Source organism: Sorex fumeus, unplaced genomic scaffold (assembly GCF_029834395.1).
Source record: "Sorex fumeus unplaced genomic scaffold, SorFum_2.1 ptg000007l, whole genome shotgun sequence".
NCBI lineage: Eukaryota > Metazoa > Chordata > Mammalia > Eulipotyphla > Soricidae > Sorex > Sorex fumeus.
This window is the reverse complement of record NW_026606064.1, coordinates 53,837,426-53,981,604: the sequence shown is the minus strand read 5'-3', so window position 1 is coordinate 53,981,604 and position 144,179 is coordinate 53,837,426. Positions and strand designations below refer to the sequence as shown.

The window sequence follows — 144,179 nt, the reverse complement described above, 5'->3', positions numbered from 1 at the left end:
GCTGGCAAGCTACCGGTAGTATCTCAACCTCACTGCAAAGCCTGGCAAGCTACCCGTGACGTATTCAATATGCCAAACACAGTAACAACAAGTCTCATGATGGACACGTTGCTGGGCCTGCTCAAGTAAATCGATGAACAATGGGAGAACAGTGTTACAGATAAGATGCCAGACATCCTCTTATACCATCGGGAAATCATTCACATTACTTTGATGCATTTCAGAGCCATAACAGAATAAAGTTCTTCCAGGCGGCACTTTCCTTGAGAGGCTAGAGAAGCTGTGATGTAGCTGTGAAATACCACGCTCACTGGGAAAAGTGAAGAAAAATAAAGCAGCGGCCACAGCGACTTCCACAGAGATAGTTTTACTCCGTATCATTCATTCTTCCAAAACAAGCGGCTCCAGTTTCTCGTGTCCGAGCTCATGCTCTCCAGAGCGCCTGGCCTCTCTTAAACGCATTGAGGCTGAGATCTAGAGGCAGCTGGTCCGGGCCACGGCAAGTGCCAAGACTCCGCGCGAGTCAATCACCTGCTCCCATCAGCGCGTAAACACACGCACTTCCCCCACGTAGTTTGCACGAGTCCAGAGGTGCCTTCCCCAGCGCCACTATTTCTGATAAGTCGACATGGGCAAGGCCAAGGAGCACACGGGCAGGGTAAAAGCTCAGCCCACAGTGCCCGCAGGAGCGCCCGAGAGCCTGTGTTCAGATGCTGTGCCCGATGTTGTAGGAATACATATACTGAAATGCAAAATTCCTGGGAATCACACAGTTTATCAAAGACGGTATTTTTTTTTTTTTGCCTCAGATCAAAATAATATTTTTGGGCAGAGCGGTGGCGCAGTGGCAGGGCACTTGCCTTGCTTTTGGCCGCCCAGCGTCCGACCCCAGTTGGACTCCTCCGCCCCTCTCAGAGAGTCCCGCAAGCTACCGGTAGTATCCCGCCCACAAAAGCCTGGCAAGCTAACCATGACGTATTTGATATGCCAAAAACAGTAATAAGACTCACAATGGAGACGTTACTTGTGCCCAGTCGAGCAAATTGATGAACAACGGGAGGACAGTGCTACAGTGACAGTGTGAACCCAGGTCAGTTGCATGCAAAGCAAATGCCCAGCCCACTGTACTATTGCTCCAGCCCCATGTTTTGTTTTTAATGTCTATCTCTCCCACTTTACAAGAGATTCTGGCTGGCCAGTGGTTGTGTAGATCTTACACCACTAGGTCCTTGCACTTGGTATAGCATTTGACCCATAAAAAATCCCAATAAACTATAGTTGAATCAATGAATTCAGAAGCAGTGTTGAAGCTGACCTTGTCACAACCATGTTCCCCTACTATACTGCCTCTGAAATAAGAAGGTGATGTCATTGTCATTACACATCCCTGATTATGATTTTTCCTTGTTAAGACCTGAGATCTCAACAGGAGGACAGAAGGAAGCCACTGAGGGCCTCTAACTCAGTCTCAGAGACCAGAGATGTCACCTTAACTCAGTTCCAATTATCTCCTCTGTATATGACAAACACTTTCTTGCAGCTAGAGAGGACCAAGTGACATTTTTAGCTCATTCAAATGGAGGCAAAAGTCCCAGAGGAAAAATGACCTTTTTGGAGTTAAAAAGAGTCTCATGTGAAGGCTTTTTGTTCTTTGCCCTTTGTCTCTGCAATTACTTTCTGATTGAATCTGGTCACAATGTTAGTGACCATAACTAAAAAAGCCACTTTTTTTTTCTTTCTGGGTCACACCTGGTGATGCACAGGGGTTACTCCTGGCTCTGCACTCAGGAGTTACTCCTGGCGGTGCTCAGGGGACCATATGGATACTGGGAATCGAACCTGGGTCTATCTCGAACAGCAGGTCAAACGCCCTACCCGCTGTGCTATTTCTCCAGCCCCACAAAAGCCACTCTTTTTTTTTCATTTTTTATAATTTTATTTATTGAATCATCGTGAGAGCAGTTACAAAGCTTTTGGGTCTAAGTCTCGGTCATACAATGAAACACCCATACCTTCACCAGTGCCCATTCTCCACTACCAAAAACCCCAATATACCCCTATCCCACACCCTCCCCCTACCTGTGGGGCAGGTGATTTCCACATTACTCTCTACTTTGATTACATTCAATATTTTGACACCAAACCCACCATTATTACTTGTGATTTTACCCCAACACTCAGATCTGCTGAAAAGGTAACAGTAGACAATTTGTTTTCTATTGCTGGTTATAAATAACATATGATGTCGCGTGGCTACAGTAGGGCCATGTGATTTTGAAATTCTGAAATTTTAACACTTAAATCTGGAGGGATTTCTGCCAAAAGCCACTGGGTTTCGAGATCTGTTCCTGAGTCTCTGGGATCATGGCCGTTGAGCAGCTTGATGAGGAGCCAGAGAGGCCGTTCGTGGGCGATGACTTGGGGTCTCATTGGGGTGGGGAGGACAGGCCCGGCTCCACCCCATCCCATGAGGCCCAACAAGTTTCGTCACTGCGGGCCCAAGCCTGACTGTCCAGAGGCCTCTGGAGGATGATGGCCACAGAGCCGCCAGAAGGAAACAGGCGGAGGGACAGCACCCTTTCCCCCTTGGGGTGGCCCGGCAACAGTAACCTACTGTGGGATCTGGACGCATTTCTGCCAAAAGCCGTTGGGTTTTGAGATTTGTTTCTGAGTCTCTGGGATCAAGGTCGTTAAGCAGCTTGATCAGGAGCCAGAGAGGCCGTTCGTGGGCGATGACTTGGGGTCTCGTTGGGGTGGGGAGGACAAGCCCGGTTCCACCCCCATCCCGTGAGGCCCTGTGTGTCTTGTCACTGGGGGCCCAAATGTGACTATCCAGTGGCCTCTGAAGGATGGCGGCCACTGGGCCGCCAGGGGGAACAGGCCAAGGCACGAAACCTATTCCCACCTGGGTTGACCCAGCACCGGTAGCCTACTGCAGGGACTGGACGCATTTTCACCTAAAGCCGCTGGGTTCCGAGATTCGTTTCTGAGTCTCTAGGATCATGGCCATTAAGCAGTTCAATCAGGAACCAAAGAGACCTTGCCTCCAATTATATAGCTGAGCCAGAGGTGATTTGTGGGTGTGTTTCCCACGTAACTAACTTTTGGTCGTTTACTTTCTTGGTAAACTTTGCCCCAAGTTTTTGGGGTCTGGCCAAAGGCACAGCAGCAATTTGGGGGTATCTGGAAGTCTGAAGGCACCATCAGGCTGCTGATGCACTTGCCTCACAGGTACAGATTGACCTGCTGGCGGCACCATACCCCCCAAAAGCCACTCTTAAGGATGGTAGAGCAGAAAGTAAGAACGCCAAGTTCTTGTGAAGATCTTTGAGCTACTATGCCACAGTTAATTTTGTCATTTTGTCAGACAAACTCAATACACGTTTAAGTCATTACTGATTTTATCCCATTCCCAGACAAGTGCATGTCTCAGAGATACTTAAATTTTCCTGATTAAAAAGTAATGTTGGGGCTCAAGCAATAGCACAGTAGGTAGGGCATTTGCCTTGCACACGGCAGACCTGGCTTCAATTCCCAGCATCCCATATGGTCCCCCAAGCACTGCCAGGAGTAATTCCTGAGTGCAGAGCCAGGAGTAACCCCTGTGCATCGCCAAGTGTGACCCAAAAAGGAAAAAAAAGTGGAATGTAATGTGATATTTAAGAAAAGAGATAGATATGGAAGGAGTGATAGTACAGTGGGTAGGGTGCTTGCCTTCCTTTCGGTCAACCTGGATTTGATGTCTGGCATCCCTATGGGCCCCTGAGCACCGGCAGGAGTGATTTCTGAGTGTAAAGTCAGGAGTAACCACTGACCATTGCTGGGTATGGCCAAAAACAAACAGAAAAACAAACAAACAAAAAAACCAAAAAGAAAGGAAATAGACAATAGCCAGCAAAGGGAAAAAACATCACTTTCCTTTTGTATTCAGAGTCTGACAGAGAGAACAGCAGGTAGGACATTTGTCTTACAGGTAGCTGACCTGGACTCTCTCCCTGGCGTTCTCAGCCCTGCCAGTAGTGATTCTTGAGTGCAGAGCCAGGAGTGTCCCCTGAGCATTGCAGGGTGTACCCTTACCCCCCCCCCCAAAAGTCACTGTATCACTGTCATCCCGTTGTTCATCGCTTTGCTTGAGTGGGCACCAGTAGCATCTCCATTCATCCTATCCCTGAGATTTTAGCAGCCTCTCCTTACTCGTTCTTCCCAATGGTATTGCATTAGAGGCTCTTTCAGGGTCAGGGGAATGAGACCCATCATTGTTAGTGTTATTGGCATGTCAAATATGCCATGCGGAGCTTGCCACGCTCTGCCGTGCGGGCAGGTAGCTTGCCAGTTTCTCTGAGAGGGAGAATTAGATAAGAAGAGGTCGGGAGCTTTGTTTTATAGTTTCTGGATCTTTGCCATTGATGAGATTGCCTGGTGTCGGGGACAGTTTGTGAATGTGACTGCCTAGCTACTGGAAAATGGGGGATCTGAGTGGAGGAGGCCCAGTCCCGATCTGAGCAGGCTTGGAGATCTCAGGCCCGGGTCCCGCCCACCTGGGTTCCTCTGCCAGTTCCTTCATGTGTGAGGCTCATCCGAGTGTGTGGAGAGTGACCTTGAGCATGGCTGTTGCTGGGTTCTGGAGGTCCTCGGCTGCCGGAGCTCTGCCCAGGGTGGGGAAACTCAACCTGCCCTCCTCCAAAAGGCCCTGGTGAAGACAGCCTGAGGTATGGGCAGGACATTCTTCCCCCCCCCCCCCAAAAAAAAACAAAAATAAACAAAAAGTTTAAAACTGCATTAAGGGACCAGAAAGATAGCATAATGGAGAAGGCACTTGCCTTGCATGTAGCTAAACAGAGTTCATTCCCTGGCACCTTATATTGTCCTCTGAAGCCCTGCCAGGAGTGATTCCTGAGCACAGAGCCAGAAGTAATCCTTGAGCACTTCTGGCTGTGCCCCCGCAAAAAGCAACAAAAACAACTGAATTCAGGGATCAGAGAGATAGCACAGAGAATGCACTTGCCAAGCACGTGACTGACCCAGGTTGAATTCCCAGCAATTTGTATTCTCTCCTAACTCTGCCAGAATTGCCTGAACAGAGCAAGGAGGAAGCCCTGAACACTACCAGGTGTGGCTCAAAACCCAAAACTCAATCAATTAATTAATCGAATTCAATTTTGTTTTGTTTTGAATCACATATGGCCATGTTCAGTGGTTACTCCTGACTCTGCACTCAGGAATCACTCCTGGCACTGTTCAGGGGACCGAGGACAGAAACCCGGGTCGGTCATGTGCAAGGCAAGTACTGTACTATCTCTCCTGAACTTCATTTCCATTTGTAAAACAGCTTAAAATTCAAGTTTTTCATAAAGAGGATCTTTAAGTTCAACATACACGTCTTAATCTGTGTAAAAATCGTGTATGCTTTATATATATAGTCAGTTTTTAAAAGTAAAGTAAAGTAAAGGCCCTCCTGTTGATCATCGATTTGCTCGAGCGGGCCCAGTAACGTCTCCATTGGAGACTTTGTTGTTACTGTGTCTGGCATATCGAATACATCATGGGGAGCTTGCCAGGCTCTGCCGTGCGGGCGAGATACTCTCGGTAGCTTGCCGGGCTCTCCGAGAGGGGCGGAGGAATCGAACTGGGGTCGGCCATGTTGGTTGTGTGCAAGGCAAACGCCCTACCGCTGTGCTATTGCTCTAGCCCTATAGTCAGTTTTTAATTTAATTTTATTTTTATAAAAGTAGTTCACAATAGTTCATTACAAGTAACATTCAAACACCAATCCCAGCACCGAGCACCTTCCCAATAAGAGGGAAGTGTGTGAGTTATTGTATTTCATTCTGGAGCCATGTAAGCCCGAATATAAGAGAATACAAACAAGTTTGTTAGAAATCAAACAAATGTGTGATACTTTTGATAAGTAAGTGAGGAAGAGTTTAAGAGGCTGCGTGGCTGTGAATGCGGCCATGCACTCCATGAAATTCTTCAGCGCTCTCTTCCGGGAGTGTTAGTTTATGGTCTCTGAGTTTTGGTTGTTGATGAGATTACATGGTGCTGGGGGCAGTTTTGGGGTGTGACTGCCAAGCTACTGGAAAACTAGGGAGCTGGGTGGAGAAGGCCCAGTCCCGATCCAAGTGGGCTTGGAGATCTTAGTCGTGGGTTCCCGTGTTCCCGTGGGTTTTCTTGCCAGTCTGCTCTTGAGTGAGGTTCATCCCGTCTTGGGTGAGGCTTGTTCCCTCTTGGGTGAGGTCACGAAGCGTGTGGAGAGTGGTCTTGGGCATGGTGGCAGTTGGGTTCTGGAGGGTTTCAGCTGTTGGGGTTCTGCTTGGGGCAAGGAGGGAAACTCAACCCACTCTCCTCCAAGGTGCCCTGATGAAGACAGCCTAGAATGGGGTCAGGAGATTCTTCCTGCTTTATATGTTTTTAAATCCCATCTTAATTTGTATATAAATCATGTATGCTTTATTTATTTTTCAAATCCCTTCATTTGTTCTTTGTATTAATGCTCAAGTTGTCCATGATTTGGTCAGATAAAATATCTCTGAACCTTTCCCATATAAATGCAAGTTACTATGAGTAACTTCTTTTAAATTGTTCAAACCATAATCATCTGGGCCTGGGAACTAACTCAACAAATTGGAGCAGAAGCATTGCATGCTAGAGCACTGAGTTCCTCAGCACCACGTGGATCCCCAGGTTCCTCCAGGAGTCACCTTTGAGCACTGAGATGGGAGTAGTCTCCTGTACTGATGGATGTGATTCAAAACAATTAATTTAGAAAAATAAGTAGCACTGTCCTCCCGTTGTTCATTGATTTACTCGAGCGGGCCTAGTAACGTCTCCATTGTGAAACTTGTTGTTACTGTGTTTGGCATATCAAATACGTCATGGATAGCTTGCGAGACTTTGCCATGCAGGTGAGATACTCTTGGTAGCTTGCCGGGCTCTCCGACAGGGGTGGAGGAATCGAACTCAGGTAGACCAGGTCGACCAAGTGCAAGGCAAATGCCCTACTTGCTGTGCTATCGCTCCAGCCCAGAAAAGTAAGTAACACGCTCAATACCAAATAATCGCAGCAAATGTCCTTAAGACATTTACTCTAGAATAAACACTATCAGAGACTTTGTTTATGCTTTTAATATTGTTAACAGTAACCTTCTTGGGGGAGGGGCATATCCTTTAGTGCTCTGGGGTTATTCCAGGCTCATGTCCATGAATGACCCTGGTGGTGCTGGGGGGGGGGGGGGGGGCGGGCAGTGGAGAACCGGATGTGATGCTGGCTCACCAGGAGGGAAGGCAAGAGCCTTAACCCCTTCAATCTATCTTTCTGGCCCCACAGTAGTTTTCTGTTACCTATCTCCAGTTAAAGCTTATTCTGTATACTTGAGATCCAGAGTTGAAAATTTACTTATGTAAATGAGAACAGACATTTTATTATATTATATTAAATGGTTTTTACTTTCTTATCTACATAGGTTAAAATCAAGTAACAATCACAAACTGGCTCTTACTGATTTATTTTTAAATTATTTTTATCTGCCATTTCTTAAAGTTTTGTTGGAACAAGTAACATAAAGTAAATTTGTCCTGTGCCTATGGGAGCAGATTGGGGTTGGGAGGGAAAGTGGGGACATTGGTGGAGGGAAGGTCACACTAGTGATATTGGAATACTAGATGCTTGAAACAGCTGTATAATGCATATTTTCATTCTCCTCCCCTCCCTTCCCCTTTCCTTTTCTCCCCTCTTCTCCTCTCCCCTCTCCTCTCTTCTTCCTTCCTTCCTTCCTTCCTTCCTTCCTTCCTTCCTTCCTTCCTTCCTTCCTTCCTTCCTTCCTTCCTCTGCCTCTCTTCCTTTCTTTTCTCATATGCGAAGGCCTGCACCCACCAATACTATTGAGCTCTCTGTCTTCCTTACCATTTCTAAGGCCCTGGGGTAAGCTCAGCTCTTTGCTTCTCACTCTTCATCTACTTCCAGAGAGCAGACTTGGGAAGTCAACAGATGAGTACCTGTTTACTCCTGAATTTCAAGGAAACTAAGGCAGGCCCAGGTGAGTTGCTGCTCAGTGTGAATAATTACAAAGCTTGTCCCCCACAACCATCAGGCCACACACAACATGATCTGCTAGGCCTGGGAATGAACCCCTGTCACCTGGATCTCTGGAGAGCCATGGCACTTAGGTTCGGATGGGATTTTGCATTTTTGGGTTTAGAAGAGTATATGAAAGTGGCCTCCACCTGCAGAACCAGGTTCTTTGTCTTCCAGAATGAATACACTCAGTTGAGAGACTAAGTGGCAAAGCAAGACCCAGCACCAGAAGGATGTTATCCTGGGAAAGGGAAACAGGAGTTGGCACTCGGTAGCCCAGTAAAAGAGGCCTTGGACAAGACCATGCAGATAACAATACAGATTTATTCAAATGAAAGTACACAATGGACATGGTTGTGGGTACCCAAAGGGGAGAGTCACACATGGGGCTTAGGGCTAAGGACTCTTTAAGGGGCTCTTTAAGGGGAGGACTATGTGGGAGTGGTCTACAGGATTCTGGGATGGGCCTAAGCTTCAATATCATTAGCATTACATTATGCAGCTAGGGAGGGTTGAGGTCACATGCATTTCAGGCTTACTTCAGAAGAGGAAAGTGAAATAGGGTCAGAGTTCTGTACATGAGCTTGCTCCAGCATCAGATGGGAACTGGTTTTGCAAATTCCTCTCTGTATTGGGAGGCCTTAACTGGAGTTTCAGAAACCTTAATTTTTCTTTACACGCAGGACATGGCCCTTTTCGTTGCTTATAGTAGTTCTCCACATTGCCTCTTCTGTAACACATCTTTCTTTTGGTTTTCTGGTCCAAAGTCTAATGGATCAGCTGGAAGCTGGCAGACAGTTCTAAGGAGTACCCCTGTGTACCTCACCCTTACTTTAATCCACAATTCCCCATTGCACCCCTTCCCCATTCCAGTCCACACAATGAAATACTATGCAGCTGCAAGAAGCAGCATTACCAACTTCTTGATCTCTTCATTGTCTTCATTGTCTTCGTTCACCTTTGCTTTCCCTATCACCTCCATGGGGAGGTGGGGGGGGGGAGGAAAATTCCAACACTAAAACCACAGCACCACCTGCAGGAAAATGACAGAAGCTAACTTAGATGAATGCACAGAAAATTTGGGGTGGGGGGGCTGGGGGAGGGATGCAATTCTTAAAAAAAAAAAAACTCAGGGGGTAACTTTAAGGACACAAAAATGGAAGAGAAGAGGTAGCATTAAAAAAAAAATTGAACTGTCACAGCAAAATTTAACAAAGTTAGAGAAGTTCAACTGAACACAGACAATAAAGTCCAAGATATCAAAAAAAGCAGCACATGATCTTAAGGTGATTGGAGATATTTTTTAAAAATTCCACTCATGGTTATGAGATTACGTGTGCTAAAATAAAGTTTTCACAAAGATACTGGGTATAAGCAAAGTACAATGTGAAATTTAGCATGGGAAGCAAAAAATAATAGATTCACAAAAGAAAGAATATCAGAAATTGAAGAAAAAAAATCACAGCTATGACTCAAAAGGAAGAGGCGGTCTATGGAAAATAAGAGACACTGTTAGTTGGGTAAAAGGGAAATAAAGAGATATTACAACAGGTACGGTGTTTGCCTTGCAGGCTCTGGCACCCTTTATGGCCCTCTGAGCCCACTAGGAGTAAGCCCTGAGCACTGCCAGCCCCAAAACAACAAAAAACAGAACAATAAAAACCAGACTTATAGGAGTGCCAGAAGGCAAAGAGAGGAAAGGGTGCAGATATCTATTCAAAGAAATAATAGCGGAGCTGGATCGATAGCACAGAGAGTAGGGCATTTGCCTTGCACGCAGCTGACCCGGGTTCAATTCCCAGTATCCCATATGGTTCCCTGAGCACCACCAGGAGTAATTCCTGAGTGCATGAACCAGGAGTAACCCCTGTGCATTGCCGGGTGTTACCCAAAAAGCAAAAATAAATAAATAAAATAAAAATAATAGATAATAGCACTGTTCTCCCGTTGTTCATCGATTTGCTCAAGCAAGCACCAGTAACAGTTCCATTGTGAGACATGTTACTGTTTTTACCATATCGAATACGCATGGGTACCTTGCCAGTCTCTTGCCGTGCAGGTGGGATACTCTCAGTAGCTTGCCAATCTCTCTGAGAGGGACAAAGGAATCAAACCCGGTCGGCAGCGTGCAAGGCAAATGCCCTACCCACTGTGCTATCCCTCCAGCCCAAGGATAGTACAGCGGGTAGGGCATTTGCCTTACATGTTGCCGACCTGGGCTCGATTCCCAGCATCCCATATGATCCCCTGAGCACCGCCAAGAGTAATTCCTGAGTGTAAAGCCAGGAGTAACCCCTGTGCGTCGCCAGGTATGACCCAAAATTAAAAAAGGAAGTAGAATTCTAAAATTAATATGGGGCAACAGAAAGATAATACAGGGGTGAAGTCACATGCCTTGCAGAGGACTAAGTCTGGTTCAATCCCCAGCACCACATAGTTTCCAAGCAATACCAGGTCATCCCTGATGACTCCATGTCGCCCTGCATATGTATGGCAATGTGGGGATCAAACCAGGTTGGAGGGTGGACAATGAATGCTTTGAACCCTGTACTGTCTCTACCCTGTATTTGCTGCTGGTGGTGGTGGCTTGTTTGGGGGTCAAACCCAGCAAGCTCAGGCCTATTCCTGACTCTGCACTCAAAGATCACTCTGGGTGGAACTCCAGAAACCAAAAGGTCCTAGAAATTAGGGGCTGGAGCGATAGCACACCGGGTAGGGTGTTTGCCTTGCACACGGCTGACCCGGGTTCGATTCCCAGCATCCCATATGGTCCCCTGAGCACTGCCAGGAGTAATTCCTGAGCGCAGAGCCAGGAGTGTCCCCTGTGCATTGCCGGGTGTAACCCAAAAAGCAAAAAAAAAAAAAAGTCCTAGAAATTGAACCCAGGTCAGGAGCATGCAAGACAAGCACTTTACCTGCTGTACTATTTCCCATGAGTGAGATCTTTAAGACTAAATTTCAAATGTGATTGCTGTGGGAAAGCAAAGGTGCACAAGTCAATCAGGCAGAGCGATACGAGAAGTTCAACCAGATTTTAACTGCCCTTTCACATAAACTGGAACCTCCTCCTGTAAAGCAGGCAGAGCTTTGATAACTCTCCAGAGAACTTTGGTATATTCTTTCAGACTTATCCAGTTTCTTCTTTGGAAAAGCGTGCCTATTCCATTTGAAAAGGTAATAATGTGAAAATCTGACTATATACAAGCTTTTAGTATCCACAGGTACTAAATATGTAAATTGCACAAGGCACACTTATTTATAAACTGTTTAAAATTACTACTGATTTTTAAAGAATAATTTATTAAGGTAAATATTGCTGGGCTGGAGTGATAGCACAGCAGTAGGGCATTTGCCTTGTGCACAGCCAGCTTGCCAAGTCGGGTTCGGTTCCTCCACCCTTCTCAGAGAGCCCGGCAAGCTACTGAGAGTATCTCGCCCGCAAGGCAAAGCCTGGCAAGCTCCCCGTTACGTATTCAATATGCCAAACACAGTAACAACAAGTCTCAAAATGGAGACGTTACTGGGCCCGCTCGAGCAAAAATCGATGAACAACAGGAAGCGAGTGACAGTGACAGTGACTATTTCCCATGGCCCTGTTTTATGTTTTTTATCTTAAATTAAGATGGAAATAATTTGTTTTCTGCTTATTAAAATATACACTGGGCCAGAGAGATAGTACAGGATACTTGCCTTGTATGTGGCTGATCTGGGTTCAGTGCCATCACCCCATATGTTCCCCAGAGCAAAGCCTGGAGTAAACCCTGATCACCACCAGGTGTGGCCCCTGTTCCCCCAATACGTTACATTAAAATAATAAATCTTAGGCCAGTCTTCCTCCCCTCCCAGGTCAGTTAACCCACCAGTATTTGAACCCGGGGTTTGGCTTTCTCTGCGCATGTGCCCCAGGTGTCCTCCAGGACCCTGGGACGCCCAGGATTCCTGAGTCTCTTCCTGTTCATCCTCATCGCTGTGCCAGTCTTTTTCCCCTCCCAGCTGGTACCCGCCCCCATACACCAGGTACCTGTGGAGTCATGGCCTCGTCAGAAGCAGGCCTGGCTTCTGTAGAAGTGGGCGTGGCCTAATTTTGGGCCGAGTAGTTTAGTCATACCAAGAAATCTAGTGTAACATCTCAGTCCCCATAACTCCACACCAACATGAAGAAACAACACAAATCCCCACCACGTGGGGAGGATGGTGAAAAGAGTCCAGAAGCCTCAGTAGGTGCTACTCACCTGAAGGACCTTTCTGAGAAAGAATTCAGATATAAAGTCATGAAGATGTTCAATGAACTCAATGAAACAGTGAGACAGATATCCAGAAACATGAGAGAAACAATCGAGAAATTACAGGAAGAAATGAGAGCAGAAATTGGAAAGTTACGCTCAGAAATGTCACAAATAAAAGACTCCATAGATGAACTGAACATGTTTGCCACTCAATGCCTCTTTTGCAGACCACAACACCCAAAAGGAGAGAGAGAACACAGGGGATTGCCCTGCCACAGAGACGGGGGGATGGGGGGATGGGGGTGGGAGGGATATTATCCATGGTGGTGGAAAATGGGCACTGGTGGAGGGATGGGTATCTGATCATTGTATAATTGAAACCAAAGCACAAAAAATTGTAAATCTACAACTTTAAAAAAAAAAAAAAAAAAAAGTAAAAAAAAAAAAAAAAAGACTCCATAGATGAAATTTAAAAAACTCAGTCTGCGCCCTCAACAGTAGAATGACCACAGCTGAAGACAGAATCAGTGAACTGGAAGATCAACTGCACCAAGCCAACAGGCAACAACAAACAATGGCAAGAGACCTCAAAATAGCCCTAGAGCGAATCAGAGTCCTAGGAGATGATTCCAAGAGGAACAACACTAGAATCATTGGAGTACCAGAAGCTCAGGGAAACAATCCCAATGAAAAAGCCATGGTTAAACAAATCATTGCTGAAAAATTCCCAGAGATGGATAATGCAGCCATTCAGATTCAAGGATCCCAAAGGATGCCATCTAAAAAAGACCCTAACAAAAACTCTCCAAGATATATCATAGTTAGAATGATGGATGCCGCAGATAGAGACACAACACTGCAAGCATCAAGGCCAAAGAAGGAAATCGCATACAAAGGAGCACCCCTTAGATTCACAGCAGACCTAACAGAGGAAACCCTTTAAGCCTGAAGGCAATGGTTGGATATAGTCAAAAAAGCTCACTGAAATGAATGCTTCACCAAAAATACTCTATCTGGCTAAACTCTCACTCAAACTTGAAGGAACGATACACTATTTTCTGGATAAACAGCAGTCCAGGAACTTCATAGACTCAAAACCAAACCTAAAACAAGGGCTAAAGGGGCTATTATAAGACAAGACAAACCCTACAAGCACAACAGATCCTTACAGAAAGATGACACAAAACCCCATAACAATAATCCCTCTCAATGTCAATGGTTTAAGTTCACTAATTAAGAGACACAGAGTGGTAAAATGGATTCAGAGACAGAACCCAACATTCTGTTGCCTACAAGAAACTCATCTAAACAGTTAGAGCAAACACAGACTCAAAGTTAAAGGATGGAAAACAATCCTGCAAGCAAACAGCTCCCTCAAAAAAGCTGGGGTGGCCATACTAGTATGTAACAACGTAAATTTCAGGTTGAAAAAGATTAGAAAGGACAGCGAAGACCATTTTCTATTCATCAAGGGATACGTACAACAGGAAGAAATCATACTCTTACATGTATACGGACCTAATGCGGAAACAGCAAAATATTTAAAACTGCTAACAGATTTTAAGGACATTGCTAGCAATACAATAGTAGCCGGAGATTTCAACATCGCCTTATAACCTCTGGATAGATCAACAAGAACAAAACTCAGTAAGGAAACATTGGCTTTGAAGGAAGAAATAGAAGAGAGAGGGCTTATAGACCAATACAGAGCTTTACAACCCAAAAAGAAAGAAAACACATTCTTCTCCAGTGTACATGGAACATTTTCCAAAATAGACCATGTGCTAGGACACAAAACATACCTCAATAGAATCAGGAAGATAGAAGTAGTATCAACAACCTTTTTAGACCATGATGCTCTGAGAATAGAAGTGAATCACACACAGACACGGAGAACCAAAGCACCTGGAAACTGAACAACTCAATGTTGAGCAACGAGTAGGTCAGAAAGGAAGTCAAGGACGAAATCAAAAGATACCTGGAAGCAAATGAGAATGAAAACACGAGTTACCAGAACCTATGGGATGCAGCTAAAGCTGTGTTAAGAAGAAAAATTATAGCTCTGCAAGCATTTCTCAGGAAGGAAGAAAGGGCCCAAAAACAACTTGACTTCACAGCTCAAGATCTTAGAAAAGGATCAACAAAAAGAGCCCAAATCAGGCAGAAGGAAAGAGATCATAAATCTTAGAGCAGAAATCAACAACATGGAAACCAAAAAAACAATCCAAAAAAATCAATGAAACCTAGAGCTGGTTCTTTGAGAAAATAAACAAGATAGATAAACCACTAGCAAGACTCACAAAGAAAGAGATAGAGAACCCTAATAAACCGAATCAGAAATGAGAAGGGGAATATCACAACAGAAACCAAAGAAATTCAAAAGATCATCAGAGACTACTTTGAAAGTCTGTATGCCACGAAACAAGAGAACCTAGAAGAAATGGATAAATTCCTGGATTTCTATAATCTCCCAAGGCTGAATCAAGAAGATCTAGAGTACCTGAACAGACCTATTAACATCAAGGAAATTGAAACTGTAATCAAAAGTCTTCCCAAAAACAAAAGCACAGGTCTAGATGGATTCACTAGCGAATTTTTCCAAACATTCAAAGAGGAGCTACTGCCAGTCCTTCTCAAGCTTTTCCAGGAAATTGAAGAAACAGAAACTCTCCCAAACAGTTTCTATGAAGCCCATATCTCTCTAATACCAAAAGGAGACAAAGAGACCTCGAGAAAAGAAAACTATCCTTGATGAATACGGATATGAAGATTCTCAACAAAATATTAGGAAATAGAATTCAACAACTCATCAAAAAGATTATACACCATAACCAAGTGAGATTCATCCTGAGGATGCAAGGATGGTTTAACATTTGGAAATCAATCAACATAATCCATCATATCAACAAAAGAAAAGAAAAAACCATATGATCATATCAATAGATGCAGAGAAAGCATTTGACAAGATCCAGCACCTGTTTATAATGGAAACCCTCGCCAAAATAGGTATAGAGGGGACTTCCTCAATATAGTTAAAGTCATCTACCACAGCCTATAGCAAGCAAAATCCTCAATGAGAAAAAACTGAGAGCCTTCCCTCTAAGATCAGGGATGAGACAAGGATGCCCACTCTCTCCACTGCTGTTCAGTATAGTACTGGAAGTACTTGCAATAGCGGTTAGGCAAGAAAAAATATTAAGGGTATCCAGGTAGGAAAGGAAGAAATCAAGCTCTCACTATTTGCAGATGATAGGATACTAGACTTGGAAAACCCTAAAACCTCTACCAAGAAAATCCTAGAAACAATAGACTTGTATAGTAAAGTTGCAGGCTATAAAATCAATACTCCAAAGTCCATGGCTTTCTTATACGCAAATAGTGAGAGAGAAGAAAGTGACATGAAAAAATCAATCCCGTTCACAATTGTGCCCCAGAAAAATCAAGTACCTAGGAATCAGCTTAACTAAGGAAGTAAAGGACCTGTACAAATAAAACTACAAAACCCTACTTCAAGAAATAAAAGAGGACACAAGAAAATATAAAGATATCCCCTGCTCATGGATCGGGAGAATTAACATTGTCAAAATGGCAATACCCCACAAAGCATTGTACAAATTCAATGCGATCCCTATAATGATACCCATGACATTCTTCAAAGAAATGGAGCAAACACTCCTGAAATTCGTATGGAACAATAAGCCCCCCACAAAGAGCTAAAGCAATTCTTGGGAAAAAGAAAATGGGAGGAATCAACCTCCCTAACTTCAAACTTTACTGCAAAGCAGTAATAACTAAAACAGCATGGTACTGGAACAAAGGCAGAGCTTCAGACCAATGGGACAGGGTTGAATATACTGACATCTCCCCCAAACATATGATCATCTAATCTTTGACAAGGGAGCAAGAAATGTGAAGTGGAGCAAGGAAAGACTCTAACAAATCGTGCTGACAATACTGGAAAGCTACATGCAAAAAAATGGGCTCAGATCTCTGCCTAACACAATGTACAAAAGTAAGATCAAAATGGATTAAAGACGTCAACAACAGACTGGAATCCATATGATATATTGAAGACAAAGTTGGCAAAACCCTCCATGACATCGAAGCTAATGGTATCTTCAAAGACGTCATGCCACGGGCCAAGCAAGTGAAAATAGAGATAGACAAATGGGACTATCTTAACTAAGAAGCTTCTGCACCTCAAAAGAAACAGTGACCAAAATACAAAGACAGTTTACAGAATGGGAAAGGATATTCACCCAATACACATCCGACAAGGGGTTGATATCAAGGATATACAAAGTACTGGTTGAACTCCACAAGAAGAAAATATCCAACCCCATGAAAAAAATGTGACAGCGAAACGAACAGAAACGTTCTCAAAGAAGAAATCCATATTGCAAAAAGGCATATGAGAAAATGCTCCACATCATTAATCATCAGGGAGATGCAGATCAAAACAACAATGAGACATCATCTAACACCACAGAGATTGACCCACATCCAAAAGAACAAAAGCAACTGGTGTTGGCACGGATGTGGCGAGAAAGGGACCCTCCTTCACTGCTGGTGGGAATGCTGACTGGTTCAGCCCTTTTGCAAAACAGTATGGACGATTCTCAAAAAATTAGAAATTGAGCTCCCATTTGAGCCAGCAATACCACTCCTGGGAATATATCCCAGAGACGCAAAAAAGTATAGTCGAAGTGTCATCTGCACTTGTTTGTTCATTGCAGCACACTTTACAATATCCAGAATCTGGGAAAAACCTGAGTGCCCGAGAACAGATGACTGGTTAAAGAAATTTGGTACATCTACACAATGGAGTACTATGTAGCTGTTAGAAAAGATGAAGTCATGAAATTTACATACAAGTGGTATCACTGTATCACTGTATCACTGTCATCCTGTTGTTTCATCCATTGCCTCAAGCAGGCCCCAGTAATGTCTCCTTTGTCCTAGCCCTGAGATTTTAAAAAGTGCCACATTCAAGGCTCTTTCAGGGTCAGGAGAATGAGACCCATCATTGTTACTGGTTTTTGGCATATTGAATACACCATGGGGAGTTTGCCAGACTCTGCTGTGTGGGCAGGATACTTTTGGTAGCCTGCCAGGTTCTCAAGAGTAAGAACTAGATAATAAGATGTTGCGCAAAATGTGGCCGTGCACTTCCGGGAACAGGGTTTTATAGTCTCTGGGTCTTGGCCATTGATGGGTTTACATGCCGGGGAAGTTGGTGGGTGTAACGCCTACATACTGGAAGATGGAGAATCTGGGTGGAGGAGGTCCCAGTCCCAATCCGAGCAGGCTTGGAGATCTATGTCCCGGGTCCTGCACACCTGGGTTTCTCTGCCGGTTCCTTCATGTGTGAATCTCTGAACGTGTGGAGAGTGGTCTTAAGCGTGGCTGTGGCTGGAACCGGAGGCCTTCAGCTGCCGGGGCTCTGCTTGGGGTGGGGAGGGAAACAACCCACCCTCCTCTAAGGGGCCCTGGTGAGGACAGCCAGGCGCGGAATTCAGAAGATAAATTGAAAGAATTCTTTTAATTTAAAAAATTAAACTTTTAAACAAAATAGGAGACTAACACCCAAGAATAGCCTAGGTAAGTACCAGGAGGTTCACTCCATGGCTTGGAGGCCAGCTGCACAGGCTAGAGGAAAAGGCATTCAGATAGAGAAGGGAGCACCAAATAAAGGGTGTTGGGAGGATCCTCCAAGGATGGGAGATGCATGCTGAAAGTAGACTATAGACCAAACATGATTGCCACTCAATGCCTCTTTTGCAAACCACAGCACCCAAAAGGACAGAGAGAACAAAAGGGAATATCCTGCCACAAAGGCAGGGTGGGGTGGGGGTGCTGGGGGCTGGGAGGAATACTGGTATCAGTGGTGGTGGAGAATGGGCACTGGTGGCGGGATGGGTTACTTGATCATTGTATAACTGAAACCCAAGTACAAAAATTTTTAAGTCTACAATTGTACCTCATGGTGTTTCACTAATAAAAATTTAAAAAAAGAAGTAATGCTATTTTCTTTATATTATACTTATTAGGTATTAATATAAGCATTCTAGATCTTATGACATTTGTTTTTTATTTGTAATTCTAGTTATTTTTAAATGTGATATGTCACAGAAATACCCAACTCCTTTGTCAATTTTGTCGTAATTTACTCTCATAAAAAAAAAAAGATACCAAATTCGTACAACCATTCAGGAAAAAATTTAAAGGATAATTGCCAACACAAAAAAATTTGAGTAATACCAAATAGGCATGGGAACCACATGAGGAGCTCTTTCTTCCTGAGGTGTTATAATATGAGGATTTACATGAGAATAACAAGAAGAAAAATGCCCAAAGCAGGGGGCTTGAGAATTTGAATCTAGTGCTTCAGATTATCTATTTGTTGCAAGGACAGAGAGATGGTACAGCTGCTAGAGCACTTGCTTTGCATGTTTCTGACCCCAGTTTGATCCCCAGCATACCATATGGTCACCCAAATACTGCAGGAAACAATTACTGAGTGCAGAGTCAGGAGCTGGGTGTTTGCCTGCTATCCCCCCTACAAAAAATATCCAACAAATTCTTTATTTTTTGCTACCATTCAAAGTATATTGCTGAGTAACTATTTCAGCAGCAAGCACTCTGAGGTAACAAATTCGACATGCAGTAGTTCTGGTCTTTTTTTTCTTCCCTAATAAAGATGACTTGCTTAAAGCTTCATTCACTTACCTAATCTCCCTTGTAATAATAACTTGTAATTGTGGTACTGCAGGCACAGCTATAGAACCAGTTGCTTACAGCATGAAGTTGATTGATGGATGTACAAACCACTTTGGAACTTGTTAGTACCAATGTCTCAGCCATACATTGCAAAGTTTTAATATCATCAGGTTGATTTAATCGATCACTTGATCACTTGACATCCTGTTACTCATAGATTTGCTCGAGCGGGTGCCAGTAATGTCTCCATTAGTCCCTGTTGCATGCGAGTGTAGCCCACTCATCTGCTCATTCTAGGAACACAAAGAGCCTCAAACCGATCATTTAGGGTCTTGATGAAGAAGTCTGACCATTTCGGAAGTGGGCAGCCACACAATCTTTTGACATCCTGTGGAATCCAGTCAGTAACAGCTCTAGTCCAGCAGTCGTCTCCAAATTTCATTACATGTCCAGCCCATCTGATTTTTGACGCCTTGGCAAATGAGACAGAGTCGCTGATTCTTGACCATCGACGGAGGTCGGAACTCCGGATTCTTTCTCTCATTTGAGTGAAGCATAATACTTCAAGCATAGCTCTTTCGATTCCTCTTTGGGAGACCCGAATAGCGTTCTCATCCTGTTTTTGTAGGGCCCAGGTCTCTGAAGCATATGTTAATGCAGGAAGTACAGTGGAATCGAAGAGATGTGCCCAGAGCCGGAGGTTCTTCATCCTCCTAGATGTTTCTTCAATGCTCTTGAAGACGTTCCAAGCCGCTCTCTTCTTCCTGTGCAACTCAGGTGCCAGGTCATTCGTCATGTTGACTTCTTGACCTAGGTACACATAATTGTTGCATTTGGAGATGTTCGTTCCATTGAGAGCAAATGGAACGTCAGGAACGAGTCTGTTTCTCATAAACATTGTCTTTGTGAGATTCAGCTATAGTCTGACCTTTCCACACTCACAGTCAAAGTCAGCCAGCATCAATACCTCTGAATTTTAGGATCATTACTCTTCCCTGGGTTTTGAATATGAAAGTGAAAATTTAAGGTACTAACATAACAAATTTGTTATAACAAATCCATATAACAACAAATCAACATAACAAATCCATGCCTACAAATTTCCCATGTAGAACTGTTATTAAGATTTCAACTCACAGGGAAAAGCATACTCAAGTCTCTGATAGCTCGCTCAGTAAGTACCCCCATAAACAGTCTTTTCCTCAGTCAACTTTTATTAATCCTGTAATAACACCAAGATCAATCTTTAGATTTTTAGATAATTCAATTCTATTCTGTTGACAAAGCAGAACTGGGAAATATGTTTATCCCAGAACCAGAGCAGCTGCTTCTGACATTGGTAGTAACTTATCTTCTGCTCAGCTATTGCTCTAATTCTAGCACACAGAAGGGAATGGTTTCTAATTATAGGGAGTAGAAATAACAGAGCGCAAGAAACTGGAGGTCTATGTTGTAGCTGGTGTAAGATCACACAAGTCATTAAACGTCTGTGCCTTAGTAATAAGAAACCTGAACCATGTGGCCTTCAGTGTTAGCTCCAGTCTAAAATGTTAAAATTCCATGAAACCTAAATAATGTGATTTATTTAGGGAGAGATATGCCTGTTGTAAAATCAGTAGGAAAAATTTTGCAATTTTTTGTTTGCTTTTTGTTTATTTTTCCCCACTCAGTGTCTAATCTGCTCAATCTTTGCAATTTATCTAAACTAGCAACCAAGGAGTCTTTCATGCAGCCCTGCCCAACTCTCCCTGGCTCTAAATGTTTTCATCAATTTTTGATTTCCTCCAGTTTGTTTGAACTAATATTGATCTTGTATTCTACCCACCCTACCCCTGTGTTTTCACATTCAATTCTTTGCCCTCTATATTTATATATTATTTTGTGAATATTTATATTAATCTATATCTTAGCCATGAAATGCAATCTTACCAAAACCAGAATGTAAGAAAAAGAATACAAAATTGCAAATAAAGGAGGTAAGGCATTCAAAATGGGTCCGATCTTCTATATCTTTACTATCACTTCTGTCTCCAGTATCTGAAAACAGCAAAATACCAATACCTATTAGCAGCAAACAAAACAAAACATAAAACTATGCTACTATGAACCAGACTCATGTATACAGTGAAAAAAGCAAAACTTCTACCAGTACAAAGACGATAGGATCAAAACATTACACTTACCAGAATTGAGAGAACACAGCAGGTAAGGAGCTTGTCTTGCTCAAGGCTCACCTGGATTTGAACCCCTGCATTCCATTTGGTAACCCAAGTCTTGCAAAGAGTAATCCCTGAGTTCAGAGTTAGGAGTAAGCCCTGAGCAGCGCTAGGTGTGGCCCTCAAACAAAACAAACCTGATTGTTTTGTTCATGAATCTGCGGACATCATATTCAGGTTTCTTTTATCATCTATATAAAAAAACCTGATTGTTCTGTTCATGAATTGCAAACCATCATATTCAGGTTTCTTTTATCATCTAAATATGTATTTTCAAACTCTCTGTGATAATAACTCAGATTCAGGAGTTGATCTGTGACAGTCTTAGAAAGTCACGCAAATTACAGGTTGTAATGCCCAGATGAAGGATGGATTGGGTTTCTGAATCACATCTTTCTAGTCTCTATAAGAAGCTAAAGTCTTTTAGGTGAACAAGTATCCACATGATGGCACTATAACATATAAAATATGAGGTTGTCAATTTATGAACACAAAGATTTAGGAAATTCTATTTATTGATGACATGAGCTTAAAAATCATGATTCATATTTGCAAGGGAAGTTGGATGTCATTTCCTTGATATTTTAAAGAGATTAGCTAATCTTTTAAGAGCATTTTCCACATGATTCATTTAATAATACCATCTCCCTTCTCAGCTTATTAGAAAACAGTTATTAAGCATTTTCAGCACAAGATGTTGAACTAGGTACATCAAATCAAATCAAAGAGGTATTTAAGAGCCTAATATAAGCTCCATCTGTGTTGATAGCTATTTACTGCTTTTTTCACAATTTCCTATCTTACTATAGTTGGATCTGAAGGATAATTCAGGAACTATTTGAGAAACAAGGTTGAATAAGATAGATGTCATCACAATGTTTACATTCTGGCAGAGACTTAGGTTTTAAAAATATTTGGACATAATCACTTAATTATAACTATTGTAAGTGCTATAAAAAGAAAAGCCTAAAATGAAAGTCTACCAATGGTTAAACAAGTTTCATTTAGTTTGCCAAATAGAGAGAGACATCATTAAAGAAGAAATAAGGAGCTGGCTCTAAAGAATGAACAGAAATTAAATATGCAAAAGAGAAAGGTATTTCATTTAGGAGTAATGGCCTGCCATAGCATATCTCAAGAATTGAGAGCATTAAAACTCCATCCTATCTTTTGTTGTTGTTGTTTTGGGTCACACCTGGCAGTGCTCAGAGCTTATTCCTGGTTCTGTGCTCAGGGATCACATCTGGTGGGATTCAGGGGATCGCATGTGGTGCCAGGGATTGAACTTGGGTCGGGTGCATGCAAGGTTAGCTCCCTACCTGCCGTACTATCACTCTTACCCCAAGAGTAGTATTTTTGGAGGGGTAGGCAGGTAGTTTAGCATGCTGACTGCATATTTTGCATGCAATATGCCCAGATTTGGTCCGAGACACTGCGCAGTCCCCTAAACACTGCTAGAATGGACTCCCATGTACACTGTGTGTGCTCCCAAACAAACAAAAAATCCCAGAAAACCAGAAAACAGGCCCAGATAGTACAGGGAGTACCGTACTGGCCTTGTATGCAGTTAACCCCAATGATCCCTTAGCCACAAATAAATTCTAACTATGAAGGGGTGTGACTCAACCCCTCACCTCCCCCAAATCTTTTTTTCTTCATTTTGTTCTAGCAACCAAGCAGACATTAAAAAGAGGACAAGGTGGGGCTGGAGTGACAGCACAGCAGGTAGGACAGTTGCCTTGCACGCGGCCGACCGGGGTTCAATTCCCAGCATTCGATTCCCAATTATTCCCAGGAGTAATTCCTGAGTGCAGAGCCAGAAGTAACCCCTGTGCATCTCTGGGTGTGACCCAAAAAGCAAAATAAATAAATAAATAAATAAATAATAAAAAGAGCGCAAGGAGAGACACAGTTGTGTGTATGGGTGAGGCTGGGTGGGCACAGGTGTGGAGTGGTAGAGGAAGTTACAGTATCTTGACAAGGTTGGGTGAGCACTGTTGAGTGGATCTCATTGGAATGTGAGCATTCAAAAGACAGGAGTGGCGCAAAAAAAAAAAAAAACAAACCATCCCCCATGAGGAAAACAATGCGAGGAAATGGAGGTAGACCAAGTTTGTTTTTCAAAAGCTCATGTTCTCCCTGGAAAATCTATTTTGCTTGTTTGTCTATGTTTCTTTCTTTCTTTTTTAAATGCAGGAGTATTCAGCCGTTGATTAAGGTGATTGAATTGGGCTTGAACTTTTTTTAATTGAATATCCGTGAGATAGACCATTATAAAGCTGTTCATAATTGGGTTTCAGTCATACAATGATTCAGCACCCATTCCTCCTCCAGTGTCTCTACATTTCTTTACTTACCTATTTCAACTCTAGAGAAGCCTGTGTTCTTTCTTACATGTACTTCTCTCTATCTCTCACTTTGCATCTTTCTAAATAAGTTTTTTGGTTTTGTTTGCTTTCATTTGGGGGACCATACCCAGAGTTGCTCGGGTCTTGCTCCTGACTCTGCACTCAGGGATCACAACTGACAGTCTTGGGGGAAAGTATAAAGTGCCAGGGATCGAATCTGGGTCATTAGGCAAATGACTTACCCACTGAACTATCTCTCTGGCCCTTCAAAATAAATTTTAATAAAAAGTGTCTTGCTTTACTAATAAATAAATAAATAAATAAAGTTATCTCCAGGGGGGAAAAAGTGAAAATGGAAGTAGATTAGAAAATTCCTTCACCTGTCAGAGGGGCTAAGGACAGTCAGAGGTATAAATGTTTTCCTGGGATTTTTCAAAGAATAAAAAGGTAGAAAGTGTGAAAGTTCACCAGTTGTGAAAGTGGTGGAGCTCCAAAAACACAAAACAAAAACATTAAAAAAAAAAACCTGGGGACTGAAGCAATAGTATAGCAGATAGGGTAGGACGCTTGCCTTGCACGTGGCTGACCCAGGCTTGATCCGCAGCACCTCATATGTTTCCCTGAGTGCAGTGTCAGGAGTAACCCCTGAGCAATACCAGATGTGGCCCCCAAAACAACAAAACAAAACAGATAAACTGGTTATTTCATTATTGTTGTTAGCAGTACCAGGGAACATACACCCAGCTCTTATGCAGTAATACATGTGCTTTATGTTAAGCTATATCCCTGGGTATTTTTAAATTTTATTTTGTTTTGGGGTCACACAGAGTAGTGGTCAGGGCTGACTCCTGGTCCTGTACTCCTGGAGGGTCTCAAAGGAGGGACCATATAGGCTGCTGGAGGTTGAACCCAGGTTAGCCATGTGCAAGGCAAGCATGCTGCCTGCTAGTCAATCTCTCTGGCTTCTCACTGGGTATTTTAAAGAAAGAACAAGGAAATCAGGAGGGGATGAATGGGCCCAGTAGAATCAGGGAAGTGAAAATGTTTAAAAATCAGGAGCAGGAATTGGGCCATGTGGAACCCATCTGGTTTGTTAAGTGATTAATAGAGTTTGCTCCTATTCCTCTGCAGAGATTGAGACATAGAAGCATACCTTTAAGTTTCAGCTGGAACAAACTATAAATGTTTTTTAAAAATCTTTTTTAATGTTTTTGGTGTTTTGGTTCACAGCTAGTGATACTCAGGGTCTCCTCCAAGCTCTGTGCTTGGGAGACCGTCCCAATGGCATGCATCCCGGGAAGTGAACTCAGGCATCCTGCATGCCATGCATCATTGGCTCCCTTTCTCGGCCATGCAGGGTGTGTTCATGGGCTATTCCTGGCTATGTGCTCAAGAGTGACGCCTGGCAATGCCTGGGGTTCATATGTAATGCCAGGGATCAAATAAAGGTTTGACCTTGGATGAGATAAACATCTTAACTCCTGTATTATCTCTGACCCCCAAACTGTAATTTCTTTGAGCGGTTTTGAGATTGCTTTGAGTCAGATATTTTAAGGAGAATGGGGTCATACTGGGGCAGGCTGGGGGTGGTGGTGGTGGTGACTGGTCTTGCGCTCTTAGAAGCACCCTTTTTATGTTTGCTAGTCTCGCCTAGTCTCCTTTGCCAACATCCTGACATAGGATTCTGTGAGTTCATGAGTGGGGGTGCCTGAGAACTGCCTCCCCAGCCTCCTTAGCAGAGGAACAAAGAGATGGGAACCAGGTTAGAGACAGGTCCGTTGAATGCAGAACTGTTAGCATACTTATAGAACATCTGAGGGGGTTTGAAGTATAGGACTGCACTTAGGTGTGATTGATCATTTACAGAGGTCAAGTATTTCAATGGAGGCAATTCTCTTGGGGGGATTAACTCAAGGAGGCACTCCGTCTCCCAGGGATATCTATAATGCTTTTCTCTTTCCCTTTAACTGTACATATTAAACAATTAAGTTTAGTTCTTATTAATACTTGCAGTTATTTGAATAAACACAGTAAGAGATAGAGATTCCAAAACTTAATTCTCTGGGCTCTCAGAGCAAGCAAGGCTTTTACTGTAAATCCCAGACTAAGACCTCAGGTCAGTTCAACTTGTCCTTCCCCATAGAGCTCCTGTTTCGTAAGTCATAATTGCTTGCCAATTAACTTTGCTGCTTGCCCCGGGTCTATCCAAGTCTCACAGTGAGGAGCTCCGTTTTTGGGTTGTTAGGAACTACGGCAAGTAAAACCTGAATGAAGGAATTATGATGGATGCTCAGGAATAGATATATTTGAGTCAATCAACTCCCAAATATTAGGAGCTTAGCATTAATGGTCTTTCTGGATTTAAGAAAAGAACATTGCTCTATAGTAAAATATGAAAAGTTATAGGGGAAATAGAAAAGTAAGTAATTCACTTCAAATACAAAGTCCAGAGTCTAAGTAACCAAACTGACTTTGGGAATTGTAAAGCACCAAGGAAAGGTTAAAGATAAACTCAGGGGATTGGGGGTGCTCATAAGAGCACTGTAAACTTCTCTGGGAGGAGGGAAAGGGGCAATTCACTGACGAAGCCTAAAACACGTAGGGTTAATATCCAACAGAATTCCAGAACATCTGAGTCAAGCTTGGCTCTGTCATCTCTCTGACGGTAACCTAGTCTTTGTACTGGTCAGTGGTTTGTACCACTGAGTTAATCCCTCTTGACGCCTGTTTCCTAGCATTAATATTGCTCTTTTGCTCAACTCCTTGTATCCTTGTGACAGCTGTGTGCACACAAGAGTTTGACAGCTGTCCTATCCATGTAATGAAATCATTTTCAGAACTTAGTCCTTGATCAATTGTTGGAATGAGTCTTCTTTGACATTGAAAGTACCGACTGATTTTTCCCTAATATCCTTTTACTCCAATTGTAAAATGGGCCTCAATTTTAAAAAAAAATATGGAGATCAGTAGTTACTAGATTAGTTACTGGAGATGCTCATTAGTTACTCTTGGCTCTATGCTTAGGAATCACTCCTGGTGGTGCTCAGGGGACCATATGGGATCCCAGGGATCAAACATGAGTTGTCTGTATGCAAGGCAAGAACCTTCTCTGCTGTATTATCACTTCAGCCAGGGCCTCAGTTCTTTCAAGGGGTTAATGTAATAGTCATTGGATTTAATTCTGAGCCTAACTTCAAGTTAAGTTCCTTTTTTAATTAAAATAATCAATCAGGGGCTGGAGCGATAGCACAGCAGGTAGGGCGTTTGCCTTGCACATGGCCGACCCAAGTTCTATTCCCAGCATCCCATATGGTCCCCTGAACACTGCCAGGAGTGATTCCTGAGTGCATGAGCCAGGAGGAACCCCTGTGCATCGCCAGGTGTGACCCAAAAAGCAAAAATAATAATAATAATAATCAATCAAGTGCTCTTAATTAGTATTACTTTGGGGGCCACACCCAGTGATGTTCAGCACTTACTTTTGGCTTTGTGCTCAGGGATTGCTCCTGACAGAGCTTGGAGAAACATATGGGGTTGTACTCAGGTTTGGCTGTATGCAAAACAAACACCCTATCCACTGTACTATCATTCTGACCTTCTAATCAAGTACTTTAAAGGAAATTTGTATGTTCCAGGAATTATTATGGATATCTCCTCTATGCTGGTGTTGGTCTGGCCTCTTGGCTACACACTCCAAAATAAAACTAAACGAAGTACTGTTTGCTACCACTATTCTGCTATAAAATATTCAGAGAACATAAAAAAAAACCCATTATCTGTCAGTTTTATCAGATACTGCAATTTCTAGGGATAAACAGAGGTCAGTTTTAGCCAGGTTTTATCATTCCCCAGTTCTTAGAATTCTAACAACAGCAGCAATATGATTCTGTATGGGGTCAGTAAACATGACCACTATTTTGCCAATTAAGAGGCAGATAGAAAAGTATCTGAAAGTAGATTTTTATTGCTATTATTAATTTTTGTTTTGGGGTCAACCTGGCCATGATGGAGGTATTGGGGGGCTGGGAGGTTCCTGGTGTTTTTTTTTTAATTTTTTTTTTATTTTTGAGTCACACCCGGCGATGCGCAAGGGTTACTCCTGGCTTTGCTTTCAGGAATTACTCCCTCCTGGTGGTGCTCAGGGGACCACATGGGATGCTGGGAATCGAACCAGAGTTGGCCGCATGCAAGGCAAATGCCCTACCCACTGTACTATCTCTCCTGCCCTTCCTGGTGTTTTTTTTTGGGGGGGGGGGGAAACCAGGCAAATCCTGTGCTCCAGTAGCCAGAACATAAACTCTAGACCTCTGAGTTCTCCCTCTGATCCTTTATACTACACTTTTATGATTAAAAGAATTATGCATGATACTTGGATGGCTGAAAAAAATCCCATTGTTTTAAAGACTACTCACAATATTTATCCTTCAATTATAGTTGTAAATAATCTAGTTTCTTCAGAGCACACCAGTTTTGGAAGTTTGTGTTTTTCGAACTCAAAGTGAACAAAACAGAGAGTGCATACCCACAGGTATTCCTCCTGTGCAGAAACTTGGACTGGTTAACTTTCTACCCGAAGAGGAGACATTTCTCGCCAGACTACAAGTTGGAGACTTAATACGTGGAGAACTGATGACAGCCACTTGTTTAACTTTCTCAAATATTCATCTTTGTTTATCCCACCTTCAGTTTCCAATTCCTTCTGCTGTTGTTGCTATTGTGATGACTAAGAGTGGGGTGGGATGGGGACACACACACACACACACAGTTGTGGTGTCACATGTCAGGTTGTGGTGCTCACATACTTGGTCTCTGTATGCCACAAGTCACAGATCTTTAACTGTGGCATTTGCATGTTTGCATATTGGTTGGGGTGGGGGTGTTTCTGTGATGCTCACACAGTGCTCATCAGAGGCTACTGTCATGGCCACAGTGCTCTATCAGCTCTTTGAGCTTCACACCCTTGTGGTGCTCACTCATTCTTGACTGGCACCCTTAAAATGGTGTGTGTGGGGGTTCCAGGGATCGGACTTGAAGTCACATGCTTGCAAAGCTGAAGCTTTATCCCCTGAGTCATCTCTCAGTTTTCACAAACGTTTGAATTGGGCACATTGTACTTGCTAAAGTCTCAAATGCTAAAGATTAAATAAGATGGGTCTGTGGAAAGTATTCTAAAGTGTCATTTTCCCATTGTATTCTGCAGTGAGTCAGTGAAATGAACAAAGTAGAAGGGTAGTTTTATTTGGACAACATAGAATTCTAAGGCCTTGGGAAGTAATGGAAGTAAGAAGAATAAAAGTCACAAACTGTGACTTCTAGTCCTTCTAGTCCTAGTATTACTATTTAGTAGTTAAAGTTAGCCTGGTCAGCTCTCAAACTCCCAAATACCACTTTCTAATTTATGAAACCAAGGGGCTGGTTCAGATCTTTAGGGTCCTTTCTAGTGTTTCAGCCCGCATAAATCAATGAAGGAACTTCGGTAAGTTATAAAGGATTTATTATTTATAACCTTTATCAGGCACAAAGTGTTACATACTTAACATGTATTAATTTTCACAACCATGAAATGGAGTAAATAAAGACAACTGAAAAAATATATTCATGTAATATATCTACATGAAATAGCAAGTGATAAAGTTTGTCTGGCCTGCAACATCCTTGCAGCTCATTAAACCATTTTGGAAAATTTTGGGGGTGTTTTGAGCCAGACCTAGGCATGCTCAGCATTTACTTTTAGCTCTGTACTTACAAATCACTCTTGGTAGTTCTTGGGAAACCATATGTGGTGCTGGGATCAAACTGGAGTTGGCCATATGGAAGGCAAGCACCCTACCCTCTGTACTAACTCTTTAATATTCACCAAATTGAAATTCTTAGAAAAAGTAAATTTACACTTCATTCCTTTGGAGAGTAACTTGGGCAGCCAGCAGGTGAAGCGAGCGTATATCTTTTAAACAAACTCTTTAGAAAAAATGTAATAAGGTGTGAAAATCAATGTAGTAGAAAATAAATCTAATATGGAATGGAGCTGTATCCATTAATTTGTATCCATGATCATGAAGGCCTTTTGACTATACATGTAGACTTTGTTAGCCAATAATATCTTCTGAAGTAAGTCCTCTGCTGTTTTTTGTTTTGGGGACACATCCAGTGATGCTTAGGGATTTCTCCTGGTTCTGGACTCAGGGGTCACTCCTGGCAGCACTCAGAAGACCATATGGAATGCCAGGGATCAAACCTGGGTCAGCTGCATGCAAGGCAAGCACTTTACCCACTATACTATCTCTCTGACCCCAGTCCTCTGCTGTTTTAATTAAACTTTTATGCTTTAAGAATATGTAGTATATGTAGTAAAAGCTTCACAAGCTCACAAAAAATAAATTAGTCTTCTTTCTATCTCAGTCCATTAAGTCCTAGTCCCTCTTAGTGTACAATTTTAAAAAATGGCATCACTGGAGCCATGACTGGGAAAAATAAATCAGGCAGAAATAATTAGGATGAACTATACCGGAGGAAAGGATGGCCTCAATTATATGGAAGGAAAGGATGAATGCAAACAATCACAGGTAAAAGCAATAACAACTTGTCATTTTCATAGGTACTATAACAAGGCAAGCACTTCAAATTATTTGCTAAATGGATCTTGAATTATAAATAAAAGAATAACTGAAATGACTTCAAGGTTTAGAGGCAGGATGACTGGAAGCTTAAAAATGCCATTAACATTGTTGAAGCAAAAATTCAAGGTTCAAGTATAGAGGGGGGAGATGATATATGCTGTTTGGAATTTAATGAATCAGAAAGGATCATAGGTCATGCAAGTGGAAAATTCTATCAGGTGGTTGGTAGGATGATTTCAGATTAGGAATAGAAGTTGGGTGCTTTGGACACAAAGTTTGGACTTTTGCTAAAAGAAATGAGAATGGTGAGATGATGAAAGACAACGTAGGAGATGCCTAAGAGCAGATGATTTTTAACTCTGTGTTAGTGAAGCAAAGATGAAAGACACTGAGAGTCAAGTGTCATGGAATTTCAGGCAAGAAAAGAGAAGCTGGAAATAATTGGTAGTGTCAGATGAGAAAAGGAGGTTAAAAAGAATAAAGAGGGGGAAAACAGGGACTGAGTTTGTAATTAGAAAAGGGAGGGGAGGGCAAAAATCAGGTAAGACATAAGAAGTGAGTAGGTAATGAATATAGAAGTTCTTTCAATTCTTAAGAAATCTGACAGGGCATGGTAAGAGATGGAACAATAGGGATACAGGCAAAGAAAAAGAAAGTATAGTGGGCATGCATCCCTTTTTTTTTGTGGTTGGCAATTCTGTGGCTTTTCTTGGAGGAGAAGGAATGTCAACAAATTTGAAGGAGAAGTTAGAAATAACTTTGCAGGGAGGAGAAGAAAGGAAGTAAAGAGGAAGATTAAATATACAATGGTTGTTCATCAGTATAGGACTTCTATTGGAAATAAATGACACATAGTATCTTCTATAATTGAATTCAGAATTAAAAAGAGACACTTCTACTGACCCAGAGAGGAATTGTTCAATACATTTTTCATGCCAGGGATAGAATCCTGAGCTACATCCCTGACCTGTTTCTAAAGACACATCGGGAAGGGCAGCCTTGCACATGGCCAACCCAGGTTCGATTCCTCTGCCCCTCTCGGAAGAGCCCAGCAAGCTACCGAGAGTATCCCGCTCTCACAGCAAAGCCTAGCAAGCTACCTGTGACATATTTGATATGCCAAAAACAGTAACAAGTCGTCTCACAATGGACGCCTGTTACTGGTGCCCACTCGAGCAAAAATCGGTGAACATTGGGAGGACAGTGCTACAGTGCTACTTTTAGGGAGAGGAAGTGTATTCCCAAGCAATGCTAAGGAATTGACTTCCTGTTATATTTGGTCAACTGAGTAGACAGTTTAATGTATGAATCTTGCAACTTGATGCTGCTTGAGGGCAGCAATTCTATACCAGATGGTGTGGGAATTGGGCAGAGGCAGGCATCAAACTCAGGGTCTCGCACTGAATTTGTACAGTGCTTTGGGAAGTATTGCCATTTTGACAATATTAATTCTCCCAATCCATGAACAGGGGATATTTTTCCATTTCCTCAAGTCCTTTTATTTCAAGAAGCAGCGTTTTGTAGTTTTCTTTGTACAGGTCCTTTACTTCCTTAGTTAAGCTGATTCCTAGGTAGTTGATTTTCTGGTGTACAATTGTGAACGGGATTGTTTTCTTCATGTCATTTTCTTCTCTCTCACTATTTGCGTATAGGAATGCCATGGACTTTTGGGTATTGATTTTATAGCCTGCAACTTTACTATACATGTCTATCGTTTCTAGGAGTTTCTTGGTAGAGGTTTTAGGGTTCTCTAAGTATAGTATCATATAATCTGAGAATAGTGAGAGCTTGATTTCTTCCTTTTCTATTTGGATGCCCTTAATCTCTTTTTCTTGCCTAATCGCTGTTGCTAGTGTTTCCAGTACTATGTTGAACAGTAGTGGAGACAGTGGGCATCTTTGTCTCGTCCCTGATCTTAGGGGGAAGGCTCTCAGTTTTTCCCCATTGAGGATGATGCTTGCTGTAGGTTTATGGTAGATGGCTTTAACTATATTGAGGAAAAGTCCCCTCTATCCCCAATTTGGTGAGGGTTTTCATCATAAACGGGTGCTGGATCTTGTCAAATGCTTTCTCTGCATCTATTGATATGATCATATGATTTTTATCTTTTCTTTTGTTGATATGATGGATCATGTTGATTGATTTCCGAATGTTAAACCATCCTTGCATCCCTGGGATAAATCCCACTTGGTCATGTTGTATGATTTTTTTTGATGAGTTGTTGAATTCTATTTGCTAGTATTTTGTTGAGAATCTTCGCATCCGTATTCATCAGGGATATCGGCCTGTAATTTTCTTTTTTTGTGGTGTCTTTGTTTCCTTTCGTTATTAGAGAGATATGGGCTTCATAGAAACTGTTTGGGAGAGTTTCTGTTTCTTCAATTTCCTGGAAAAGCTTGAGAAGGACTGGCAGTAGGTCCTCTTTAAATGTTTGGAAAAATTCGCTAGTGAATCCATCTGGACCTGCGCTTTTGTTTTTGGGAAGACTTTTGATTACAGTTTCAATTTCCTTGATGTTAATAGGTCTATTCAGGTATTCTATATCTTGACTCAGCTTTGGGAGATCATAGGAATCTAGGAATTTATCCATTTCTTCTAGGTTCTCTTGTTTCGTGGCATACAGACTTTCAAAGTAGTCTCTGATGATCTTTTGAATTTCTTTGGACATAGAAAGATTGCATTCATCTGGATAACAAGAAGTAACAAAATAAGAGAGTAACACCCAAGAGCAGCTGTGATAAATACAAGGTTGTTCTCTCCATGGCTTAGAAGCCAGCAGCACACTGTAGGGGCAAAGGCAGCTCAGATAGAGAAGGGAGCACCAAATAAAGGGTGCTGGGAAGATCTGCCCAGGATGGGAGATGCATGCTGAAAGTAGTCTATAGACAGAACATGATTGCCACCCAATGTCTCTTCTGCAGACCACAGCACCCAACAGGAGAGATAGAACAAAAGGGAGTGCCCTTCCACAGAGGCAGGGTGGGATGGGGGATGGCAGGGGTGGGAGGGATACTGGGATTGGTGGGGGTGGAGAATGGGCACTGGTGGTGGGATGGGTACTCGATCATTGTATAACTGAAACCCAAGCACAACAACTTGTAAGTCTATAACTGTATCTCATGGTGTTTCACTAATAAAAAATTAAAAAAAAAAACTCAGGGTCTTAAATATGCCAGACATATGATCTAGCCCTTTGAGCTTTCTTCTGGGACCCAGTTAAGGATAACTGGAAGTGAGAAAGGTGTCATGGACAGACTTTTTCTGTGGGAGCAGGTACTCTTTAACTTCTTCAACAGAGACTACTATACTGCCTGGCTATAAAGAACCTTAAAATAAACACAAAGCCATATAAATATTGCTAGCTTTTATTTATGGGAGGGACTACACCTGAAAGTACCTAAGGTTCACTCCTGGTGGGCTCAGGGGACTATATGGGGAGACTGAGATCAAACCCGGTTGGTCATGTGTGCAAGGAAAGCTCCCTACCCGTTGTACTGTGGCGCAGACCTCAATATTGCTAGGTTTTAAAGCACTTTCCGTTCGAATGTGCTTTTAAAAGGTCAAATTACTGTCTTTTTCTAATCTTCTAAGGAGGATATAATACTTGCTCACAGATAATACCACTTATAAACCTGGTGAAACTCCATGGTCTCTAACCTCCTTTATGAGGCCTTATTCGGTGCACTTGCAAGTATGTGTATGTCACTCTAAGTATTATCTTTGCCTTGATTCATCCAAAATGTAGTTTTCCTGGCCATTGCAGATAAATGAAATAGTATTATATTGTGTAAACACAAAAAGACGGCAGCAGCGGTCTACCTCTCCCACCACCCGCGTTTGGTAGTCTCACGCAGGTTCCCCCACCCTGGGGAGGTCTATGGCGATGGGCAGGTGAAGGAAGGAACGTGGGCCAGGCTGGTTGGTCTTAGTTGCATTTATTCCAACTCTCTCTCCATTCACTCCTGTCTCTCCTCTGCCTCCCCTAGCCCACTCTTAGTCTCATTATATCCCCCAGCACGAGGGATTGGGGTAACAATTACACATAGGTGTGGTCACAATCAATAGGGGTGGAGTTCTTTCCCTAGGGGAAAGCCGTTTCTAGGACAGATTCTCATTGTTAGGTTGACCCACCCTAGAGCGGGTGTGTTTTTCCTCTCCTTGTCCAGCAAACATATAAGCAAACATAAATCATTTTGTATGGATACAGTAAGAAATACCTTAAACTTATAGAATTGTTCTCCTAGGGCCATCTCGATCTCAGACTACAGTGCTCAGGCCAGATAGTCTTTCTTATCCCTAGCAGGGTCCTAGTCTCGTCATTACTTTTAGATCATGACAGCATTTGTCTATGATCAAGCTCTTAACTTATAGTTAAGAATCGTGGCACTTTGGCCTGGCCCATTTCGATGCCAGGGTAGCTCACCGCTTGCCCTGGGTTCATTCAGTCCCTCGTCGGGACCCTGTTTTTGGGGTGTTAGGAACCAAAGGCAACTGAGGCAGATGCCCAGGAGTGGATAATATTCAAAGCCAATTAAATCCTAAGTTACAAAGCATAATATTAACAGTTTTCCTTTATCTATACAAAAAGGACATTGCTTTAAAGTGAACTATTTAAAAGACAAAAGGAGAAAGGAAATACTAACTTACAATACAATTTCAGTATCCTAGAAGGATCTGACCTTACAAATAATCAACAGATTCTGATTAGGGGGAAAGCTGATTAACTGGTTGTGGAAGAGAGCATAGAGAAGAGGTTACAGATAAACAAAGGAACGGAAGTGCTTCAGGAGCACTGTGATAAACCTGAGTTCCTTGTGGCTAGGGGAAAAGGGCAAACCAATGTTAAGCCTAAAATCGGTCGGTCCTCCTGTTGTTCATCGATTTGCTCGAGCGGGCTCAGTAACGTCTCCATCGTGAGACTTGTTGTTACTGTGTTTGGCATATCGAATACATGACGGGTAGCTTGCCAGGCTCTGCTGTGTGGGCGAGATACTCTCGGTAGCTTGCAGGGCTCTCCGAGAGGGGTGGAGGAATCAAACTCGGGTCAGCCATGTTGGCTGCTTGTAAGGCAAATGCCCAACCACTGTGCTATCGCTCCAGCCCAAGCCTAAAATATTTGGAGCTATATTCCAATACTATATTAACACTTTAATGCTAATATATTAAGTCTGCTTCTTGAGCGTTTACAATTAAACATACATACCTGTAAGAGTGGAATATTGTTGTTAGTACAGGGAAGATAGTATAAAAAATATTTTTCCTCTCTGGAGAAGCCCATGTTCTCTCCCCCGCCCCCCCTCTCTTTTTTCTTTTTTTTTGGGGGGGCCACACCTAGCAATACACAGGGGGTTTTCTGGCTCTACACCCAGGAATTTAGTCCTGCAGTGCTCAGGGGACCATATGAGATCCTGGGGATCAAGCCCAGGTTGGTTGCGTACAAGGCAAACGCCCTACACACTGTACTGTTGCTCTGGTCCAGAAAAATATTTTTGAGAACAAGAATTGCCATTGCTTTCTTTGGGCCTGATATTAATTTCTATTCTGTAGCAGAAATTGCATATATAATTCTCCTTAAAATAATTTATAAACATAAGCTTTGAACAAATAAGATTTAGACTGTCTATTCTGCAAATTATAAACATACATTGAGACCAGGGAGATAGATCTAAGGGCAGAAGCAAATGCTTTGCATGCAGGAGGCCCAGGTTTGATCCCTGGCCAATAAAATCCCATAAACACTAACAACTATCATGAGTGAGCACTGAACAAAGCCAGTAGCAGTCCTGAGCACTGCCAGGTGTGACCAAAAACAAACAAACACCAATAACATTTTGACATTACAGTGATCATACAAAATGATTATTCCACAACCATGCTGTTCTTCTGGATCCTAATATACAATTGAAAAAGTTACTACCTAATGGATTTTGTATGTTTGTGTGTGTGTGTGTGTGTGTGTGTGTGTGTGTATGTATATCAAACCCAGGTCTCCTGCATGCAAGGCACACAATTTACACTGAGCCATATTCCTGACCTTTAAAAAATGTACTAGAGTCAGTCTTTATGGTAGGTATAAATATGACAAAGTGAAAAATGTTATTGGTATCTCTAATTTGCAAGTAATTATTAAGAGATAGGTAAGTGATTTATTTCAGCAACTCATTTCTTTTGAAATTCTTCATAGTGTATAGGCAGAATAATGGCTGCTCAAAGATGTCCAAATCTTAATCCTAAATCTTTGGAGGTTAGCAACGGACATCAGGTTGTACACAGTGGGCAGAGCATTTGCCTTGCTTGTAGCCAACCCAGATTTGATCCCCAGCATCCCATATACCCCTACAAGCCAGCCAGGAGTAACCCCTGAGCACTGCTGGATGACACCCCCAGACCCCCCTGAAAAAACCAAAATTGTGGATAGAATTAATGTTTCTAATTGGCTGATTTTACAATTGAGCACTCATCTTGGAATATTTGGGTAGGCCCAGTGTTGTAATAACGGTTCTTTAAAAAATGTTTTTTTTTTTAACTATAGGTAATGCATTTACATGGTCTTGGGGTACACAGTTACCTCACCTCAACATGAAAGTGCCCAAGACCCATACCCCATGCTCCAGTCCAGCTACTCTCCCTAATCTGGTACTCTCAGTTTGTAGTCCAGTAATGAGTTTAATTGATTTTGGGGTGAGAGCAATGGAGGACACCTTGAGGTGATCAGGGGACAGTATCACATATGGTGCTGGGGATTTGAAATTGGGGCCAGTTGTATGCTAGTCAAGGGCCTTACTTTCTATCTTATCTCTTCTGCTCCTATCAATTGGTATCATCTACACTGTGACAAAGCACTTAAAGGTGTAAAAGGGAGGAGAGTGAATCAGCAAGATGGTAAGACATGAGTTCCCATTGCTTGCTTTGGAGATGGAGAAGGGTCATTAGCTGTGGAATGTGGATGGCACCTAAAAAAATGAAAAGTAATTGGTGTTCCCTGGAGCCAACATCCATGGTTTAACCAGTGATCTGCATGTGAGACTTATCTATGCAATCTCAAATTAAATTGTGCAGTTTTAAGTAAATGAACTATGGCAACTTGTTCTAATAGCAACAGGAACCTATATACATTTCCTGCTGTCTCCTGCCTTTTTCATTCTTACTCCAGATGATCTGTCTTAAGATCAGGTTCCTTTCCCCTGCTCTCAAAACAGAATTTAACATGTCACTTACATGTATTGATTTACCACTCATGCTTCATCTGGAGCTTTTCCCCTAATATTCTATTGAGAAAAAAAAAAAACCAAAACAACAAAGATGCGTATTTCAATTAAAAAAAAAGTCAAAATTAACGTTTTGGGAAGAATGATTACAATTTCCTCATATATCACTTGCAGATAAAGATCCATTGGTAGCCAACCTTGACCATGACTAAAACGATTTATTCAGGGTTTAGTAATCCAGGCTCTCTTCTTCATCTCTTTTCTTTTCCTCCTCTTTCCTTCTAATGGTAAAATGAGCTGTTGGTTACTTATGGAGAAATATTTTGTTAGTCTTTTCTAGTTTCTGTTTTCACTAACTTTAATTTTTTTGATTTGGGGTTACAACTTGCGATGGTCAGTGGTCACTGCTGGCTCTGCACTCAGTAATTACTCCTGGCTGTGCTCGGGGGTTCATATCAGATGAGGATGGAACTTGGGTCTGCAGCAAGCAAGGCAACTGCCCTACCTTCTCACCCTGGCCCCGAAAATTAAACTTTTTTTTTTTGCCTTTTTTGGGTCACACCCGGCGATGCACGGGGTTCCTCCTGGCTCTGCACACAGGAGTTTCTCCTGGCGGTGCTCAGGGGACCATATGAGATGCTGGGAATCTAACTCGGGTGGGCCGCATGCAAGGCAAACGCCCTACCCGCTGTGCTATCGCTCCAGCTCCCCGAAAATTTAACCTTTAAATTGACAAATGTTCATTAGCACATAAGAGATGGCAGAGCTAGATACTGCCCAGTGTTAGTAAGTTCTGCCTACCTCAAGGTTTTTATCTCTACTAGGATGTATTTCATAAAACTGGAAATAGTTCAAGCCGGCCTTACCTAGCCTGAAAAAGAGTTCAGTGATTTCTCCCACTCTGACATGATTCTATTATCTGACCCAAACTCAACTCGCATTATGCTGAGGTGTTTGGAATTTTTCTCAAAGTAGAGTCTTTGACAGCTGTTCCCAGAGTGACACCACCCTGAGCGCCTTCAGGTTGGGCTTTACGTTTGGACTGTTCCTGAATAGAAGGACAGCTGATTCGGGGGCAAAAGGACCTCCACCTAACATTCACCCACCGCCTTGCTATAGGTCTTTGCCTGGCGAAGTCTGGTCTGGTGATGCAGTTTCCTAGTGTACAACAGGCGACCGCTTTACCGGAGAGTGACGTTCTTCCCGGAAAGCCCGGGGTCCAGCTGAGTTCACGAAATGAAACCCGAGAGAAACTTAAAACTCTCCTTCCTGGCAGGCGGAGGTTTTTTTTTTTTCTTCTTCTTTTGATTTCTTCTCCATCACGAGTCCTGCGGTTTCGTGGACGACATTGAACTGACAAGGTGACTGCAGTGACGGCGGCGGCAAGCAGGGCACAAGGACGGGACTTGGGGGCCAAGTCGGGGCTGCCGGAGGTTCGCGTCCAGAGTGGGAAGCCCCTTCCTCTGGGCTTTTCTGACTGGATGGCTGTCGTGGCTTGCGGACGTCCCCAAGGCCTGCTAGGCAGCCCTGGAGCTATGCGGGCTGCGCCTCCGGCCAGCAGCGACTCACAACGCTCGCGGACCTCGGCTAGGCTTAGCCATTACCTGAGCCAGAAGCCGAGGGGGGCGACAAGCGACCTCGAGCCACTCGGGCAGCGCAGAGCCCGCAGTTTCTTTCCAGCGCACGCGCGAGCGCCGGAGCAGCTTCCGGTTTCCCCTTAGGCCCCGCCCCGCGGGTTCCGCCTTCCCACTCCCAGCCTAGTTCCTCCTCCAAGCACCGCCCCACCCCTCCCCTCCTCCCACAATGCCCCGCCCCTGACCCGTCTTGCTCCCCGCTGCTCACAGCGCCCCCCCCTCCCCGCCCCCGCCCGCCCGCCCGCCCGCCCCTCCTCCCGTTCCATTTAATTGTTGGATTGTCGGCGCCGCACTCCCGCCGGTGGCCGGCAGGGGGCGGAGTTCGAGCTTGGATTTTTTGCGCCGGGCGTCCCTCCGGGAGGCGGTCTCCGAGTGGGGGAGGGGAGGGCGGGGCGCGAGGACGCGATTCGGCCGGCTGCGGCGCTGCTTGCGGTCGCGGATCGGCTGGGAGGCCGCGGCTGCCGCATCAGAGCTGACGTGGGGACGACGTGGGGGCCGCCGCCGGCGCCGGCGCCGGGTTGCTGGGCGGCGGCGCCGCTCTTGAGCGGCGGTCGGGCTCGGCGTCTCCACCTCCTCGCGTCCGTAATCAGTGACGAGGTCCGCTACGTAAATCCCTTCGCGGCGGGTAAGTGGCGCGCCGGCCCCGCACCCGGAGACTTGGGAGCCGGCGACGCGGCGCTGGAGGCGGAGCGGAGCCAGGTCGGCGGGCCGGGTGGGGAGTTCGGCGCGGCGCCGGGCGCCTCGCAGCCGGAGGGAGCCGCCTCGGCCCCGCGTCTCCCCCTCGCCGGCTCTCGCTCTCTCTCTCTCTCTCGCCTCTTCCGCCTGCCCGCCCGCCCGCCCGGCCCGCCATCGGCGCCGCCTCAGACAGAAACCGCGGAGCGGGCTCCTCTCCGCTCTCGAACCCGCCTTCGCTCCCGGCGAACTCGGTACCAGTTGGAAAAGTCGGATCCGTGCGGTGCCCGTGTGGTCTTCCGGGAGGAGGTGGTGGGGGGGGGGGGACGAGAATAATAAAACACCCCGCAGGGCTGGGGGTGACGCCGGCCGAGGACGCGGGTTCTGTGTACCGTCACCGACGGCCCGGGAACACCTTTGCCCCAGCTTTTTTCTGTTCTTTTCCTTTTTTTTGGCGCCCGGGGTTTAGACGGGCATTAACGTTCACCCCGACCTGCCCCGAAAGCCGAGTGCGGGGGACGTCGCTGTTGAGTCATTTCGGTCCCCCGATGGGATGAGAGAGCGCCGAGACGCTTGTTCCCGGGGCTGCGGAGAAGGAAGAGCCCCCAGCCCCCAACCCCCCGCCCCGACGGCTCAGACGAGTGGCTTTCCCCTGTCGCGCTCTTTTATGTCTTCGTTTTAAAGGAAAACCTATGCCGGGTTCCGAATACCTGTTGAGTGGGACACCGGATTAAACCTAGTTCTTTAATAACCCACCGCCTGTTACAAGTGTACGAGGAAATCTTCTCAAATCAGACTTTTTTTTCCTGCCACGGTGCTCGGTGAAGCAGCTGTTGTTAGTTTGGCCTCAGATTTTCAGAAATAGTGACTTTCGACGTGGACCTGAAGGACACACACTAAACTTGAAAGAGCCCCCTTTCCGGTGCAACTTAATGTGACTTTAATCAAACTTCTTTTTTTTTTCTTTTTCCCCCCGTTTTGGCTTTTTTTTTTTTTGCCCGGTTCGTGGGATTGCGACTACCTTCCTTCGAGATGATTTAGTAATTTAGGTGCAGTGATGGAAGTTCACTATGAAAATTTATGTCATTATATATATATATGTATATGTCATCATAGTCAACTAACCCCAATCCTCCCAAATTGGGTACCGCATTTTCTCCTAGTCTTGTTACAGTTTTTAGATAACAAACTTTCCTAAGTCCTAGAAGTCTAAGGGTTTTAAAGTATATATATCCTTTTTTAAAGAAAGCAATTTATAAATGGTGTTTTGGTTGATCCATGCACCTTATTAAAAACTGATGTCCAAGGAACTACTGATCCAAACACAACTTTAAAAAAGACAGTAAGTGGTTTTGCCCCTACATCAGTTAACACTAAAGTATTGTTATATTAAATGTTGATAGTTTACAGAGACATTTTTGGTGATTCTGTAAATCTATAAATGTAAGCAAATGCCTTGCCTGTGATGCAAGCGATCCTTTGGGTGAGAGTGAAATTGTAATGGCACTGATGTTTTCTATGCTTACTTTTGTAAGAGTATATGAATAAATTTTTAATGAATGTATAAACACCGAGGAACTCTTTAGTCTTTTTGTTTTGGCATTGTCCGAAAAGGTTAATGACATCTGCTTTTACTGATGATTTTAATAGACTCCAGACTCCATCAGCCACCAAGAAAGGTCTTTTCATGACTGAAAAAAAAAACTTTGTATAGGATATGACCATGTCATGAAAAGTAAGGAGGAGTTGATGATTATTAATGTGTGTATAAAGATCCTACCTGAATCTTTGCCTGTATAAACATGTATTTCTCATCTTGTTTTCCCCAACTTAATAATAGTCTCTGAGTATTGGGCAGAAGGTTGAGCCAGGTGTATTGTTGTAGTGGGCAGTCTACTGGAAAACCCACAAATGTCCTGTTCCCGTTAGACTTTTAAAATAAAACTAGACAATACAAACATTTAACAGCTGAACCATTGAAGATGTGCAATAGGCATTAGTTGTTAATCCTGAAATGTCTCTGAAATGTGTTATTTCTACCTTATTGAATGGATGGATTCTGTGTGTAAATGTCAACTTTGGGAAATTATTATTGCTCATTGAAGGCGTTTTCAATATTAGCATATTCCAATGATAAAAATGGAGATTTCAGGGAAAGTGTCTCATCCTTTACACTTGGGTGGAAGTGAACTTGTTTTAGTGATTGGTTTGGACCACACCTAAGTGGAGCGCCCTGGGCTATGAGGAAACTCATCATTTTGCGAATTTCCAGTTAAAGCAAACTTAAAGTACCTAAACAACCATAAAGTACTCTTTTTATCATGGTAATAGCACAGTAGTATGCTATTTTTAAAAGTATATGCTTTCACTTACAGGGTTTTCTTTTTCTAATATCTAGGCTATCCATCAGACAATGGGGGGTGGGAGGGAAGGAAGAGGAAAAGCCTGCATTTAGTGGGAATTTACTTCTTTCATGAAGACATCTCAAGTTTTATTGATATAGTCCTGTGATAGCTAAATTAAATTAAACCAGGAACTTGAAGAAAAAGCATAGGCTAGGAAATGACATGGGGATCTGGGTTAGAGATTGTTAAAAACACTATTTTGACTGGTGTGGAAGAATGTTGGCTCTAAGAAGATCCTCACCAGTAACTCATGTGAGGCTCAAGTCTCAAAATTCTCTACAGATAGGAAGCATCTTTGTGCATCCTTTTCAACAGGGATTCAGTCAAACCAATTGCCAAAATCTCGTGAAATCTTGACATAGGATTCATATGATTCGAATATTGTACTTTGAGAATTTCGTGAAATAAACTTGTTTCTTTACAGTTACCTTAGTTATACTCCCCCCTCACCGCCCCCCCAACACAGCCAGTGTTAAAATGAGAACATTTCTACCATTTTGCTCATGATCTCCAGCAGCCTGAATTGGATCATAGATAGCCCACAGATGCTTTTTTTCTTAGAACTTTTTAAACTGGAATTTATATTCTAGCATTGGTTATGATGAAACATGTAAAGAAGTTTGTTACTCGATCGGCAATGAGGCTGCATAGGGATGCTTCCTCGTAAAGAGGGGGCTGGGGATATAGCACAGCGCAAGGTGTTTGTCCTGCAAGGGCTTACAGGGTTTGATCCTTTGCACCCCATATATTCACTGAGTCTGCCAGGAGTAAGCTCTGAGCAGCACTATGTGTGACCCCCAAACAAAATCAAACAAAAATGGATGGACGACCAATCCAGGTAAGTATGTGGAAATTTCTCTCTTTTAATTCCAAATGCCTTACCTACTATGCCAGATTTACTGATTTGTAGTCAGCAGAGTTACATTTAATATGTAGATAGGTGTTCTGAAATATACTTAAATATACTTAATACTTAAATGAGATGTACTTAATGCAGTAATTGTGTTACTGAAAAATCACCCCCCCCCCCCCCCCCCCGGGCAATAATGGCTAACCAAGCAAATAGCTCTCCCCAATGATTTTAAATTGCTGGGGATAGTGCCTGGAGGATGGAGAATAGGTTTCATTTCCTTCTTATTCTCTTCAAGAACTCTTGAGTAGCAAAAAGCTTGCACCACGTAGGGAGTAAATTAAAAAAGAAAAAGCTGCTTTAGTAGCATTTGGCACTCTTGCTAGAGAATTAAGATTTCTTGGCTGGAGAAATAGTACAGTGGGTAGGGCATTTGCCTTACATGCCTCTAAGCAGGTTCAGTTTCAGCACTGTTTATGGTTCCCTTGGGCTTCCCAGATGTGATCCCTGAGTTTGGAGCCAGGAGTAAGGCCTGCCCACTGCCAGGTGTGCCCTTAGCAAAAAAGGTTTCATAAAGCAGGTACCTGAAACAAATGGAAGTTGAATCTGGGTTAGAAAACTTGATTTTATGTATAATTCAGAATGCTAGAGAAGTTGTTTGCTAGTGGAATGTAAAGATTATTATTTGAAAGTTATTCTAATACTTCACAGCAATTACAAAACTTGAGGAGTGGTGTAATTTCCTGTGACGCCACTGAGCTCACTGTGTTTCCTGTAGTCATCTTCCCCTAACTGCCTGGTAACCGCAGGTTTGTCCTTGGCAGCCTCAGGTGTGTGGCCCTTTGGAATGGCTTCTCTTGCCAGCGCTGCCTTCCTGCAGATTTATTTTTTTAATTCATGTGATAGATTACACCAACCTTTTAAACTCTGAGCTTCTAACTTCCCCGATCTTTCAAATCCTACTGCTGTTTTTCCATCCATGGTTGAGCAGGACCATCATTTTACTCTATGAGCTTCAAACTTCCCTTATCTTTCAAATCTGACTTGCTGTTGCCACCTAAATTGTAGTTAACCTGTCACTATCTCCCACTCTCTAAAGCAGCAAAAGTCTTGCTTCATCCCAGAAACCAAAGAGAAAAATTGTGTGTATTTTTATTTTTCTCTTTCTACTCCCACTAGAGGTTATGTTACTACCATTGTCTTTTAGTCCATCTTTGAAAAATTTTTTGGAGGGGCCCATACCCAGCTGTGCTCAAGGCTTATACCTGGCCCTGTACATAGAGATCACTCTTGCCAGTGCTTGGGGGACCCGTATGTGGTGCCAGGGATGGAGCCTGGGCTGCTGGCCATGTGCAAGGCTGTACCTTAACCACTGTACAATATTTCTGACCCTTCTTTTTTCTTTTAGAGGCCACACCTAGTATTACCGGGGGATGCTTCCTTCCAGAATCTTACTTTCATTTTGACTTTGCCAATTGCAGTTTTGTTTATTTCTGCCCCCTCCCCTTTTTTGGGTAAAACATATTTCTGGATAGTTTTTATGGTTTTTGAAAAAGGAGCAAAAACTTTAAAATGGTTTGTTAGTGTATTTTTTTAAAAAAGAACTCTACATTTTTGTAGTATTTCCCTAACATTTTATAGTGCTTTCTACCTATAATCGCGGGTCCAAAAGCAGTTTTTTGTTGTTGGGGTTTTTTTTTGGGGGGGGGCTGTTTTTTGTTTTGGGGCCACTACTAATAGTGCTCAGGACCTTCTCCTGGCTCTGTGCTCAGAGTTCACACCTGGCAGGCTCAGGGGACCATATGCCCTACCTACAGCATTATTGTTCTAGCTTCCAAGAGCAGGAATTTTTTTCAACGACTTTCCTTTCTTGGTTTTCTAAAGCATACAACTTATTTACATGCTAGCATAATTAACTAAGTATGGCTGACATAAATCTGGTGACATGTGAGTAATTTTGATAAGCTGGCATAATTAAGTTTGGTAAGTGAGCACCCTTACGAAAGGTGTTTGGTAAGCTGATAGAATAATCCCTTGGTACACTGGGGAACATTAAGTGTAGTTTTACAGAAAGATGAAGAGTATCAGCTAATCTGTAAAAATTGGTTGTAGGGATTTTTTTTTTATTCTGGTAAAGTTATTTAAGATTTTTTTTTTGTCTTTTTTGGGGTCACACCTGGCGATGCTCAGGGGTTACTCCTGGCCTTGCACTCAGGAATCACTCCTGGCGGTGCTTGGGGGACCATTTGGGATGCTGGGAATAGAACCTGGGTCAGCCATGTGCAAGGTAAATACCCTACCGCTCTATTATTGCTTCAGCTCCAGAAATTTGTTTCTTATGTATATCTAATTTTCCCAGAAAGTTAAGACATGGCTTTAATTACAGCAGTTATGTCCAAAATTTTGTAAGTGTAAATATAACACTTTTATTCTAATTAGTATATTGTAAGAATCTTTATAGGGGCGGGGCTGGAGCAATAGCACAGCAGGTAGGGCGTTTGCCTTGCACGCGGCTGACCTGAGTTTGATTCCCAGCATCCCATATGGTCCCCTGAGCACCGCCAGGAGTAATTCCTGAGTGCAGAGCCAGGAATAACCCTGTGCATTGCTGGGTGTGACCTAAAAAGCAAAAAAAAAAAAAAAAAACAAAACTTTATAGGGGCTTTTATTAAGAATGCATGATAGTAATGAAATTTAATTAAACTTATGACAGAAGGTAAATCAAGGTACTCAATGGTGAATAAGCTGAACACCAAAATTAATTTTGTTAATATGCTTAGGTTTTTGTCAGCATAATGGCCTTATAAATATAGCACAAAAATCCACATTTAAGGAAAAAGAATTTTTGAATTCCCTTAGAATAGTTATTAATTGCTTATAACATAAAAAGTGTCTTTCTACTATAAAAAGTAAAGCTTTCTTTAGTAGGTAGAAAGTTCTTAAAGTTCTTGTGTATACTCTCTGATAGTCTCTTTTGTGATTTTAGACATAAGGAAATAAGCTGGCATGTGATTTAAAATCACATGGCTGGCATGCTAGCTCATTTGAACCGGGAGAGGTACTAGATTTGATCCCTGTTACCACATGGTTCCCTGAGAACTACCAGGTATGGTCCCCAAGCAAAAACAAACCACAAAATTGCAGCCTCAGGTTATAACATGAACTGTGATACAGATGATGATGATCTCAAGGGTATGTTTAGGATCAAAAAACTATTAAACTCTGAGACCTGACAGTGCAGCCTATTAGGCATTTACCTTGTACTCTGTTTGATTCTAGGCACCATAGCGCCTCCCCCCCTCCCGGTAGTGAACCCATAAGTGCAGAGCAAGGAGTAAGCCCCGAGCACATGTTTGCCCCATCCCCACCCCACCAAAACAAAAGACTATATGCTTAATTCCATCATAAGAGCATCTTAGAATATTTGAGCTCTGAGTTGTTCTGATGCTTATATATGTGTAGGTGAAGAGGGTGCTAGAGTTACCCCCATATCCAGCCATTAAGAGAATGCAGTAGTGTATTAAGATTAGAGGTGAGGTCAGCTGTAGAAAAAGCACTTGGATTTTTTTGGGGGGTGTATGTAGTAAAATGAGACCTATTTTGTGAATCTTTAGGATAATATTGAAACAGGGAAGTTGATGAAAGGAATTGTATTAATATTACAGTTGAAATATCTTTTTTTAATCTTTTTTTTGAAATATTTTATTGAGCGTCTACCAAGCATATTGAATTATAATGCTCAGATATACCTGTTCTTTTTTTTTTGGAGTGGGAAGAAAATAAGATGGGAGCTCAGGAGAAAGGGAAGCCTCTCTTGGCAATTCCACCCCACAGTGCAGGCCTGACAGTTCAACATTTGGGTCGTGCTTCTATGGGAGAGATCAGGCCCGGTGGCATTGGGATCACTGGGACTGCACATGGCTGTTGGATGTATGTGTCAGCAGGTGAAAAGCTGTGCTGCAGGGGATTGAACTCAAGACTTTGTGTATGCAAGGCATGTGTACCAATCCTTTGAACTATCTTCCTGGCCCAAGCCTATTTATTTGTAAGCCGGAGGGCAGGGAGCATGGGGGGGAGTGGGGAGGTGGATCCATGAAGAAATACCATCATTGAATTTGCCATTTGCCCTGTTTGAATTAGTATAGTGTGAATTATGAGAGATTAAGATTGTTTGAGTGAACTGAAGTAATAATGGGGACACCTTTTGTTTTTCTTGGGAACCATACCTGGCTGTGCTCAGGGATCACTCCTGGTGGGGCTGGGGGACCTTGCTGGATGCTGGGAATTGAACCAGCGTTAACCCGTGTGCAGGGCAACATTCTACCTGTATACTATACAGCCCCATAGGTAGACTCTTAACTGCTTTAAATGTGACTAGCAATGAGAATTAAAGCAGCTACACTGAGAATGTAGAGATTGGAGCAAAGTCAAGAGATCTGAAGGAGGTAAAATTAGTGAGGCTAGGGGCTGGGGCAATAGCACAGCGGGTAGGGCGTTTGCCTTGCATGCGGCTGACCCGGGTTCGATTCCCAGCATCCCATATGGTCCCCCGAGCACCGCCAGGAGTAATTCCTGAGTGTAGAGCCAAGAGTAACCCCTATGCATTGCCGGTGTGACCCCCCTCAAAAAAAGCAAAAGAAAAAAAATTAGGCTAGATTGTTAAGTGTTCCTTGCGTACACTAGAAAAAATTTAGACATTTTACATTATTTATAAAGTTGGTGTTTTTGCTTCGACATGAAAGGGTGTCCAAGGGAATGAAATAGTTGTATGTGATCTCAGCTAGTGACAGAGCTCAAGGTAAAACCTAAAAAAAGGATCTGGGGGCCTGAGTGATAGTACAGTGGACAGGACGTTTGCCTTGCAGCAGTTAACCTGGCCTGGGTTCGATCCTTTGCATCCTATATGATCCCCCAGCAATGCCAGGAGTAGTTCCTGAGTGCATAGCCAGTCGTGACCTCTGAGCATTGCCAGGTGTTGCCCAAATAAGCCAAATAAATAAAAGGGCTGGAGTACAGAGAGTAGGGCATCTGCCTTGCACATTGCCAACCTGTGTTCGATTCCCCAGCCCCCACATAGCCCCTGAGCATTGCCATGCGTAATCCCTGAGTACAGAATGGCCTCCAAACAAAAACCAACGTAAGTCAACCTCCCCTTACTAGCAGCAGCTGACCACAGTGCCCCATCAGGAAGTGGGCACTAAGGGAAGTGGGGGATGGAGGTGGAGGAGGACCCGAAACCAGAGTGGCTGAGTCATGGTGCTAACAGTCACTGAGATAACAGCACCCTGGAGGAGGCTTACAGGCTAAGGGAGTTGTGGTTTTTGAAGATTTGGGTTTGGGGGAGATAACAAACAAACCATTAAGAAACATCTGACAGAGCCTGGGAGACCCCTCAAAGGGCTTAACCGCATGCTTTTCTCAGTGAGGTCCCCAGAGCACAGCCATATGTGCTCTTAGTTAATAATAATAATAATAATGATGATGACTAGAGCTCACCAGAAGGGGCTTGGCTAGAAATGAGACTTGAGATGTATTGACCTAGAGAGAATGGGGAGTTTGTGACTGGACGGTTGGGAATACTAATGTCTGTGGAGTGGTTCAAAAGACTGACAACAAAGGGACTGGATAATATGGAAGAAAAACACAAAAGTGGTTATCATAAAGGGTTCAAAGATGATGAACTTTGGACTGAAGAAATGTTGTAGGGCTCTTAAGCTAGAAACAAAAAGGCATCCTTTTAGATTTGGCAAGAGAAGTTCTTAGAAAGTAGTTAGAAATAATCCTTCGGTAAATCTGAATCAGGATCAAGTTTATCTGCAGCTCATTATTCTAGTATGAGATTAGCATTTTCCCTTTGGGTATCTTGGGCTGTGGCTGCAGGAAACTACTGTTCCCTTTTGCACTTCAATGTTCCTTTTTTCACTGGTTGCCTCTGGGAAGAAGAAATGGGTGGCCGTTCCAGAACTTAACCGAATACCCTTTTCTCCTTGAAAATTCTGAACCAGAGCAATGTATTACACACAATTCAATACATCAGCAGTTTCTTCTCTCCTTTGATATGGCGTCATGATTATCCTCAGTATTCAAATAAAACTATTTCCTTGTTTAGACGTTTGTCTACCTATTAGATTATGAACACTGGAGAACAGGGACATTTGATTCTTTCCTAGCTTACAGCCTGCCCATCATGGGTGCTCGCCACTGTTTAATAAATACATAGGCTCAGCCTTCTTGGTTGTAAGGTTTTTAGGAAAGAGAACCTTTCCCATGAAAACTGCTAGCATCAGTAATACAGAGTAAGCTCTAATCTGAATGAATGACGGCAGCCTTGCATTAGAGGTCCCACAGATAGCAGGTTCAAATGCCTTATCCTCTACTGCTCTCTCAGTACCAAGGGGGGAATGGTAGTAGCAAATGCCTTAGTGAGGTGCAGCAAACCTGACTACTGGCACACTTCTCGACTTACAGATTTTAGACGGGACCACTTAGGAAGGAAAGTTGAAAGCACTATGTTAATGGCTCAACATCATTGTCATTGCTGGAAGAGATGCTTAGAAGGTACTTAGAGTTGTGCACATTTGTCCTTTCCAACTCTCAAGCCCCCCAAAATAGCCTATTGTCTTTTTCTTTTCCATTTTTACTTCATTCAGCATGTTTGAAATACATTAATTTACATGCAGGGAACCTAGATTTGACTCTCAGCACCTCATGGTCCCCTGAGTACTGCTCAGAGGCAAGCCCTGAGCACTGTTGGTTATGGTCAAAAATAATAACAATAACAAAAATTGTTGTGTATAAACTTTAACAAAACAACAAATATTCCATTTATTCAGTGATTATTATTTTCAGATGGAGCTGGTACCTGTGCCATAGTATAGTTTAAAAACTGTTTTCTTCCCAGTAGGAAATAATCTGAGAAAGAGCACATAATTTTAAGTTTTTTGTGTTTTTTTCACATTACTTAATAATAGAATGTTATGATCTTCCAGTTCAACATTGTAATTTTGCTGCAGGATCCATAAAGAAGAAAACGGGGAAGGAGCAAAGCATTGATTACAAATGTCTTAATAATGAGCAAATGTGGCAGGAAAAAATATATTAAGACAAATCTAAGGTAGGTGGATATATATTTTCTATTCTTGAAAGTTCTACTTAGAACTTAAAATTATATTTCTAAGAGGTGAATAAATTAGTGATATATGTATATATTACAGTATCACTATATCACTGTCATCCTGTTCGTCGACTTCCTCAAGCAGGCACCAGTAATGTCTCCTTCGTCCTAGCCCTGAGATTTTAGAAAGAGCCACATTCGAGGGTCTTTCAGGGTCAGGAGAATGAGACCCATCATTGTTTCTGGTTTTTGGCATGTTGAATACGCCACTGGGAGTTTGCCAGACTCTGCCGTGTGGGCAGGATACTTTTGGTAGCCTGCCAGGTTCTCCAGAATAAAAAGTAGATAATAAGATGTCACGTGGCCACCCTCCAGGGACTCGGTGAGGATAGCCAGATGCGGAGGCAGGAGACTCTGCACTGTTCTCTTCTAGGAGCTAGATTTTATAGTCTCTGGGTCTTGGCCGTTGCGGTGCCGGGGGCAGTTGGTGGGTGTATTGCCTACATACTGGAAGATGGGGGATCTGGGTGGAGGAGGCCCAGTCCCAATCTTGGAGATCTAAGCCCCGAGTCCCTGGGTTCCTAAGCACACCTGGGTTCCTCTGCCGGTTCCTTCATGCGTGAGGCTCATCTGAACATGTGGAGAGTGGTCTTAAGCATGGTTGTGGCTGGAACCGGAGATCTTCAGCTGCTGGGGCTCTGCTCAGCATATTACAGTAGTACTCTGTAATCCATACACAAATTACTCAGTCACTTAATTGTGAGATTTATCTTCTGTGTACTGTGCTAGGCAGTGTAGGGGTGGTAAGCTTATATTAATTCAGCTTTTATTAAGCTTTTTTTTTCACAGAGGAAGTCAGCTGTCTGTAAGGAGGTGTACAGTTTTCACTTTCCTCCTTGCTTTTTAGTTATACTTTCTAAAATACAAAGAACTTTATGTTTTACAGAAGACCAAACAGAATTTTTCAGTTTTTCTTTTGATTACTTTTAGAGACACCCTTTGGTTGTTTCATTGGATATATCCATTTTAAAATAGAAAATTTTCTGATATGTTTTTGTAAGGTGATTTCATGATAGAGAATAGAGGCCACTTAAATTTTTCCGTTTGTGTGGCTAGCTAATAGAGGTTAAAAAATATCATTAATAGAGTTACTCTGTTCGATAATTTGTCTTTGTATTTTGGCTGTAAGATTTGAGTTTATTAGTTGAAATTTTATTGTTATGAAATTACCTATGTTTTATTTTTTACTTAGATATATTTGGCTTGTATTTCTTTGTCCCTTCTTGTTTCTTTCTAATCTTTTAAGAATACTTTCCTTGGAACTGAGCGATAGTACAGCGGGTAAGGTGTTTACCTTGCACATGGCCAACCTGGGTTCAATCCCGGGCATCCCATATGGTTGATGCCCCAAGCACTGCCAGGAGTAATTCCTGAGTGCAAAGCCAGGAGTAACCCCTGAGTATACCTGGGTGTGACCCAAAAAGCAAAAAAAAAAAAAATTGATATAATGACAGAATTCTTTAGTCTTTTTGTTTTTTTCTTTTTGGGTCAACCTGGTGATGTTTAGGGTTGCATTCAGGGATTCTCCTGGTGATACTGGGGGGGGGGGCGGCATAAGAGTTTCTGGGGATTGAACTTTGGTTGGCTGCTTGCAAGGCAAACACCCTATCTACTGTATTAACATCCTGGCCCTTTTCTCTAATATAATTACTATTTTGGGGTTTTTTGGGTCACACCTGGTGATGCAATCAGTAATCACTCCTGTTGCTACTCAGGGGACCATATGGAGATCCAACCCAGGTTGGCCAAGTGCAAGGCAAGTGCTTTACTGCTGTACTATTGCAGTTGGCCCATGACAGAATTCTTGTTCTTTTTTTTGCATTTTGGGTCACACCCAGCGAGATGCACAGGGGTTACTCCTGGCTCATGTGCTCAGGAATTACTCCTGGCATTGCTTGGAGGACCATATGGAATGCTGGGAACCGAACCCGCTGTGTTATCGCTCCAGCCCCCATGACAGAATTCTTAAATTTTTTTTCTCATCATTTTTCCTTCTACTTACATGTATATTCTTGATATGCCTGGATAACTTTGACTTTCTGTAATTTTTTCAGCATTTCTATAATTCCTCTATTTCTTTAGTTGTAAAGTATACTTTTATGAATTTATTATATTCCTTTGTTCTTATACCTTCTGTTTGTATTGTATTGTATCTTTCTTTGTACTTTAGTATTTTAAGGGCTCATTGCATTATGATGTCAATGTTCCATAAAATAGTCTTAGAAAACAACAGAGGGGCTGGAATACAGCAGGTCGGGTGTTTGTATGCAGCTCACTCGGGTTCCGTCCCCAGAATCCTAACTTATAGATCCCTGAGCCTCTCCAGGAGTAATACCAGAGCACAGAGCCAGGAGGAAGCCGTGTGTACTCCCAGGTGTAACCCCAAAAAACCAAAACAAGAAAAAGAAAACAGAATAATCAAACAAATATAGTTCTAAAATACAAGTCTACTCTCTCCAAAGTAGTTCACTCTGGAAATCCTTGAAAATTGTGATTCTGTTTTACTAGATTCTGGTTTTTTATTTTATTTTTTTAAGTTGAGTCCCAGTATAGTAAGAACAGATTTGGAATAACAGGTAATATTTGATTTTCTGAATAAATTAGTTGTAAAATATCACTAAAACTTCAGAAGAAATATTTAACCTTCACAAGTAAAAAGTCACTTGATCACTTGACTTCCCGTTAATCAGCGACTTGCTCGAGCGGGGGCCAGTAACGTCTCCATTTGTCCCTGTTGCATGCTAGTGTAGCCCAATGGCGTCTGTTTCTTCTAGGAACATGAAGAGCCTCAAACCGATCGTTCATGATCTTGATGAAGAAGTCTGACCATCTGGTAGGTGGTTGGCCATGCGGTCTTTTGACATCCTGTGGAATCCAGTCGGTAACGGCTCTAGTCCAGCTGTCATCTCTAAATCTCATTACGTGACCAGCCCATCTGATTTTTGACGCCTTGGCAAACGAGATAGCGTCCCTGATTCTTGATCGTCTACGGAGGTTGAAACTCCGGATTCTTTCTCTTATTTGAGTTGAAAACGTGATATTCCAAGCATAGCTCTTTCAATTCCTCTTTGGAAGACCCGAATAGCGTTCTGATCCTGTTTGCGTAGGGCTCAGGTCTTTTAGGTGTATGTTAATGCAGGAAGGACAGTGGACTCAAAGAGATGTGCCTAGAGCCAGAGGTTCTTCGTCCTCTTAGCTATTTCTTCGACGCTCTTGAAGGCGTTCCAAGCCGCTCTCTTCCTCCTGTGTAGCTCAGGTGCCAGGTCATTTGTCATGTTGACTTCTCGACCAAGGTACACATAACTGTTGCATTCGGAGATGGTCGTTCTGTTGAGAGCAAATGGAGCATCAGGAACGAGGCTGTTTCTCATAAACATTGTCTTCGTAAGATTCAGCTGTAGTCCGACCTTTCCACACTCACGGTCACAGTTGGCCAGCATTTGTGCCGCTTGGCTAATGTTTGGTGTTATTAAAACAATATCATCGGCAAAGTGGAGGTGGTGTAGTTGCCGACCATCTACACTCCCATTCCTTCCCATTCCAGTCGTCACATGATGTTCTCGAGGGTGACACTGAAGAGTTTCAGTGAAATGGTATCACCCTGCCGAACCCCTCTCTTGACATCAATGATTACTTCTTTGTAGAATGGTGAGATCCTGGTAGTGAATCTGTAATACAGCTCACAGAGGATCCTGACGTATTGAGTTTGAATGCCCTGATTGGCTAGGGCTTCAATGACCACTTCCATCTCAACAGAATCAAAGGCCTTCTTTAAATTAATGAACGTTAGACAGAGCGGCATCTTGAACTCCTGAGAAACCTCAATGAGCTTGGTTATCGTGTGGATATGGTCAATCATGCTGAATGCTTTTCGGAACCTGACTTGTTCGCATGGTTGTCCTTCATCTAGTGTTCTGCCAATCCTATTTAGGATGACTTGAGTGAACAACTTGTAGATGGCAGACAATAGGCAGATCGGGTGATAGTTGCCAATGTCATGGATGTCTCCCTTCTTGTACAGTAGTACAGTCCTGCTGGTTCTCCATTGGGACGGAATCTTGCATTCAGACAGGTAGTGTATGAAGAGCCAAGCCAGCGTATTGATGAGTACTGATGGCAGGTTCTTCAGGTGTTCAGGTCTGACCTTGTCTGGGCCAGGTGCTGTTCGTTTCTTTACTGACGAAATGGCATGTCATTGGGAATAACATATCCATCCTGTGGAATTTGGTATGTCGGCAGGTGGACATGGCTATTGAAGAGATTTGAGTAGAAGTCATTGATAATCTTCTCCATTGCCCTTCTGGAAGATGTGATAGATCCATCAGGACGTCGAAAGGCAGTCATCTTGGTCTTGTAGTTGGCGAAGGACAGGCGGGTGTTATGAATACTTTTCCCGGCTTCTGCCGCATCTACCAGCACTTCTGCTCTTCTCTCTTTGAGGTCTTCCTTGATCACATCTCTGCACTGCTTTGCGAGCTCGAACATTCGCTTGCGGTTGCCTGAAGCATGCGCCAAACCACGTTGGCGAATAAGCTCAAGAGTTTTCGAAGATAGGCTTTTTTTGTGGCTGTCTCTCTCTTGGCATTCCTCGCACAATCATGGAGGTGCTGAACCAGTCGATCGTATTCCTCGTCAATGTTGTCAACAATGGCATCTTGCCATGTTGCCGCAATAGTGCCAAAGAGCTCCCAGTTGGTAGTCATTCTGGGAGTTCTCTTTTTAAACTTTGCAGCCCTTTCTCCCTGCTCTGTGAAGTAGAATTTTGCACGAAGGAGACGGTGGTCCGATCCCGTTTGGAATTTTGGGACAACAGCAACATGGGTCAGGCAAAACCGTCGATTGAATATGATGCAGTCTATTTTATTGTGGAATCGTCCACCGGGAGACTCCCATGTCCAACATTTAGATTCGGCCTTCTGGAATCTTGAGTTACCATGGATGGTCTTGGTTGACGTGATGAACTCAGTCTCTCACCCTGTTCGTTCCATTCTAGGCCATGGGTCCCGATGCGAATTTCTTCGGCTGATGATCTCGGTCCTACTGTGGCATTAAAATCACTCACAATGATCTTGTAGAAGGTGCGGTCTTCTTTATAGAACTTCTCCAGTTCCATGTAGAACTTCTCAATTTCTCCTTCATCATAATTAGATGTTAGTGCATAGACAACGAAGATAGAAACTGCAGGCAGTGAGCCACATCTATTCAAATGTAAACATCCAATTCCGGTTGTTAGGCATTTGAATGAATCAATGCTCATGGCCAAGTTCGTGTTGACAAGGACACCGACGCCTCCGACACCTCTTTTATCGCATGTTCCGAGGAACAATTCTTCTCTAGTGTCAAAAACGGCGTGATGAGATTTGTGTCTTGTCTCGGTCAGACCAATGATGTCGTACTTGATCTTTTGCGCTTGTACCATCAGGTCCTCGATGTATGCATCTGATGCTAGCGTACGTGCATTGAAAGTACAGACGATCATTTTTGTCTTCCTTCATTGTGGCAGCCTAGTTCGGCCTTGAGATTTTATTGGCCTCTCCTTTCTCATCCTTTTCAATGCTGCCATATTGATGATGCCTTCAGGGTCGGGAATGAGACCCATTGTAATTACTGGTTTTGGCATATTGAATACACAACGGATAGCTTGCGAGGCTCTGCCGTGCAGGCTGAATACTCTCGGTAGCTTGCCAGGCTTTCCGAGAGGGATAGAGGCTTTTGGGGCGGCCTCTAATCACCCTTGTAGGTGTTACTATGGTTCAAACTATATTTGAACCCTATCAAATATGGTACGGCAATTCTGGAAGATGGGTAAAAAGTATTATTACTTATTCCATCAATTGCTTATAAGTTTAAGTAGGCCCATTTTAGAAGATCCTTCTCTGTTCCCTAGGGTTGAACTAAATATTTGCCATTTGCCCAGCACCCAGACCCGAATTTGATTCCTCCGCCTTATTGGAGAGCCTGGCAAGCTACCGAGAGTATCTCACCCGCACGGCAAAGCCTGGCAAGCTACCCATGATGCATTCAGTATGCCAAACAAAGTAACAACAAGTCTCACAATGGAGATGTTACTGGGCCCGCTTGAGCAAATCAGTGAACAACGGGAGGACAGTGCTACAGTGCTTGATTTTAGCACAGCGGGTAGGGCGTTTGCCTTGCACGCAGCCAACATGGCCGACCTGAGTTCGATTCCTCCGCCCCTCTCGGAGAGCCCGGCAAGCTACCGAGAGTATCTCGCCTGCACGGCAGAGCCTGGCAAGCTCCCCGTGACGTATTCGATATGCCAGACACAGTAACAACAAAGTCTCCAGTGGAGACGTTACTGGGCCTGCTCGAGTTTAAAATACACAATGGGTTTTTTGTTTTTGCTCTTTTATTTTCAGGAAATGTTTTTATATTTAAACATTTGATAATTTTTAATTGCAAATTGATCCTTTTCTCTCCAAACAGCAATTAAGAATAAAATACTATATAACTTAAGTACAGTTCTATTAAATATAATAATTTTGACATTATATTTAATATTTGATGATTAGAGAAAATAATATTTTTTAAAAACTTGGTATGTTGTATCAATTTTAGTTTCAGAATATGGAAATTAATCTAGAGTTATAATGGATTTGTCCTTTACACTGTAAATTCTGTCTGAACTAAGAGAGGTTTATTTACAGATGTTGGTGTTAAATGTTTGTCATTCATAGCCAAGTTTTGGGTCCTACATCTCTTGCTGAGATAGTGTTTGAAAATATGCAGTATAGTACTTGATATATGTTTAATTCTTTTTTTGTTTGTTTGTTTTTGGGCCACCCCTAGCCATGCTCAGGGGTTACTCCTGGCAGTGCACTCAGCAGTTACTCCTGGCGAGCTTTGGGGAACATATGGGATGCTGGGGATTGAACCTGGGTTGTCTGCATGCCAGGCAAGCAACTGATCTACTGTACTCTCTACAGCCCTTTTGTTGAACTCTTAATTGTTATTTGAATCTTTTTTCCTGAGTGCTGCTCTGGGGTTGGGTTTTAGTGGGTATGTGAGGTTATATTTCAGAGTGGTTAGATATAGCTATGTAGAAACATTTATTTGAAAATAATTGTTTCATATATATTTATATGTGTGTATATGCATATATATACGTGTGTGTATATATATATATATATATAAAATTCTGAATTCATAGTGCTGACCTTACTTCACTGAGAATGATTTTTCACTTTCAAATAAATTGGTTTTAGTACAGGCTGATTGACCTGTACTAGGCAAATGCAAATGGGAAAAAAAAAATCAAAACTCTTACACCCTAGTGTGAAAGATGAAGAACAGTAACCATAGTTTTGGCATATGCAAAGGCATGTGGTTACTATAGAAGATTGTCTAACCTAAAATATTCAGGGTACTGACTGCAGAAGGAAGCCAGACGCCAGTCACAAGGCCTCTTGTTCACCTGCTGTTGTGCCGTCTGTTTTGTGTCCTGTAGGAAGCCATTCGTACTCTCTGGGCCTTGTTTTCCTCATTTTTAGTAACTGCCAAATATATAGTTTTCTACAGTAGTTGATGAAGTTGGTTTATTTAACAGTTTTGGACTAGCTCCTGTTAGGCACTGGAGGTAGATTGAACTCTAAATTGTAATCCCTGTCTGGGCATTGCTCACAGCAGGCATCAGTGGATAAGAGCTATTGCGTAAGAAGGCGTTGGGAATTCGGGATGGAGTGACTTACTGTGCACAAGGCTGTTAGAAGAAGCTTCTAACAAACGAGCTAGGTCTAGAAAAAAGAGTAGAAATATGGCTGTTGGACAGAGAAGGGGGAAAGGGCATTTCAGAAAGAGGGAAGAGCAGGTACAAAATATTAGAGTTCATGGAATAAGGTGTGTACTTGAGGAGGAGGGAATGGGCAGGGGGCAGGCTTGTCAAGAGGCCAGAATGCAGTGGGAAGGAATGGAGAGTGACTCTGAAAGTCAGACAGGGTCAGATTGTGAAAGGTTGGATGGCAGTTTGGTTTGGTATGGACTTTGGAAGAAGTCCTTAGTCCAAAACTTGGCTGTACCTTCTCAATGCCTTTGTGGTGAGATCAGAATTTGAGACCTGATTATAAGATGAGTAAGGATTAATTCTTATTTCTCCCTTTCTTTATCTCTTAAAAAATACTATTGACTTTATAAAATTGTTAAGGAATAAAACTAGTAGGCATTTGCCACGTGACAAGCACTGAGCCAAAGGTAATTTAAAATTAGACATGTTAGTGGAAGTTTGGATTTTATCCTGTAGTCAGTAGGGAACAACTGAAGCAGTTTAAGCAGAGAAGTGTTTTAAACAGAATCGCATGCTTTAAAAAGATAGGATATAGGGGAGAGATGGCATTGAGCATGTAGAGAGGCTAAGTTGTTATCTTTTCTTGCTGTGCTAGGTGTGACAGTGCTGTGTTTGGCCCAGCAATATGGTAATGTGGGGACCTCGAGAGCTAAGACTGTGCTGAGGGTGAGGACATTAATGTTGGGAATTGAACTTAAGACCTTACACATGTCAGGCATGGACCCCACCAATTTGAACTATCTTCTTGGCCAAAACTTGTTCTTTTGAAGCATCTTATCTGGTAATGATGATGTTGGGAAAGAAAGGCAGCTACAGGGATGATATCCAGGTTTCTGTCTTCAGAAATTAGGTGGACGATGAGACCCTGATTTCCTAGGATAAGGCACTCAGCATTCATGAAGGACATGTTAGAAGAATTCAGTTCTGAATTCAGTTCTGAATCCACTGAGTTTGAAGTGCCTGCTGAATATATGTAGAGATACTAAGTAGACATTTGTATATGTGATTTTGGAATTTAAGAGAAATCTGTGAACTAGAAATAGAATAGAGATTTTAGAGTCAGATTCATGATGCTTTTTGTTTTTGTATTTTGCTTTTTGGGTCACACCTGGCGATGCTCAGAAATTACCCCTGGCAGTACTCGGGACCATATGGGATGCTGGGAATTGAATTCGGGTCAGCCGCATGCAAGGCAAACGCCCTACCCACTGTGCTATCGCCCCAGCTCCCTCATGATGCTTTTTGAATCTAAAGAAATCTAAATTAGGACTGGAGTGATAGCACAGCGGGTAGGGCATTTGCCTTACAGGCGGCTGACCCTGGTTCAATCCCAGCATCCCATATGGTCCCCCAAGCACCGCCAGGGGTAATTCCTCTGTGAATGAGTCAGGAATAATCCCTATGCATGGCTGGGTGTGACCCAAAAAGAAAAAAAAATCTAAATGATATTATATGGGGGGAATTTGAGAGTCAGATGGGAAGGTCTAGACAGAACTCTAAAGACACATACAATCTTAGAGATTAATATTGAGTAAGAGTAGACTTGAAAAGGGTCTTGTGGAGGAATTGTAAGGTCATCAGTGGAAATGCAATATCATGGCATAAAGGTAGAGTTCAAGAAAGAGGTTCGAGAGATAGTACAGATGGTGGAGCACTTACCTTGACATGACCGTCCTGGGTTTGATTTCTGACAAACCATATCATTCCCCTGAGCCTCATCAGGAGTGATCTCCTGGAGAAAGTCTTGGCACCATGATGTATGCCCCTCCACCCCCAAATAAAAGAAAAAAAAATGTCAACAGTTTTAAGTACTGCTGTAGGATTAAATATGATAGGTTTTAAAAATGAACCTTCGAGTTAGTGACAGGGATTGATTGTTTATAAACCTTGGTGCAGGATTAAAGGGTTCAGAATTGATTTTTATCTGAGATTTATTAAGCAGATGATAAGGAAATACTAGTATTTACTAAGTAGGTCCCAAGGAAAAGGAATGGGAATTGGGTATTGGAACATAGTAGTTAGATGAGAAAATGATTTTTTTTTCTCTTTTTGGTTCACACCGTGATGCTGCCAGGGATTACTCCTGACTCTGAATTTAGGGATCACTCCTGGCAGTTCTTGTGGGACTATAGAGGATGCCAGGATCCCCAATTGCAAGGCAAGTAGCTTAGCTGCTGTATTTTCTCTGCCCCAGAAACCCATGAATTTTAAGCTGAATAGGATGGGCTATGAAAAAAGACAGAAGGGTAGGCTGGAGAGATAGATATATGTTAAATAGACAGTGCATGCTCTGCATGCAGGGGACTTGGGTTTGATGTCCAGCATTGCCTGGTCTCCCAAGCACCAGCAGAAGCAACCCACAAACATAGAGCTGAGAATAATCCCTTGTGCCATGGAGTGCTAAAGAAAAAACAAAGACAAGAAAAATAGAGAAGAAAGAGGGTGATGGGAGAAAGCAATCTAGACACTCAGTGTGTTGGATGAAATACTAGGTGTGAGGTGAGGGCAAGATGACAGATGTGAGCTGGAAATATTGGATATTGTAGTAAGAGTGAGACGTTGATTATTTTTGAGGTGGAGCAGCTTGGAACACAGATAAAGTTCAGTGCAGGACAAACTATGCATGTAGATGGCTGACATAGAATGGAGAAAGTCATTGAAAGCATCAGAAGTAAAGGCATAGAGGCATCAGGGTGAGGGATGAGCCCGTCCTTGGGATGTAAACTTAATACAGAATGGTGGGGAGAAAGCCTTGTAAGTTAGGAACCACAGCCTTCAGTTTACACCCTGAATGTAAGTAGAAGGCGACATCATGGCAATGGATATCAGCTGGGCCAGCTGCTTACCATTCACCTTCAGCTGATTTTCGCAAGAGTAGATTTAGAACAGCTGGGTAGTAGTGAGGGGACCATTGAGAATGTTAAGTCAGGATTTTGATCTTGATTAGGTAGGAATGACTACTGATCTCTATTGAGAGGACTCTAGGAGAGTTGGGAGTTCCATGAAGCATGTTTGCAAAAGTTTGGAAGGAGAATAGAAACGAACAGTTGAATTACGGTGGGAAAGAAAGCACTCGCCATGAGAGGGAAGATGAAACATGGAAGAGGCTTTCATCTTTCATCTTTGTCAGTGACTCAGAAAAGAAGGAAGTGAGGTATTATGGAAGAATGTGATTCTGGCTGGGATGAGGGAGCATTGCAGTTATAACTTAGGGGAGCCCCATTGTCTGGATGTGTAGTCTTCAAAGTGGACTGGGGACTGGAGAAATTGTGAGAAATGGCAACTCAGCTGCTTGGTCTACTGTTGGGGGAGGTGGTTCCAATGGATGGTGCCAAGTGTGGCAAGGAGGATGAATGGTGACCTTTCCATTCTGCCTTTCTTCCCTAGAAGGCGCACGGCCTCATGGCATTCTCATTGGCTATATTTAGCATTGTAGTTTTTTTTTTTCCTGTAGCTGATCTGACTCATAGACACATGGTTCTAACTTTGGAGCATAAATGGATACTGATGCTCCTGACTGAGATAAGAAATGCAAGGGGCAGGTGTCTGAAAACCCCTAACTGAGATATGATCTGTAGAGGCAAGTATGCACAAGTGATATGGAACCCATCTGCAAATAAAATTTAAGAAGCCAGAGAAGGAAGATTGAAACAAGAGAAAAGGGGAAAGGAATAAATTCTGAGCGATAGCACAGCGGTAGGGCGTTTACCTTGCACGCAGCCAACATGGCCAACCCGAGTTCGATTCCTCCGCCCCTCTCGGAGAGCCCGGCAAGCTACTGAGAGTATCTCACCCGCACGGCAGAGCCTGGCAAGCTCCCCGTGATGTATTCGATATGCCAAACACAGTAACAACAAAGTCTCCAATGGAGACGTTACTGGGCCCGCTCGAGCAAATTGATGATCAACGGGAGGGCCTTTACTTTATCCAGGAGAAAAGGGGAACAATTAAGGTGATTGCATGGTATAATGCCTATAAAAAACTTATATTTCATAAATGTTCGACAACATCTAAAGTATTATATCTCAAAAAATGAGTCCTAAGGGGCCAGGGAGATAGTATAGTGGTATGGTGCCTGCCTTGCACTCAGTGGACCTGGGTTCGATCTCTGGCACCACATATGATCTTCCAAGTTCCTAAAGGAGTGATTCCTGAGCATAGAGCCAGGATAAGTCCTGAGTACTGCCGGGTATGGCATAGAAACAAAAACAAAACTGAAACCTAAATAATTTTTCAGTTGGCAACTTCTTAGATTCTTTTGTGTACAATTCTTTTAGTACAGCTTTTTCAAAAGTGTACTAAATATAATTGACCTTCCCTCGGTGACTTAGGATAATTAGAAATAATTATTGAGTTTTGACTAATAAATTTGCCATGCGGGCGAGATCTTCTTGGTAGCTTGCTGGGTTCTTTGAGAGAGGCAGAGGAATCGAACCTGGGCCAACCAGGTTGACCGCGTGCAAGGCAAATGCCCTACCCACTGTACTATCGCTCCAGCCCTTCATTTCTCAAGTAAAAATAGATTCAAATTGCCATATGCTTGGAATTCTTGTTCTTTTTATTTCACTTTATTTAATTCTTGTTACCTGTAACTTCCTCTAACCAATACACTAGAACCCAGGAAATTAAAATTTTTCTTTTAAATAAGAATGTAAAGTAAGTATCAGAAGAGTTACTTTTCATCTTCAGAGTTTTAGTATATTGACTTGGGACATTTGTTTTTCTTATTAATGGGTAAATTATACTTATTACTGGTTCTTGACTGAATTCTTTGAAGCTATCAAAGAGCTGGTACTAAACAATATAAATTGATTCCTTAGATACTGAAAGACACAGAGGAGGCATCTGAATGAGACAGAATATTAAGAGCTATTCTTAATTCAGTTCCATCCAACCTCTTAGCAGTGCTTCTACCGGCCCGGCTCTGCTGCTTCTGCAGTAAAACGATTAATGGTGCTTCATACCTCAGCCAGAATCATCATTACAACCTGCTGGTCTGTTTTCCAAAAACCTTCTGTGCTTTCCTTTCTCTCACTGTCCTCCTTCAGCATACCACTTCAGATGACCTCATCTTCAGGCAAATATCATTCCACGCTATTTTCCAAAACATTTCATATATAATATCCTTCACACAATTTAAGAATTTACTGGATTTGGGGCCAGAGCGATAATACAGTGGACACAATGCTTGCCTTGCCTATATGGCCAACCTGGGTTCTATCCCTGACACCACATATGTTCCTTTGATCACCCACCACCAACCTCCTGGAGTGCAGAGCCAGGAGTAAGCCTTGAGCATGGCCTAAAATATGAGATGTCCCTGAAGATTAGTAGATTTAAGGAATCTTTTAATTAAAGAGGTTTTTAAAGTACTTTAATTAGGTCCAGGATGATAGCACAAAGGGCTAGAGCATATGCTTTGCATGAGAGTTTCCAGGCTTGAGCCCCAGTATTGCATGGGCTCCTGAGAGTTGCCAGGAGTGATAAAGTAAAACACAACTCCCCAAAGTACTTTAACCAGTTCTGATATAGGTTACATAAGGACCGTATTTCAGAAACCAAAGATCACTTAGCTATCAGCTGTCAACTATTTATGCCTGCATGTAGATGGTACCAAATGGATAGAGTTTACTGGGGAAGGCCTTTCATGCATGTAATGTTTGAGTTGACACTTAAGCTCTTGGTGGAACCATTTTTATTTTTATTTTTTATTTTTGGGTCACACCCGCCAATGCACAGGGGTTACTCCTGGCTCATACACTCAGGAATTACTCCTAGCAGTGCTCGGGGGACCATATGGGATGCTGGGAATTGTATCTAGGACGGCCGCCTGCAAGGCAAACACCCTACCCGCTGTGCTATTGCTCCAGCTCCTCTTGGTGTAACGTTTAAGAGAGCTTTTAATACAGGTGTAAGAGCTTTTATAAGGTGGTTCTCAGAGAGGGGGAGGGGAAGAAAAGAGGGAAGGAGGGAGTTTTCTCCAATTGTTTCTTTAACAATGCTGCTGGTATATGCTTAGTGGAATAGGGGTTGGTTTGGTGGCTAGATACTTTTGGATGTATTCCATGATTCTCAAGACACATTAGCATCTTCAAGCTTCTGACAAATTCTGCAGCAAAGAAACTCTTTTAGCTGGATCTTAAAGGTTTTTGACTAAATGGGGTTCTCTTCTTTCCCTAGATAATACCTTTTCATATACTGCAGAAATAGTGCTGAAGTTATTTGGGAACTCCCAAAAAGAGATTTGGGAACTATTCCCATTAAGCAAAAGTGGAGCAGTAGGAATTTGCAATTTTAAACACGGTGATGACCTACACATGGCTTGAAATTGGAGTGGCCGTGCCGGGAAGTAATTAGAAAAGAGAAACTTAGGGATTTTGAGGGAAATAAACTTTTTCATAGTAGCCTCAGGTTTTTATTTTCTTTAAATTTTCATAAACACTCTTAAGTATTAGAATTATTTTGAATAATGATAATTACAGGTGTATTATATAATAGCTCATAACTGATAGGTTTGAGAATGTTTATTTGAATTGCAAAAGAAGATATTAACTGAAAGACAGTAGGTGAAGGATCTATAGAATCTGATAACTACTTAAAATTTTAAAATAGATATGTACATTTTAATTCAAAATTCTAGGTGGTTTGTATACATTTTGGCTCTCTGTTTAGATTACTAAGATTGAAAAAACAACAACAACAAAAAAATCTCAGGGCCTGCCTTGCATGGACAGTGACTGTAGCCCTGATTCGAGTCCCTAGTACCACATTTAGTTCCCCCAGCACTTCCAGGGTCGCTCCTGAATACCACTGGGTATAGACAAGAAACAAAACAAATGAAAAATCTTGACACTTGACAGGATGTACAAGTAGTTGTGAGTAGTTCCTATAAATTAAAAAAATTTCATTCTGATGAATTAACTTTGCACATTATGTTTTCTTTTGGTCTGCTAATTTTTATTATAATATGCTTTACTTTTGTCAATGACACTCTATATAAATTATTTAAATAATACCCATAGTGGGGGAAAAAAAGTCAAAGTTTTTTCTGGGACCTGAGTGATAGTACAGCTGTTAGGCTGTTGTCTTATATATGGCTGACCTGGGTTCACCCCACACGGGCCCTGAGCACCATCAGGAGTGATTCCTGAGTGCAGAGCCAGGAGTAAGCCCTGAGTATAGCTGGGTGTGGCCCCCAAACAAACAAAAACAAAAAGGTCTTCTGGAAAAGTTAGGTTCTCTTCTTTAAGTAGTGCTTGTCACTAACAGGATAAGTGGTTAACTCTAAGAATTTGATCTTACTTGTCAAAAAGCTTTTTAGTACTGACAAGAAAAACATGTATTTACAGCACATTGGGAATTCTTTCATATTAAACCATATTAGGAAGCAGGAATATTAATCACACTTTAAGTCAGGGGCCAGTGAGGTAGTACAGAGGGCAGGGCACTTGCCTTGCATGCTGCTGACCCAGATTTAATACCTAGATACCTAGCATCTCATATGGTCTGAGCCTGCCAGGAGTCATCCCTGACACAAAGCCAGAAGTAAGCACCAGATGTGGTCCCACTCAAAATTTTTTGAGTCAGAATATTTATATTTTCATATAAAATTACAAACCTAATTTTAATGATTCATAACAGGGATTAAAATAATTACAAAAGAAATTTAATTAAGATTCAAGGTCTTGGGGCTGGAGTAATAGCACAGCGGGTAGGGCGTTTGCCTTGCACACAGCCAACCCGGGTTCGATTTCCAGCATTCCATATGGTCCCCTGAGCACTGCCAGGAGTAATTTCTGAGTGCAGAGCCAAGAGTAACCCCTGTGCATCACCGGGTGTGACCCAAAGAGAAAAAAAAATACAAGTGGTTCTACATGTAAAGTATCATGCTAAGTGAAATGAGTCAGAAAGAGAGGGACAGACATAGAAAGACTGCACTCCTCTGGGGAATATAAAGTAACAGAATGGGAGACGAACACCCAAGAATAGCTGATATAAGTACCAGGAGGTCTGCGACATGGCTTGGAAGCCGGCAGCACATGCTGGGTGAAAAGGCAGCTCAGATAGAGAAGGGAAAACCAAGGTTGGAGGATGTTTGGAGGACTCTTTCGGGATGCGAGATGCGTGCTGAAAGTAGACTATAGACCAAACACGATGGCCACTCATTACCTCTGTTGCAAACCACAACACCCTAAAGGAAAGAGAGAACAAAAGGGAATGCCCTGCCACAGAGGTGAGGCAGAGTGGGGGGGATGGCGTGAGGGGGTGGGAGGGTTACTGGGATCATTGGTGGTAGAGAATGGGCACTGGTGGAGGGATAGGTACTCCATCACTGTGTAACTGAAACCCAAGCACGAAAGTTTGTAAGTCTACAACTGTACCTCATGGTGTTTCAATAATAAAAAAAAAAAAGGAATTTTTTTCACAGCAGAACTGCAGAGCTTGTATACAGAACTGAGTTTGCAGAGTTGTGGGTAAGGGCCTTGAATGGGTGGGGCCTTTGGGACCCTGGTAGAGGGATGTGGATTCTCTGGTGGCAGAGGTGTTGGAATGATATGTGCATGAAGCCAGAATTGACAGTATTGTAGATCACAGTACTTCAATAAAGACTTACTAGGCTTTTGTGGAAAAAAAAGTCTCAAATTTGTCATAACAGTTTTTAATATTGTTCTTGGTACAACCCAAGCCTATTGACTAGAGAAAGTGCCTTAAATTTGGAGGGTTTAGGACTTTGTCACTTAGTCTCTCCCTCCCTCCCTCCCTTCTTCCCTTCCTTCACCCCTCCCGTCCTATGCCCATCCCTTTCCCCTTCTCCCTTTCCCCTTCTCCCTTTCCCCTTTCCCCTTCTCCCTTTCCCCTTCTCCCTTTCCCCTTCTCCCTTTCCCCTTTCCCCTTTCCCCTTTCCTTCCCTTCCCTTCCCTTCCCTTCCCTTCCCTTCCCTTCCCTTCCCTTCCCTTCCCTTCCCTTCCTCCCCCCCCCCCACTTTTTTTTGCCACACTTGGTGGTACTCAGGACTAATTCCTGGCCCTGCGCTCAGGGATCACTCCTGGTGGTGCTCACAGGGCTGAATATGGTGCCAGGGTTTGAATCTGGGTTCACCATATGCAAAGCAAGGGCCAAACCCATTGTTCTATTTCTCTGGTCCCTGAATCTGTTTCTTGGCGGGGAGGAGAGAGGGAGAAGTAATGACTAGCAGAAATGGAAATCAGAAAGCTGGATCAAAAGCAAATATTTTGGATAGGGCCCTAATATTACTTCTTACTATCTTTTCAGACAAATGACCATGGAAACAATTGAATCTCGGCAAGATGGAAGTATAACAGATACTGTGGCAGAGAGTGAATCTGCTCAGATGCAGACCCAGACTGGTCAAAATTCAATTTCTACTTTAGCTCAGGTAAATCCAATAGGCAGGAATTAGGAAATGAGAACTATGCGCAGATTCTGTTTTCTTGCTCTCAACCGTGTTTTCCCTGTTATCTGGTTGTGATCCCTCTTACTGAATTGATTTCAAAGAGAACATAGTCAAGTTACTTTTGCATTATGACAGATATAGTATGTTCTCACCACCTCTATCACTACAAAAGGGAGAACAAAAACCCCTTCATCTTATGTAGTCCTAGAATTACTATTTGATAAGTTTGATAAATTTATGTTAATTTAATTTATGCAAATTTATGTTATTACCTGTATGTGTGGTGGAAATTTACTATATTGTAGAAATCAATTTATATACATTGACATGTATTTTGATCTTTTTAGTTAGGTCTTAAACTTTGTATTGGGGTTTTATTTAGAGAACAGCAGTACAAGTTAGTGCTCATTTGTCAGCTTCTAAAATTTATTCCTGACATCTTTAAAATGTAACAATAGATACATTTATTAATACTTCATCAAATATTTGAGTAATGTTGTATCTAGGCACTGGGTATAAAATTTACCAAGACCTTTAGAGGAAGGAAAAGCCTGTTGATTAGAGGTGCTCTACAAAGGATTTTCCATGTGAGCCAGACAAATGGCGAGGGGATTGCCAGGCGCAGGAGAGGGAAGCATATTCTGGGTCAGGGAAGAGTATGTACAGAGGTGCAAAGGTGGAAGATGGGCACTCAGGGAACTCTAGTAGGAGTCAAACCTAACTGGAGTCTAGTGTCTGGGGGGGTGGGAAGTCAGCTTAGGGTTGTACATAGTTGACAGCTTAAGGTGTCCTGTATTCTAAAAATATATATTTTTAATGTAGGAGTGCTGCTATTTATTCAGCCATTGATTTAACTGATTGAACTGGGCATGAACTCCACAATAGTTTTGAAATATTTCCCACCATTTACTGTATTTAGAACACTGGGAGCTGATCAGAGGCGGCCTTGGAAGTCAGTGACCCCATAGTCTAGACACTGATTGGTTAAAGTCCTGGTAGTGTGGGGTAGGGCTGGGGTGAGAGTTTTGTGGCATCTCAAAGGAAGAGAGTAAAAAAAAAGGAGGGAGCCGATGACTAACTAGAAGACCCTTGGAGAATTCTAGGCTTTTCTTGGTTTTTTTCTTCATCAGAATGGTTCTTGTGAGATCTCTTGTTTCCTAAAACTGGGCCTCATGCCCGGCCAGGTTTTTTTTCCTCCTGCCTGCTCCAAACACCCACTGCTCCCTGGAGGTTTTTCTCCTCACTAGTATTCAGCTGAGCTACATCTCCTTGGCAACATTTTTCTTTGTTGCCCTGGAAGGCAGGCATGTAAGATCTTTTTCTATTAAAACAACCCCCCCCCCCCGTTTTTCTTTTTATTAGCAAGACCTTTTCTTATGTTCATGTAGATTATTATATTTAATTATAAAGAACATAAAAAATTCTCCTAATCTTTTTGTTTTGGTTGATGTGAATTAAAGAGAATACACATAGATACCGTTTTCTCCCATAAATTTGGGTTCTTCTGACATGTTTATGATTCCTATACTTGTGCCTTTCTCATCCTCACTCTGCCTCCACTTTCCTCCCTTTAGGTACTGGCTCCCTGTCAGCACACATGCTTCTCCCTCCCCTGGGCTTCTGGAACTGCACAGTCAAAACCAATAGGTCTCCATTGTCTAAGATGAGGGTTTTCAAAAATAAATAAATAAAAGCTACTAAACGGGGCTAGGTGGTGGCTGAGTGCAGGAGTGCATGCTTTCTTACAGTGTATTTCTTTCTTAGCACGCTTAGGGGTGTGCTGGGTTCACGTCCAGGTATCGCATGGTCCCCTCAAGCTCCCCAAAACAGAGAATTGGCACATCTGAGGGTCCTTAGACTACATGACCCTCAGCTCAGTGAGCCCAGTCAGAGGCTGGTCAAGAGGTCAAATAATAGGAAATCTATGGATTCAGAAGTTTTGAAATTGAATAGGGGTCAGTAAACCATAAGCAAGATTTGGCAGGTTAAAGAATAAATCAGATGAAGGGGAAGTGGAAATGGGAAGTAAATTTAAGAAAACTACTTTCCTGTAGGAACAGAAAGAATGGTCTGTAAAAGGAAGAACGAAGACTTGAGTTGTGTGAAAGTTGGGAGTCCTTTGAATAGAGTGAAGGCAGGGGTGGGGGTGGGGGTGGGGGTGGAGATGAGTGGGATGGCTGAGTCAGAGAACTAGAAAATGCTTCTTGCCATATCTATCCTGCTTAGTTAAAACCTCCAATAGTCCTGAGTCCCACTGGAGGGGTCAGTCTTGCAGGCCACTAGCACTGTGTGGTGTGGTGTGGGTGGACCAGAGCAGCACCTCATCTTTTCTAACAGCTACAGAGTACTCCATTGTGTAGATGTACCAAAGTTTCTTTAACCAGTCATCTGTTCTCGGGCACTCAGGTTTTTTCCAGATTCTGGCTATTGTAAACAGTGCTGCAATGAACAAGTGCAGATGTCACTTCAGCTATACTTTTTGCCTCTCTGGGATATATTCCCAGGAGTGGTATTGCTGGGTCAAATGGGAGCTCAATTTCTAATTTTTGGAGAATCATCCATACTGTTTTCCAAAAAGGCTGAACCAGTCAACATTCCCACCAGCAGTGAAGGAGGGTCCCTTTCTCGCCACATCTGTGCCAACACCGGTTGCTTTTGTTCTTTTGGATGTAGGCCAATCTTTGTGGTATTAGATGATATCTCATTGTTGTTTTGATCTGCATCTCCTTGAAGATTAATGATGTAGCACATTTTCTCGTGCTTTTTTGCCATTTGGATTTCTCCTTTGAGAAATTTTCTGTTCATTTCATTGCCCCATTTTTTGATGGGTTTGGATGTTTCCTTCTTGTGGAGTTCAACCAGTACTTTGTATATCCTTGATATCAACCCCTTGTCAGGTGTGTATTGGGCGAATATCCTTTCCCATTCTGTAGACTGTCTTTGTATTTTGTGTCTTTGTATTTTGGTCACTATTTCTTTTGAGATGCAGAAGCTTCTTAGTTTAAGATAGTCCCATTTGTCTATCTCTGTTTTCACTTGCTTGGCCAGTGGTGTGAGATCTCTGAAGATACCTTTAGCTTCAATGTCATGGAGGGTTTTGCCAACTTTGTCTTCAATGTACCTTATGGATTCCGGTCTGATGTTGAGGTCTTTAATTCATTTTGGTCTTACTTTTGTACATGGTGTTAGACAGAGATCTGAGCCCATTTTTTTACATATATTTATCCAGTTTTGCCAGCACAATTTGTTAAAGAGGCTTTCCTTGCTCCACTTCACATATGTTGCTTCCTTGTCAAAGATTAGATGATCATATGTTTGAGTGGAGATGTCAGTATATTCAATCCTTTTCCATTGGTCTACAGCTCTGCCTTTGTTCCAGTACCATGCTGTTTTAATTGTTGCTGCTTTGTAGTAGAGTTTGAAGTTAGGGAGGTTGATTCCTCCCATTTTCTTTTTCCCAAGAATTGCTTTAGCTAATTCCCAATTTTTTTATTCTGTTATAAATGGAGACTTTCCTTTCTCTCTACTTGAAATTAAATTAAATTAAATTAAATTCTCAGAGTTTCAGAGAACTGAAAGCAGGAATTGCCATGAACAGCAGCAGGAACAACAAAACACTAACGTGACAAGTATGCAAGTATTGAGATGAAATGTTGTGACTTGACTTTCTTTTTGTTATTTTTTTTTTGGTTGCTGTTGTTGGCTTATTTGTAATTAAAGTTGGCATCATGTCTAGTTAAGTGTATATGTTGACATTGAAGATTAGAATCCCATCCCTTTCTGCACCTGGAAAAATTCTTAGTAATAAATTGTAGAGCTTATTTTGTTTGTTTATTTATTTCTTCTGGCTTTGGGACAGTATGCCCCCTAGTGCTTGAAGGAACCAGGTGAGGCCAGAACCAGAACCCAGGTTTCCTACATGCAAGGCATGCTCTAGCCCCTTGACCTAGTGGTGCTGGAGGGTTGGCTTTATTTTCATTAAATTATTTGGTTACTGGGTGTTTGGAAAACGAGCAGTGCTCGGGTGGTGGTGTTACTCTTGGCTCTGTGCTCAGGGATCGCTTTTGAAAGGGATTGAACCAAGGTGTAGTCTGCCGCATTCAAGGCAGGTGCCTTAACTCTTTATTTTTATTTATTTATTTGCTTTTTGGGTCACACTCGGCGGTGCTCAGGGGTTACTCTTGGTTTCGCACTCAGGAATTACTCCTGGCGGTGCTCGGGAGACCATTTGGGATGCTGGGAATTGAACCCTGGTCAGCCGCATGCAAGGCAAATGCCTTATCTGCTGTGCTATTGCTTCAGCCCTGGGTACCTTAACTCTTGTACTCTCTTTCTGATCCCAAGAGTCGGTTTTGAGAAACTGAGGAGGAGAAACAGTTCCTGAAAGCCAAAAATTATGATAAACAAAATTACTAATGTATGCAAATAGTTTTAAATAACCACATTTTCATTCTCTGAAAATAATATCTTTATTAGATAATGGAAATGTGTTGTTTTGTTTTTTATTTCAAACACAAGAGTAGAATAATGTTTCCACTTATATATAAACTTAATAGTTTTTATTATATCGTATCACTTGCTTTATTTGAAATTTTTCCTTTTTGTTAAAAGTATTTTTATTTTTTGCTTATTTATTTATTGGTTTTGCGGTCACACTAGTGGTGCTGAGGGCTTGCTCCTGACTCTGTCACAGGGCTTGCTCCTGATCTTTGTCACTTAAGGATCACTCCTGGCAGGCTGTGGAGTCTATATGTGGTGGTGCCAGGACTCGAACCAGGGTTGGCTGTGTGCAAGGCAGGTGTTCTACATGCTGTACTAACTCTCCAGCCCCAAGTATTTTTATTTATCTGTCTCTGGTTTGGGGGCCATATCTGGTGATACTCAGGGTTTACTCCTGTCTCTGAACTCAGGAATTATTCCTGGCAAGTTTTAGGTACTGTATGGGATGCCTGGCATGGAACCCAGGTCATCTGCATACAAAGCAAATGCCCTACCCACTGTACTATCTCCCCGACCTCAGTATTTTTATTTTAACCGCTCTATAGACATCATTTCATATCAAGTCCACTTACTTTGTGATATCTAATCTTTAAAAAATGCAACATTTTCATATATAACCCAACATCATGAGCATATCTAATAAAATCAAACGTAAATTTGTGACTTCACATTCACATTTCCCCATTTACATCACAATAACCTAATCTGCTCAAAAGCTTCCTCCTATGACTCTTGGCCATGGGTAAAGCTGCCTGAGATCTGGCTAGATGAGTAATACAGCTGGAGGCCTTGGGAAGGGTTGTTTGGGGTTTTTTTTGGGGGGGGTCACACCCTGCGATGCACAGGGGTTACTCCTGGCTCTGCACTCAGGAGTTACTCCTGCTGGTGCTCAGGGGACCATATGGGATGCTGGAAATTGAACCCGGGTTGGCTGCGTGCAAGGCAAATGCCGTACCTACTGTGCTGTCTCTCCAGTCTTATTGTTTGGGTTTTTTGACATTTTTACCAAGTTGTTTTGACTGTAGGAAGAATGTATTTTAAAACTAACATTGTGGTCTGAGGACACTATTCATTCCGCTGAGTGCTGGATGTGCCTATAGAGGCCTGCTTTGATCCTGAGTTCCACATGGTCCCTGAGCACCACTGTCTTTCAGCACAGAGCCAGGAGTAGCCCCACACCACCAGGTTTGATGCCTTCATGTGGAAAGCTGAAGCCTTTTCTTTATAATACACTGATTCCCCAGGTTTCCACAAAGACGCAAAGGAAAATGGAGGAAACTCTGGTGATCAGCCTGGTCAGCATAGTGTGTCCAAAGAAGTAGTTCCGGTATAAATTTTAAAGTTCTCAAGGATCCATTTATTTATTTATTTATTTAGGATCTCCCTATTTTTAAATGTTTGCTGCTTTCTTTCTTTCTCTTTTCTTTTTCTTTTTTTCTTTTCTTTTTTTTTTTTTTTGGTGGTGGGGGTGGGGGCATGCATACCTAACAATGCTCAGGAACTGTTTCTGGCTCCATTCTCAGGAGTGATCTCTGGCAGTGCTCTGGAACTGTATGCAGTGCCAGGGATTGAAACAGGATTACATGCTAGGAAAATTCCTTACCTTATTTTGGGGATTGAGACTAGGAAGTTTAGAAAGTCACTGGAGAATGTTGGTCAGGGATTATACTCTGTTCATCTGCTTTCTTCTGTTCTGTGTTCTGAATGTAGACAGGAACCAGAGATGTGGCTTAGTGGTGGAGCACTTGCCTTGCATGTGTGAGGCCCTGGGTTTGGTCCCTGGCAATGCAAAAAACTAAAAACAAACAGCATTTAAGTGTCAGAACAAAACAGGTCTGACATGCAGTGAGGGGACTGAAGTGTAATGGTTTAACAAGGGATATATTTTGGTGTATGAGTTACACATTTACCATTCCAATCTGGTGGAAAATGGAAATGCATCATGTCTTTTCTGCATTATGTTATCGGGGCTTTGGGATTATATTTCAGGAATTGAAATAGAAGGGTCCTATAGAAGCTTAGTTCATAGTTTTTTAAAAGAAAATATTTATTTTTGTTTCATTTCCCCCCCACCCTTTATTTAAACACTTTGGTTTACAAATTTGTTCATGATGATTTGTTACATTGTTACAGACATTCAGCATTCCAACACCAATCCCACTACCACATCACCTTCCCTTCACCATTTTCTCCTTCTTCCCAGCCATCCCTCAAGGCCACAGTAATTTATTTTATATTGCTTGTTACCGATAAATTGCTAACAGAATGATCAAAAAATTTTTCTTAGAAGAAAATTAGTGAAAATTATTAATTCTCACATAAATAATGTGCATATTTAAATATGAATGTTCTTAGGAGGATCCTCCCAGGATGGGAGATGCATGCTGAAAGTAGACTATAGTCCACACATGATTGCCACTCAATGCCTCTTTTGCAAACCACAGCAGCCAAAAGGAGAGAGAGAACAAAAGGGAATGCCCTGCCACAGAGGCAGGGTGGGATGTGGGGTGGGGGTGGGAGGGATACTGGGATCAGTGGTGGTGGGAAATGGGCACGGGTGGAGGGATGGTTACTCGATCATTGTATAATTGAAACCCAAGCACAAAAATTTTTAAGTCTACAATTGTACCTCATGGTGTTTCCCTAATCACTTGATCACTTGATAACCCGTTACTCATCGATTTGCTCGAGCAGAAAGGATATTTCACTAATAAAAACTTTTAAAAAAATGGGAATGTCCTCTATTATAGTAGCTTCTAATTCGATAAAAATAATATTAATATATATATATATATATTGGGGCTGGAGAGATAGCACAGCGGGTAGGGCGTTTGCCTTGCATGCGGCCGACCCGGGTTCGATTCCCAGCATCCCATATGGTCCCCTGAGCACCGCCAGGAGTAACTCCTGAGTGCAGAGCCAGGAGTAACCCCTGTGCATCGCCAGGTGTGACCCAAAAAGCAAAATAAATAAATAAAGTCTTCAGGGAAAGAGGTTAGAAACAGGTCAATGCCTTTTAAAAATATCTATATATATATATTATTATTTTTTTAAGTAATGGGCACAGGTCCAAGGAGATAGCTCATGTAGTAGAGCATGTGCTTATCATGTAAAAGACCCTGACATCAGTTCCTGTCACTGCATGTACTCCTTCTGCCACCACCACCATTGCCAGGGATCCTGAGAACCACTACATATGGGCTCTGTTAAAAATTGGGTCATGGGGAAGAAGGGTTTTGTTGAGATAGTACAGCAGTTAAGGCACTTGTCTGGCATGTGGCTGACCTTAGTTGGCGTCTTAGCACCGCATGTAATCCCAAGTTCTGCCAAAAGTGAATCCTCAGAGGGGAGCCAGGAGCAAGTCTTGAGGACCTCAGGGCGTAGCCCAACATCTGCACCTGTCCCCTCAAAAAAAAAAAACTTGTAGGTTTACTTTAAAATTTCATTGGTTAATTTAAATATGACAACTTTCATTTGTCAAAAGTAAAACATTTGATATACATAGTCAGTGTGCAGTGTTTGCTTTTATTACACCAATCTGCTTCAGATGGCTAGCAGTTATTAGGCTTTAAAATGAAGTGGTTTAAGGGCTAGAGAGATAGCACAGCAGGTAGGGTGTTTGTCTTACACGCGGCCGACCCGGGTTCAATTCCCAGCACCCCATATGGTTCCTCTGAGCACCGCCAGGAGTAATTCCTGAGTGCAGAGCCAGGAGGAACCCCTGTGCATCGCCAGGTGTGACCCAAAAAGAAAAAATAAAAAAATAAATAAATAAAATGAAGTAGTTTATGCCAGTGTAACAATATGTTTTATTGGGGCTGGAAAGGTAGTACAGTAGGGTAGGGAACTTGCCTTGCTTGCAGCCAACTTAGGTTTGATCCCTGGCATTCCATATGTTCCCCAAGCACTATCAGTAGTGATTCCTGAGTACAGAGCCAGGATTTACCCCTGATCATCACTGGATGTGGCCTCAACCCCTAAAACAAAACAAATAGTTGTATTTGAGAATCCGTACTGGGGGCTGGAGCGATAGCACAGCAGGTTGGGTGTTTGCCTTGCACGCGGCCGACCCGGGTTCGATTCCCAGCATCTCATATGGTCCCCTGAGCACTGCCAGGAGTAATTCCTGAGTACAGAGCCAGAAGTAACCCCTATGCATTGCCAGGTGTGGCCCAAAAAGAAAAAAAAAAAGAAGAATCCATACTAAAGTACATTAAGAATCCATACTAAAGTACATCAAGAATCCATACTAAAGTACATCTACTTGGTATATTTATTTATTGTGCTGTTGCAGGGATTGAACCCAGGTCTTCATAAATGCACGGCATACACTTTATTTATTTGGGGAGAGGGTACACCCTTTAATGGTTACTTCTGGCTCTGTATTCAGGAATTCCTCTTGGGGGTGCTCAGGTTATCACTGTAGTAGTTTCATCAACAAAGTTCTGACATTATGCCAAAAAATTAATGTTCAGTGGTATGTGTTTCATGCTCCTGCTTGGGGTGGGGTGGGAGACTCAACCTACCCCTTTCCTGGTGAAGACAGCCTGGCGCAGGGGCAGGATATTCTGCGTCACTTTTCCAGGAGCTTTGTTTTATAGTTATTATTATTATTATTATTTTGTTTTTTAAAAAATTAATGATGATAAATGAAACATCTCATTAATTAGAATTAACTATGAATATGAGATTTGGGATATTATAAGGAATACAAGATTAAAAATTAAGCCTAGTCAGGTTTTATTTCTCAGTTTTTATTTGGCACTGTGATTTAAATGGTATAAGTGTTTTGCGCATGTAATATTCCAGTGCCACACCCTCACTTGAGTGTCAGTGTCCCTCCACAGATGTCTCAGGGTCCCTGAGAATATTGTTTTGCAACATGTAAATAGCACTTTTTTTTTTTTTTGCTTTTTGGGTCACACCCAGCGATGCACAGGGGTTACTCCTGGCTCTGCACTCAGGAATTACCCCTGGCGGTGCTCAGGGGACCATATGGGATGCTGGGTATCGACCCCGGGTCGGACGTGTGCAAGGCAAATGCCCTACCTGCTGTGCTATTGCTCCAGCTCCAGCACTTATTTTTTTAAACCAATACATGCACAATCATTTATGTAAAAAACAGTGCTCTGCTTCCTTGGTGAATTGAAATACTGGAATTACAGGCCATGTAGTATTTGCTTATGCTCTAGGATTTCCCAGAGGGTTTCAGGCAACAATCTCCTTATGTGATTTTTCTTTAGAATTATGACAGCAAATGTAAAAATAGTAGTTCTACATAGCTAGCTGGGCTGGAGCGATAGCACAGTGGGTAGGGCGTTTGCCTTGCAAGCAGCCAACATGGCCGACCCAAGTTCAATTCCTCTGGCCCTCTTGGAGAGCCTGGCAAACTACCGAGAGTATCTCACCCTCATGGCAAAGCCTGGCAAGCTACCCGTGACATATTCGATATGCCAAACTCAGTAACAAGTGTCACAATGGAGACATTACTGGGCCCGCTTGAGCAAATCGATGAACAATGGGAGACAATGACAGTGACATAGCTAGCTGTTACTAATTATTTTCAGCTGATTTTCTCAAGGTAAGTAAAATTTTGCTCTATTGATACTGCTGTATGTTTGCCTTGCTAGTTTTTTTTTTAAAGCTTAGTGAAAAGGACACTAAAGACAATAAATTAAGGGGCTCAAGAGACATGATAATGGGTATGGTGCTTATTTTGCATGTGATGGACTCGGGTTTAATTCCCAGCTCTCTGTACAGTCTCCCAAATGCTGCTGGGAGTAATCCCTGAGCACTGACCCAGGTGTAGCCCCCAAAGAAACATTTTAGAAGGACACTAAATTAAGATTATCTCTGTATGTCTATATTTAGCACAGTTATCTTCAGATTTTAAAAATAAATATTTTTTGCAAACTACAATGCCCAAAGGAGGGGGGAGAGAGCAGGGGGGAGGGCGGGAGAGAGAGGGGAGGGGAGGGGAGGGAAAGGGGGAGGGGAGGGGCTGCGAGGCAAGGTGAAGCGAGGCAGGGGGTATGGGGTGATGGGAGGAGGAAATGTACACTGGTGGAAGGATGAGTGTTGAAATACCGAATGACTGAAATCCAATCATGAACAGCATTGTAATGGTCTGTCTTAGTGATTCAATAAAAAAGTTAAAAAATTAATATTTTACATATGTATCCAAGTATTATAATTATAATTTCAATTACAATTATAATTTCATTAGTTTTCTGTTCTTAGGCTGAAGTTATCCGAAGTAGTCATAACATTTTTTTCCTTGTAGAAAAAAATTAAACTCTTGATAAAGATAGTTTTACAGCTTTTTGCTTAGACTGTTAAGATTTCCATTGTTGTCCCTGAAACTAAACTAGGTGATACATAGATATGATGTCTCACGCTGCAGAGTTAATCACAAAAAATACTGTATTGTGAATTCACCTTTTTTCCCCCTTCCTTTATTAACTGTCTTGAATGTAGGCCCAGTAGCTCTGTGACATATGCAGCTGAACTGTGACATCATAAACGCCATCGGAAGGGAAGCTAAGCTACGGATTGGAACTAGTCCACTAGGTGCTAATCAAATGCTGTGACAACATTGTGAGGTTTTTCCCAGTGATAAGTGTCATTATTAGGATTTTTTTTTTCACTTGCCAAGCCAAGTGAGGCTGTCAGTTACATCACCATAACTTATCTCACTAGAATAACTGCTATCCAGAGTGGGGGTGTTGGTGGATGTGGTGGCATCAGCATAACCTATGTTTCAGGCACCCTATAGAAGAGGATTATTCTTCAGGGGACCTGGAAAAAAAGGTAAATCATGTCTGCTTCAAGTTCATTCTACACAATTTTAGAGCTTCATAAATAGGAAGACAAAAATCATGGACTGTTAAGTACACTGTTTTTAGTTTGTTTTTGTTTTGAACTTTCACTTGTGATTAATACTCAAGATGGTTTTCTTCATCTGCTTTTTGATTGAGGCTATTTATAATTGGTCCCTCCACTGAGAAGCCTTCCTCCAGTTAGTATACCTTGATAACCTCCTTCCACATTCTTTCAGCCTTGTCACTCTGATTCCTCACCCCACTTTATTTTCTTTTAAGAATTTTTTTTCTTCATCTCTTTTCTGTCTCTGCTTTAGAAGAGCAGAAAATTTTCTTGTTCAGGGACTCTTACCTCAATGTACGCATTCTCCACTGGCAATCTCCCCTTAAGTATTTGTTGAATAAATAGAAGTGAGTTAAATCATAACTGTGAATTGTTTCGGTGATAGTTCTGCTTCTTAAATTTTTTTGAAATAAGTATTCAGCATTCATAAGAAAGCTCTCTGTTTCTTCCTGTAATTTGCATGTTTTTTACAGGTTCAAGGGAAGTAAAGCCTATCTCTCTGTCACTTTTGTTTTAGAAAGTTCTGGGGTTCTTTTGTTTGTTTGTTTGTTTTGTCCACACCTGGCTGTGGTCAGGGCTAACTCCTGACTCTATGCTCAGGTATCACTCCCAGGGGTTTTGGGGTGCCCTTGAATCAAACTTGGATTTGTCATATGCAAGACAAACTCCCTATCTGCTATACAGTCACTCCAGCTCCAGGAAAGTCTTAATTCTCTTCTCTTTCTAGAACATCTTTAGAATTCTATTTGCTTATTATGAATAATCCAATTATAATATTCTTGTTAGATTGCTCTTTGTCAGTATTTCTCATGTATTTAATTCCTGTCTGAGTTTGGACTCAAACACACCAGTCTGATATTTCTCCTACTTATTAAATTAAACATTTCTCAGGGACCAAGAGATAGTACATTGAATAGGGCATTTGCCTTGCATGCAGCCGACCTGGGTTCGATCCCAGGCATCTCATATTGCCCACCAGGAATGATCCCTGAGCTCAGAGCCAGGAGTAAGCCTGAGCATCACTGGATGTAGCCCAAAAACAAACAAAGAAAACAAAATTGAACATTTCCACTGTTTTTGCCTCTTGTTTCCCTATTACAGCTTTCAACTCACTGAGTCAGCTACGTTGAAATTGAGTCAGCTGCCTTACACTTAAAAAAAAAAAGATTCTTACTCAGTTTTGGCTCTGGGGATGTCATGCATGTTCTGAATCACTGTCTGGTTTCTTTATGTCATGTGGGCACCATATACCATCTCAGTGTGCTTGTTTTAGCTGTGGACAAGGCAGGAAGGGTGAGTTGTTACCATGTAGGAATTTCTTTGTTTGGGGGCACATCCGGACCTCAGGGGCTATTCCTGGCTCTGTGCTCAGATCATTCCTTGCTATGTTTGGGGGATTCTATGTGGTGCTGCAGATTGAAATTGGGTCAGCCTTGCGCACAGCAAGCACTCTGCCCCAAGGACTTTCTCTGTGCTTTTTAAAAATGTCACTGTCACTGTCTTCCCGCTGTTCATCGATTTGCTCGAGCAGGCCCAGTAATGTCTCCATTGTGACAATTGTTACTGTGTTTGGCATATTGAATACATCATGGGTAGCTTGCCAGGCTTTGCTGTGCAGGCAAGATACTCTTGGTAGCTTGCCAGGCTCTCTGAGAGGGGCGGAGGAATCAAACTCAGGTCGGCCATGTTGGCTGCTTGCAAGGCAAACGCCCTACCCACTGTGCTATCATTCCAGCCCTTTTAAAAATGAGTGATGGTAAATATTAACTCATTGGCTTTACCAATATATAGTTGGTCATAGGCTTAATAATGCTAGTCATTTATCAGCTTTCGCAAAACCAATATGAATATAGAATATAACTCTCTAGGTCAGAGAGTTCATTTTCTTATTTATTTATTTTTTGGGGCCACCTTGGAGGTGTTTAGGGCATGCTTCCAGCTCTGTGCTTGAGGATCACACCTAGGGCTCTCTGAGGCATCTTGGGGTACCAGGGATGGAACCCAGCCTCTTGCATGTTAAGCACTGCATTCAATCCCTCTGGCCCCTGAAAGTTTATTATTTTTATTTAATTTTTTGTTGTTTTGGGGCCACACCTGGAAGTGTTCTGGGCTTTCTCCTGGTTCTACACTCAGGGATCACTTCTGGCAGGTTTGGGAGATTTTATGTGTGTTGGGATTGAACCTAGGTCAGACAGGTACAAGGCAAGAATCTTACCAACTCTGGTAATTCTATCCATGTTTGTTTGTTTTTATTTTGGGGCCAAAACTAGTGGTGCTCTGGGCTTATTCCTAGTGGTGATCCTGGAACCATATGGGAACCAGGAATCAAACCAAGGCAAGCACATTCCCCGCTGTACTGTCTCACAGGCTTTGGCCCCTCTTTTCTTTTTGTTTTGGGACTAAACTCAGTGATGTTAAGGGGTACTCCTGACTGCACTCAGGAATTACACCTGGCAGTGTGTGTGAGACCATATGGAATGTTGGGGATTGAACCCGGGTCACCTACGTACAAAGGAAGAGGCCCTATTCACTGTACTATCTGTCCAGCCCCAAGTCCTCTTAATATTTTTAAACATCTGAATCCTAACTCTGTAATATACCACTTCTACTATCCTTCAACCTGTATGGGAATAGATTAATGAAAGTTGTCTCGTGATCTTTTCCACTGCCCAAGGGTTAGACCATAAAGAAGTTTCATTGTAGTTACAGAATTCACATAAATCCTCTCAAGCATTCTAGGAATGATTAGTGGGCACAACTCGCTTTGAGTAGCTGGTAATTTTGACACACCATTATGATAGAGCCATTGATGAATAATTTTAAATCCTGAAAATTACATGTGAAAGAACATCAACCTAAAACATGAAATATACTTACAGCCCCAGGAATCTTCAAAGATGTTCATCACTTCTTTTAAATGTGTTTTTTGTGTTTTTGCTTTTTTTTTTTTTGAGGTAAAGATATTTCCCCCACTAGAAGTCAGTCTGCTCTTTCAATGTGTGAGTTGAGTCCATGAGAATTCTTGTCGGACTCTCCTGTTGTGTGCACTGCTCTAGGGATAGACTTTGAAGACTTTTCAGGTGGTGTGAAAATTTAAATGGTTTTCATGCTTTCCTTCTATGTTGGCATTCATATTAATCATGACAATGAGAGGTGTTAACCACTGGCACCTTAGCACAGATCAAGTTAGTGGCACCAAGCTAAACTGATAGTTATATTCTTTACTGCTGCTTCCTTGAAGTTTAAAAAGGAAAGAAAGAAAAGATCTATTCCACTTAAAATGTTTGATGAAGTAGTAAATATTACTAATTGGTTTTGGTTTTTTCGGATCTCATTCCCCTGACACTGAAAGAACCTCCAACATGGCAGAGCTGGGAAAGACGAGTAAGGAGAGGCTGCTAAAATCTCAAGTCTGGGATAAATAGAGATGTTACTGGCGCCCACTCGAGTAAATTGATGAACAATGGAATGACAGTGATACAGTGATTTTTTTGTTTGGTTTTGGACCGCACCCACTGGTGCGCATGGTTTATTCTCTGTGCTCGGGTCATTTCTGGTGGGCTTGGGACCTTATGTGGTGCAGGTGACCAAACCCGGGTCAACCAAAAGGCAAGAGCCCTACCTGCTGTATTATCACTCTGGCCGTTGTTTTAAATCTTGATGTGTGAGGATATGTTGTTTTAATTTTCTATTTTATCAAATTTGGACTCATAGAAAAATTTTTCAGATTATAGATAGTATTCCTACAAAACGTACTTGAGTAGCATGAGGAACTGCTTGAATTTGTTTCAGTAGTTACAGTTTTACTTAATTGAATAAACTGATAGGCAAGTGATGGCTACTTAAATTTGAATGAATATTTGGAAAGCATTTTCTCAAAAGCACATGAAGTTTGTCAATTCCAGGAAAATGATTTATAGTCTGTTGCTAATAATAAATTTAAAGCCTTTAAGGAGAAAATATGGATACTGGAAAACCTGCATTTGCCTTTTGAGCTGTGTAGCAGCGTAATCTTTATAGTAATTACCTGATAGTAATTTTAACAAATGTGATTTTTCTCATCATACATAATGAAGTGTGCCAGCATTTCTGAGATCTGCTTAACTCATTAAGTCACTATTTCCAAATAACTGCACTTTAAGCTATTACAAAATCATGCAGGGGTAAAGATCTAAATACTGAAAGATTGGTGTATTGTATGGTGGTTGGTCTTTTTTCTTTCCAGTTTTGTGATCACACCCCGTGATGTTCAGTGGTCTCTCCCCGAGGTGCTTAAGAGATCAGTACCAGGAATTGAACCCAGGGATCCTGCCTTCAAAAGCAAGTGCTCCAAACCTTTGAACAATATTCTCCCTGGCCCCAAATGGACTGTATTATAACTGATATGGTTCGGACTCCACAGTGCAAATAACCTCTATGAAACAACTACTTGTCAGTGACTTACAAGTTTTGGAGTAATATCAAAGTTGATTGCTCTTTTTAAAATATGTATATAAACATCCAAGCCAAATGAATTTTTAAAAATATATTTTATTAAAGAACTATGACACTCCTTCCATTCTCCACCCGCCTCTTTCTGTTTTGGGGCCACATCCAGCTACACCCAGCAATGCTTTGGAGTTACTCCTGACTCTGCTGGAGCGATAGCACAGCGGTAGGGCGTTTGCCTTGCATGCAGCCAACATGGCCGACCCGAGTTTGATTCCTCCACCCCTCTCGGAGAGCCCGGCAAGCTACCGAGAGTATCTCGCCCGCACGGCAAAGCCTGGCAAGCTACCTGTGACGTATTCGATATGCCAGACATAGTAACAACAAAGTCTCCAATGGAGACGTTACTGGGCCCGCTCGAGCAAATCGATGAACAACGGGAGGGCCTTTACCTTTACCTTTACCTGACTCTGCACTTAGGAAACACTCCTGGTGGTGCTTGGGGGACTGTATGGGATACCAGGGATTGAACCCAAGTTGGCCACATGCAAGGCAAGTGCCCTACCTGCTGTACTATCTCATTAGCCCCAGAACCATACAATTATTGATAGTTGAGTTTTAAACATCAAGTGTCCTAGCATCGGACCCTCCACCAGGGTTCCCAGCTTTCCACCCACTCCCATCATTCTGCCACCTTGACAGGCACATTTTGAAGTTTGGTTGTTGTAGTTTGAATCCCCTGTTTTCTGTGGTTTGGATATATCACTATACCATTGCCCCACATTACCAATATACCCGAGGCCCATGACCCCTGCTCCCCCGTTACTTCCCTTCCTTATCTTTATACTTTCCCCCCTTGATTTCTTCCCTAAAAGAAAAGTTAGAATATTCCTTTTCTAAAACTCTGTGTGAGAGTTTCCTTACATACCAGTAAATTTGTAAATCCCATTGAATTTATATTGCAGTAGATTCAGCACTGGAAATACGTATGAGAACCTAGCTGTTTTTAGTTTAACCAGACATTAAGAGAGTTTGTAAACGTGTAAAATATTCACTCTTCTTACTAATTTTTCTATTTGGGTAAATTACTGTTCATAAAATCTTATTTGTGTGTGTGATGGAATTTTTAATACTTTTCTATGCTATTCAGCCATTGATTAGCTGATTGAATTGGGCATGAACTCCACTTTGAGACTTTTTAACTCCCATTACTTAAAATTTTTTAGTTTGACTTTCTATTCTGGTTGCCATTGCTGCATATAACTTGTGGCCTCCTAGTTCTGACTTCTGACTGCTGACTGTATATTTTTCCAGCATTGCATTTAGTGTCATCCTCTGATAACTTGAAATCTGCCACAGCAGAAGTATTTACATCACAGGAATCAGCAAAACTTACAAATAAGAATTCTACCTTCCAGGAGCTGATAATTAAATATTTGCCATAACTTACTGGAAATAAATCACATCAGTAAAAGTTCTTCAAGGTCATCCAATAATTTTTCAGAGTGTAAAGGTCAGGGCCAGAGCGATAGTACAGTGGGTAGGGGTTTGCCTTATATGCAGTAGATGTGGGTACAATTCCTGGGGGACAAATGATCCCCTGAACACCACCAGGAGTAATTCCTGAATGCAGATCCAGGAGTTATTCCTGAGAATTGCTGGGTGTAGCTCCAAAACAAAACAGTATAAAGATCTCCTGAGGCTAAAACGTTTGAGAAATAAGTTGTATGGTATACCTTTTGGTAATTAGGCTATATGGAGATACTGTGTTTTAATAATTCTCACAGAATTGCCTTTTGTGCTGAGAGCATTTGTAGAATAATTTTTCCTGATTTCTTTGCTTGTTTTGTTGGTTTTTATATTGTAACTTTTCATTTGTTAGTCTACTGATTCCATTATGGGCCGACCTTTCTCTTAGCCCTCAAATCTGCTGTAAGCAATAATATTCCCAGACAAACATGTTGAATTTGCCTAGGACTGCATGGTGGTCCCCATTTCTCATTTTTCTGTCAAATTGTTATTCAGACTCATATTAAAATGCTGCCTCACATAAGATATGACTTATACAACAGAGCCTTCACTAATTCAGGCCTATACTGATTGATCTGTTTTGTACTTCTCTGTCTTTATGCTTCTGGCTTTATGACATATGCAGTGGAGTGATTAGTTTTGACACCATTTGGTGTGCTATTATTTCTTAGGGGTTAAATGAATTCTACTTTGTATCCTAACTCTCCTGCCTTTGAACAGTGTTCAACTTGTAAGTTCTCTTGCATGGACAAAACACTTCTCACTTTTGGATTGCCAAGGAAGTTTGCCTTGCTGGGGAATGGTGTGGTTAGATAAATTTTATAATTATTTGTCATAATAATTCTTTGCAACTGCTAGTATATATAGATTGGAAATCATTTATGTTCTTTAAAGTGATATATCCCACACAGAGGCTTTCTTCAAAACTAGTTTTAGAGGAGAAAGTGATATAGTAGAGTGAGTAGGATGCTTGCCTTGCATGCTGCAGACCCAGTTTTGAGTCTCAGCACCGCATGTGGTCACACGAGCCCCTCCAGAAGTGATCTCTGAATGCTGAGCCAGGAGTAAACCCTGAGCACCGCCTTGTATGATTCAAAACCACACACATGTGCACACGTGCGCACACTCACATGTGCGCGCACATGCACACACACACACACACGCCCCAGAAAACCCAAAAAACTTGTTTTAGGCCCTATTGTTCTTTTACCATTCATGATAGAAACTGGTGGCAGATTTCATTTCCAAAGTGACTGTTTTGAGACTGTTTCATAATGGGTAATGAAATTTAGTAAAATAAGGCAAAGCTTCTGGATCACTCTGGCCAATATGACTGAGAAATTTACTAGTTACAAAACTTGGAAGTGTTCATTGCAAAAGGAAGAGTATTGTGCTTTGTTGGTAGGACTCTCGGTTGAACACATTCAGAGGATCTAGGCACTAGCTATGCTCTCTTCTCCACGCAAACTAAATGGTCTGGTCTCTCTCGGTGCTTGTGTTATGGGAAAGCATAGTGTGATAGGACAATGCATGAGCTTTTTCTGGGTCAGACACACTTTCTGGGTCTGAGAGGTCCTGGAATTTTTTTTGGCCTCTGCCTTTTCTTGTGATTGTGGAAGAGACAAAAACATGATTTTCATCTTTATGGGGACTGAGCATTAGCTTGCATCTGGAGAAATAACTGAAATATCATATGTCAGACATTTCACTTATTAAAAAATATTTACCACATTTCAGTTCTGTCTCCCATTTCCCTGAAGTTTATATTCTGGCCTAAGTAAGGATTCACTGTTATTAGTCATGAGGTCGCAGTGAGGTCGTTTAACTGCTTTAGAACTTTGTGCTTGGAATATTCTTAGCCACCGAAGCATGGGAGCGGAAAGTGAGGAGCATGGGTTCTTTAATACCTATCACATCAGAGAATGACTGTTCCAGGACAGTAACTACCTCCTCATGGTAAGTAACCCAGCGTGTCATTTACCCAGCGTGTCATTTCTTAGAAGCAGGAAACAAAGAGACAATGGGCTAGGCATAGTGCTGAATTGTATTTGAACAAACAAACAAAATAAACCACAGTGAACAAAAAAAAGATCCAGCCTTAATCCTCAATGCTGATCATTTTTGCAGGTTTCTGTAGCTGGATCAGGCACCGGAAGAGGCTCCCCAGCTGTAACTCTAGTACAGCTACCTTCGGGCCAAACTGTACATGTCCAGGGAGTAATTCAGACACCGCAGCCATCGGTTATTCAGTCACCACAAATACAAACTGTTCAGGTTAGCTGCCTTCCTGGATGAATTGTCTTTGAATTTTTATTTTTATTTTTTTCAACTAATTCACTTGTCATCTTTTCCTTTGTATCTCATTTGCAAATCTTTTTTTATTAGACATTTGGAAGAATTCCCTTTTTTGTCTGAAGTGCATTCTGCCTGGCTAGATTTGACTTAAGAGTTTCAGTTTTGTTGTCAGCTCTTAATTTGCAGAATGAGTAATTGCCAGATGAGTAATTCTTCTTCACATCATTGCTCTGCTCTGTGCTGAAACTTAGATTTATGTAGCAGAGTTCTCCAATGGTGCTTAAAAATATTTTGAAGATTTTTTAGGGATGTCTGATAATCTAAAGTAATACAGAAATTGTAGCAATATTGCAGTTTTGATTAGTAGGTAGAAATTTTGTTTTTAATTCAATATGTGTAATCCATAGTAATAAGATATTGTTATTATCTTGTATTATATGTGGACATTATATACCACTCAAACTAAACCTAGATTTTTTTGGTGTGATCATTATTATGGTTATGATCTAGTGACGCCTTTTGTTTCTTATTATCATCAAAGCTGATTATAAATCCTTGATATTTCTTGATGCCAAAACATTTTTTACCAATAGAAATGATTTTTATAGCATACTTTAAATTTTTTCCCCAAATCTGGGAAAGATTTATTTAAGGAAAGATAAAGGGAAAAGAAGGAAGGGAAGCTCCTAGCTTATGGAAGATTTCCTAGCTTACCTTTCTTTGCTGAGTATACTTTACTGAACTTAATTCTGTTCCTTTTTAGGTTCATTTGTTGTATTTTAACTGTCGAAATTACTTGAACCTAATTGGCAGAAGTGTCTGAGGAAAATGTAGGCTCATAATTTGATATTTGCCTACCGTTTATTGATGAATAAGGGTAGGGTTGCACAGTCTCTGAAGAAAGAAAGGTTTGAATGTGTGCAGCATGGGTGCCTCTCCCTGTTTTGCTCCCCAGGGTGAGAAATTTTCCCTTTTCCTGTGTTGACTCTTGGTTCTAAGTGTTTCTGATTTTAGGATTTTTGTTGAGGTTTGGGTAGTTCCACTTGAGTTTACCCTGACTGGTCTTTATAAGGAAGTGTCTCATATTCAGTGTATTTTTCATATTTTATTAATGAGAATATTTCATTATTGGAAGAGGTGCTAGTGGATTGTTTTTCTTTTTCTGTTTTTGCTTTTTTATTAATGAATCCAGGCCAGTGGATCTTCTCTTTGATTCCTCCCTGTTGAGTGGTCCATCGATTACTTAGTCCTGCTTGAATCACGGTTTTCATATCTAAGATAAATGAAATAGTAGCCTCCTTCACATCAGAGAGATGAGTGTAAGCTTTATATCAAACTTATCAGTATTTGGGCTGGAGAGATGGTACAGAAGGGCACTTGCCCTGTGCGCAGCCAACTAGGATCAATCCTTGGCATCCCATAGGGTCCCTGCGCATCACCAGGAGTAATTCCTTAGTGCTGAGCTAGGAGTAAGCCCCGAGCATCACTGGGTGCTCATAATAAACAAACCCATCAATGTTTAGCAGTGGTATATTACTCAAGAAGTTTATTTTTCCTAATAAGTTCTAGATATTGATGAGTGTGCTTGTGTGTGGAGTGCCCATCCAGACACGCATGGTCATATATGTTGGGATGAAAATACATGTATATCCTGTGCCTAGGAAATAATAAATATTCCTGCTTGCATTGTTGAATTTTAAAAACATTATCTTAGGGGCAGGAGAGATACTAAAGTGGGTCAGATGCTTAACTTGCAAACAGCTGGTCCAGGTTCGATGCCCAGAACCCCATATGGTCTACTGCATGTGCCAGGAATGTACCCTGCGTGCATAAGCCAGGGGTAAGGACCATTAGGGGTTAGAGATTATTTGTCAGAACCATTAGATATGCTTAGCTGGGCTCAGCATCAAACCCGGACTTCCTGAATGCAAAGCGTGTGCTTCAGTCCATTGAGTTATCTTTCTGGTACTGCCCATGCAGTTGTGTGTATATGTGTATTGCCAAGGATTGAACTCAGCCCCTGCATATGCAAGGCTTGTATTCTACCTCTGAACCACATTTTTTAACCTCTGTAATACTAATTTTAGGTGAATTTTGCAAACTCAGAATTGCCCTGGGCCTTGAGTGATTAATCACTTGAGTAGATCGGGAGCTGTCATGTAATAGATATTCATCAATGTAGTTTGCTGTTTCATAATCATTATTGTCTACTTGGCTTAAAAAATGAAATTATACTTAAAAGCTTGATCTTTCTTTTAAATAGATATTTCTTATTTTAACCTTGAAGACTCCTACTATCGAGCCCCAGTCTTTTAAAATGTAAATCCTAACTAAATAAATGCACAAGGCTTGTTTGTTTAAATATTCTTTTCCTTCGGAACTATGGCAGCACTGTCCTCCCGTTGTTCATCGATTTACTCGAGCGGGTCCAGTAATGTCTCCATTTTGAGACTTGTTGTTACAGTGTTTGGCATATCGAATACGTCACGGGTAGCTTGCCAGGCTTTGCCATGTGGGCGAGATATTCTCGGTAGCTTGCTGGGCTCTCCGAGAAGGACGGAGGAATTGAACCCGGCTCTGCTGGGCTGGCTGCGCGCAAGGCAAACGTCCTACCGCTGTGCTATCGCTCCAGCCCCTTCGGAGCTATGTAACATCTAATTTGAAGTCTCAGCTTCAGTCAGCTTTGGTATTGTGAATAGGGCAAAGATAAGAAGATTCTTTTTTCTGCCTTTGCCACCCAAACACTCCTCACTCCTGGTTGAATTTTTGAGAGTACTTTCAGGGTTGGGTTTTAGGTCTTAAAGCATCTGATATTTATTTATAGTCCCTTCTCGAGATTCCTCTCCTAATATTCAAACTCTCTTTGATTTCCTTTGTTTAAGTAAACAATAACCTGACTATTCATTTGAACATATATTATCTGTATCATTTCTTCCACTCACAACTTGCCCTACAACTTAAATGTTGGTGTCTGGCATTTCCTTTCTTAAGCCGGGTTGTGTGGTGTGCCCCATAAAGCGCGGGTGTGGAGTTCTGTTCTGGGTACACAGCCCGAGCCTGGCTTCGTGCTGCATGCAGATTTGGTCACTGTTTTGTAAAATGAAGGAGGTGATTTATATTGTGATGCATTTCAGAAACTCTTGTGTTACAGGTAGCAACAATTGCAGAGACAGATGAGTGTGCAGAATCAGAAGGTGTAATTGATTCTCATAAACGTAGAGAAATCCTTTCACGAAGACCCTCTTATAGGTAAGTTGATTAAATTTCCAGCTGTATCAATACTTTTCCCAAAGAGGGAGGATGGAGGGGCTGGAAAGATAGTACAGCAAGTAGGTCATTTGTCGGGCAGATTGTGACCTTCCCCACAAAAAAAAAGAAGGGAAATAAGTATACATCAATTGATTTTGTTTTAAAACTCATCAGTACAGCGGGTGAGGTATGCGGCTGGCCCAGGTTCAGTACCTAGCAATCCAGATGGCCTCTCTTCAGGAACAATCTCTGAGCACAGAGCCAGGACTAACCAGGTGTGACCCCCAAACAAACAAACAAAAAAACCATAAATAATTATTCATGTAAATTGTATTTTAGAAAAATACTGAATGAGCTTTCCTCTGATGTGCCTGGTGTTCCCAAGATTGAAGAAGAAAAATCAGAAGAAGAAGGAACGCCACCTAACATCGCTACCATGGCAGTACCGACTAGCATATATCAGACTAGCACGGGGCAATACAGTATGTATGCAGCAGTTCGATATGGTATAGTGCTAGCCTTAAGTCTTCTCTAGTCCCATTGAAGCAGTTCAGGTTTTGGCATCAAACCTTTCCATTTAAAAATGCAGTTTTATTAACCCAAACTGTACTGAGAATGGAGAGTTCTAAAGAAGTGAATGATTAGTATTGACAGTGTCTTATACTTTTGAAAGTAAACCAAAACAAAAAAAGTTTTACTGACTTTAGAAGAAAATTTGGGGATTAAAAAAGGAATTGTTTCTCCTCCTCCTCCCATTTATATGTTTATATTCCTGTCTAGTAAAAGTTTAAAACTTATTGTTTTCTCTTGTCTCTATGATGCATGCAAACCTAAGATATGTCTGTATTTCATTCTTAATGGCTTTTGTCATCAACAATTACATTTTATATTTACTAATCTAAAAGAAAACATGTGTTTTCTAAATTATGTTTTACATGTGATTGTTTTTACTACTCTCTATTGTGTTAATTTGTGCCACAGCTTTTCCTAGAAGAGAATGGAAAATTATTTTTTTAAAATAGCAATTGGACAGATCATTTTACTTGAAGTTTTAAGCACCAAAAAAGCTTTAAATAAACGGATAACATTAACATTTAGTCTTGTGCATTTTAATGGGCTATTCTGTGGCTTTTTTACTCCAATTAAAGCACGAGTATTTTCCCCCTAATCAAGAACATCTGTTGCGTAAAAGTGCTTTAGTAAAAACTGAAGGTTAATAAAAAGAGAAAAAGGGGGATGATAAGATTTTGGAACAGAAAAGATGTTCTTTAGTTATTGAAAAATGTATAATACAAGTACTGTGTTTGTTGAAATACAGTGTTAAGGCTTTAGATACATTTTTAAATTTTCCTTTAAAAGTAGTAATATTTAGGACAATTCCAAGAGTTAAGATTTGACCCTTAAAGGAAGCTTGTAGTCTTCTTTTAACACACGGGAACAACCTGTAAGAGGCACCAGTTGTTTTGTTTTCTTATAGCAGTGGTGGATTTATAGTAGTAAATCAAATTTCTGCTGATAATTTCAGTGTTTTGGATGGCTCCTACCATGATAACCTGGCAAAACTGCTCTCTGGTTTGTCCACAGCCACTACCTGGCACTGGTGGCTATGGCCAAAGTCAACATTAGGAAAAGAAAAAACTTCCCTCTGTCTCAAATATTAGACCTCGAAGTTTTCACTGTCATTCCACTTCTCTGATTTTGATGCCTTTTTGTTGGGTCCACTGTACATATATGGCAGGGCAGCACATGGCCACAGGAGCAAGCTTGTGCTCTGCATCCACAGAAGGTCAGGGCAAGGTGTGGAGAGGCTGGCCAGCGGTGGCAATGTACAGAGAGCACTGTGGACACTTTCTGGTTGGAGATACTGCTGAAGTAATCGGACTTCTTAAAAATTGGGGCGATGATCCAAGAGGCTAGCACTTTAAACATTTCTCTGATGGATCGTGAGCTTCTTAGGAAGAGAAGGAAACGGGAAAGGATACTGTCTGTTCTCTGTTTAGAGGATTATTTAAAAATTTGAAGTAATGAAAACAGCTTTGAGAGAATGTGGACATTGGAAGTTCTGTCATTCCCTAACTGAATCAGAGCAAGCAGCTTGATTTCTGCATCTCAAGATTTTCAGTCTTTGCAGTGGGAATAAAATGAAACGATCAAATCCTGATGTCAGTGTAAGGATAAAGAAAGATAATAAGGAGTGGGGGAAGGTGTGTGCTGATTTGGAAGGAAAGAGAAACACAGCTCATCGTGGCAGTGTTTTATGGACAGTCACTGCATTTTCCTTTACAGTACCCAAACTTTTATTTCTTAGGTTCTCAGTGGGTGCTTGCTGCAAGGGTCTCTGCATTTAATGTCTGTGTTGGTGTTGAGGAATGGGGCAGTAGAGTCCAATTCTGATTGAGTTCTAGAAATGTGTGTGCTTGAAGTGAATTTTTTATCTGTTGGGTGCCAAGATAGTCATGTTCTGTCCCTCACATATCTTAATTTGGACCCATACAAGGATTCGAGCATTTATTTCAGTGAATTGAGGTTGCACAATGTGGGGTGTCCCCAGATAAAAATTCCCATGTACTTTGTATTGCTTCACGAAAAGGCTATATTACCTGTGTTTAAAATGCATTTCTTGAGGCTGGAACGATAGCACAGCGGGTAAGGTGTTTGCCTTGCACGCAGCCGACCCGAGGTTCGATTCCCAGCATCCCATATGGTCCCCTGAGCACCGCCAGGAGTAATTTCTGAGTGCAAAGCCAGGAGTAACTCCTGAGCATTGCCGGGTATGACCCAAAAAGGAAAACAAAACAAAACAGCAACAACAACAACAACAAAATAAAATGCATTTCTTGTAATTTAGTGGCACTGTTTTATGGTGAATTGTTAAACATTTAATTGGGGCTTAAATATATTCTATACAGAGCTATTTTCATTTATCCTATTTCTTACTGGAAATAACTGAACAGATATTAGTGCTTTGGTATTTCTGGGCATCTGGAAATAGTAAAAGTTACTAGTGTCTTTTTTTTTTAACTGCAATTTCAAGAGTTTTATAAAAATATTTTGCAGTGTCAGGGATTGAACCAGGTCTCAGGTATGCTAGGCATGTTCTGTATGGCCGAGGCATATTCACAGCCCTGAAAGATTGTTCTATGCATAAGTGTGTACCTAATTTTGGACTCTTTAATAATCTTTTCTTGAAAAAATTGTTTTGGGGGGGTTTAATTCTTTAAGTTTTACCCATGAATGACTTTCCCCAAAACTCTGTTTCCTTTTCATCTCTCTTGTTTGAGGTTATTTCTATTTGATGCAATGAATTAAAATCTAGAACAAAAAGAATTACAAGATTTGGTTGCCAGGGTTGAAATAAAATAAGTATACTCAGATTTTCTCATAGACAAACATTATACTTTTAAAGGTTAGAGTTAGCATCTGATAGAAGCTTAACCTTTGACTTTGACTTTCTGTTGTTGTCAGTAGTGGGGGTGGCCACTCCCCCAGGTGCTGAGTGGGTGGGGGGAACTTGTGGTACCTGGACTTGAACCCATTGTTTCTCATACATACAAGACACATCTCAGGTCCCTGCCTTTGATTATCATCGTTTTTACTATGAAAGCTAAGAAGTGAACTTAGAATTGTCTTCGTGGGAATAGAAAGAACAATTTTAAATAGGCAGGGATTCATTGTTGTTGCACTAAGAAAGTAAGCTACATTTGCAAAATCTGTACTGGACAGATCTTGGTGAAAAGTCTGTTGTAAGTCAACTAATGTTCTTTCAAGTTGAAAAGAACCTGTTCTGTCTCAGGAAAATATTTCTGAACAATGAGGGGCTCAGTTTTAGAATTAACAGAGAATGTCACTGGTTGCATTTAAGATGTGCACTGGAAAGTGGGGAATTCACAAACGGAAGTGAAGTGACTACAGAAATTTAAATATTTGAAGTTGCTTAATTGATTATTTTTCTTTAAAGACAAGGTTTTATTTTGTTTAGTCCTGCACTTTATTGTATCTGATATAGTCCCTTGCCAATTAAGGACTGTCACCCACGACTTAATTCTTACTTCCCCACCTCCCCATCCCCCTTATTGTCTCTTGTCTCTTTACTCACCCCTTCCTGGAATTCTTAGACACCAAAGGTAAGTGGGTCAATCCAGAGTGCGCCATGATGAAATAAAGATGTATGTGAACTTGGTGAACCTACCTAAAATAACTCAGAATTCTCAGGAGACTCATAAATAAATGCCTCTTCATTTCTTCATAAAAGAAGCTGGCACATGATACACTCATGCATTCTGAAATAATGCACTTGTGTTTGTAATCTTCAGAGTAACATTGCTTGCATTTCCCAAGGTAACTTTCAAAGCAACCATAGAAGATGCCTATTTAGTCTGAATCTGGCTTTTAACCTTGGTGTTGCTATTTTTGTTACAGCATGAGATTGAGGCTTATTTTAGTCTTTCTTCTGCTCTGTGCACCTCTTGGCCTTTAAGGCAGAGGAACTCACAAATTCTCTTTTGTGTTCACCTTTTAAATTTATTTCAGAGGAATCATGTGGAATAAAGTCTGCTGTTTTGAGTTAATACAATAAAATTTTGTTATGAATCTTTTGTTACTAGTTGAAATAAAGATGTTTTACAATTGTACTTAAATATTTACATATTTGTATATTTGAATTAGTACATATATAGGTTTAAGATTTAGAAGGAGAAAAGAAATCAGATAAAAACTTAATTTAAATAAATTGCACTTTAAAACACAATTTTGCATGCCTAGGAATTGTTTTTACAACTTATTGCCTAGACTAGTTAATGCTCTAATCATCCTGGATACCTGTATATGGTTAAGTTAGGAAGGGGGAAAGCTATTCTTGAGTTAATACTAATTTGAAATTAAAAACCACAACTATATAAAAATATATATAAAACATTTATATAACCTTTAAAGCTAATTAAGCATAAAATACTTAGTAAATGAATTACATTTAGATAAACGTTAATTACATTTATTAACGTTAGGTCAGGGTATCCATCATTCAACTAGTGAACAGTGACCTGCTTGATTGTGAGATGTAGCTAAAATGAAGCTTTGGTGGGGGTAAATTAGGGTACCTCCCTGAGTAAGTAGGAGAGTAGCAGAACCTCTACCCACTGCTATTGTTAACAATAACATGATGGATAGTCAAGTAGCACTTAGTAGATTATGTAGTCTAGTTCTGCAATTTAAATACAATGTGGACTACTTCATGAAACTGATGTTATTGAGAAATAGTTGAAAGAGTAAACTTGATATCATATCTAAAATAATAAAATACTTTTACTTCTGTTTTGAGTATTATGAACACAGAGACCAGTGTGGACTTTTCATTGTCAGTAGTAAAAGAAGCCATAGGAAGTACTTTTATACCCGGTTACATGCTTCAGTCCAAGAATGCATTAATCAAGCCTAAATCTTCAAAGTAAAATTAATAAGGGCCAGAAAGGTAGTATAGTGGATAGGGTGCGTGACTGCAGGCCCCAGTTAGATCCCTGGCACCTCATGTGGTCCCCAATCCCCACCAGGAATGATCCCTGATGCAGAGCCAGGAGCACACCCAGAGCCCCACCCCATTGTTTTTTTAATTGCTTGAGCAGGCACTGGTAATGTCTCCATTGTGAAACTTGTTACTGTTTTTGGCATATCGAATATGCCACAGAGAGCTTGCCAGGCTCTGCTGTGTGCAAACGGGATACTCTGAGTACCTTGCTGGGCTCTCTTTTGATTACCACCCAGAAGGCCCTGTAACTTCCAGCACTGCTGGGGCTCAAGCATTGAACCATCCAGCCCACAGAGCTGGATGGGGGGAGTGTCCCTACCCCAACACACAGTGCTCTGATCACTGCTTGGAAGCCCTCAAAAGAAAGTATAATTTTTTAAATTTTTACTTTAAAGGTTTTTAAAATATAAAATGAGTAGCCAGATTTGATGACTGGAATTCATCTTAAAATAACTCCTACCCCCCAAAATAACTCCTACCCTATTATTTTCAAATGCACATTCAAATAGAATGGTTTGCGGAGAAGTAGGGAGGAAAAATATTTTTTTCTACTTCTGTATTTGTTAGATGATTTTCATTCTTTTTTTGAAATTGGCTAAGGAATAAAAGATGTGACAACTCATAATTTCATCTTATTTTCTCCTGCCATTGTAATTTATCATGATGTGTATTTAATGAAACATGCGTTATCCTTGAATGTTTATTAATTTAAAATTTCGTCCTCTAATCTTTGGAATATACAAACATGTACAACCCAAAGCCTATTCTGAAGCATTGGAAAATTTTGTTCATTGTCAAGTGAGATGTAGCATTTTTATTGAGAATAGCCTATGTCATTTGATAATGCCAAAATCAAGAACACCTTTGTTGCAAGAAGAGAAAAGCTAGACTAAAAACAAGACTTAGCAGTAAGAATTGTTTCCTTCAGAGACAGTGGACAGCCTGTGTGTGTGTGTGTGTGTGTGTGTGTGTGTGTGTGTGTTTGTATCTTTGGTTTGCACATAACGATTGATCAGAAAATAAAATGAGAGAAACAAATATTTCATATATCCACTTTTCATAGCATGAAAGCATAGACATTTTGATAGATCAGCAAACACTGTGAGATAAATTCTGGAGGAGGGAATGGAAAAAAGTAAAAAGAAAGTATGAAAATAAAGAAAAAGGAACTTGTTATCTGCCACTATTTTAGACTTCTTCCCTTGGGAGAAGCTACTAAGGTTTTTTAACTAGTACGAAAGCTTGATGGTTGTTATTGACAATGAAGTTCAATTGGCACTAGAATTTGAAGCCATATTTCCTTCGTTTAACTCTTCTACATGCATAAGTGGCTGAGATTGTCTAACAGACATTATCGAGTGATGGCTATATGCTAGGTTTTGTGCTTACATGCTGTAATGATAACTGCATATGCCTGTTATTTCTAAAATGCGATTTCTAAATCATTAAACTAATTATTATTTTCAAATGCACGTTCAAATTTGTTATAATGTGAAATTTATCCCTACCCAGCCATGAAGGTAGACAAAAGGAATATTTCTTTTATTTATTTACTTACTTATTTTGGTTTGGGGATCAAACCTGGCAGTGCCAGGTTTATTTATCCCAGTTCTATGCTCAGGATCATTTCTGTTTGGCTTGGGGTACTGGTGATTGAATCCGGGTTGGCTTCATGCAAGACAAGCACCCTTACCTGCTGTACTATTGTTCTGGCCAAAAGGAAAAATTCTTGTTATTGTACTTTTAAGAAGGTAGACCAGTCTCTACCTAACCTTCTTGCTGTCAGGGATGAATCCAGACCTCCTCTAAGCCTTGAACCAGTCATAGTGAAATCTTGTTTTTAAATGGTGTGCAGGGTAGAATGCTCTAGATGAACTGGATAAATAGTGTGATATTATTACATCAAGGTTTCTCAACCTCAGTGCTATTGACTCTGTAACGAAGTTTCCATTTCTGTCTATCTAATAGTAGCCTGCCTGTCAGTGAACCAAAACAGAGTATCTATGTTGAAATATCTTTTTAAATGTTAAGGCCTTTTTCTGTGCTAGGTACTAGTGGCTGAGGTCAAAGATGTGTTGTTGTTGTTGTTGTTGTTGTTTTTCACAGGTTTATCACCATTTAGGCACGGTTCTTTGCTTAGATACACTTAAAAATATTTGGAAATGACTCAGAACTATTCAGAGTATTCTCTGACACAACTATAAGACTTCTGAAAGACATTTACTTTCATGTATAGATGTTGTGTCCTTCATTGTAAAGTCTATAAGTAATTTGTTTAAATCACCAATGCTTTCACTGGGGTTTTAAGTGATGTTCCATTTAAAACACCTTGATGTTTAAAACATGCAGTTGTGATATATATGTTCAAGTGTACAGACCTCTCAGAGATTTTAAACAATACTTGTCTTATCAGGGAAAATTTTAAGACAACATTTGGATCAGTTATTCTTTTGAAACTTGCGGTTAATGTGTTAACTTTTAAAGATGTCTGACAGGTCTCAGTACTGTAAAGGTACCTACCTCCTGTGTGTTACTATTAGCTACAGTTCTTCCACACACTTGAGAGGAGGGAAACCACTGCAGCTCGTCTGCTTTTACCGTCCATTCCAGTCTGGAGTTTCCTGCTTCACATTTCAGGATTCTCCTGATATGTTCAAAATGGAAAAGATAACAGTTTTGAGTTGTGAAGACCAAAATAGAGGGTATATATAGTTAAAATATTTTATAAAATATATATAGACATATGATTAAAGCTATTTTCTCCCTCCTGCCCCCATGATATAGTAGAAAAGGAGTTAGATGAAAGTTGATATTCATTGCAATTGTGATGCTCAATAGAATTTTTAAAATTTGGGCTGGAGTCTCCCAAAATATAGGATATAGTTAAAATATTTTGTATAATATATATAAACACATATGATTAAAGCTGTTTTCTTCCCCCCCCTCCCTACCCCACCCCCATATAGTAGAAAAGGACTTAGATAAAAGTTGATATTCATTGCAATTTTGCTGCTCAGTAGAATTTTTAAAATTTGGGGTGGGGTCTCCCAAAATAGAGGGTATGTATAGTTAAAATATTTTATATAACATATAGCACAGTGGTAGGGCATTTGCCTTGCACGTGGCCGGCCCAGCCAACGTGGGTTTGATTCCTCCACCCCTCTTGGAGGGCCCGGCAAGCTACCGAGAATATCTCGTCCACATGGCAAAGCCTGGCAAGCTACCTGTGAAGTGACGTATTCGATATGCCAAACATAGTAACAACAAGTCTCACGATGGAGACATTACTGGGCCTGTTCGAGCAAATCATGACAACTGATGGACAGTGCTACATATGGACACATATGATTAAAGTTGTTTCCTTTCCCCCACCACGATATAGTAGGAAAGGTGTTACCTAAAAGTTGATATTCATTTTAATTGTGATGCTCAGTAGAATTTTTAAAATTTGGGGTCATGTCTCCCCGGTAGTACTCAGGGAACCCAGGGATTTTCCCCCTGTGACACTTGACCTCCTGATCACTTGAGGGTTCAGTGTTTGGTTGCCATCACAGGGCACTGGAATGCTGTTGTCACTGCCATACCCAGTGGTACTGATGTGTGTGTGGTGGTGAGGTGGGGAGCAGGGATGCACTGTGCAAGTACTGAGGATCGAACTTAGGTCCTAGCGCATGAAAAGCATGCGTCCGGGCTGGAGCCATAGTACAGTGGGTAGGGCGTTTGCCTTGCACATGGGTGATCCAGGTTCGATTCCCAGCATCCCATTTGGTCCCGCAAGCACTGCCAGGGGTAATTCCTGAGTGCAAAGCCAGGAGTAACCCCTGTGCATTGCCAGGTGTGACACAAAAAGGAAAAAAAAAAAGGCATGTGTCCCTGGTCCCTATCTATTTCCCTGGCTCTTTAGTGGAATTTCTTAAATGCTAAAAGACTGTTGAGTTATAATAAACAGAAGCTTTTTGTGTTTAAACTATCTGGGAAAAAAAGGAGGAAAAAAATCAAGACATTAGACCTTTCCATCTTTATCTGAAACAACTTAGTGGAATATACAACATGAAATAGAAAAAAACCATGGATTCTGTGTATTTCAAACAATTCAGAACAGGAAATACTTTCAAGTGTTCATGAGCTTTTCCAGACCTTGTGCCATGAAGGAGGAGCTAATGGTCCTTATCATTTCAGCCTAGAGAAAAGAGGGTAACTTGAGAGTGAGAAGCAATGGTAATAAAATAGACTCAGCTAGCTTCTTCCAGTATGGGATTAAGAAATGTGAATCTTGAAATGCTCTAATATTTCTTTTCTTTTTCTGTTAAGTTGCTATAGCCCAAGGTGGAACAATCCAGATTTCTAACCCAGGATCTGATGGTGTTCAGGGACTACAGGCTTTAACAATGACAAATTCAGGAGCTCCTCCACCAGGTGCTACAATTGTACAGTACGCAGCACAGTCAGCTGATGGCACACAGCAGTTCTTTGTCCCAGGCAGCCAGGTTGTTGTTCAAGGTATATCTTATTAATCCTAATACATTTAGAATACCGATGGATTACTACATCACACCACTTAGTGGTGGTTTTATAGGTTTTTCTTTTTTTTAATATACAGGAACTACAGAATTTTCTTTGTGTTTGGGGCAAAGGGTATATGATTTTTTTTTAATTTAAGCAGGTTTACCAACTGCTTAATTTCGAAGTAGGATGACTAAAAAAAGAGTTGGAAACGAAAACATTTTTATTTTAGTAAATTTACTTCATTTGGGGGTTAGGAATATTGTACCTATTTCTGTAGTCTAAGATTTAGCCCATTAAGCACTAAATTTGGGTTTTCTCCAACTGTTAAACTCAAGTCTGATTTCTAGACATTTAATTTCAAAAGAATTGCTAGCTTTTTTTTTTTTCCTTTAGACCCTTTGTGGTTTATTTGAATTCAAAGGTACCCATTTTCTCTCTTATGGAAGTTGACATTTGTGTTATGTATTATTTTAATTTTATTGAACTCATAACCTATAATAGACATAGTACTCATAACCTATAATAGACATAGTTGATAAAGTTTTCCAAAATCCGGATTTTTAAATTCTGTTCCTTATAGTCCATTTACTTAGACTATGTGATACAGTACTAATTTTAAGTGGAGTATTACTAGTTTTTTAATTTGAACATTGCAAGTACCAAAAAAAAAAAAACAAATTATAATTCATGGCTCTCACAATAGTTAGCTTTACCCTTAAGGGTCTGGGGGCTTAATATGGACTATGAACGTCTATGAATAACTAAAATGTGACATTAATGGATCAAAAATAAATCATGGTACTCAACTAATACTGTAATGTTTAAAAATGTAAAAAATAGGGCCAGAGAGATAGTACAGTGAATAGGATGTTTGCCTTGAATATGATTCACCTGAGTTTGATCTCTGGCATCCAATATGGTCCCCGGATCACTGCCTGGAGTGGTTCCTGAGGGCAGAGCTAGGAGTAATCCCTGAGCATTACTGGGTGTGACCCCAAAACAAACAAAAAAATTTAAATGTAAAAATAAGGCCACCCATTATATTTACCCCATGTTCATAAATCTTATATGTCTAAATAATCTTAAATAATAATTTCTTCAACTATTATCTGTCTTTAATTTGGGAAATTCTTTAATTTGGGAAATTCTTACGATGGTTTTCACAACAAAGGAGACTTCTAAAATTGTATTGTATCTTATATACTATACATTGAAGCCCTATGTACTGCAGTTTTACTTATTTCACTTCAGAACTTTTTCTTTCTTCCATAAATTACAGCCATATTTTCTGTGCTGGAGAGTACAGAGGGCTAAGACGCTTGCCTTTGCCAGCCAACCCTGGTTCCATTCTGGCAGTGCCAGGAGTCATCCCTGAGCACAGAGCACTGCTGGGTATGGGCCCCAAAACACATATAAAGTATATTTCCCTACTTTATATTCTATTGTCATGTGCATTATCATATTTAATCCTTCTAAGATTCACCTATAAAGAAGTACTTCTGTTTGTATTAGGTGAGAATCCATTTCCTCTCTAAGTTATAAAGGAGCTTGTTTTCCTCTCCTGGTTTTTACTTTCCCTCTTAATTGATGGGAGCAATTTTAATTATATGGTAGGTTCTTATGTTTACTTGGATCTGTCCCAGAATTCTGTTGTTTCCTGTCGCTCTCTTTCTAAAGATACCGGTACCATGCTGTTATCTCACAGAGCAAGTTCCCTTCTTTATCACTTTGTTATTTGTGATCATTATTATTTCAGATGCATTTGGAGTAAGTTTGAGTTTCTGAGCAATGATAATTTTAACAAAACTATTGCTGGCATTGCATTCAATTTATAGGTTAGGGAAAACCTAACAATCCTTACAATCATCAACTTTTTTTTTTTTCAATGCAGACACTGTCTCACTTACTCTGATCTTACTTTAAAGGCCAGTCTTCTTTTAACCACTTAAGATTATCTCCATGGAAGTCCTTCTTGTTCTTTATTTCCTAAATGCTTGTATGCCCAGTAAATGGTGCCTTTTTTACTATTAAGAACAGGACTTTTCCATGTTTTCTGGTTAGTGCTGGTATAGAGTATTGCTGATTTTATTTTAAAAGCTGATTATCTCATTTAATTTTCATAACTCTAATAACACGTTTATCCTTTCAAAATCTACCAGTGATGCTGTGTGTTTTCTTTATTAAATGCAGGTGGGATGTTTGGTTTGGTTCCTTCCCATCTTTACTCCTCTTGATTTCTTTTCATCCCTTCCCTTTGTGGTTCCATGCCCCCAGGCCTGCCTGTCCTCCGTCCCTCCCTCCCCTCTCTCTTTTCCCCCCTCCCCTCCTCCTCCTCCCTCCCTCCCACTCCCTCCTTCCCTTCCTACCTTCCTTCCATCTGTCCATCCTTCTAAATCACTTGGCCAGGAGTCCCAGCTCTATGTTCAACATAACGGTGCCAGGTCACATGCCACTAAAAGGTCACATCAGCTTAGTTCTCAGTTCTTACCTTGTTTGAATCCTAAAGTGATTCTGATACCAACAAACAGTTCTTCATCCAATTCAGATATGTAGGGGTGGGGCAGGGAGGGCGGGTTAGGAGTTTAAGGAGAGGAGCATTGTTTTCTTCTTCCCCATCTCCCATACCATTTTTCCAGCAATTCGGGGTCAACTACCTGCCGTCCCACAACTCAAATCAATTCTGACACTCTTACAACAAAATGACACGCTTGAAGCAACAACAAAAATAGAATTATCAAAAAATAGTTCAGTTAGGGGCCAGAGTGAAAGTATAATGGGTACGGTGTTCTTGCTTTGCACTCAGCTGACCTGCATTCCATCCCTTGTACCACATATATCTCCCCCTGGCCCCACCAGGGATGATCCCTGAGCACAGAACCAGGAATAAGTCCTGAGCATTGTCAAGTGTGGCCTCCAGAACTAAAACAAACAAAAATCATGGTTCAGTTAAAGAAAATTTGTGAAAATTGTTATATCTCACAGTGGTATTGCTCAAGTTATTCTCTGAGGATTTACTGATTTGTTTGTTGCTAGTTGAGACTTCTGTGTTATTGTTTCCACCCATTGAACTTTGTGGACTTCTACACAACTTTTCCCATCTAATTTGCTGTGCTCCTACTGGGCTCAGTGCTAATATTCTTTACTGCAAAACAGCATCCAGTACCACAAGCTGAAAATCCTCCAGAACTTTCCCTCTCAGCTGTGCTTCTCACCAACTGGCTCCTAAGGTAGTCAGAGTCCCACATCTTCTTTCCCTCATCACTTTGGGTTGATTGGTTTGTTAGAACACCTCATGGAATTCAGAGAAATTTAGAGCAACATTACTGGATTGTCAGTTTGTCATGAATGATATAACTCAGGACCATCCAGATAGAAAAGATGCAAGGGAAAGGGCTCTGAGCGTCCATGCCCTTCCAGGAGTGTCACTGTCCCAGCACCTCTATGAAACGCTTAGCCCTGCCCTTTTGGGTTTATATGGTAGCTTAGTTCCACAGACCTGATTGGTTAAACCATTGATTGGCCCGTCCTCCTGCCTCTTTCCACTCTTTTCCTGGTTTGTTGCCCGAAAGAACCAGCCTGTGTCCTTATGTGCTATACAGATGTCACCTCAATCCACATATACCCAGCAGGGTGAAAAGGGACTAATTAAGGATACCTAGTAACCATTTCGCCTTTACAGCTCTGAAACTGTAAACTCAACAATATTATGACCAAAAATATAAAAATAAAGATGCTTCCATTGCTCTTGTGGATCAGAAAATGCCAAGAACTAGATGAGCTGTAAGCCAGGAACAATGACAGACACCAAATGCATACCAATTTCTAATCATCAAAATGTCCCAGCCCCTTAGCAGTATATAACACTGATGAGTTCGGCTTCCTTTTCTCCCTGAAATTACTTTTTTTTTTTTTGAGGGGGAGGCACACCCAGTGATATTCAGCTCAAGGGTTACACCTGACTCTACATTCGGGACTCATTCCCGGTATTGCTTGAGAGACTATATGGGATGCCAGGCCTTGAACCCAGGTTGACCACGTGCAAGGCAAACACCCTCCCTGCTATACTATGATACCAGCCCCACTGCCTCCCTCCAGCCCCCTTTGTTGGTTGATTCTCCTTCGTTTCCTCCTGTCTTCCTTGGGGTTGCATCAGGCTCTTCTTCCGGTCTGACTTGAATTCTCTTCCCAGATAACCAACCATAAGCCTATCTAGAATTTTACTTCTGTTAGATCCCTGGCCCCAGCTGCTTGGCTGTCCCACACGCATCTCTGACTTCTGACATCTGAACTCTTGCATTTTCCCCAGCCACAAATCTTTGGTTCCCTCTTCTGTGATGGACCTTCCTGTTGCTTCAATCCAGAAACCAAGGTATCATCCTTGACTCAATCTGGAACGCTCAGTCTGTCCCTCCTTCAGACTAAAGCAAAGACATCTTCAGGTCCCCACCGCACTACCCCTGCGCTGTCAGAATTCTTCTCCTGTGACCCACACCCTCCCCGGAATAAGGCTCTGCTCTCTGCAGCTGCTGTTGTGAATGGCTGCTGTGGCAAACATTTCTCGCCTTCTAACTTTCTATGTTTTTTCAGCCCTCTTTTGGGGGCTAATGATTAAAAATTCAGGTAGAATCGTTATCCTCTTTAGTGATTCTGGGAGCAAGTAATACTTCTCTAAAACCATGTTTCTGCCTCCAAAGCCCCCTGCCCTCATTTCTCCCCATTTTTATCTTACCCCTCACACTCTTCTGTTTTGTAGTTCAAAGTGGTCATTTCTAGAATTCCTATCCAGCCGTGTCAGCTTCCTGCTGCAAAGCCTTGAGAATCCGTCGCATAGCCAGATGTGTTTAACAGGCCTTGGTGGCTCCCCTTCCTGGTCTGAGCAGCCTCACTTTGCTCAAAACTTCATTTTCCCTCTTTTGGAATGAGGCTCCATGCAGGGTTTCTTTTGTTCCTGTGATGTGCTCTGCCTTCTCCCCTCTCAAGGGCCTTCAAGCAGAGACTTTTGCTCAGACCCAAGCAATTTCCCTCGTCATGTGCACTCCGGCTTTAATCTGGGTACTCCTTCCTCCAGAAAGCCTTGCCTGATCCTCCCAGGTTGACTTATATACCCCTTGTGAGTTGCTTAGTACCTTCTAGAGATGTATTTTACATGAATTGTAAAAACTCTGTGCCTGGCACAGTCCTTGACATAGGCTAAATATCAAAGTAGCATTTGCTGGTAAAAAGGAAATACTCCTTCACTCCAGAAATTTGCTGATGAACTGAATTTATCTGGACTAGGGAATATATCAAATCTTCATTAATAGACAAGCAGCCAGCTTCTCTCCTTCCTTCCTTACCTCAGTCCTTTTTACACAAATATGTGTTTGAGTACCTCAGGTGCTAACTTAAGGAAATTTTGAAATAAAAATGACTTTGGATTTTCTGAAGCGGGAAATAAAATTGACTCCTAGTAGTACTCTTGTACCCCAAACCCTCAGATGTGACTGGGATGAAAGAGACCTTCATGGAGCCTCTGGTTTGGGCCAGTGTCTTAAGTGATCCCCAGGCTACTCTCAGCCATGATGTCTTCAGTTCACAGGGTACTGCAGGCTATTTTGTGTCCTGCACATCTGTCTTAAGTCCCTGCTTTTAGCAGAAGGTACTTCATCAGTGAAGGCATTAACGTGGTGGAATGACCTTTGGCTGACACAAGAGCAGGTTGAATTCTCATCAGGCCAAAGAACAGGCTTTGTTCAACCCACTGATAAAGAGAAAAGGGCCCGTGACGGGTCACTGTGTAAGAGAGATGTCAATCCATTTTTCCAGCTAAAGTTTGCAGCGCTGTAGAACATGTACCACATTTTTTTTTCTTTTTGGGTCACGCCCATCAATCCACAGGAGTTACTCCTGGCTCTGCACTCAGGAATCACCCCTGGCAGTGCTCAGAGGACCATATGGTATGCTGGTGGGAATGTAGCCTGGGTTGGCTGCGTGCAAGGCGCTACCCACTGTGCTATTGCTCCAGCCCTCATGTACCACATTTTTTTTCCCTTTATTTTATTATTTTTTTTTAAAGTTGTAGATTTACAATTTTTTGTGCTTTGGTTTCAATTATACAATGATCAGATACCCATCCCTCCACCAGTGCCCATTTTCCACCACCATGGATAATATCCCTCCCACCCCATCCCCCCATCCCCCCTGTCTCTGTGGCAGGGCAATCCCCTGTGTTCTCTCTGTCCTTTTGGGTGTTGTGGTCTGCAAAAGAGGCATTGAGTGGCAAACATATTCAGTCCATAGTCTACTTTTGACATGCATCTCCCCTCCTGGGAGGATCCTCCAAACATCCTTTATTTGGTGCTCCCTTCTCTATCCGAACTGCCCTCTCCCCCAGGATACCCGGCTGGCCTCTAAGTTATGGAGTAATCCTCCTGGTGCTGATCTCAGCTATTCTTGGGTATTAATCTCATACTTTGTTACTTTATATCCCCCAGATGAATGCAATCTTTCTATGTCTATCCCTCTCTTTCTGACTCATTTCGCTTAGCATGATACTTTCCATATTGTACCACTTGTATGTAAATTTCATGACTTCATCTTTTCTAAGAGCTACATAGTACTCCATTGTGTAGATGTACCAAAGTTTCTTTAACCAGTCATCTGTTCTTGGGCATTCAGGTTTCTTCCAGTTTCTGGCTATTGTAAAGAGTGCTGCAATGAACAAACAAGTGCAGATGTCACTTCGACTATACATTTTTGCCTCTCTGGGATATATTCCCAGGAGTGGTATTGCTGGGTCAAATGGGAGCTCAATTTCTAATTTTTTGAGAATCGTCCATACTGTTTTCCAGAAGGGCTGAACCAGTGGACATTCCCACCAACAGTGAAGGAGTGTCCCTTTCTCGCCACATCCACGCCAGCATCAGTTGCTTTTGTTCTTTTGAATGTGGGCCAGTCTCTGAGGTGTGAGATGGTATCTCATTGTGGTTTTGATCTGCATCTCCCTGATGATTAATGATGTAGAGCATTTTCTCATGTGCTTTTTTGCCATTCGGATTTCTTCTTTGAGAAAGTTTCTGTTCATTTCATTGCCCCATTTTTGGATGGGGTTGGATGTTTTCTTCTTGTGGAGTTTAACCAGTATTTTGTATATCCTGGATATCAACCCCTTGTCAGATGTGTATTCAGTGAATATCCTTTCCCATTCTGTAGACTGTCTTTGTATTTTGGTCACTGTTTCTTTGGAGGTGCAGAAGCTTCTTAGTTTAAGATAGTCCCATTTATCTATCTCTGTTTTCACTTGCTCGGCCAGTGGCGTGGCATCTTTGAAGATACCATTAGCTTCAATGTCATGGAGGGTTTTGCCAACTTTATCTTCAATGTACCTTATGGTTTCTGGCCTGATGTTGAGGTCTTTAATCCATTTTGATCTTACTTTTGTACATGGTGTTAGGCAGAGTTCTGAGCCTATTTTTTTTGCATGTAGCCGTCCAGTGATGCCAACACAATTTATTAAAGAGGCTTTCCTTACTCCACTTCACATTACTTGCACCTTTATCAAAGATTAGATGAGCATATGATTGAGGGGAGATGTCAGTGTATTCAACCCTGTTCCATTGGTCTGCAGTTCTGCCTTTGTTCCAGTACCATGCTGTTTTAATTATTACTGCTTTGTAGTACAGTTTGAAGTTCGGGAGGTTGATTCCTCCCATTTTCTTTTTCCCAAGAATTGCTTTAGCTATTCGTGGGGGCTTATTGTTCCATATAAATTTCAGGAGTGTTTGCTCCATTTCTTTGAAGAATGTCATGGGTATCCTTATAGGGATTGCATTGAATTTATACAATGCTTTCGGTAGTATTGCCATTTTGACAATGTTAAGTCTCCCGACCCATGAGCAGGGGATATCTTTCCATTTCCTCATGTCTTCTTTTATTTCCTGAAGTAGCGTTTTGTAGTTTTCTTTGATGTACCACATTTTTAAAAAAAATTTTTTGGTAGAATCTAGCAATGATTCAGTTTTCTAGTGATGTAGATATTTTTCAGATTTATGAATGGTTGTATTAATATATGATTTTTTGAAAATCTCAAATTTCTTTTCAAGGAATTTTTGGATTTTTTTGTTTGTTTTGTTTTGTTTTGTTTTGTTTTGTTTAGGGCCCATAGCTGGCAGTGCTCAGGGCTTACTCCTGACTCTGTGTTCAGGAATCACTCTTGGCTGGCTCAGGACAATGAGGGGGTTGCAGGAAGGGAGTGTCAGAGAAAGGCGGGAACCGTATGGGATGCTAGAGATTGAACCTGGGCCCCTGCGTGCAAGGCAAGTGTCCTACTCACTGCACTATCACTCCAGCCCCCCTGGATTAATTAAATTAATTAAATAAAATTCCAAGGAATTTTAATGTGATCAAAGAATACATTAGAGTGAGTCACATGAAGTTGCTTTTTTTGTGTGTCAAAAGTTTAAGCATCAGCAATTCCTATGATTCGGTCTAATGATTAGGGAGAAATGTTGTATAATATTTGCTGTTTTTTAGAACAGTGAGTTTTTTAAATTTCAGTACCTACTTCCTTCAAATGATATTAGCAAATTCTGTCACCTTGAGAATAGCCGTATTTTATGCTTGTGTAGCAAATAGCTCAAGGAATAAAAATGTATTGGGTGAACAAAGGTGGCTGAGTATTTCTTCATGAATTTAGAAGTATCTCTGAAACAACTAGTGTCTTTCTGGGCTGATTGTCAGTTGCTTTTGTTTTAAATCTGTAAACTTTGTTTTTCCTCCTAGGAGCTCTTAAAATATGTAGGGTTTATTGTGCCCCCTTTGTTTGACCTAGAAACTTTGGACACAGTCATAAACAATTTCATAAGAAACACTGTAACTTTTTCATGCAGTTGAAGCCCCTCTTCTTTTCTTTGCCAAACCCATATCAATAGATTTTTATGGAAAAATGGGAAACAAAAGCATTAAGATCATTTATTATGAAGCGTTTTAAAAATAGGACTTTGGTTTCAGTGAGTTCTGCTATGACAAAGCAAATTGATGGCCCTGATAGGCTAGTGATGTCATTCTGATGTCAGTACTCCTAGTAACCTGCACTTGCTTGCTAGTTTGGAACAGTTTATATTGCCCTGTGATAGGGGAAACAAGACAGTTCTGTATGCAGAAGCCCATCATGGCTGTAACAGGAGATGAAACAGGTAAGAATTTTAAACAGGGGGTTATATTAGTTCTGCAAAAGAGTCTTGGAAGTTTAGACAAATTCTTTCAGGGGCCACTTTGGAATTTTCAAAAAGGTATTCATTTTTTCCCCCAGTAGCTGAGAAGTAAGAAGTTTCTTTTAGTGTATCTTTCTGTATACCCGGTACTTTCTGGAGCGGTGTTACATGATTGCTTCTTTGGTCGGTATTACATTTGCTTACTGGACTAAGGCAGTGATCTGCCCCCTTCCTCACCCCACTCCGCCTTTTGCTCTGCTAAAAGTGGTACTTCATCTGCGACCTGTTGCAAACTTACTGCAGCTACAAGTTAAAATATATATTGTTCAAGTTGTAAAAAAGAGGGAGAGGAGAGAGGACGGAAGAGAGGAGAGAGACAAAGAGAGAGAAAAGGAGAGAGGAGAAAGAAGGGGCAAAAAAAGCTTCCGATCTTATTGCCGGGCGCAAATGTAGCTCTGAACAGAATAGGAAGAGCGAGCTTGTTCGGGATGTTTGTGTTTCTTTCCTCCTCTATTTAAAATGGTCTGTTCCTCCGCTAACCGAGTTCAAAGGGCTGACGTCATTGCATTTCCTGGAATCGTGTTTCGGCAGGGAAGTGGAAAAGTTAAACTGCAAGCGAGCTGCACATTGACGTCAGCCCCGAGTCATGCTGTGATTTAGTCAGTTCCTCTGCGCTGCTGAGTGATTTAGAGGCATTAACTAGCTCCCCACGGCCGCTTTATCTCCGGGATCGCTCGGGCTGCGTTAGCTTTTCTCGTGCGCCTTGCTCTAACCTTTCCCAGGTGGTGAGTATCCGCCCGGGCGGTGGGGAACGCCGGAGGGTGCGTGTCCCGCGCGCCGCCCCGCGCCGTCCGGCCCCGGGACGTGGGCGCCGAGCGCGGCAGAGCGCGGGCACGTGTCGGCCGGAGGGGGCTTGGCGGGGTCTGCCCGCTTGCCCGGGGCTCGCCGCCGGGAACCGGGGAGTCGAGGCGCGCCCTAGTGTCCAGGCCGGGAAGTGCTGGACTGGAAGCCGCGTCTCTCGCCGCGAGCACGCTGTCAGTTGGTGCTCAGGCTCTTCGTGGCTCGGGTCTCTTGGAGACAGGTAGTGCTTTGGGCTTGGTTGCCTTGCAGTGCGTGCAACGGCGTGTCTGCGGAGGCGGTTGACTTCTAAGCCGGTCCTCAGTTTACTGCTGAATTCACGAAGGACCATCTGAAAAACAGCTCCGCCACAGTTTTAGTTCTACAGAGTTGGGGGGCTCAGCCCTCTTTGCAGATGAAACCGTGCTGTTCAGTTGAGCAAGGAAGACTGTGTGCTATTTTAAAAACTTACCTCGGAAGATGTTGGTTTTGTTTTTTTTCACAGAAAAGTTTTAGGGGTGTTATAGATCACAGAAGCTCTAAAAGATAGAGATGGCTTCAAACCAAAAGGTTTTAGAACTAAACGGCATTTTGTATATGTATTTCTTATGCTTTATTAATTTATATCTCTTTTTGAAGTATGCCTTTAGTTCTAGTTCATCTTTGACTGGTCTAAGCACGAGGATCATAAATAACTTTTTAAAAAGTCACTCAAAAATATTTAAAGGTGAAAAAGCTGGAGGCATAGACTTACAAAAAAATTTCAAGCATTCTTTGTAAGTGAACATTGTAATAATTTCATTGTAATAATTTTTTTAAAGGACAATAATGTACCCTCCTTGAAGAGATTTTTTTTCCATAATTTTACCCATGCTGACATATGAGTTAACTGTTTTGAATTTAAAATGTTCAGAAATGCTGATTCAAAAATGTCAAACTTTTCACAAGACCCCCAGTTGTCCCCTTTTAAGGAATTTTTTAGAAAATCTGCCAGTTTCATTTGAAAATGAGACAAAAAGCATTTTTTCTACTTTATTTTCGTTAGGGGCTGAGAAAGCACAGGGCCTGCGGTGCTCTTCCCTACCCCTTCCTTTTTTGTTTGGATGTGATGTCAGGGGGTGCCGCACACTTCTGGGGTGCTCCCGGAGCATTGCAGTGATGCAGGCAGTGCTGGGACTTGAACTCCAGGCCTAGTCACTGGGACTCTCAACTACTGAGACACACCCTGAGCCTCCACCGCCTAGTCTTTTGAAGGTGTAGCAGAGTACCCCTAGAACCCTGGCCTTTGATTCTGAGTCTGGGCTAAGAGTGGGTATTGGGGAGTCCTGTGGATTTATTTGCATCATTGCAAACTTTCTGACCATGAATGATAATTTTTTATTATGGTATATAGATGGGTGTGTGTGTGCGCGCGTGCACATGTGTGTATGTGTGTGTGCCTTAGAATTATATAAAACAGGTCAAAAACCACGGTTCTTTTCTGTTTTGTTTTGATGTGTTTGTTTTGGGGCCACACTGGCAATGCTCAGAGCTTCCTCCTGGCTCTGCACTCAGAAATTACTCATGGCACTGCTCCGGGAACCATATGGGATGGCAGGGATCGAATCCAGTCAGCTGCATGCAGGCCTAGCACCTTCCCCACTGTACTATCACTCTGGCCCTTCTTGATTCTTCTTACTGTTTTAAAATCTCTAAGTGAGCTATTTTTCTTTCCTCTACTATCCCATTCTATTTGTTTTCCTTCTCTCTGTTAGTGATGATGTGATGATGTGGAGGTGCAATACCTGCACCTTTGGTTGTGGTGCTGGAATAGCTGGCCTTCTTTTCCTTTAATTGCCAAGGTTTGCACGCACGCTCCCCAGAGGGGACTGCGCCCTTTCTCTTGTGGTCCTTGTGTGGAGAATCACCCTCCTTCCCTGTGATTCTCCGATGCTTGCCAGGTGGTTGCACTGCTGATTGGGGTGCTTCTTTTTATCAGTTGTGCCACCCAGGGGTCTTGCCCTTGTGTGCGGTGCTTACACACACACACACACACCTAACTGTAGAAATCATTTGTTGGTCTCTGGGGTCACTGCAGAGCTGCAGGTACAGAGAACACAGCACAGGTGGGCACAGGCGGAGCCACCACACTGGGGACTTGACTCAGCCTTGCGCCTGCTGGCCGGCTCCTTGCCAGTCAGGCATCTTCTGGTTTGGTCCTTGGGCCCTCCAACCCCTGTTTCATCCTTTTTTATTTGTCTGAATGCCATTCTGAACCCATGAGATTGACTTTATGACTCATTAATAGTCTACAACTTAAGAGTTTGAAAAATCTCTAACAATAATGACTGGCCTGGCTGGATAAAGGTTTTAGGGGCATTTACTATACTAGTAGGGTCATCTAATTAAACAAAAGCAAATCTAGTTTTTCAAATCTTTAATTATATTGAGTCCACTTTAAACTTTAATTGGAAATATTTTTTGACTATTCATAAGTTTGTTAGGCGCTTAACTCATTGTCTTTGAAACTGAATCTAAAAATACTCTTAAGTATTATGAGCCAAAATTTCTGAAGTGCTGAAAATGAGTATTCCAACATATTGACACTAGGAAAAGAGTATCACAGTTAATGTTTTATGTGTCAGAAGAAAGATGCATTTTATATTTGTGACAGATTATTACTGGAAGTAACTTCTGTTTGGAAATCTTCACATGAAAGAATGATTTAGATCAGATTATACCAGCCTTTTGAAGTTGGTAGAAAAACAAGTTATAATGATATTTGGAAGTGGAAACAGTTATCTCCCTTATGTTTCACTACATTTCTAAATGTGTAAGGAAGATTTGACTGAAATTGGGTTTATCCTGTTTCCCCACTATTGTTGAAAAGATCTGAATGAAATTTTACTTTGGATAATTTTTTAACTTTGTCTTCTTTTACTTGCCTATATGAATATATTCCCTAATAAAATAACTATGATAATACTTTGCATTTTAGTTAACTCTAAGGTAAAAATAGTTCAAAGGTTCAAGTGTGGTAAATTTGCCAAAAGACAGCTAAAGAAACTGTCAGCTGAGGATAGTTATCCTATATATGTGTATTCCACATGCCAAAAACGGTAACAACAAGTCTCACAATGGAGATGTTATTGGTGCCTGCTGGAGCAAATCGATGAACAATGGGAGGAAAGTGCTACATTGCTATATTGTGTATCTTTTCTCCTTAGGGAGAGTTTCACCCAGGAAATCAGACTTTCACACCCAAGTCCATTTCCCCTGCATTCTCACTGGTGTATTCCTAGCCCATCCAATATCTGTTTTCTATACAACAGAAACACAGATGAGAGGAAATTAATGGCTCTTCCAACCTCACAAAATTAGCAAGTGGGACACAAGGGGCAGAGAGAGAGAGTACAAGGATTAAGGCAATTGCCTTGCATGTCGCTCGCCTAGTTCACTCCCAGGCAATGCATATGGTTTCCCGAGCACTATCAAGAGTGATCCCTGAGCGCAGAACTAGAAGAAAGCCCTGAGCAGCGCAGGGAACACTTAAAAAAAACAAATTAAGGAAAAAAAAAAAGACCACATAACACCGAGAAATGAATGCCCGTGTGGCATGAGTTATCATATATACTGCACTCTGCTCAGACACAAAATGAAGTTAGCATCTTCTTAAGTGAAAATTGGATTTTTCCCTAGAATATTATTATTTTCATAGAATATAGAGCTTTACATGCCAGTACTCATAATTTCTTTTACATATTTTTCAAAAATTCTTTATAAATTAATTTTTGTGGTTCTGGGATCAAGGATCACTCCTGGGGGTGATATGGTTCAGGTGACCATATGGGTACTAAGGGTTGGACCTGGGTCTGCTGCATGCAAGGGATGCGCCCTGCTCACTGTATTATCTCTCCATTCCCTCTGCAAATTTTAACTCAAAGATTTTCAGTTAATAAACAATTCGGGAAAGGTCTCTTTGTGTGTAAATTTAGGTAATGCCTTGTTTCTATGTCATGTATATATGCATTCTGATAGTTGTAAGAAATTTGAAAATGTTTAACATCAAAACAATCATGTTTGTGTAGAATATTATTTTCTTGGAAACTGTGGAACAATAGAGGAGGGAAGTTTTATTGTCTATGTAAAATGCCAGACTGGGGCCAGAGTGATAACATAACAGGTAGGGGTGCATGCCTTGCACACAGCCAACCTTGGTTCTATCCCCTACCCCCTGTATGGTGCCCCGAGCCCGCCAGAAGTGATCCAGGAGCACAGAGCCAGGAGTGAGCCCTGAGCACCACTGGGTGTGGCTCCCATACCAAAAAAATGACTGGCAAGGACAAGCCTGATTTGGGGCATTTGGAACACTAATATGATGGTAAGACAGAGAATTACAAGAGAGGGAAACTGAAATGCCCGTAGCTCTCTGGCGCTGGAGCAAAAAGCCCCCGGCTTGTTCACATGAGGGGCAAGGTATGTCTGTTGTTAATTAGTTGTGTGTGTGTGGGGTTATGACAGTACTGTACTGACACATGACAGTAGGAGTTTCATCTGTTACAGTGTTTTTATTCAGTCACTTGCTCAGTACCTCAGAGATCACAGTAAATGAGTAAATCAGTCACCATCACTGGGGAGTTAAAAATTGTTTCGCTATGGGAGCTGTGGAGATCTAGGCCTTTTGCTGGGCTTCTGATTTTTTTCGTTTCCTACTCGTTTGACTTTTTTTCGGTACCACATGACTGAGCTTGTCTCATTTGGTTTACCATGATTCTTTTCCACTACAGTGTTCTATTCTCAGTGATGATAATATGTTATTTTATGGAGGTATATAACAAAAATATGAGTTTTAAAGTCTGTTAATAGGTTTTTTTTTTAAAGAATAAGAGTCATACATTTCAATCATTCTATTCCCCAAGTTTGTTAGTAGGGAGACTCCTGGGGAAATTATATTTATGGATATTTTCTGTTTTTTAACTAATATATGGTATAAGCATAATTTGGAACATTGTCTTTCAGAACTTAAGAAAGGGAAGAGGAAGGGAACTAACATTTGCTGAATGCCTACCATGTGCCAGGCACTGTGCTAGACACTTTGACATACATTACAGGGTTTATTGTGAGTATTAAATAAGATACTGTATCCCCATTTTACAGATGAGGAAACTGAACTTGCCCCAAGTCACATGGCTGGTAAGTGGCAGAGCTGGACTAGAATCCAGACTCCAAATCCCATGCTTTTCCTGCTGTACTGCGTTTAAAGCTTACAAAGAGAGGTATGAAGTTAATGACCAAAATGGAGAGTTCTCAGAATTTCTTTTCTCATGGAGTATTTGTTATTAAGCCTGAAGCATTTTTTTTTCATGTCAGGAGTTAGATAGTTAGACACACATAATAACCAGAATTTTCAGCTTCTAAGAGACCAGATTAGAGGGATGAGTGATATTGGAGGGAAGATTCAGAAATAAGACTTTTTATCAGTTAAGGGCAGTTTGAACAAATATTTCACATCTTGTAGGGCCTTGTTAATAATGTTAATATAATAGCATATAGTAATAACAAAAGTAATTGCTAATAAGTCTTATGTTAGTAAGCTCCTTATCTTAGACACTGGAGCGTGGTGAAGGGTAATGTATAAATGGGCTTGAACAAAAACTTGGGAAGTTGAAAATGTATAGGGGCTGGAGCAATAGTATAGTGGATAAGGCACTTGCCTAGCATGTGGCTGACCTGGTGCCAATCCCCAGTATCCTAGATAGTCCCTCAAGCCTACCAGAGGCGATCCTTAAGTGCAGAGCCAGGAGTATAAGCCCGAAGCACTGCCAGGTGTGGCTGAAGTTTTTTCTTTTTTAACTGCATAGTACATTCACCAACTTACAGATCACCCATTTCATTCCCCTTACCATGTGAGACTCAAGGGGATACCAGGCTTTAAAAAGTTTTCTCAGGACCAGAGAGATAGTACAGGAATAGGGTGCTGGCTTGCATTTGCAACAAGCCAACCCCACTTTGAATCCTGGGACTTCATAGCATCCCACATTCACTGCCAGGAGTAATCCTGAGCACAACCGAGAGTGGTCCCCAAACCAAAAGCAGAAAAATACTATTCCTAACTTGTCTAAAGTTTTGGGGCCATAGAATAAAATTATTATAGACATTTTCTTCAGGCATGAGTTAAAGTCTCCACCAACAACCCATTTATTTTTAGAAATTTATGCAATGAAATTCTAGAATAAAAAATAACCTGGACATGTACAGTAGTTAGGTGGGATAAAAATTATGACATTTAATAGAACACAAGAAAAGTATGTCACCAAAAAATGTTGCATAGGGGGCCAGAGCAATAGTCCAGCAGGTAGAAGGTTTGCCTTGCACATGGCCAACCCAGGTTCAATCCCTGGCATCCTATATGGTCCCCTGAGCGCTGCCAGGAGTGATTCCTGAGAGCAGAGCCAGGAGTAACCCTGAGCATTACCAGGTGTGAACCCAGAAAGCCAAATAAAATAATTTAAAAATAAAAAAGAAATTCAGAAAGTTCTTTGCACTAGAATCCTGCTTACTAGATTTGCGTTAAAATACCACTGGTCATAATACTTGCAAACTTATACTAAGATGAAAGCATTTTCACAGCTTGTTTCAAGAACAAAGTTTTGACATTTGTATTTCCTCAAAATGAGATTCTCGGGGCTGGAGAGATAGCACAGCGGGTAGGGCGTTTGCCTTGCACACGGCCGACCCGGGTTCAATTCCCAGCATCCCATATGGTCCCCTGAACACCACCAGGAGTAACTCCTGAGTGCAGAGCCAGGAGTAACCCCTGTACATCACCAGGTGTGACCCAAAAAGCAAAAAAAAAAAAAATGAGATTCTCTTTAACATGTCTCTAATATATTTTACTAATAAGGATGTATTTAAAGATATAGAGTTCTTCCATTGACATTATTCAGTATCTACTAGAAGTACATCATCATATTGATTCTTTGTGATATTACAGAAAGTTTCACTAATACCTACTAATCAATACTAATATTAGACTTGAACTAATTAATTCAATCTGATTTTTGTTGGAGGGGATTCTATTTTTGAAAAATTAGGTAAATTTCAGTTTGTTAGGTGACTTCCCAGAACTAATCTAAGTATATCATTTCCTTCCAAGCGATATTTTTTAAGTGATATTTTTTTATGAGCTCACATATTTGGAAAATGTTTATTTTGGAATTGCTATTATCCTTAAAGCCAGTTAATCCTTAAAGGATACTTTCAGCTTTTGGAAAGAGCCAAGTTTAGAGCCATTTCTGATTCTAAGATATAATAAACTTATTTTTCATCAGTGAAATAGATCCCACCCACTTCCCATTTCTCCCACCCTTTTTTAAAGTCAGTGCAACCCCCTAAAGTAACTTTTGTTTATTCTATGAGTATTCTGTGTTAATTCTTCAGTGCCCAATATAGCAGATATGTGGCAAACTAGAAAGGAAGGGTAGACGGAACCCTCTGTGCCTTTGTTAACTTCACCACACTCGCCAGCAGTGTTTAGAAAGAACATCCCTCCACTGTGCCTGCTGTGTCAACGTGGCATGTAAAACTTCTTATTCGTCACTGGCTATTGTTCCAATTTTGGAAAGCCTGTGTAACCTCCAGCCATTCCATTGTTTCAACCTTTATTATCCCATAACCTTCTTCCCTCGATATGGGTGAAGAGAAGAGAGAACTACGTGGTTCTGCACTCTGTTCTCTCTCATCCTACGATGTTTAAAATCACTGTCACTGTCACTGTCCTCCAGTTGTTCATCAATTTGTTCGAGCGGGCCCAGTAACATTGTGAGACTTGTTACTGTGTTTGGCATGTCCTCCCGTTGTTCGTCAGTTTTGCTCAAGCAGGCCCAGTAACGTCTCCATTTTGAGACTTCTTGTTACTGTATTTGGCATATTGAGTACGTCACGGGTAGTTTGCCAGGCTTTGCCGTGCGGGCAAGATACTCTAGGTAGCTTGCCAGGCTCTCCAAGAGGGGTGGAGGAATCAAACCCGGCTCGGCCGAGAGTATCTTGCTCCCACAGCAGAGCCTGACAAGCTCCCCATGGCGGATTTGATATGCCAAAAACAGTAACAACAAGTCTCACAATGGAGATGTTGCTGATGCCTGCTTGAGCAAATTGATGAACAGCCGGAGGACAGTGCTACAGACAGTGCCACATATGGAAGCAATAAGAACGTTCATTTTTTTTCCTTGTTCATATTAGGGAGATCTTTTATATAAGTGGTCACCGAAGCCTTGTTTTTAAATTATTTTATTATTTTAACCAATTTTGAGCCTCATTTGGGTAAAATGTGGCATTTATCCCTCCCCCATAGAAGCACATAGCAGAGTGTTTTGAGGGCCAGAGCAATAGTCTGTACTATGTGGATAGAACGTTTGCCATGTGCACAGCAACCCATGTTCAATCTCTGTACTTGATATACACCCCCCATTCCCAAGCCCAGCCAGGAATGATCTCTGAGAACAGAGCCAGGAAGAAGCCCTGAGTACTGCTGAGTGTTGCCCCACCCCCCCTGCATCAAAAAGATGAAAAAGATGAGTTTTTGAATAACCTTTAAAACTTCTTGACTGTTTTTACTGCTAATATCCCATTTAAGTGAAAAAGTCATTGTTTTTCTTTTATGTAACTTCAGTTCTTACTCAATGGGTACAGTATTTTAATGAGATATGGAAGTTCTCTGACGTTTTCATTGGCATTGTTTCAGACTGATTTTTATAGGATTTATAGCCTTATTAAAAATCTTTTGACATTTTTGTTTTGAAAGCTCATGTATTTTGTAATCTCTCATCAGAGTATCAAGTTAACTCTGTATTATAGATTCTCAAAGTTAAAATGGTTGTGGTAGAAACACGTTTTATTGCTTCCATCCATCTGTTTCTTCTGAGATGCTATTGAAGATAGACATTTTTAAAATATCAATTGGAACACTGAGGATTTTTATATTCATTCTGAATGCTAAATAAATAGCACAGTGGTAGGGCGTTTGCCTTGCCCGCAGCCTGCCCGGCCTACCCAGGTTCAATTCCTCTGTCCCTCTTGGAGAGCCTGGCAAGCTACCGAGAGTACGCCGCCCGCACGGCAAAGCCTGGTAAGCTCCCCGTGACGTATTCAATATGCCAAATACAGTAACAGCAAGTCTCACAATGGAGACTTTACTGGGCCCGCTTGAACAAAATTGATGAACAACGGGAGGACAGTGCTACATAAATACTAAATCTGGTATTTAATTATGTTTATCAATAATTAGAAAATACTTCTTAAGAACGAGTAGTACAAAATATTTTCTATGGAGACACCAAAAGACAAAAATTCTCAAACCAGTTAAAAAAAGAGCTTTCCTATTTTGTTTTTTTATTTGGCTTTTAAATGGAAAATAACTGAGCTGGGTTCATCTCCCAGTTCCTCAGTCATTTTTCTGACCCTAGGGGTTGCACTTAAAGACAGTCAGTCATAGTCTCAGGCAAGAGAAGAAGGTTTAGAAAAATCGTCCACTGGAATAGTCAGAGGATGGAAAAATAGCCAGGGATACTCAGAATTTTTGCCAAGGTGTGCTGCTGTCAGCTCCCACTGCTTAGAACCAATGGTAGATTTTTCAGAATTTCTGCAAGCTGATAATTATAAGAGCCATTGTTAAAAATTGAACTATATGTATATATACATGTAAATTGCATTAATACTAAAAGTTCACCCTATCTAATTACTTCATTTATGCTCATAAGGTTATTTACATGTATCTTACCTGAATGGTGTTCTATTTCTACTTACTCTATGTGTATGTCTTTCCTACTCTATATTTGATAACATCACATTGTTAGCTTGAAATTGGCTCTGATAGACATATTTCCACTCTATAGTATAACAAGTGCTCTAGGTCAGTACTCTTTTTTTTTTTCCCCCCCACAGAGAGCTGGTTAACATTTTATCAGCACCCCACTGACTTTAGGTTAAATGAACTGTCACTTTAAAATCCTTTCCACTTTAGCCCTGGATTTAAAACAAACCACCTTTCTATAATGATCAGGGAATTTTTCGTATCTTACATGGATAGAGCTGAATATCATTGTTCAGTGTTCCAAATGCTGAAGATCCTTGATACCTAAGAGTTCTGTACTGCTCACATCTTAAAGAGTAGTAAGGTTGCCTCTTATGTCATTTTCAGGTCAAATGTATGTGTAGTCTCAAGCTTAAATGCTTATGCAGGCTTATAATATTTCGTTTCATTGCAGCTGCCACTGGTGATATGCCCACGTACCAGATCCGAGCTCCAACGACTACTTTGCCACAGGGAGTAGTGATGGCTGCCTCACCAGGAAGTTTGCACAGCCCCCAGCAACTAGCAGAAGAAGCAACACGCAAACGAGAACTCAGGCTAATGAAAAACAGGTCAGACACTGCTCGAGAGAAGTAGCAATCTTTCCTAGGACATGTTCTTTCTTCCCGGGGGCTTTAAAAGTTGAGCTAACTTTTCTGAAAGGATTTTTCCCAGCTTAAATGTTATGTGGCATTTTATATGCTTTTTTGCTCTAGGGTCCTGATCCTCAGAGTTCCTCAACCTGAAACTCTTTCATAAACTTTGGAAACATCCCTATATTTTGTAAGGTCATGTCTAAAAGATCTGTTAATTTTTGTAATGATAGAAGAATTTTATTTTAAGTAATTATTTTGTACTTGGTGCAGTTGGGGATCATTTTGATATTTAAGCATTTTTATAAGCAAAATAAACTTTAGTGTGAGTTAAGAATTCCCTAAGTCTTTCGCAAGAAGTTTTTTTGGTAGCTTTCCCCTGTTATGTTAATCATATGTTATTCTGAAACATTCCAGTCTAGTACAAGTATAAAACAGCAGAAAGATATAAGATTACCTGCAGTCCCACCATTTGGAGATACCTATGAGATTATAGTGATATTTATTTACATTTCATTCCTTTTTATTTTGTTCTTATACTGTTACTGTAATTTTATTTTTGAACAGCTCCTATTACAAAAAATGCTGTTTTCCAAAATCATTTTTCAAATTTAACTTAAGTATTATTTCATGATTTAATTATTCTTATAAAGAATGATGCACATTGATCTGATTTTTTAAAAATAAATAAAATAGTTTTTCTGCTAAGTCTTATCAGTTTATTCCTGTCTTAAATAATGTCAGTGTAAGAAAAGAGAACATTTTAGACTGGATGTGTTCACCTATAATCAGAAACTTAGAATAGTATTTAACTTACTGGGTATTATCAACCTAACTAAGGAGTCTCTAAAATTTAGAAAGGGTGCTGAGCTCAGTGCCGTCCTTTTTCACCGAATGTGAGACAGTGGCAGCTACATTCACTTTACCAAATAGCCTTTTAAATATGGAAGCTTGATATGTTCTAGAACTTCTTATGTTAGACTGCTGTTCCCAAGCTTATATTATTAGATGGAGTTTTTTTGGTACCTTGGAATACTTCAGCAGATTCCCAGAAATAGGAACATTGGCAGGTGGACCTCTTTATCAGTGATTGTTCCAGGTTCCATGTATGTAGTCATATTGGACTCATGTTTTTCATCATCACAGATCCTGAAAGGGGCTGAAAGGGAGGGGCTCACAGGACATCATAGTTGTTCTATGGAAATCTTGTTATCAAAGATTTCTAATTTTGATCTGATCTGAATTTGATTTAAATTTGATCTGTGGATACTTTAAAAGTGTTCTCAGAGCTGCTCTCAGCAGTTATGAATGTACATGAATATAAATACTCTCATGTCACAGGACATTGTGAAGTCCAGTTTAGAAATAGTTCAGTGTGAGGATAATGCAAGATGTAAAATTGATCCTTGACACCTTCTTTTCCTCAGTAAGGCATTCTCTGTCTCTGGTTTTGCCTTGTATTTTTGGCTGTACCTGAACTGGATCCCTATACTTTGCTCATGCTAGTCATGCAGTCTGCCACCAACCACATCCCCAACACAGCCTTTAAAAATGGTCAGTTTACTTAGGTCAGGAACTCATCAGTTTCACCTAAGTGAAATGGAGAAGACATTACCTAGTGGACCAGAGAGATTCTATCGGGGTTAAGGTGCTTGCCTTATATTCATCCAACCTGGGTTTGATCCCCAGCACCACATATGCTTCCCTGAGCACATAGCCAGGAGTGATCCCTGAGCACACAGCCAGAAGTAAGCCCTCGGCGCTGCAGGTATAAACAAAAAACAACAAACGATTCAGTAGTGAGATCCTATAAGCATGCCCCACAACTACCTACTCATACATAGCCAATCTCCCAAAGGAAAAATAAAAGAATTTTGGTTTCTAAAAAAGAATAATTGGCTAATAACAATTATTGGGTAGCATTTGTGTTCAGGCTATAATAACCACAGGAAATGAAGGCCTAGCCTTGTAGGTGGTATTTTGTTTTTGTTTTTCTTTGTGTTTTATAGTAGGTGGTATTTTGATCTTATATAGCTGGTCCAGATTTAATGTGCAGCCAAAACAAAGAACTACCAGCGTCATCCAGGATCCGGTCTGCTCCTCCTCCCTGCTGTCATCTTCAGCATCTGACATTTCTTCTGAGGACCACAGTCTGGCAGCCACACCTGTCGTCCTTGCATCAGACAGGCAGAGGAAGTGGGGCTAGCTGAGCTTTTATGCTCTGAAAACATTTCCTTGGACAACCCAGCAGTTTTCAATTTTCACTCATTGACTAGAAATAGTCCTGAGTCACACCACAATGGGGATTCATTCTAAGGAATGTGCCTTTAGGCAGATTCCTTGTTATGCTAATGTCTTCTAGAAAATTACACTTAGTTGGTTTGGCCTAGTACTCAGCTAGGTGATAATAGAGCAGCCACTTTCTCTTTTTGTTGTTATTTTTTGTTTTTTTTGGGGGGGGAGCGTCATACCTCGTGATGCACAGGGGTTACTCCTGGCTCGTGCTCTCAGGAATTACTCTTGGCGGTGCTTGGGGGGGGGTGTTGGGGATCATAATGTGATGCTTGGAATTGAACCTGGGTTGGCCGCGTGCAAGGCAAATGCCCTACCACTTTTTTACATGCTGTGCCCAGCCTAGACCAAAACATTATGTGGGCTTAAAGACATAGAGAAATAGAATCCTTAACTGCAAAGATTCTGAGAAAGGGTTATTTTAGCTTTGTAAATCTCAGCTTTAGAGCAAGGTGAGTGAAAAGCAGATGATAAGTGACTATTGGTTGCTCAGTGTCTTACACTTAACATATGGTATATTATGCTCAGCATATGGTACTTGCTCAACAGATATTGGTATCTATTGCTTAACAGATATACCAATATCTGTGAGCAAGTACCAGTACCATATGTGAGTTTTAAGTGCTTTATATCTACTGTTTGTTTAACTCACATAAATTCCACACGAGGATATATTTGATTATCATCCTTTGAAGAATGGAGGTTCAGAAAGGTGTTAAGTAACAAGCGGGTTAATACTACACATCCCAGACAGAACATGAAGTCAGCGGTCTCTGCTCTGGGGCCTGTTCTCTGCACCAACTTCTGAGTCATCTCCCAAGTGTCAACTTCAGATTTAGGTCCACTGGAAGGATGTGCGTTCCAGTGACTAACAGAAAGACCTCTTCAACATTCTCTTTGATTCTTTGACTGACATTTTAAAGGATAATTATATTCCTACCAATCAGTCTACTGACAGTTTTCATTTCTTTATAGCCCTGTCAGTTTGTTCTCGTTGCCACAGATGTCCTCTCCATGTTGCTCTGTCTTGGTAAATGCAGTGCTTGGGAACTGATCTATTGATAGAAATAACAGGTGTTTTCCATAGCTGAGTGTCATATACTTGTGTGATTATTTAAAGCAGAGGTTCCCAAACTTATTTGGTCTACTTCCTTCTTTTCAGAAAAAAATTACTATGGGTCCCACACACACACATACATGGTCTACTGACTCATTGATGCTGGCTTGCTCTGCTGGTGGTTTATACTTCGCTGTGGCTTAATTGACACGAATCAACAATGCCATCATGAACATGTTAAGAGAACAAACAAAAATTGCTCCCCCCATTGCTCCTTAAGCCCTCCTCTTCTTCATCCTTTTGGTTCCAGTGCTTACTTTGAGCAACACCGACTTAAAGTTTTTTGCACTTGGAGACCCTTTAGACTCTGATAATATCTGTGTACAGGAAACACAAAGAATGGATATTTATAATAAATAGTACACATTGGTTAATTTAAAAGATTAAATACCCTACTCTCGGAGAGCCCGGCAAGCTACCGAGAGTATTCGATATGCCAGACACAGTAACAACAAAGTCTCCAATGGAGACGTTACTGGGCCCGCTCGAGCAAATCGACGATCAACGGGAGGGCCTTTTTAAATACCCTACAGCACTGGTCTACAAATTTGAACAGTAGCTTGTTTGTTTTGTATCATGGCTATATACCTCCTAGATCTAGAACTTAGTATAGTGATTAAATCATGAAAACATTCTTATTCATAAGTGTGTTTTAGTTACTTTATGGAAGAGTGTTGAATTATATTCCCAAGCTGGCAGAGTTCTAAGTGATCTTGATTGTATTCTTCAATTTTCCTTGTGATTTATTTGGGTAAACCTGTTTTCATTAAATTGTAATTCATATATAATATTTTTCTGAAAACTTTGTGACTTCACAGAATGGTAGCGTTGTTTTGGCTTAGGAAGCAGACAATGATCTTTACCTGCAGATCACTGGAATTTCAAGGTCTCTTTTTTGGCTGACTTTGGCCTCCCACAGAGAAAACCGATAACCAGTTGTTACTGTTTTAGGGTGGTAAGACTCAAATATCCCAAAAATAAATCAGAATTGGCCAATCATGATGATGTGTATATCATCCCCACTTGGGAGTGACAGCAGTGATTATTAAACACAAACCTTTGCTAAAATATATTTGTTTCCTAGTATGTTTCAGTGTAGGCTTTTTTTTTTAATGTGAAGGGTACCCCAAAGGCAGTTACTCTCAGTTGAATATTCCAAAATAAAGCCATCTGAGTATAAGTGGGGTCATTCTATAGAGGAGTTAAATGATGATATGTTCCCCCCTCCTCTCATACACCACACACACACACAGAAACACACACACACACACACACACACACACACACCTGAAAAAACATAGAGAAATATTGTTAGATTCCTTGATTTTTGTGGAGTTTTACATGAAAGTGACTAATCTGCTCTTCTATTTATTTGTGTTTGCTCTGGCTGTGGGTCTGTTCTTTCCTTTGGGCCTGGACTACCATGCGTTAAAATTCAGCAAATTGGATAGAGATGCATGTGATTAGAGAGCTTTGAAATATGCTTTTGGGTTGTTCAGTGGTTTCCTTTTCATAATTTTAAATATGATCACCTTACATTCCTGGACTTAAATTTTCTGAATCATTAGATGTTGTATTGTGTACTCTCCCTTCTCCCCTTCTTTTATTTTCAGGAATAGAATCGCTTTTATTTTGGCTTATGAAAATGTATATGACTTGTTTATTGTTAATTTTTCCATATTGTTTTCTAGCCAATAAACTATTTCTTGCTGTCATGATTACTCTTACTTGCTTTACTGAGATTTAATCTTAAAGAGTTCAGATGATTGCTATTAACACTTACCAATTTGGAGGTTTAATTTTTTTCTAATAAATTTTAGTCAAATGAAGCTTGTGGTAAAGAATGTGGCTTTTAGTAGACCAAAATAAATGTAAGGGAATTTGAAAGGATCTCTAAATCTTTTTGTGGCAGTTCCACTTGAGGGATTGGGCTTATTGTTTTAGGCTACTGTAAACAATTCTGGTGACTGTTATCAGTGTGTGTCTATGAAAACACCATTTATAACCAATGCTGAGTGAATGGATTGTGCTTTCAAGTTGTTCTTGTTGTCTTAGAGTAATTTTATCAAAGGGCATGTGCTTGGTTTGGTTTGGTATATTGTTTTGTACAAACTGTACCTAGGATTGATTGATTGTTGAGTGTTTTTGGGGGGCGGGGGGTGGTGGGGCAGATGTTTATTGAGCCACTCTGGATTGTGCTGGGAGGTTGTTCTTGTAGTCATTTGCCTTGTGTTGGTTCCAGGGAAGCTGCCCGGGAGTGTCGCAGGAAGAAGAAAGAATATGTCAAATGTCTTGAAAATCGTGTGGCTGTGCTTGAAAACCAAAACAAGACTCTCATTGAGGAACTCAAGGCCCTCAAAGATCTTTATTGCCATAAAGCAGAGTAATTGTCTTTGGCTTGGACCTTGTTTCCTATGAACTCTAAATCAAGGCAGGAGATAACAGCAGTTCTACTAATTGCCATGTGGACTTGTAGAAGGGACACTTGTGACCCTTCAGAATCCAGTTTGGCTTTAGTGTTGGAAATGGAATTGGGAATGTTGTTCCGAGATTTGGAATGCAGCCATGATCACATATGCTATGCTTACTTCAGTCTGTTTGTCAATAGCATGCAAAAAACTGTTTTGTTTGCCCTTTTGCTTCTACCCTTTTTCAGGGAAGCTGCTAAAGAATGTCGACGGCGAAAGAAAGAATATGTAAAATGTCTGGAAAGTCGTGTTGCAGTGCTGGAAGTTCAGAACAAGAAGCTTATAGAGGAACTTGAGACCTTGAAAGACATATGCTCTTCCAAAACAGATTAGTAGAAATATTTAACTATGAACTGATCACAACATGTACAGTTGCTTTTGCAGGCAATACAATATATAGCCGGCAAGAATTATGGCTTTTTTCCTTTGTATCATTCATCATATTCTCTAATCTCTAACATTCCTGAAATGCTTCACTGTACGTAGTTAATTCTTAGCTGTAACTTCAATTTTTTTTAAAAAAAGAGACAAGCTGTAAAAAATGTATGTAACAAATTCTTAAAATGCAATATTTGTAAGACTTGTTCCAATGCTACATATTTGCAGTTCCTGATCTCTATGTCATGAATAGTGTCCTATGCAATAAATTTGTTTGCAGGTCTTTAAAAATCATTTTAGGAAAGGATGATCAAAGATAATGCATCCAGCTGTACAATAAAAGTAAACCACACCCCAGAAATACCTCAGGAAAGAATTGAAAGAATCTAATGATATGCCTTTATGAAAATTATAGCCTATAAATGAATTTATGGCATTTGCAGGCTTTTATATTAGTTGCTTTGTAAAGAAAAGTATTGTATTACTGTCCTTGAATGCCATAGTTGGAGAGAGTTTTTAATAGAACCATGTTGGTTACACTTTGTAGTGTTTGGTGCTCATTTAAGTATCTGAAACTTTACTACGTTTTTACTCTATTGTGTAATATAAAACAATCTTCCAAAAGTGTTTACTGTTGGTTTACTATCACCTAATTATAGTTACAACAAATATTTAATATCCAAAATGAGTTTAACATTTCTAAATCAGAATTACACTGCGTCCTAGCACAGAATACTCATGCCTCCTCCTACACTGGATCCTGAGCTCTGCGGATGCTTCTTATTTTTCTTGTTTTGTCTGGGGACCACACTCAGCAGTGCTCAGGGCTTATTCCTGGCTCAAGAATGTTTCTGGAGGGGCTCGGGGATCACATGGGTTGATGGGGATTGAACCTTGATCAGCTGTGTGCGAGGCAAGTGCCCTACCTTCTCACCAGCCCCTCTGTAGATGCTTTTTCTTGTCATCTCATTAGAAGGGAACATGCAAAAACAGCTAGTAGGACATCAGCCGTGTGGTGGAGAAGGCTTTTCTGCAGATGGTCTGGTCTCCTGCTGAGGACTCGGTATTTTGAATTCTTGCTACCAAACCAAAGTGAAAACAAAAGCAAGCCAGGATTTTATTTTCCATTTCAAAACAGCTTGAAGTCTACATTAGATCAAATATTTTATGTCCACACGTCCAGATGATCTTTTTTTCTATCTAGCGAGCAGTGTTGTCCCTGGTATCTATGTGTCCTCCTGGGACATCAGTTGAAGGCCGCCAGTGACTCTGTTACATTTTCTTATTTTCTGCAATAACTTCTGAGTTGTAAAGTCGGGTCTCTCTCCCTGACCCCTAGTCTCCAGGGTTCACTGTGGAGGGGATGGTCATGTGCTTAGCATCTAACTTCTTCCCCGTCATCTCATTTCTCTTTCCTGGCACTCCCAGAACACAGGACATGCCATCTAAGGCTTCCTTTAGAAACACTTACTCATCCTTCATAGTGTAGAACTCTGAATTTCTCTTCTCTTATTTTTTCTTTTCTTCTACAGAGAAGGAGGGAAGAAGACAAGGAAGAAAGAGGAAAGAAAAACCCCAAGGTGCAGGAAAATGGTGCTTTATACTCAGCCAGCCAGTCCGTGTCAGTGTTGTGAGCTGTAGACAGGATGAGGGGGACACTGGTCAGCAGAGCTGACCTTGAGTAGGAGCGGCTAGAAATGCTCTGTGTCGGAGTTAGAAATACATAAACTGGGAGGCGTGGCTTTGAATTGGGCTCTGAGGTAAGCGGTTATGCCAGCAAGGAGATTCTGGATGGGAATGACCACTCTGCATTCTACTCCTAAGAGATGGGCAAGCTTTCCCTCGGACTCACAGGAATGTTTGTGTGCTTGAGTATAGCCAGTGTCACTCTATAAGACAGGCTGGTGTTTCAGAATACATGGGGACCACAAACAGCAGTGGTCTTCTCGTTTTCCCCAGTGGTTTAAACAATGAAGAAGTTCTGGTACCTCAGAAAACAAAGTCCAGAGGTCAGACATCCCAGACAGAATTGCTCAATTCAGTGACTTAATGATGTCAACACAAACTGATTTTTCCTAAATCACAAATTCTCTGCCATGATTGTAAGCACCAGAGAGGGATAAAGGGCACCTTTCTCTTTCATCCTGTTTAAGAGCAAGGAAAACTTGTTCAGAAGACCTTTGCCAGTCAGACCTTTGCCCTCTCAAATCTGACTGGCTTGGTCTTTGTTATAACCTCCTTCCTTAACCAATCACTGTCAAGGAGAACAGAATTCAAAGCACTGGGTTGTAAATAAAGATCTAACCACTTGGAAGGATTCTAAGGTCCTATGCAGCATAGGTGCCTGTCAGTGTGGAATAAACATCTCTCGGCAGCTGCCATCAGGATGATGCAGGAGTGCTCCAACTGTTTCTGGGTTAGGAGCCCCTGTAAGAAGTAGGACTTGAGGCAGGTTTTTCAAGGTCAACAGCAAACTTTTTTTTTCTTTTTGGGTCACATCCAGCGATGCACAGGGGTTACTCCTGGCTCTGCACTCAGGAATTACTCTTGGCCATGCTCAGGGGATCATATGGGATGCTGGTAATCAAACCTGGGTCAGCTGAGTGCAAGGCAAACACCCTACCCGCTGTGCTATCACTCAAGCCCCCACAGCAACTTCTTAATTCTCAAACAGTCAATTGATGCCTGAAACCAAGACTTTAGCTACTAAAATAGCAGTTTGATAACTTTCCATGAGACTTCGATAATCCCTACCACCTCTCATTGAACAGAGGACACAGTATGGTGGAAGCTGTGGGAACACTGAATATCTTTTTTTTTACATTTTTATGTAAAAAGAGCCATGATTTACAATGTTACTGATGTTTGTGTTTCAGACATACAGTAGTTCAACACCAATCCCTCCACCAGTGTCATCTTCCCTCCACCAGTGTTCCCAGATTCCCGCCCAGCCTCAACCCCTGTTCCACCCCCACCCCCCACCTGTCAACTTGATAGGCACATTACAAAGATTCAGTGGTTGCAGCTTAGATCTCACATTTTCAGTGTTGAGTCTGTGTTTTGGGTATATGGCTGTTAGCCCTCACCCGTATCACTGTATAACGGGAAGCTCTGATGCCTGTGCACCCATTACTTCCCTTTCTCTTCTAACCCACCCCCTCTTGATTTCTTTCCTTCTCTGCCTGTCTCTTCTCTAAACACTGGGGTCAAGGGTGATCTAGGCATCCCCCTTTTCCTACATTTTGCCATCCAGTATTCTCTAGACCACAGATAAGTGAGATCATTCTGGAACACTGAATGTCTTGTACAACCGGGTTGTACAGAACCCCAGGGCAATCCCTGTGCTTGTCTTTTCTTCATTATGTTGGAAGTTTCAAAGTCTGGTCTTTTGAATACAGAAATGATTGATCCTGGATCATAGGATCACAACACCTTGTTTGGTGAACTGTGATGTCACGTCATCTGCCATGGGAGAATAGCGGGAAGTGCACTTGCACATGTATAAGCCCCCTGCTCAGGGCTGAGACCCGCTTCACAGCCACTGACACTCTTCATGTTCTTCTCAATATTCTTACACCTGCCGCGTGCTGTTTCCCATGGGCCTAAAATGCACCTCTAAAGAATATGAGGGCTTGAAACCAAAATGCTTTTTCTAGTCTGCAACCAAACATAATTAAGCTAGATGGACCAGGAAGAGACGCAGAGCTTTTGTCACCGGGCCAGCCATGGTATAATTGAGTTTGTTCTGTTCTCCTTTTGCATCCTAAGGTTTTCAGAACTGAGTTGTGCCTCATTTACGGCAAGGCAACCCTAAAAATGTAGGTCTGGTTATGAACAATTCCATATGGCATATTTTAATATTTTGTGGGTTGCTTTTTCTTTCTTCCATGTAACTCCATTCTCTCATAGATACATTTCACATTTAGGCATTGGAGAATTAAAATTGATGGAGTTAAGGGGGAGGGCCCACACCTGGCAATGCTTAGGGGATATTTCTGGCTCTGTACTCAGGAATCACTCCCAGTGATGCTCAGCAGACCATATGGGATGCCAGAGATCGAATCGTGGGTCGGCTATAATATGCAAAGCAAGCTGTACTCTCAAAACAGATTTTTGATACAAAACATTTTGAACACAGTATTGTTTGTACTCTGAAAAACCATTTTCCCGTGGAGTACTGTGTGATAGTTGTTATGAGATTTAAGATGTTTATTTTTCCAGGTCATTCACTTCACATACAATTATCAGGGATGGAAAATGGCAAATGAAAGGACGAAATGAACCTTGTACTTTGTCACACTGGCTTACACTTGCTCAAATAAAATACATTCCTTGTTTCAAAGCCAGTCTTAATTTCCAAAAGGATGCATTTCTTTTCTTTTTGTTTTTGTTTTTGGGCCACACTTGGCAGTACTCAGGGGTTACTTCTGGCTTAGCACTCAGGAATGACTCCCAGCAGTGCTCTGGGCACCATATGGGGTGCTGGAGATCAAACCTAGTTCTGTCACGTGCAAGGCAAACACCCTACCCATTGTGCTATTTCCCTGGCCCCATGATTGCATTTCATTCTGGTTTATTTATTTTATTTTTACAAGACTGGTTGCGATAATTTATTATGTTCAGTATTCCAAAACCAATCCCACCACAATTACACCTTATCCACCACCATTATTTCCAATTTTCCCAACCACCACCCAAGCCTGCCCCAATAGCTGGTCCTAAATAATTTATTTTGTATTGCTTGTTAGTAATAATTCTCTAAAAATAATCAAGAAAGGTTTCCTTAAAAGAAGGTGTGTGAAGATTGTTGTATTATCTCACCCTGGAGCCACTGAGTCCTTATATAAGAGATTACTAACATGTTGTTACAAGTAGAGCCTTTTGTGATAAGACTTTTTTTAATTGAGACTGGTTGCCTTCTACCTTGCATCCTATCCAATGTGTGCTACTCCTGGTACATCTCTGGTATAGAGTAAGAGATGTTGCGCGGCCTCTTTCAGATTTATTAAGAAAAATATTTCTAAATCAGCATTAAAAGGCTGAGCCAACATGTGTTGTATTTCATGTACACGTGTGTGCACGTGCTCACACACATGCTCGCACATGTGTGCACTCATACACAGTTGTGACTTGCCCTCTGTTTTTGTAATTCAGGTCTCTGACTTCCCTGGGCAGTAGATGGGAGTCAGAGATTAAAGTCTTGCTTCATAGTACATCAGGGAGGGTGTTTGCCTTGCACGAGGCCGAGCTGGGTTCGATCCCCTGCATCCCATATGGTTCCCCCAGCAACACAACACATGATTACTAGTGCAGAGCTAGGAGTAACCCCTGAGCATTATCGAATGTGACCCCAAAAACCAAAATAAATAAAGTCTTGCTCCAAAACTGCAATAGAAATTGCCTCTAATTTCTTTCTTTTGGGGAGGGAGAATACCCAAGTGGTTCTCAGGGTTCCTACTGGCTCTCTGGTGTCAAGGGTCACTCCATCTGGAACTTGGGCCTTTTGTGGTGCCGTGGTTCAAGGCTCATGCCTTGGCTTCACGCAAGGCTAGTGCCTTACTTCCTACGCTGTGTCTCTACCACCAAAGTACCTCTTTTATGCAGAATCCAGTCAAAACCTGAGTAAGCCTGAACCCAAACGATCTTCCTTCTGTCCCTTTCCCCCACCTCATACCCGCATCTTAATGTGTCAGAGGTTCCTGTTTAGAGCAGACCAGGGCCTAGCAGCTCCAAAAGGGACAGGCGCTCCCCTCCCACTTCCCTCAACTCATGAGACAGAATATTCCAGAAATAAGAAATGTCCTTTACTTTTCAAAAACTGAAATGAGAGTATTTTTTTCATATGACAGAAACTTTAATATCAGTGGCACATAAGATAAGTATTAATTCTATCTGGGCTATGAGGAAGTGAGTAACAGTTTCTTAATTCCTGTTTCCTAGTTCCAAAATCATTTTTATGTTTATTTTCTGTTCTTTCTTCAAATTTTTATTTTATTAAATCTCCATGAATTACAAAGTTATTCATAGTTGGGTTTTTGATGCACAGTGTTTCATCACCAACCCCACTACCAGTGTCAACTTCCCTCCACCAGTATTCCCAGATTCATTCCTTTTCCTCCCCCCACCCCCGGCCCAGCCCCAGCCCCCCATCTTGGCAGGCACCTTTTAGATTTGGTTATTAACGTTTGGGTCTTGTGATTTCAGTGTTGTTGACTCTGGGTTGGATATTTAACTCTGTCATTCCTTAACATCACCCAGGCACCTGGGTCTCTTTGGTTATTACCCCTATTGCTTCTCATCTTTCTCTACTCCCCTTCCCCTTCTATTTCCTTCCTTTTCCTTCCTGTGCAGTCTGGGACCAAGGATGATCTAGGCATCCCCCCACCTCACCGCCAGAAAGTATCATTTTTAATTCAGGTAAGACATGCCCAAGGTTTAAAGTACAAAAGATTACAGATCCATAGTGAAAGTTAATCTCCTATTCCTAACCCCTGTTATCCTAGGAAAGCAATTGTTGGTTACCACTTTGTCTCTTCGGAAGAGTTAATTTTATCTTCTTTAACTTGTGGGGTGGGGTAGGATTGGGTGACACCCAGTGATGCTTGGTGTCTGCTTTGCCTCTGTGCTCAGGGGTCACTTCTGGTAGTGCTTGGGACCCAGGGGACGATGGGGATCAAGCCTGGCCTCTTACATAGAAAACATTCTCTCAGGGCCAGAGCGATAGTACAGTGGGTGGAGGGGGAAGGTCTTGCACACAGCCAACTGGGTTTTATCCCCAGCACCACACACAGTCCCCAAACCCTGCCAGGAGTGATTTCTGAGCACAGAGCCAGGAGGAAGCCCAGAGCACTGCCGAATGTGACCTCAAAACAAAAAACAAAAGAGTATACACTTGCCCTGTTGGACACTCTCCATAGAAGAGATGCGTTCAGTTCATTGTTCAGATCCTCTGATCCTGTCCCATGTTGGGGACGATGTGACATGTGGTTTTGGGAATGAGATTAGGAAGTGAGCCTATCCTCTCCTTCCAAGAAGCCAGCAGGTAAGAGGGCTTACATGAGAATGAATCCAGGGGCTGGAGCTATAGTACAGTGAGTAGGGCTTTGCACACGGTCGACCCAGGTTCGATTCCCAACATCCCATATGGTCCCCTGAGCACCGCCAGGAGTAATTTCTGAGTGCAGAGCCAGGAGTAACCCCTGTATATTGCCGGGTATGACCCAAAAAAAACTGTAGCACTGTCCTCCCACTGTTCATGGATTTGCTCGAGAGGGCACCAGTAATGTCTCCATTACAAGACTTGTTGTTACCATCTTTGACATATCGAATACGCCACAGGGAGCTTACCAGGCTCTGCCATGTGGGCATGATACTCTGAGTAGCTTGCCAGGCTCTCCGAGAGGGACGGGGGAATCAAACCCGGGTCGGCCATGTGCAAGACAAATGACACCCTACCTGCTGTGCTAGCGCTCCAGCCCCCAAAAAGCAAAAAAAAAAAAAAAAAAAAAAAAAGAATCCAGAGGCTGTGGTCTCACGGTGCTTCTCTCAGTGGCTCTGTGGACTTTATTCAGTTATTAAACAGTTTACATAGATGCCATAAGCATACAGTGGTGGGCATTAAAAATGACAGCTGCCCTTCAGTGGGTGTTTCCCCTGTGCCTGGCACCCAACTCTGTGTCATGTAGCAACCTGACAAGGGTTGACGCTAGAATGATCATCCGTGTTTGCAGATGAGGAAACAGGCTTGGAGTGCTTAAGGAACTCGCCCACGGTCTCAGATCTGCAAGTCCTTGGGGCTCTGACTCAGGCTAGACTCAGGGGCAGGCAATGAACAGAGCGTGTGCTGGCAAAGGCCTGTGGTGCTGGTGGTAGTGGTGAAAGTTCAGTGGGTCAAGTTCAATTTGGAACAAAGTTTTCCTGACCTAGTGAATCAAAAGCAAGCACTCCTTTCTCTGTTGCTGTCTTTCAACCTCTCCGATGCTGATTGAGTAGAAAATGAGTTGCTTAAGAACTAATTATTGGAGTATCAAAGCTTGAGTTATATACATTGAGAAACTCTTCAAGCTAAAAACTTGAAGATCATTATGGTATAAAACCTTTCATTTTATAGACAAGTCAAATTTCAGGTTGACCAACCTAAATATTGACAGAGCCTGGAAATGTTCTTATCTTCTTACCTGGTTCACTAATTGTTACCTTCCCCGTGATACCTTTATTCTCCTGTGAACTGGATTTTCAGTCAGGTTTGGGGAAAGCATAGCTGTCTGAGAAAGCATTTGTCTCTGGGGTCTGAATAGATGGAAAATCAGAGGAAAATCCCATCACTTGCTATAAAAATCTCCATCTGGTTGTCTTGAGATAATGGGAGTTCACCGGAAGTCTGCCAGATCCATCCTGGCTTATCTCGAAGGATATTTGACATATGGTACTATCATCTCTAGAACAAACAACTCTTAAATCTTGCTTTACTGTCGGATGAGCCCTGAGATGCACTGTCTCATGAGAGGCCAGTGTCAGAATGAATTTGGAATGGTTTTGAAACTTATGTTGTTTTTAATCCTTATAATTATTATTTCAGAGGTGGTCTCTCAAGCAGTGCTCAGGGGATCCCAGAGTCCCTTCCAGCCATTGTCCTGACCAATCAGGACAATCGTTCAATGCTTAGGGAACCAAGTGGAGTTGGGGATCTAACCAGGCCAACAGCCACATATGCTGTTACTGTAAGAGCATATGCCTTAATAGCAAGGCATATGCCTTAACCTTTGTGCCCGTGAACTCTTAAGTCTTAGTAGCACTGTTCATCTATTTGCTTAAGCGGGCACCAGTAACATCTCCATTGTGAGACTTGTTACTGTGTTTGGCATATCGAATACATCACAGGTAGCTTGCCAGGCTTTGCTGTGTGGGCGAGATACTCTTGGTAGCTTGCTGGGCTCTCCGAGAGGGGCGGAGGAATCGAACCCGGGTCAGCCTCATCGGCCGCAGGCAAAGCAAACACCCTACCCGTTGTGCTATCACTCTAGTAATGGAGAATATTATTTTGTAGGGGGGGGGTACACCCAGTAGTGCTCAGGGCTTACCCTAAGCTCTGTGCTCAGAATCACTCCTGGTGGGCTCAGGGGCCATATGTGGTGCCAGGGATCGAACCCAGCCCCGCCACGTGCAAGGGACAGGCCCTACCTGCTGTACTGTTGTTCCAGCCTATGGTTGGAACATTCTCCAGGAAAGAAGTAGGTCATATAAGGAGGATTTTAATTTTTTTAAAAGGAACCTTTTTTGATAGGTTGTTACCTGTGTTTAATCTGTGTGGCATTTCACATTTCTCAAATTTTGATTCAGTGAGTCTAGGTATTCCTTCCTTTTTTTTTTTCTTTTTTTGGGCCACACCCAGCTCTGCTCAGAGCTTACGCCTGGCTCTGCACTCACAGATCACTCCTGCCAATGTTCAGGGACCCTGTGTGGCACTGGGGCTCAAACGCAGGTTGGGCATGTGCAAGGCAAGCTCCTTACACATTGGACTATCACTCCAGCCCCCGTGCATCCCTAATTTAAACCTGATCCATAAGTGATTGAAAGTCAGTTTCCCCCTAAGCCCTGGGCTCCTGACAGGCATCATTCTCACCAATTTATTGAGCACATAAGACTGTTTCATGTCACAGCCACTGCTCTACATAATGTCTGCTATTTCTAGAACTCATTAAAAAAATTTTTTGATCTGTGAAGACTAAGAATGGATGCTATTTTCTGCCAGTCTCTGCCAAAGCCCCATGAGGGTAAAAGGTGAATGTTTTCTCTGATCTGGTTTAATGTATTTTATCAGTAGTAATTCTAGGAATTTGAGTCTACTAGTTTTGGAGAAGGGCATTAGTTGAAGGCATTTGGAAATGCTATGACCTGAGGTTTGCCCCAATAGTACATAAGACCATTGCTATTCTTAAATAGGAAGTATATGATTTAGAAACATTATCAGTTATTTCCAGACTGTAACACTTTTTAGTACATAGGATTTTTAAATCAAACATATATCTCAAAAATGACAGTTTTTCTACGTTGTTTGTAATTGTTTACCTTAGATGGTTAGAACAGTGGGAAATGAGAGCAAGGCCCAAGAGTCTTGCCCAACCATCCTACCTGTGGGTGTCACTCAGTCCTGGCTCTGGGTGGCATTTAGTTCTTCTCTTAGCCTATTTTCAGACCTTTAACCTTATAAGAATCAGCTAGACATGATCCTATCACTGGCAATTATTGACAACACAGGGAAAACAAGCACTCCACTCACTTTGGGAGAGCAGTGATATGTGTTCATAATATAGAAAATACTTCCTAGGGCCCGAACCGTAGTACAGCAAAATGGTTTTTCAGAGTACAAACAATACTGTGTTCAAAATGTTTTGTATCAAAAATACGTTTTGAGTGGCTGAAGAGATAATATTGTTTGCTTTACATATGGCTGACCTGGGTTTGATCCCTGGCACCTCATATGGTCCCTTGAGTACCACCAAGAGTGATGGTGCACAGCTAGGACTAAGTCCTGAGGTCTGTTGGGTATGGCCCCCAAAGTAAAACAAAAACAAAGAGCAACACCAAAAAAGAAATATTCTTGCCCTGTAGTGGGAGACAGAAAAATGGCTTAATGGGCCGGAACAGATATTTGCATTTGGAGGGCTTGAGTATGACCCCAAACACTGCATGGGCAATCAGGCCCCTGAGCACAGAGCCAGTAACCTCCAAGCTGTTAGACATGAACTTCAAACAAATTGTGTGTGTGTGTGAGAGAGAGATACAGAAAGAGAGAGAGAAAGAGAGAGAGAGAGAGAGTACAGAGAGTGAGTACAGAGAGAGAGGGAGAGAGAGAGAGAGAGAGAGAGAGAGAGAGAGAGAGAGAGAGAGCGCCCTCGGACTGGAGAGAGATAGCTCAAAGGGGTTGAGAGCATGCTTTACAAAGGAGGTGGGGGTGCAGGTTTAATTCCCAGCACCATATGATTATCGTAGGCGGGGGTCACACCCACCAACTGGCCCCCTGGCGTGGTGTAATCCCATCAACGGCCAAGACTCAGAGACTATAAAACCCAGCTCCCGGAAGAGAACAGTGCAGTCTCCTGCCTCCGTGCCTGGCTGTTCTTGCCGGGGCCCCTTGGAGGGGAGCGGGTTGAGTTTTCCTTCCCGCCCCAATCAGGGCTCCGGCAGCCCAAGACCTCCAGAACCAGTCATCACCATGCTGAGACCACTTTCCGCACACATGAAGGTACCGGCAGGAGAACAAAGGCACGCGGGTCCCGGGGCTGAGATCTCCAAGCCTACTCGGATTGGGGCTGAGCAACCTCCACCCAGATCCTCCAAATTCCAGTAGGCGGGGGTCACACCCACCAACTGGCCCCCTGGCGCTGTGTAATCCCATCAATGGCCAAGACTTAGAGACTATAAAACCCAGCTCCTGGAAGCATGCGGCCACATTTGCGGCCACGTGGCATCTTATCATCTCATTCCTACTTTAGACAAACTGGCAAGCTACCGAATGTAACCTGCCTACATGGCAGAGTCTGTCAAACTCCCCGTGGTGTACCCAATATGCCAAATACCAGTAATAATGAAGGTTCTCATTCTCCTAACTCTGAAAGAGCCTTTAATATGGCACTTTTTAAAAAATCTCAGGGCTAGGACGAAGGAGACATTACTGGGGCCTGCTCGAGGCAATCAACGAATAACAGGATGGTCCTGATCATGATATGGTTATCCAGGTATAGCCTAGAGCTGCTCTTGACTAAAGCCCCCAAGCACTGATAGGTGTGGCCCAAAAACAATAAAGGATGGGCTGGAGCAATAGCACACCTGATAGGGTGTTTGCCTTGCACATGGCAGACCCAGGTTCGATTCCCAGCATCCCATATGGTCCCCCAAGCACTGCCAGGAGTGATTCCTGAGTGCAGAGCCAGGATTAACCCCTGAGCATCGCCAGGTGTGACCCAAAAAGCAAAAACAAAACAATAAAGGAAAAATGTTTTGTCGCTTAGTAGATGTCAATATTGGCACTTGTTTCAAAGGTCAAGAAAATAAATATAATATATGTTACATGCCTTTTAAAAATGCCTATCATGGTTTATAGTAGCATTAATATTTGTCTTAGGGATACAATGTTTTTACAATGAAATGTAGAAATTGTCATCAAAGTGCCAATGTCCCTCCCACTTTGTCCCATCTAGATTGCTTGTCCACCACATACCCTGACAGCTGGCTACCTCAATTCTGTTGGCAGAATCTCAGGGTTTGTTATCACTGACCACTATCTACCTCTTTATACTCCAAGAGTGAGATTATCTGGTATTTGTCATTCTCTCTCATGCCACTTAGTATGACACCCTCTAGTTCTATCCAAGTAGGAGAGAAATGCAAGATTCCCCCCCCCCCCTTTAGCTAGATGATTAGTATCCCACATACTATAATTTCTTTATCCACTCTTTTATAGTTGGGCATTTGGGTTGTTTCCAGGTCTTAACTATTGTCAATTGGGCAATGAACATAGGTGTGCATATATAGCACTGTCCTCCTGTTGTTCATCAATTTGTTCGAGCCAGCAGCAGTAACGCCTCCATTGTGAGACTTGTTACTATTTTTAGCATATCAAATATGCCACGGGGAGCTTGCCAGGCTCTGCCACACGGGTGGGATACTCTCGGTAGCTTGCTGGACTCTCCAAGAGGGACGGAGGAATCGAACCCGGGTCAGCCACGTGCAAGGCAAATGCCCTACTCGCTATATTTTAAAATTAGCAATTTTGTGTTCTTAGTATATAAGAACATTTATTCGATCATATGGTAGTTTTATTTTCAATTTTTTGGAGAATGTCTCCATACTGATTTCCATAGAACTAGTTGACATTCCCATCAATATTAGAGTTCCTTTTCTTTACCAACACCAGTTTTTCTGTTAAGTTTTTTGGTTTTTTTTAAAATCTTTTTGATATAGATGAGTCTCACTGGTAACTCATTATCATTTTGATTTGCATTTCCCTGACAATTAGTGATACTAAACACCTTCATATATACCTGTATGGTTATCACTGTGTCTTCTTTGAGAAAGTCCCTATCCGATCTTCTCTCCTTGTTTTGATAGTGCTAATTCCTTCTTTGTTTTTCAGTCTTATGAGTGTCTCATTCAATTGAGTGTCTTTTAATTTTATCGTCAATGTTTTTTTCAATGCAAAAGCTTTTCAGTTTTAGATGAATGCCATTTATTTTTTTACTACTGTTTTCATTGCAATGGAAATGAGTTATTGAAAGCACTTCTGAAGTCAACAGGATGGAAATCCTTCAGATCATAGGAAAATCCTATGTTTTCTGCACATATTTTATGGATTCAAGTCTAACATCAAGGTCCTAATTCTTTTTTTGGGGGTGGGGTTGAAACCCCTCAGTGCTCATGACTTTCTCCTGGCTCCAGAGACCATAGGGAATGCCAGGGATAGAACCTAGGTTAGCCTCATGCAAGGCAAGCACCCTATCCATTTTGCTCATGCTCTGGTCCTATTCCTAATTGATTTTAAATGGACTTGCAGAAGATGTGAGGTGGGAGTTCCTTTTTTTTGTTCATCCACCCTTCCTTCCTTCCTTCCTTCCTTCCTTCCTTCCTTCCTTCCTTCCTTCCTTCCTGCCTTCCTCCCTTCCTTCCTTTTTTTCTTCCTTTCTTCCTTGATCTTTCTTCCACTTAGTGCTCTTAGCTCCTTTGTTGTAAATTGACTCCATATCTAGCTCTGCATTTACTTCCTTGGCTCTCAATTCTATTCATTGGTCTGATTACTATAGTCTCATAGTATTAAAGTTGGGGAGTGCAGTGCCTGATACCTTTTTCTTAACCCATAAGGTTCCAAACAAATTTTATAAGTATTGTTCTATGTCCTTGAAGAATGCCATAATAATTTTGATAGGGATTGCATTGAATCTGCACAGTGTTCTGGGTGGTATGGTTATTCTGATCACATTAATTCTTCCAGTCATGAACATGAAATAATTTTCCATTTTCTTGTATCTTCTATTATTTTTTTAGCAGTGATTTATAATTTTTGGTAAATAAGTCTTTCACTTCTTTTGGGATTCCTATGTAACTGATTTTTTTAAACACAACTGTAAATGGAATCTATTTTTTTTCTCTTTATAATTGTTTGCATATAAAAATAAACATATTGGGGCTGGGGACATAGTAGAGCGAGCAGAGCACTTGTCTTGCATGTGGATGACCTGGGTTCAATAACAACCCATATGGTTCCCCAGGCCCCTTTAGGGAGTGATCCCTAAGTCCAGAGCCAGAAGTAAGCTCTGAGCACTGCTGGGTGTAGCCTCCAAACACAGGCAAACCAAACGGAAACTGGGCCCACAAAGATATCTCAGTGGTAGAGTTCCTGCTTTGAAGGCTTGAGATCTAGAGTTTGACCCTCAGTGCCCCCCCCACACCTGGTATGTGATTGGCAGCATTGATGTTTGGGACCCTTGCTGCCTGCATCAGGAGGTAAGTTGCAGTCCAAGATCTCTTTGCTCTTGATTCTGGTAAATATTAAGGCAATTTCTTGAGTTTATGACTGAGGACCAAGAATCTAGAAACTGTATTCACAGAAGGAATCTATTTCCTCCCATTGTTCATCGATTTGCTCAAGTGGGCCCAGTAACGTTTCCATTGGAGACTTTGTTGTTACTGTGTTTGCATGTCGAATACATCAAGGGGAGCTTGCCAGGCTCTGCCGTGTGGGCGAGATACTCTCGGTAGCTTGCCAGGCTCTCCGAGAGGGGTGGAGGAATCGAACTTGGGTTGGCCATGTTGGCTGCGTGCAAGGCAAACGCCCTACCACTGTGCTATCGCTCATAAGGTCTAGAGAGATAATAGAGCAGATACAGCACTTTCCTTGCATGTGACTGACCTTGGTCATCTCCAGCACAGCATATGATGCCCTGGAGCCCTGCCAGGAGTGGGAGCCAAGAGTAGCCCCTATGCACCACCAGATTTGCTCACCTCCTGGCCCCAAATTATAACACAATACCCAAGTATAACCACTCAGTTATTTCATAAAAATTATATATGTGCACAGATCTATGTATATAAATTTTATAGAAACTTTTTTTTTTCACTTCACAGCCTTTGCTTTTATTTTATTTTTGCTTTTTGGGTCACACCTGGCAATGCACAGGGGTTACTCCTGGCTCTGTACTAGGGAATTACTCCTGGCAGTGCTCAGAGGACCATATGGGATTCTGGGAATCGAACCCGGGTAGCCACTTGCAAGGCAAACGCCCTACCCGCTCAGCTATCCCTCCAGCCCCCACAGCCTTTACTTTTAAACAAGTATCAGAACACCAAGTAATTAGATGTTACAAGTTCTCAAATCCTACCACCAAGTAATTTTGATGAGGAAACACTAAAAGCAGCCCAGACAACGATGCTGTGATTCATGTGCTGGCCCATGGCGGGCAGGGCTAGTTAAGGCCATCTGCTGCTTTACGCAGGGACGAAGAACTGTTTAGTACTTTTTTTTATAGATGAAACCCCTGACCTTTAAGAAAACTTTAGGTGGGGTGGGGTGGGGGGAATTTAATCCCTTTATGAAAAAAACCCCACAAATATTTTTTTCATTTTTTCCAAATACATTTAAGAAAGACACTCAATATTGAGACATATATTTAGACCATGCTTGAGCTAAAAGGCATAGAAAAGCAAAGTCTATTAAATTTCAAGAAAAAATGAGGTAAAAATGTGAATCCTTTGGATAAGCTAGAAGTTCGTACAAAGAAACTAGATTTGCTATTCTTCAGAAAAGGGAAGGGACATACCATCATATAAATAACCGAATGCCTTTTCACACAATTAGAACGCAAGCCCATTAATGCACCGTGCCCTCGGAAAGGGTGTGAAGGTTGGTCCACAGGCACAGGTGTGGCTTCCTTCTCTGCTTAGCCATTGTTGTGATGGTTTTGTGGATTTGCGTCTGGATGTTGCAATTGAAGGCCAGGAGGTTATCGAGAACTTCGTCCCTGTTCTGCTTGAAGTAGGTCTGGAGGACCATCATCTCTCGAGTCTCCTTCTTCAATTCCACACTGCAACTGCCGTGGGTCCCCAGTGCTGCAGCTTCCTTTGCCCTGAGCGCCTTCTCCCTCTGCAGGCAGTGGGCACTGTTCGATTTCCACTTGAGCTGCTTCTCTGGCCTGCTTCAGTGTCCAATTCTTTCACTTGTGGGCCTCCGACACCTTCTCAGCCTGCAGCAGCTGCTGGATGTCCATCCACAGGCTGTCCATAACTGTGAGGCCTAGGCCAGCGGCCTGAAACAGCCTGAGAGTTGCTGTGGGTCGGCTGACCCAATCCTATAGAAACTATTCTTACCTCACTTTTACTATTTGCATGAGTGTCCCTCCACTATAATTCAACCAGGCCCCAGAGATGCTGGCCCCCTCTCGGAGGGACATCTCTGAAAGAAAGTGCAAGTTGGGTTGCAGTGGGTGGCATTCTGAAGGAATGGACAGGGTCTTGGGTGCTGGGAGATCTTCAGCTGCATTGCTGTTGGGATATTTCCTTGACCAAAGATGGACTGGGCAGATTCTCACCTGTGAAGAGCCGAGCAGGAGGACTTATGGTGTAGAAGCAAATCATTTTCTTTCTTTTTTAAAATTTTTTTTTTATTTTATAAGTTAGTTCACAATTTTTGATTACATTTAATATTCAAACACCAATCCCACCACCATTACACCTTCCCACCACCAAATTCGGGGTGTTTCCGTCCCAATCCCCACTCCCTGTCCCAAAACACAACCAAAATAAAATATTTTGTATAGTCTGTTATGAAGAACTGCTGAACATGCTTACAAAAAAGTGTTTATATAGGAAACAGTGTGAAGATTTTTCTATTTTGGCAGGAGCCATTAAGACATTCTATAGGATATCACTAACATGTTAAAGTTTGGGTAATGTGAGCTTTGGTATATATATCTGAAAATATGTATATATGCATATATACATTTCCCTCTATGACTTGTTTCCTGCTATCTGAACCCCATCAAATGTGGTGTGGTATTTATGGTAGGGAGTGTCATGATGTATCACACGGCAGCAAAAGCCAGGAATATGTTTATGTATATGTGAGGCTTGGTTCTAGTGGCCTTGAACGTGATGGCAGTTGGGTTGTGGAGGTATTTGGCTGCCAGAGCTGGATCCCTTGAAGTGGGGA

At 41.6% G+C, this 144,179-nt stretch overlaps 1 protein-coding gene across 18 annotated transcripts; it reads left to right on the top strand.

Moving 5' to 3' along the window:
- The first annotated feature begins 39,444 nt into the window (after positions 1–39,444).
- On the top strand, positions 39,445–127,518 carry CREM (cAMP responsive element modulator). 18 transcript variants are annotated; one of them, XM_056131580.1, is made up of 10 exons: positions 39,445–39,668; positions 49,984–50,084; positions 67,219–67,342; positions 86,831–86,977; positions 90,150–90,247; positions 90,587–90,729; positions 100,080–100,268; positions 115,439–115,474; positions 120,547–120,703; positions 126,790–127,518. In XM_056131580.1, exons 2-10 carry the CDS (start codon positions 50,041–50,043, stop codon positions 126,932–126,934), a joined length of 1,083 nt encoding a protein of 360 aa, XP_055987555.1. In that variant the 5' UTR covers positions 39,445–39,668; positions 49,984–50,040; the 3' UTR covers positions 126,935–127,518. The 18 variants fall into 18 exon arrangements, with proteins under 18 accessions (XP_055987555.1, XP_055987578.1, XP_055987601.1 ...); XM_056131572.1 differs by having other exon boundaries at positions 39,456–39,668; positions 126,376–126,931; XM_056131603.1 differs by lacking the exon at positions 86,831–86,977 and having other exon boundaries at positions 39,448–39,668.
- Positions 127,519–144,179: the final 16,661 nt, after the last annotated feature.

Bases quoted from the DNA above. Each gene is read 5' to 3' on its own strand.
- CREM (XM_056131580.1), top strand. From the start codon at position 50,041: ATGAGCAAATGTGGCAGGAAAAAATATATTAAGACAAATCTAAG. The intron at 100,269-115,438 runs GTATATCTTATT...CCCATTTTACAG, and splicing joins CAGCCAGGTTGTTGTTCAAG to ATGAGGAAACTGAACTTGCC. The intron at 115,475-120,546 runs GTAAGTGGCAGA...GTTTCATTGCAG, and splicing joins TGCCCCAAGTCACATGGCTG to CTGCCACTGGTGATATGCCC.